Raw genomic sequence first — 144,179 nt, 5'->3', positions numbered from 1 at the left:
TTGTGGAAAGGCACCGATGCGGAGAAATCTGACCCATTGGTGGCATCCATTTTTGCCCGCAATGATTGTGAACCATATCAGGGAATGTAAAATATGTACAGAATACAATATCTGGGCTACAGTGAAGCCACACGAGGGAAAATTTCCTTTGCCAAAAATGCCAGGTCAAGAAATCATAATTGATTACACTGACATATTGGAAAGGGTAAATGGTTATAGGTACCTCTTGGTCACCGTGGATGCATACACGGCTGGCCAGAAGCAGTACCTGCTAAAAAGGAAGATGCCAAAACGGTAATCAAATTCCTAATCAACCAATACATACCAATGCATGGGTTTCCAAAAAGAATCAGGTCAGATAATGGCACACATTTTAAGAACAAAGACCTGCAGGCAGTAGAAGCGGCCCTAGGACTGAAACGTGCGTTTGGAACAGGGTATCACCCCCAATCACAGGGAAAGGTGGAGAGAATGAATCAGTCCATTAAAGGAAAAATAGGAAAAGTGTGTGCTCAAACAAAAATGAGTTGGGTGGATGCCCTACCCCTAGCTCTAATGTCAGTTAGGAGCTCAGTAAACTCCATCACAGGTTTCACTCCATATGAGTTGACAACAGGGCAGCAGTTCCCGGGACCGGGAGCTGGAATCCCAACCACGGAAAAGGAAAGAGATCCGCTGAAGTACAAACCTTACTATGACCAACTAACAGCTTTGGTGTCAGCTTTCTCAAAACAGGTTGCAGCAGGAGAGGGGAACCTAGAGGGACAGACACCGCCCACCACGGACTGGATTCTGCTGAAGGTGATCAAGAGGAAGTGGTCGGAGCCAAGGTGGACAGCGCCCTACAAGGTGGTTGAGAGGACATCACACGCGGTCCGACTAAAGGGCAAAGGAGACAGCTGGTACCACTGGAGCCAGTGTGCAGCAGCGGATTCACCCGCTTGGACACGGGAACAGATAAGAAACACCACAGTTGACTCTGAATAAGTGTAAAGACACGAGCCACTATCTGTGGCGACAGTTATTATAGCTATCACTTTTGGATAAGATTTATAGTAACCGGCTTTGCATATACTCAGGCAAGCCACAATATACTCAAGATTGGAATGAAGAATTTTGTCAGGTGCGGAAAGAATGTTCTGATGTTACTATAGAAGGTCAAAAGCTCTCCCAGAAAAGGTTTTTCTAGGACACAAGGAACTGATAACCAGAACACAAGAAGGTTTTGCTTGCTAAGAATTTTTGATATATGTTGATTAAGATGTTTGAGGGAATGAGAAAACCCCACCAAGCCAAATGGTGGTGGTTGGGAGTGTGCGGGATCATTTCTATAGTAATAGTTACTCCAATATTGATGTGGGAATCAGCCATCAGAGACAGACACACAGATCAAAACCAACACCACAACAGAACAAAGAGGGAAGGCCAGGGCCAACCAGATTAATGCATTAAAACATATGAAGGTATAGACGTAGACTACACTTTGGGAACGAAGTGACATTTCAATTTGATTTATGCCATGTTATTAATTGTGGGAAACGCCAGGAAATGTGGAGAAGATATGATTTATACCTGTGCAGAAGTCCAGAAACTCACTCCAGTTGTCTAAGGCAGGGGGATCCGCCTAGGAACTCCGGCATGGGCAGTTTGTGTGCCGGATGGGAACTGATTTGGCAGTATATACGGGTCCATGGACCCCTATCAAAACCGCGGTCAAAAATCCAGATACAGTTAATAAGATTAGTTTCATACGCGGCCAACTATGACATAAGTCGGGTTGGGTTAATCCCCTGTTGATGACAATACACGACCTGTGGGATGATCCATTTATGACAGGCCAGAAAAAGGCATTCTATGTGGTTGTGGGAGCATATCAAAAAGGCATGGACACCATGGGTCTCGTTAAGGTGAATTTGTTAACACCTCCGTCCTCAAAGAAAACAGACGCCACGATTAGTGCATTCGAAACTAAACCTAGACAGAGCAAGGACGTAATCACCATAGATTACAATAAACTAACGAAAGGTGATATTGTCAAATTGGCTACTGGATATGGGGACAAAAACCTGTGGTTAGATTGGATGGCAGCTACTGCTGCCTCCATGAACATGAGCAATTGTATTGCATGTTCTTCAGCCAGGCCAACTCTTTTCACCGCCCCAGCACCTCTGTTTCCCGATATAGATCCTATAGGATTTCATTGCATGATGGCCCTAACTATGCAAGCCAACCCCCCTAACTGTACTACTCTCAGCTCTATTTTTCCACCCGTTAAAAACTCCACGGTGCCGCCGACGTTCACCCCGAGAGCTAATAACTATACGTGTTTTTCTAGGAGCTCCAGCTCCGGTATGAAGATGGGACACATGCCTGACGGCTGGTGCAAATACACACTTGATGTCAACAGTTAGTCAACCCCTAGCTCTATGGTGTGGGGAAGGGCTGACCTGTTTTGGTATTGTGGGGACAGGACTCTACATATCAGCCTGCCAGCACACTGGTCTGGAACGTGTGCAATGGTCAGGTTGGTTCTACCCCTGTTTTTGCTAGGGCCACGCCAACAGACAAATTTCACATATACCTGCCACAGGAGAGACACATTTGAGGTTGGCTATGGTTCTCCCACATACATAGATGCTATAGGCGTTCCCAGGGGAGTTCCAGATGAGTATAAGTTGGTAAATCAAGTGGCAGCAGGATTTGAGAACATCCCAATCATTAGTGCGCTACTTCCAGTCACTCCCAATAAGAATGTGGATAGAATTAATTATATCCATTATAACGTCCTGAGGCTCGCCAATAAAACTAGGGATGCTGTAGCAGGCTTATCTGAACAATTAGCTGCCACCTCGTTGATGACAGTTCAAAACAGAATGGCCCTCGACATGTTATTAGCTGAAAAAGGGGGTGTTTGCTCTATGTTTGACGATCAATGCTGCACGTTCATCCCCAACAACACTGCTCCAGACGGCTCGGTAACTAGAGCCCTAAAAGGACTTAGGACCCTGTCGGAGGAGATGCATGACCACTCAGGTATAAACGACCCACTGGGAGGAATTTTTGAACAGTGGTTTGGGAAGTGGAAAGGTGTGATAGTGTCTGTGTTTCTGTCCCTGGTAAGCATGATGACTGCACTTGTGTTGTGTGGATGCTGTTGTATCCCCTGTATCAGATCTCTGTTTGAAAGGTTGATCGTCACTGCCATCGAAAAGAAGAGTCCCCCATCGACCTATCAGATGGCTGAAGTCGAGACGGAGACGGTGGCTCTGATGGAGGACGGAGGGTGTGAAGAACCGGGCAGTGACACAGAGGCTGAATGTGATGTTTGAATCCGATTGGTTGGTTGGTCTCATTTACATGAGACCAAAAGGGGGACTTGTAGATAAATGTAATGGTGTGATGTTTAATAATGATGATTACAACGTATTAATTGGAATAAGGGATATAAGGATATATTAATCATTGGGAAATCATATGCATAAGGAACAAGGCTTGTTACAAGGACATAAGGGGCTATAGTGGCAGTGGAAAAGTACTGAGTATGTTAGCAGACAGAGGAATGCAGAGTAAATTATAGGAAGAGAAGTGGGGGGCAATAAAAGGATAAGATGTCCCAAGAAGGAGAGTGTGTCTATATCCATAGAAGGTAAATGAGTGAGGGTCGCTGACCTTGGATAAGGTTAGCGGCTCTGAATAGGAAAGGGAACAATAAGGATGTTGTGGCCAAGGGGGAGTAGAGACGAGATGTGCTGTGATCTGTGGTTTCAGAAATAGGAACAGGATTTTACGACGGCAGCTGCAACAAGGAGGTCACAGCAGATGGAGAAGAAGATTACCTGGAGTCCGGATATCAGTGAGGTGGAAATGGAGTCAGATGAACGGACCAATCAGAAAGAAGACCACACATCCATGTTCAGATGAACGGACCAATCAGAAAGAAGACCACACATCCATATTCAGTCAACACTTTGTATAGTATAAAGACTGGGTCAGGTAAAGGAGAGAGAGTCAGAGTTCGTGAACTGACACAATCTGTTGTTTGTCAGGGATAGGAAGCTCTAGACCCAGAGCTCTGTATGCTTTATCCATTTACTGCTAAATAAAACGGATGGTTTTGAGACCGAACATCTTCTCCTATTGCTTTATCAACAAACACGCAGGACTACGCTCTCACATAGATGAAGATGAGTTGGTAGAGTGAGCTGCAGTCCAACAATATAAATCAGAAAAATATCTGCATTAGACATTTAACCAGAATAAGCAGAATGTCTTTACAGCATCTTAAAACAGCAGTAGAAAAGGAATATCTTTACAGTAGCTTTAAACTGACTTCAAAACATACTTTGAATCATCACCTTGAACGGACTTAGAAATTACCTATTGCACCTTTAAAATAAATAGCTTAATATGTGTGCATTGTTCCAATACTAGATACTATTGTTATGTATTTAACCCTGAGAACAGTTAAATCTCAATTAAACTTAAACACGAATAAAAGTACTTTTGCATTCACACATTCAACTGATCTATTTGGTAAACTGCAACACTTTAGCATTACTATTGAAAACCACATCATGTAGAATGAATGCAGAGCAAACATGCTTTGTCATGAGATGCTTCCTCACTAAATGGCGACCATTAAGTTTCTACTGCGCTGCTGCCTATGTAACGCAGCGAGCTAGCATGCTACAGCTAGCATGCTAGAGCAGAGCAACATCTCCAGATTAGCCAGACTACGTTCAGATGCTGAAGTGACTGCAGACACGGATATTTTACTCCCTGCGTGTTCCTTATAGCACAGGAAACATAAACCCACCGTGGAACATATCACAACTATCGTTCCTTCCTGTAAGGGGGGATAGAAAGAAACAACACACGGACACGATGCTGCTGCAGCCAAATCCGATGTTGTACTGGCCGACCGACAACAGATCAGCAGATTACAGGCCGACGACCAAACCTGGCGAAATAAGGAAATGCTGCAAAACGTAACCTCCAGTGTACCTTCCCAAAACATCATGGGATGTTAATTAGAACTAGACACTGCATTTCAAACACAGCAACTTCATAACCATTACACTGGCATCACGGAGGGAGAGTCAGGGTACCCAGGCACACAGCACCACTACTTTCAGCAACATTGTTATTCATGTCGGCACCAATAATGCTAGGATGAAGCAATCAGAGATCACAAAAGCCAGCCCAGTCAGAATGCCTGAGTTTGCCAGAAAGATGTGTCGGCATCGATTAATTGTCTCTGGTCCCTTACCTGCAAGGGGTGATGATGAGATGTACAGTAGGCTCACCTCAATGAACCGCTGGCTGGCTCGTTACTGTAATGAGCAGGGATTCGGCTTCGTTGATAACTGCCCTTCCTTCTGGAGCCGCCCTTACCTGCTGAAAGCGGACGGCATTCACCCTACTGGGGACGGCACCGCTCTTTTGTCTAGCAGTATACGTAGATAGCTGTTTACGTTTAGTTTGACACTAGGGACTTATCATTCAGCAGGTTGCAGGTGATTAGAGAGCCTGCTGGGTTTAAATCTAGTGCGGATGTGGAGTCAAGTAGTTTAATTAATGTTAGTCAGGGAATTTCTCACAGTGTAGATTATCAGCCTGATAGCTTGGTCTATAACATTGAGACTATCTCCCTACCCTGCTGTATTGCTCCCAAGCTCTCTTCTCCTAACTGTGTGAATCACAACAATCTAGTAATTATTCCTACCACTGGTAGTGGTGAGATGTGCGACAAAGTACCTAATAATCTACAAAACCAAACAGCTAATGTTATCAAGAATGTGACCACATATCGTCCAAAGCGTTGGTGGCCAAAACTCTCAACAAGGTGTCTAATTCCAATTAATCTTTCCCCTATTGGCAGCTTTAAAGCTCTGCCTACTACTGATCACTTCCACAAGATGCTTAAATGTGGTTTGATAAATATCAGATCACTGTCTACCAAAACCTTACTAATAAATGATCTGATTCTTGAACATAGTTTTGATATGATTGGGTTATGTGAAACATGGCTGAAACCAAATGTTTTCCTTCCTTTAAATGAAGCTTCCCCACCTGACTATACTTATGCCCATGTAGCTCAGGCAAATAAACAAGGTGGGGGTTTTACTAGCTCAGGCAGACAATCCAACAGAGAATACCACAGCAACAGAGACTAACTCTTCGTGGTAGCCAAGCTAACCATGGCAATGGCCTTTCTGATGGAAAGTACCGAGCTACTCGGAGTGATAGTTTCGGATAAAATTAACGGATGGCTCTTTCTGTATGTTTCGGTTGAGGTAGGGTTTAAGTTAGGGTAAAGGTTTTACCTGCTCACTGTTACCGGGTTTGTTTTGTTTTGAGGGACGATTCTACCGTGGAGCTGCTCCATCATCACTCTTCCTGGATGCCATCATCTTGTCGGACACTGCTGCTCAGCGACCTTTTTTAATCCCAGGAGGTGGTAGGAACAAGTAAAGGACACCAAATAGAGCAGGGGTCTCAAACTCAACTTACCTGGGGGCCGCTGGAAGTAGAGTTTGGGTGAGGCTGGGCCGCAAGTATTCCAAAAAAAAGTACAACCGATCCAATGTTCTCAATCTTTTTTTCTTTTCTTTTTTAATATATACAGGTGATCAAAATAAGACAGGTAACAGTACAAGTGCAGGAACAAAAACGAACAGCGTGAGACAAAAAGGGGACACCAGGTTCTGTTATGACAAGATGGAATACTAATAAGCTAATAAGCTAAAAAAACAAAACAAAACAGCTCCATTTGAAGCACAGGAGGGGCATCTTGCACATCAAAGGAGAAGGGGTCAGCAAAAATTTGAAAAGTGGCTCTGTGTGTCTTGAACTCTGCAAACCTGTGATCAAATTGCTCCTGTAGCTTCACAATGGCATCAGCATACTTCTCATCACTGAATGGTGTGCCTGCATCCATGAGTGCCTTGCATGCTGGGAAATGGCAGAGGCTTGTCTGAGAGAGCTGGGCTTTCCATAACACGAATCTTGTGGAGAATGATCTCACGTTGTCATAGGCAGCACTGACAAGCTGCCCCTGGTTTTGTAATTTCTTGTTCAGTACATTCAGCTCATGTGTGATGTCAACAAGGAAAGCTAAGTCCATGAGCCATTTGGGATCACTTAGCACAGGAACAGCCATCCCAGCGTTCTCCATGAAGGCTTTCACTTCTGCTCTCAACTCAAAAAACCTCTTCAAGACGTTTCCCCTGCTGAGCCAACGTACCTCAGTGAAGTAGAGCACATCCTCATATGCTGACTCTATTTCCTCCAAAAAGGCGCGGAACTCCCCGTGCTTTAAACCCCTGGATCTGATATGGTTGATGCATTTCACAACGACAGACATCACATTGTCAAACGTCAGGCATTTGCTGCAAAGGGCCTGCTGATGGATAATGCAGTGCAGAGCAATGGCCTCCTCCACACCCTCCTCTTCCAGTTTTTTTTTTTGAACAAGTGCCACCACTCCATTTCTCCTCCCTGTCATTGATGGCGCTCCGTCGGTTGTTATTCCAGCAAACCTCTTCCATGGCAAACCCGCATCCACAATGGCATCACACAGCTGGCGGAATATCTCCCGAGAGGTGGTCTGGCCATGCATTGGAATCACTGTGAGCAACTCCTCCATCACTTCAAAACTGTCGTCAACACCACGGACATAGATTGCGAGCTGCACAGTGTCAATGATGTCTGTGCCCTCATCAAGAGCGACTGAGTATGCACAGAAACGTTTGGCTTTCTCACGCAGTTGATCATATATGTTACCTGACAGGTGAGAAATGCGCTCTGCCACTGTGTTGGCTGAAAGGCCGATGTTGCTAAACTGACCCTTCTTTTCCGGGCAGACTATACTTGCAGCCTGTAGCATGCACTTGTTAACAAACTCCCCTTCTTTGATTGGCTTTCCCGACTTAGCAGCAATCATCTCACTCACCACGTGGCTAGCTAGCTTCGACTGCTGCTGCTGCATCATGATCTTTGCTAGCTTTCTTGAAGAAATCTTGTCGCTTCAGTAAACATGTATTAAGATTGGCGACCCGTTTCTCTCTCTCGTCTCCCTGGTATTTTGTATACTCATCATCATCATCATCATCATCATCAGCATGTCTAGTCGAGTAATGGCGTCTGATGTTGTATTCCTTGTGCCCCGTCACTTTCTCGGTGTATATAAGACACGTCGGGCTGCTGCCTCTGTGCTCAACAAAAAAACATGCCGTCTCCCACTTTTCCTGAAATTGTCTGTGCTCGTCACCGACTTTTCTCTCCCGGCAGGTTTTGAGAAAGACATAACTGGGGCTGGCTGACAGGATATATTTTCCTTCCACTTGGTGGCGCTCCGGAATCAAGTTTCAGCCAAGTTTCAACCGTCGCCGCTAATTCGCGCTGCCCATTATGGTGCGTTCAAGTTGTGCTCGGAAGTCGGACTTTCTGAGCTCCGAGTTGGACGTTTCAACCGGAAGTCTGAAATCCGAGTCGTTCCAATTCACAACTTCCAACGTAACGGGAACGCACCATGACTTGACAACCAACGCGACACCGGAAGCTGTCATGAGCCTGCGCTACGGCAGCTCATAAGGGACAAATAAAAGCCCAGGGCAAGCGCGGGCCGCACTAACGCTGAACTTTGACGTCAAGTAGGGGGCCACAAAATAACGTCCCGCGCGCCGCGAGTTTGAGACCCATGAAATAGAGGCTGATTACTTTATTTGGTACTTTTTTCCCCCGAGTACTCAGATTATGGTTTTTTTGTTCTTTGGCCCAAGACAAACATTGTTAAAGGAATTGCCGTTGTGTTTCCATGTTTTGCTGTTGTCTGTTACCTTCGTCAATACATTTCCCTTCTTCTTCTTGATAAGTCAGTCGTCACGTGTGTGTTTGTGTGGATTGGAAGTCTTCTTTCTCCCGTTGTGGATTCTGCTTCTACCAAGCTCCTTACCAGTCTGAGGGAAAACTGAATCTTGAATCCGAGTGAACCTGTAACCACATTTCCTGTACGATCTTGGGTCTAAGATACTCGATGAACCCAGATTTAGACACCAGATACCAAACTCAGGGTCACCAGCAAAGATAGCCCACCCCACCGGTAGGGGTAGGGTTACACAAATCCGTTTGTTGAGCCTTTGTTTGGTCATACACAAAACCATGCTTATTGACCACATATAAAATACTTGAGCATGCAGGAAAAGCGTCTAATCAATACTCGCCAGACGTTCGCTAGCGAGCGCACCACGTATGTGTGAAGTAATACTTGGGGTAGTATTGGTCGAGGATCAATGACCAGTGTACTATATACATACATGGCGTTATATCACTACAATATGGACTCCACTAGCCTTGCACTTTCCTGACTGTTCCAGCTCCTTCGTTGATTAACAGTGCGTATTGTACCATTCCTCACTGCGCTGAATGCTCTTATTTTCTTCTTCCTTTTCATTCTTTAGCCGTATTCTTTCCCTTTTTTAATTTTACTGGTGTTATCGTTGTTATCAGTGTTGTGGAGTTGTGCTGAATGCATGCAAATGCGAACAGCTCCTGTTGTGGGAAGGTAATTCGGAAAAAAATCACTCAAAGAATTAAAAAAACATATTTATTTCTCTCCTCATAGCCCAATACATTTGTCAAGGAAAACTGTGTTACAATAAACGTACTTATTTTTTCTTGCCTGTCATTTTCAAAAAATAAACACTCAAACACTCAGTGCAATAAAAGACCAGGACCGGTTCTCCACTTGTACATCCTCCTCTCCCACAGTGCAAACATAAATATTCACAAAATACAAGATACCACATCGTTCAGCCGAGTCAATGTCTGCCCTCTGTAGGCAGGCACAAGTCATAACTAGACAGCCATGACAGAATGCTCCCGTGTACAATATGTCCTACGGTGGACATGGTACAGAAGCTGTTTTCTGTTATGAGACTGAACTCCGTTGTTTCAAAGCCTCGTTGGGGAGGTAGGGGACTATCAAGCTATTCAGTCAAAGCGTCCTTGTGGCACCTAAGTCAAATGTTCTTATGGGTTAGGGTTAGTATGCAGTTGTGTATTTGATGGGGCTAATTTTAGTTGATTTCTTCAATAGTCAAGCATAATTGATTTTTAACGTGATGTATACGTGTCACAACTTCTTTGTAAATATGGTACATTTTACCATGATTGCAGAATGGCTTTGTAACAACGAATTGTTTACTGGGACAGCACGGCTCAGGAGGTAGAGTGGGTTGTCTAGTAATCAGAAGGTTGCAGGTTCGATCCCCAGCTCCTCCAGACAGCGTGTCGAAGTGTCCTTGAGCAAGACACGGAACCCCTAACTGCTCCTGATGAGCAGGTTGGCGCCTTGCGTGGCAGCCTCTGTCATCAGTGTGTGAATGTTAGACATACATTGTAAAAGTAAAGCACTTTGAGTGGTCGGTAGACTAGAAAAATGATATATAAATGCAGTCCGTTTACCTTTTTATATTCCTTCAATTATTTAATCTCTACTAATGCAATGAGAATGTGAGAATGTGTGATTAAAAAAAACTCTAAATTCATTCTCACAACTAAATAATCTAGAATTCAACAGTGTAGCCCAGTTTTGTGTTAAAACTGTTGTTCAACAGATTGACAAAGTTCTATATCACTTGGTCAAGCCAAGTCAAATCATGTCATTTTTATTTGTATAGCCCAATATCACAAATTACAGCTTTGCTTCAGAGGATTCTGCCACACCAAACTCTGAATGTCGTTTGAATAAAATCTGCTTCTTTACTTATAAATGTCATTTCTGTATATATTCCTTTGCACATATTTGAAAATTTCACTAAGCATCTCTCTCAATCTCTCTATGATATCTCAGTTTTCATAGTTTTTCATGTAGAGCTAGTCTTCCCAGTATCTCTGAAATGCTGGTGTAGGTCCCAGAAAATTTAGAGCAAACGAATCAGCTCTGAACAAAAGCCTTACTGATTGGTGTTAGGTTTATAACTGTGGATCAGGACAGGATGAATCACTCTAGAATGTACCTTTATGACTCTGATCATTTTGTCTTCACATTTGTCCTCCATATTATTTGTCACTGAAAACTTTGATGTCATATATTGGAGTGAATACAAACAGAAGATGCAGACATGTTTGTAGTTTAGACAGGGACCTAAATATTTATGATTTTCGCATAAACTGGAACTTTCATTATCAGCATGTGTTGCTCTCGTGTTAGGGTTAAAGTATACTAAGCTTCTGTAACTTTGGTCCAATGGACAAAGCTATCTTTGTTGTCTCACAAAGAACCAAACGCAACCATTAAACGCACTAAAATACATTTCCTCTGGAACATCTCTTCCTAATCCTAACACCATGCAGTGAAATACACTTATAGTCACAATGTGTGAAAGTTTAAATGAAAGGAGAAATGGGGAAATGCAGTACTACATGGTTTATTAACTGACTGGAAGAGAGTTGGAGTTGGCTCTTGCAAGCCCTGTTGGGCCCTGGCTTATTTTACAATTGTTCTTGGTAGGTCCCCATCAGCCTGCTTGTGTTGTAAACTTTTGTAGGCTAGTCCTAGTCTTAGCTTTTAAGACGTTCCTGTTGTTTTGGCAGTTGTATCCAGGGTACTAATGGTTGATGGAAACTGTGTTTTCTTAAGCAGACAGCAGTATGTCCCTATCACTTTGTGCCTGATCAGCTTGAAGAGGTCAATTGGAGTTGAATTCTACATCTCAGCCTTGTATGACTACATGACTGATTGTATAGTAGCTGACCAATCACAAGTCATCTGAGCTCAAATAACACTGCCAACAATTTGAAGTGATCTTCATCCCAAAAACAATCCTTATTTTCATCTCACCTCATCTTATCTCATCATCAGCCACTTCTCCAGGGTCAGGCCGCGGTGGCAGCAAGCTAAGTAAGGCACTCCAGGTATCCCTCTCCCCAGCAATGCCCTCCAGCTCCTCCTGGGGGATCCCAAGACATTCCCAGGCCAGATTGGACATATAGTTCCTCCAGCGAGTTCTGGGTCTATCCCAGGGCCTCCTCCCAGTTGGATGTGCCTATAAAACCTCCAAAGGAAGGTGCCCAGGGGGCATCCTAATCAGATGCCTGAACCACCTCAGCCGGCTCCTTTCAACATGATGAGCAGTGGGTCTACTCCGAGCTCCCTCTGGATTTCCGAGCTCCTCACCCTATCTCTAAGGCTGAGCCCATACACCCTACGGAGGAAACTCATTTCAGCTGCTTGTATCTGCGATCTCACCCTTTTGGTCACTACCCAAAGCTCATGACCATAGGTGAGGGTTGGAACGAAGATTGACTGGTAAATTGAGAGCTTTGCCTTCTGTCTCAGCTCCCTCATCACCACAACAATCCAGTACAACATCCACATTACTGCTGATGCTGCACCAATCCACCTGTCAATCTCCTGCTCCATCCTACCCTCACTCGTGAACAAGACCCCGAGATACTTGAACTCCTTCACTTGAGGCAATAACTCATCCCCAACCCAGAGGGAGCAATCCACCATCTTCAGGTAGAGAACCATGGCCTCAGACTTGGAGATGCTGACTCTCATCCCGGCCATTTCACACTCAGCTGCAAACCGCCCCAGTGAGCGCTGGAGGTCACGTTCTGATGAAGGCAACAAAACCACATCATCTACGAAGAGCAGAGATGCAATTTTGAGGTTCCCAAAATGGACACACTCCTCATATTGGCTGCGCCTTGAGATCCTGTCCATGAATATCACAAACAGAATCAGAGACAAGGGACAACCATGGCGGAGTCCAACACCCACTGAAAACGTGTTCGACTTTGTGCCGAGAATGTGGACACATCTCTCACTTTGGTTATACAAGGACCGGATGGCTTGTAGCAACTGCCCCGGTACCCCATACTCCTGCAGTATCCCCCACAGAATGTCCCGGGGTACATGGTCGTAAGCCTTCTCCAAGTCCACAAAACACTTGTAGACTGGCTGGTCAAACTCCCATGCCTCCCTCAGCACTTCCGCAAGGGTAGAGTTGGTCCGTTGTTCCACGGCCAGGACGGAATTCACATTGTTCCTCCTGGATCCGAGGTTTGACAATCGGTCAGAGCCTCCTTTCCAGAACCCTAGAGTAGACTTTCCCAGGGAGGCTGAGCAACGGGATGCCCCGATAATTGGAGCACACCCTCCGGTCACCTTTTTTAAATATGGCAACCACCACCCTAGTCTGCCACTCCACAGGTACTGTCCTCGACCTCCACGCGACACTGAAGAGACGTGTCAGCCAAGACAGCCCGGCAATGTCCAGAGCCTTCAGCATCTCAGGGCGGATCTCATCCACACCCGGCAGCTTGCCACCAATGAGCTTCTTAACTAGCTCAGAGACCTCTGCCAGGGATATGCGTGGTGTTTCCTCCGAGTCTTCAGACTGTACCTCCTCCACCGAGGACGTGTTACCCGGGTTCAGTCCTTATATCTAATTATGTCAGCAAGATTATTAATAATGCATGGTTAATGTTCATGCATTATATAAAGATTTGATCGAAAGCCATGTAGCATGTTTCAGGCTGACTTGCATTTAATCAGAGACTTGGTCAACAGTCACAGTATCCCAGTTATTTAGCTATACCAGAGATTGCTTCAGGTTGGATAAAAAACACACTGTCTGCTGCTTTCATTATGACTTCATGCTATATCCAAGTCAGGCATACTTCTCATTAAAAATGCTAACAAATCAAAATTGCTTTTATTAAGTAAAATAGAAATATTTCCCCACCCTGTATATTATTCGTCCACTGCTCTGACTCTAAGCTTCATTTTATTTGCCTACTGCCTTATCATAATCACCTGGCCCTACCCAGTACAATTTGCTTGGCAGTGTTTCCCAAGTATTAAGAATGAAATTTGCTAATTTTGATAAAATAAATTAGTTCATATCATTCTGAAGGACATTGATGTGAAAAGTATGTGTACAAATTAAGAATTGGTGTAAACACTTAGCAAAAAAAAAAAGAAAAATATGTATATATGTAAAGGTATGACGTTTAGCAGAATGTGCTTGCACAGAACAATTACAAGAAGTGTTGCTTGGCAAGCCAGCCACATCTCAATGACAAAAGATGTCAGTGGAAACCCCAAGATGACATTTAGGTGTTTAAATTCAATTACAAAAAACCCTCATCATTCCATTCTCAATCTGGGTTGTTCATTCCATTCTCGGGTTCTGCATTCTCTGCACAAAAGTGAGTGTCTTTATCCTTGAAGTCTGGAAATAAAAAAATCAAGTCTTGTTGCAAGGAATAGCAACCAAACCTATCCTTAAGGTACTGAGCAATAGCAGACAACGAGAATTGTGCTATTACGTTTACTTTAAATCACAATTTGAAAAAGTGGCATCAGTCCTGGAAATGTAAAATGATCTGAGCAAACCACTGTAGGTAGGTAAAATTGTGAGTGTAAGGAAAAATGAAAAAATCCACGCCTTGACATGGCCAGCAAAGTCTTGCTCGACCTTGCTGTAGCAAGCTTCTGCTGATGGGCTTTTAAAGGGAACAAAAATATCCCAGCAATATTTAAAGGGAGGGCAACGTGTATCTTGGGTTTCATTTCGGATCTCAAGGCCTCATGGGTTCCTGGTCATCATTATCCCAGTTGTAAGCTGGCTTGAGCCAAATGGAGAATCCCAGTGTCTCGATATTTGTATCCAACACACTGAATTCTGCTGTGAAAGAAAATGGTGTCTCTCAGAAACTGTTCCTATTGTATTGTGAGATGTAAAACAAATGTATGAAAAGATTAAGGGTGAGTAGCCAAGTCCCCCTCTCCTCCCCCCAAGCTAAAGCAACTCTTTAGACATGGTGGCCACTTATGCAGCCTTCTGCTGCATTCACACGTTGACTGTAAAGTGATGGTGTACAGAAAGATGTTGCTATGGTGAGTTGGTGATTGGTCAATGCTGAAGAACATTTCATAATGTACAAACAAAAAAGGGAAAGCTCTGTTTCTTAAACAACGTAATTTCCCCCCTGTGAGTTTAATAAATAGGGTTAGATTATTTATAAACTATCAGTTCTTCTTAATGTAATATCATTAATATAAAAACAAATCCCTCGCCTGTAATGATAACCTGAATATTTTATATAAAGAGCTGCGTGCAGTTGTACCAAAAGCACAGGTGGCTCTGTATGGATTTTTATGACATAAAAAAACAAACAAAAACAAATCCAGTTTCTGCAACTGACAGAGCATCACAGCAGAAGTTGAGAAAATTGATTTTTTTGACAAGAAGTTCTGCTGGGAGCTGTAGTGTTTGATAATCAGCGCTGGTGAAGGCAGAGCTTTCCATCAGTATTTCACTGAAAGTTATTGGACGTCGGGTTTTCTGCCTTCTGTCTGCATGTAAACGCAGCACTACTGATGAACTTCACATGATGGAGCTAGAGATATCTATATAGGTGTGTAAATGGTATATAAATATGGTATATAAATATAAATAAAATATGTTTTATTTGCAGGATGGAGTGGGTGGAGAAGACTGTCAGGAGTGATTCGTGACAGAAGGGTACCAACAAGAGTTAAAGGGAAGTTTACAAGATGGTTGTGAGACCAGCTATGTTATATGGTTTGGAGACAGTGGCACTGACGAAAAGACAGGAGGCGGAGCTGGAGGTGGCAAAGATGAAGATGATAAGACTTTCATTGGGAGTGATGAAGAAGGACAGGATTAGGAGCGATTATATTAGAGGGACCGCTCAGGTTGGACGGTTTGGAGACAAAGCAAGAGAGACAAGATTGAGATGGCTTGGACATGTGTGGAGGAGAGATGCTGGGTATGTTGGGAGAAGGATGCTGAATATGGAGCTGCCAGGGAAGAAGAGAAGAGGAAGGCCAAAGAGGAGGTTTATGGATGTGGTGAGGGAAGACATGCAGGTGGCTGGTGTGACAGAGGAAGATGCAGAAGACAGGAAGAGATGGAAACGGAACGGAACAAAACGCTGTGGCGCCCCCAAACGGGAGCAGCCGACAGTAGTAGTAGTAGTAGTAGAGATAGATATAGATATAAATATAAATAAAAATGGTAAATAGGTATGTATATAGGTATGTTAAGAGGAGCTTGTAGGCTGCTGTCTGATAATAGGTTTAAATGTGATATTTGGGCCTTAAAAGTTTTCCTTCTGTCTACCTTAACATTGTCCTTGACTCCAAACACAGCAACACGTGGCTGCGCTGCATGGGACACCTTCAGAGCAACACGTGGCTGCACTGCATTGGACACCCTCAGAGCAACACGTGGCTGTGCTGCATGGGACACCTTCAGAGCAACACGTGGCTGTGCTGCATGGGACACTCTGAGCAACACGTGGCTGTGCTGCATGGGACACCCTCAGAGCAACACGTGGCTGTGCTGCATGGGACACTCTGAGCAACACGTGGCTGCGCTGCATGGGACACTCTGAGCAACACGTGGCTGTGCTGCATGGGACACTCTGAGCAACACGTGGCTGCTCTGCATTGGACACCCTCAGAGCAACACGTGGCTGTGCTGCATGGGACACCCTCAGAGCAACACGTGGCTGTGCTGCATGGGACACTCTGAGCAACACGTGGCTGCGCTGCATGGGACACCCTCAGAGCAACACGTGGCTGTGCTGCATGGGACACCCTCAGAGCAACACGTGGCTGTGCTGCATGGGACACTCTGAGCAACACGTGGCTGCTCTGCATTGGACACCCTCAGAGCAACACGTGGCTGTGCTGCATGGGACACTCTGAGCAACACGTGGCTGCGCTGCATGGGACACCCTCATGGCAACACGTGGCTGTGCTGCATGGGACACTCTGAGCAACACGTGGCTGCGCTGCATGGGACACCCTCAGAGCAACACGTGGCTGTGCTGCATGGGACACTCTGAGCAACACGTGGCTGCGCTGCATGGGACACCCTCATGGCAACACGTGGCTGCGCTGCATGGGACACCCTCAGAGCAACACTTGGCTGCTCTGCATGGGACACCTTCAGAGCAACACGTGGCTGTGTTGCATGGGACACCCTCATGGCAACACGTGGCTGTGCTGCATGGGACACCCTCATAGCAACACGTGGCTGCGCTGCATGGGACACCCTCAGAGCAACAGCGCGCATGGAGCTGCTTTAACACCTTTTTTATTTAGTGGGAGCAGTTTTTTTTTCTCTAACAACTGCATTGATTTTTTTTCTGGGTTTTTTCTGTTTCCCAGTGCTGCACTGGCCCAGTCTCAGACAATACATTTATGAACAACATTTGCACTTCCCAAAATATATTGATTGCCAATGTATCAGTAAAGGAGGCTGTAATTAAGAAGAAATACAGAGACTTTTAATCCCAGTTTACTCTCAGCACAATTAAGTTAAACAACCAGCCCCCCAGCTCTGCACCCTGACCTTAACCACACCAAAGCCATACTTAAACTTAACTATTTCTAGCCAAGTAACTAAACACCAGTGTTGATCAAGCAACTTCCACACTGCAGCTTGCCAAGCTATGAGCTACTCATGATTTCAAACCGCTAAGATTCCACAAAGCTACCGTTCTGATGAAAGTAGCAAGCTACACAGCAAGCTGCAAAGAAAAGCTGTGTAACTACCTTGAAACTACTTCACCAAATCATATCAGGAACCCAAACTGCTACGCGGCATTATCTCCTGTACTTACTTAATAGCACAAGATGGAAGAAGTGGTTTTTACATGGTTTCCTGCAAAAACCACTGTTAATAACCAGCTTAATCTATCCACCAGGCCTACCTCCACTCTTTCGCCCACTTCCCTTTCTGACTGCTTACTAGAGTCTGGGTGTCATCCTGGACAACACATTATCTTTTGAAGCTCACATCAACAATGTTACTCGGTCTGCGTACTTTCACCTATGCAATATTAATCGTCTTCACCCGTCACTTACACCTAAAAGCACCGCCATACTCACTCACACCCTGGTTACATCCCGTATTGACTACTGTAATTCTGTCCTCTATGGTCTTCCTCTCAAGTGTCTTCATAAGCTTCAATTGGTCCAGAATTCAGCTGCCCATATCATTACCAGAACTCCTTCCATAGATCATATCACTCATGTTCTTCAGCAACTCCACTGTCTTCCTGTTAAATATCGTATTGACTTCAAGATCCTGCTCCTCACCTTTAAGGCCCTTACTAACCCAGCTCCTTCATATCTTTCTGAACTCCTTCATAGCCACACACCCTCCCGCACTCTCAGATCCCTTTCTGCTCTCCAACTCACTACACCATCAGCCTGCTTGACTACCATGGGGACTAGAGCCTTCAGTCATTCTGCCCTCCACCTTGACTACCATGGGGACTAGAGCCTTCAGTCATTCTGCCCTCCACCTTGACTACCATGCGGACTGGGGCCTTCAGTCATTCTGCTCCCACCTTGACTACCATGGGGTCTAGGGCCTTCAGTCATTCTGCCCTCCACCTTGACTACCATGGGGACTAGCACATTCAGTCATTCTGCCCCCCACTTTGACTACTATGGGGTCGAGGGCCTTCAGTCATTCTGCCCCCCACCTTGACTACCATGGGGTCTAGGGCCTTCAGTCATTCTGCCCCCCACCTTGACTACCATGGGGACTAGCGCCTTCAGTCATTCTGCCCCCCACCTTGACTACCATGGAGACTAGTGCCTTCAGTCATTCTGCCCTCCACCTTGACTACCATGGGGTCTAGAGCCTTCAGTCATTCTGCCCTCCGAGCTTGACTACCATGGGGTCCAGGGCCTTCAGTCATTCTGCCCCCCACCTCGACTACCATGGGGACTTGGGCCTTCAGTCATTCTGCCCCCCACCTTGACTACCATGGGGTCTAGGGCCTTCAGTCATTCTGCCCCCCACCTTGACTACCATGGGGACTAGCGCCTTCAGTCATTCTGCCCCCCACCTTGACTACCATGGAGACTAGTGCCTTCAGTCATTCTGCCCTCCACCTTGACTACCATGGGGTCTAGAGCCTTCACTCAGTCTGCCCTCCACCTTGACTACCATGGGGTCTAGGGCCTTCAGTCATTCTGCCCCCCACCTTGACTACCATGGGGACTAACGCCTTCAGTCATTCTGCCCTCCGAGCTTGACTACCATGGGGTCCAGGGCCTTCAGTCATTCTGCCCCCCACCTCGACTACCATGGGGACTTGGGCCTTCAGTCATTCTGCCCCCCACTTTGACTACCATGGGGTCTAGGGCCTTCAGTCATTCTGCCCCCACCTTGACTACCATGGGGTCTAGAGCCTTCAGTCATTCTGCCCTCCACCTTGACTACCATGGGGTCTAGGGCCTTCAGTCATTCTGCCCCCCACCTTGACTACCATGGGGTCTAGAGCCTTCAGTCATTCTGCCCTCCACCTTGACTACCATGGGGTCTAGGGCCTTCAGTCCTTCTGCCCCCCACCTTGACTACCATGGGGTCTAGAGCCTTCAGTCATTCTGCCCTCCACCTTGACTACCATGGGGTCTAGGGCCTTCAGTCATTCAGCCCCCCACCTTGACTACCATGGGGTCTAGGGCCTTCAGTCATTCAGCCCCCCACCTTGACTACCATGGGGACTAGCGCCTTCAGTCATTCTGCCCCCCACCTTTACTACCATGGAGACTAGCGCCTTCAGTCATTCTGCCCTCCACCTTGACTACCATGGGGTCTAGAGCCTTCAGTCATTCTGCCCCCCACCTTGACTACCATGGGGACTAGCGCCTTCAGTCATTCTGCCCTCCACCTTGACTACCATGGGGTCTAGGGCCTTCAGTCATTCTGCTCCCACCTTGACTACCATGGGGTCTAGGGCCTTCAGTCATTCTGCCCCCCACCTTGACTACCATGGGGTCTAGCGCCTTCAGTCATTCTGCCCCCCACCTTGACTACCATGGGGTCCAGGGCCTTCAGTCATTCTGCCCTCCACCTTGACTACCATGGGGTCTAGGGCCTTCAGTCATTCTGCCCCCCACCTTGACTACCATGGGGTCTAGAGCCTTCAGTCATTCTGCCCTCCACCTTGACTACCATGGGGTCTAGGGCCTTCAGTCCTTCTGCCCCCCACCTTGACTACCATGGGGTCTAGGGCCTTCAGTCATTCTGCCCCCCACCTTGACTACCATGGGGTCTAGAGCCTTCAGTCATTCTGCCCCCCCCACCCCTACCTATGGAACGCTCCCCCACAAGACGTTCACAACACTGACTCTCGTTCAACCTTCACATCCCATCTCAAAATGCACATTTTCAAACTGGCATATTCAGTCTGATCCACACTTCATTGAGTTTTGTGCAGATGATGATTTTATATTTATCTGCTGTGTTAACGTTTTATCATCTACCCTGCTTTGTTTTGATGTGATGCTGTATGATACAGTGCTGCTGGTTTTTTACTGTGTTCTATAAGGTGTCCTTGGGTGCTCTGAAAGGCGTGAGTAACATTGTGTTCATGTAGTCATACTCAGTCTTTATGCCATTGATTTTCTCTATCTACAATATGTTTGTTTAAATGCACCCTCCTCTAACCAACTGCAGCTTGGCCCCTCCCCCTACCCTGCAATTACACACTGCACATAGAACGTAGACAACCGGTATAAATAAAGATGTTACTGTCGTAACCATGTAGGCAGGTGATGATGCACTGACACCACCCAAGCTTGTTCTGCCATTTAACAACTTTGAGCTACACATATATATATATATATATACATACATATATATGTGTGTGTGTTGATCAGGAAGCGGTATTATCAGGCCTGTCCCCAGGACACCATATGACATCATATGACATCACACTATATACCTTACACAAGTTTGGCAATCAAAATATTTCGGACATGCAAATGAGCTCTACATGAACATGTTGTGTGAGAGACTGTGTTGTGTGTTTGTGTGTGAGAGAGAGAGAGACTGGGATGTGTGTGTGTGTGAGAGAGAGAGAGACTGGGATGTGTGTGTGAGAGAGACTGGGTTGTGTGAGAGAGAGAGAGACTGGGATGTGTGTGTGTGTGAGAGAGAGAGAGACTGGGTTGTGTGTGTGAGAGAGACTGGGTTGTGTGAGAGAGAGAGACTGGGTTGTGTGTGTGAGAGAGAGAGAGACTGGGATGTGTGTGTGAGAGAGACTGGGTTGTGTGAGAGAGAGAGAGACTGGGATGTGTGTGTGTGTGAGAGAGAGAGAGACTGGGTTGTGTGTGTGAGAGAGACTGGGTTGTGTGAGAGAGAGAGACTGGGTTGTGTGAGAGAGACTGGGTTGTGTGTGTGAGAGAGACTGGGTTGTGTGTGTGAGAGAGACTGGGTCGTGTGTGTGAGAGAGACTGGGTCGTGTGAGAGAGACTGGGTTGTGTGTGTGAGAGAGACTGGGTTGTGTGAGAGAGACTGGGTTGTGTGAGAGAGACTGGGTTGTGTGTGTGTGAGAGACTGGGTTGTGTGAGAGAGACTGGGTTGTGTGTGAGAGAGACTGGGTTGTGTGTGTGAGAGAGACTGGGTTGTGTGTGTGAGAGAGACTGGGTTGTGTGTGTGAGAGAGACTGGGTTGTGTGTGTGAGAGAGACTGGGTTGTGTGTGTGAGAGAGACTGGGTTGTGTTTGTGAGAGAGACTGGGTTGTGTGTGTGAGGGAGACTGGGTTGTGTGTGTGAGAGAGACTGGGTTGTGTGAGAGAGACTGGGTTGTGTGTGAGAGAGACTGGGTTGTGTGTGAGAGAGACTGGGTTGTGTGAGAGAGACTGGGTCGTGTGTGTGAGAGAGACTGGGTCGTGTGTGTGAGAGAGACTGGGTCGTGTGTGTGAGAGAGACTGGGTTGTGTGTTTGAGAGACTGGGTTGTGTGTGTGAGAGAGACTGGGTTGTGTGTGTGAGAGACTGGGTTGTGTGTGTGAGAGAGACTGGGTCGTGTGTGTGAGAGAGACTGGGTTGTGTGTGAGAGAGACTGGGTTGTGTGTGAGAGAGACTGGGTCGTGTGTGTGTGTGAGAGACTGGGTTGTGTGTGTGAGAGAGACTGGGTTGTGTGTGTGAGAGAGAGACTGGGTTGTGTGTGTGAGAGAGAGACTGGGTCGTGTGTGTGAGAGAGAGACTGGGTCGTGTGTGTGAGAGAGAGACTGGGTCGTGTGAGAGAGAGACTGGGTTGTGTGAGAGAGAGAGACTGGGTTGTGTGAGAGAGAGAGACTGGGTTGTGTGAGAGAGAGAGACTGGGTTGTGTGAGAGAGAGAGACTGGGTCGTGTGTGTGAGAGACTGGGTCGTGTGAGAGAGAGACTGGGTCGTTTGTGTGAGAGACTGGGTTGTGTGTGTGAGAGACTGGGTCGTGTGTGTGAGAGACTGGGTCGTGTGTGTGAGAGAGACTGGGTTGTGTGTGTGAGAGACTGGGTCGTGTGTGTGAGAGAGACTGGGTTGTGTGTGTGAGAGACTGGGTCGTGTGTGTGAGAGAGACTGGGTTGTGTGTGTGAGAGAGACTGGGTTGTGTGTGAGAGAGACTGGGTTGTGTGTGTGAGAGACTGGGTTGTGTGTGAGAGAGACTGGGTTGTGTGTGTGAGAGAGACTGGGCTGTGTGTGTGAGAGAGACTGGGTTGTGTGTGTGAGAGACTGGGTCGTGTGTGAGAGAGACTGGGTTGTGTGTGTGAGAGAGACTGGGTTGTGTGTGAGAGAGACTGGGTTGTGTGTGTGAGAGAGACTGGGTTGTGTGTGTGAGAGAGACTGGGTTGTGTGTGAGAGAGACTGGGTCGTGTGTGTGAGAGACTGGGTCGTGTGTGAGAGAGACTGGGTCGTGTGTGAGAGAGACTGGGTTGTGTGTGAGAGAGACTGGGTTGTGTGTGAGAGAGACTGGGTTGTGTGTGAGAGAGACTGGGTCGTGTGTGTGAGAGACTGGGTCGTGTGTGTGAGAGACTGGGTTGTGTGTGAGAGACTGGGTTGTGTGTGAGAGACTGGGTTGTGTGTGAGAGACTGGGTTGTGTGAGAGAGACTGGGTTGTGTGTGAGAGACTGGATCGTGTGTGAGAGAGAGACTGGATCGTGTGTGAGAGAGAGACTGGGTCGTGTGTGTGAGAGAGACTGGGTCGTGTGTGTGAGAGAGACTGGGTCGTGTGTGTGAGAGAGACTGGGTTGTGTGTTTGAGAGACTGGGTTGTGTGTGTGAGAGAGAGACTGGGTCGTGTGTGTGAGAGAGACTGGGTTGTGTGTGTGAGAGAGACTGGGTTGTGTGTTTGAGAGACTGGGTTGTGTGTGTGAGAGAGAGACTGGGTCGTGTGTGAGAGAGACTGGGTTGTGTGTTTGAGAGACTGGGTTGTGTGTGTGTGAGAGAGACTGGGTTGTGTGTGAGAGAGATTGGGTCGTGTGTGTGAGAGACTGGGTTGTGTGTGTGTGAGAGAGACTGGGTTGTGTGTGAGAGAGATTGGGTCGTGTGTGTGAGAGACTGGGTTGTGTGTGTGAGAGAGACTGGGTCGTGTGTGAGAGAGACTGGGTTGTGTGAGAGAGAGACTGGGTTGTGTGTGAGAGAGAGACTGGGTCGTGTGTGTGAGAGACTGGGTTGTGTGTGAGTGAGAGAGACTGGGTTGTGTGTGAGTGAGAGAGACTGGGTCGTGTGTGAGAGAGATTGGGTCGTGTGTGTGAGAGACTGGGTTGTGTGTGAGTGAGAGAGACTGGGTCGTGTGTGAGAGAGACTGGGTTGTGTGAGAGAGAGACTGGGTTGTGTGTGAGAGAGAGAGAGACTGGGTTGTGTGTGAGAGAGAGAGACTGGGTTGTGTGTGAGAGAGATTGGGTTGTGTGTGAGTGAGAGAGAGACTGGGTCGTGTGTGTGAGAGACTGGGTTGTGTGTGAGTGAGAGAGACTGGGTCGTGTGTGAGAGAGACTGGGTTGTGTGAGAGAGAGACTGGGTTGTGTGTGTGAGAGAGACTGGATCGTGTGTGAGAGAGAGACTGGGTCGTGTGTGAGAGAGACTGGGTTGTGTGAGAGAGAGACTGGGTTGTGTGTGTGAGAGAGAGAGACTGGGTTGTGTGTGAGAGAGAGAGAGACTGGGTCGTGTGTGTGAGAGACTGGGTTGTGTGTGAGTGAGAGAGAGACTGGGTTGTGTGAGAGAGAGACTGGGTTGTGTGAGAGAGAGAGACTGGGTCGTGTGTGTGAGAGACTGGGTTGTGTGAGAGAGAGACTGGGTTGTGTGTGTGAGAGACTGGGTTGTGTGTGAGTGAGAGAGAGACTGGGTTGTGTGAGAGAGAGACTGGGTCGTGTGAGTGAGAGAGACTGGGTCGTGTGTGTGAGAGACTGGGTTGTGTGAGAGAGAGACTGGGTTGTGTGTGAGTGAGAGAGACTGGGTTGTGTGAGAGAGAGACTGGGTCGTGTGTGAGAGAGACTGGGTTGTGTGAGAGAGAGAGACTGGGTCGTGTGAGAGAGAGACTGGGTCGTGTGTGTGAGAGACTGGGTCGTGTGTGAGAGAGACTGGGTTGTGTGTGTGAGAGAGACTGGGTTGTGTGTGAGAGAGAGACTGGGTCGTGTGTGTGAGAGACTGGGTTGTGTGTGAGTGAGAGAGACTGGGTCGTGTGTGTGAGAGACTGGGTTGTGTGAGAGAGAGACTGGGTTGTGTGTGTGAGAGAGACTGGGTCGTGTGTGTGAGAGACTGGGTTGTGTGAGAGAGAGACTGGGTTGTGTGTGTGAGAGAGAGACTGGGTCGTGTGTGTGAGAGAGACTGGGTCGTGTGTGTGAGAGAGAGACTGGGTTGTGTGTGTGTGAGAGAGACTGGGTTGTGTGTGTGAGAGAGAGACTGGGTTGTGTGTGTGTGAGAGAGACTGGGTCGTGTGTGTGAGAGAGAGACTGGGTCGTGTGTGAGTGAGAGAGAGACTGGGTTGTGTGTGCGAGAGAGAGACTGGGTCGTGTGTGTGAGAGAGAGACTGGGTCGTGTGTGTGAGAGAGAGACTGGGTCGTGTGTGTGAGAGAGAGACTGGGTCGTGTGTGTGAGAGAGAGACTGGGTCGTGTGTGAGAGAGAGACTGGGTCGTGTGTGTGAGAGAGAGACTGGGTCGTGTGTGTGAGAGAGAGACTGGGTCGTGTGTGTGAGAGAGAGACTGGGTCGTGTGTGAGAGAGACTGGGTTGTGTGTGTGAGAGAGAGACTGGGTCGTGTGTGTGAGAGAGAGACTGGGTCGTGTGTGTGAGAGAGAGACTGGGTTGTTTGTGTGAGAGAGAGACTGGGTTGTTTGTGTGAGAGAGACTGGGTTGTGCGAGAGAGAGACTGGGTTGTTTGTGTGAGAGAGAGACTGGGTTGTTTGTGTGAGAGAGACTGGGTTGTGCGAGAGAGAGACTGGGTTGTGTTAAGTTTCTAGGGCTGGTGTGGCAGCCAGACGAACATGGCAGACAGTCTATGTAAATATGTCAATGGTGCCGTTTCATCACAGTAAACACGTGTGTGTGTGTGTGTGTGTGTGTGTGTGTGTGTGTGTGTGTGTGTGATATGCTTGCTAGTATATAAAACGTGTGTGTGCGTTACGCAGTAGCTCAGCAAACTCTCCTACATACACACACACACATGATGTGTAGCAACAACAACAGCACAGACAGTAAGGAAGCAGTGTCCCGGTTCTGCTCCGCTGGTGCAGCAGCACGGTAGAACAGTCCAGCTCCACCAGCACCACCAGCTCCACCAGCACCACATCGCTCATCTCTCACTTAGAAAATACAAAGTAGAAACACAATAGAAACATCTGATCTGCTACAACACTATGGCCACGCCCCTTCATGTGACTGCATGTGAGCCGAACTGGCACCATAGCTACTCTGTGTGTGTGTGTGTGTGTGTGTGTGTGTGTGTGTGTGTGTGTGTGTGTGTGTGTGTGTGTGTGTGTGTGTGTGTGTGTGTGTGTCATATAGCTGTGTCCCAGAAGACAGCAGTAGTATGGGCAGAGTAGGGTGGAGGCTGCTTCTTCCTCCAGCTTGGTAGGATGGGCATGCTGTCCTGCTTACACAGGTTCTTCTGGTTCTTCTCCGGCTGATGCCGAGACTTGATCTCCCGACACAACACCCTCTTCTTCTCTATCATCTCCATCATGGTGGCATCTCCACATGCCCATGTGACCTGTGAGGGGACCACAGTTCAACTTAAGAATCTATCTATCTATCTATCTATCTATCTATCTATCTATCTATCTATCTAACTATGAAACACAGTGAGCATGGAAGTCATGTATCAGTAATTAGTCATTTACAGAGGTGAGGATTAGCAGTAGGATTAGTAGCAGGATTAGCAGCAGGGATAGCAGTAGAACAGAGGCGAGGGTTAGCAGCAGGGAGAGCAGTAGGATTAGCAGTAGGATTAGCAGCAGGAATAGCAGTAGACAGAGGTGAGGGTTAGTAGCAGAACAGAGGTGAGGATTACCAGTAGGATTAGCAGCAGGGATAGCAGTAGGATTAGCAGTAGGATTAGCGGCAGGGATAGCAGTAGAACAGAGATGAGGATTAGTAGTAGCGTTAGCAGTAGAATTAGCAATTAGATAAACAGTAGAATTAGCAGGAAGAAGAGAAGTAGAACAGAGGCGAGGATCAGCAGTAAGATTAGCAGTAGAATAAGTAGTAGGATTAGTAGTAGGAATAGCAGTAGAACAGAGGTGAGGATTAACACTAGGATAAACAGTAGGATTAGCAGCAGGAATAGCAGTAGAACAGAGGTGAGGCTAGCAGTAGAACAGAGGTGAGGATTAGTAGTAGGGTTAGCAGTAGGATTAGCAATTAGATAAACAGTAGAATTAGCAGGAGGAAGAGAAGTAGAACAGAGGCGAGGATAGCAGTAGAACAGAGGTGAGGATTAGTAGTAGGGTTAGCAGTAGGATTAGCAATTAGATAAACAGTAGTATTAGCAGGAGGAAGAGAAGTAGAACAGAGGCGAGGATAGCAGTAAAACAGAGGTGAGGATCAGCAGTAAGATTAGCAGTAGAATTAGTAGTAGGATTAGTAGTATGATTAGCAGTAGTACAGAGGTGAGGATTAGTAGTAGGGTTAGCAGTAGGATAAACAGTAGGATTAGCAGCAGGAATAGCAGTGGAACAGAGGGGAGGATAGCAGTAGAACAGAGGTGAGGATTAGTAGTAGGGTTAGCAGTAGGATTAGCAATTAGATAAACAGTAGAATTAGCAGGAGGAAGAGAAGTAGAACAGAGGCGAGGATAGCAGTAAAACAGAGGTGAGGATCAGCAGTAAGATTAGCAGTAGAATTAGTAGTAGGATTAGCAGTAGAACAGAGGTGAGGATTAGCAGTAGGGTTAGCAGCAGGATTAGCAGTAGAACAGAAGCGAGGATCAGCAGTAAGATTAGCAGTAGAATTAGTAGTAGGATTAGCAGTAGAACAAAGGTGAGGATTAGCAGTAGGGTTAGCAGTAGTATTAGCAGTAGGATAAACAGTAGGATTAGCAGCAGGAATAGCAGTAGAACAGAGGGGAGGATCAGCAATAAAATTATCAGTAGAATTAGTAGCAGGATTAGCAGTAGAACAGAGGTGAGGATTAGCAGTAGGGTTAGCAATTAGATAAACAGTAGGATTAGCAGGAGGAAGAGAAGTAGAACAGAGGCGAGGATAGCAGTAGAACAGAGGGGAGGATCAGCAGTAAGATTAGCAGTAGAATTAGTAGTAGGATTAGCAGTAGAACAGAGGTGATGGTTAGCAGTAGGGTTAGCAGCAGGATTAGCAATAGAACAGAGGCGAGGATCAGCAGTAAGATTAGCAGTAGAATTAGTAGTAGGATTAGCAGTAGAGCAGAGGTGAGGATTAGCAGTAGGGTTAGCAGTAGTATTAGCAGTAGATAAACAGTAGGATTAGCAGCAGGAATAGCAGTAGAACAGAGGGGAGGATCAGCAGTAAGATTAGCAGTAGAATTAGTAGTAGGATTAGCAGTAGAACAGAGGTGAGGATTAGCAGTAGGGTTAGCAGCAGGATTAGCAGTAGAACAGAGGTGAGGATTAGCAGTAGGGTTAGCAGTAGTATTAGCAGTAGGATAAACAGTAGGATTAGCAGCAGGAATAGCAGTAGAACAGAAGCGAAGATCAGCAGTAAGATTAGTAGTAGAATTAGAAGTAGGATTAGCAGTAGAACAGAGGTGAGGATCAGCAGTAAGATTAGCAGTAGAATTAGTAGTAGGATTAGCAGTAGAACAGAGGTGAGGATTAGCAGTATGGTTAGCAGCAGGATTAGCAGTAGAACAGAAGCGAGGATCAGCAGTAAGATTAGCAGTAGAATTAGTAGTAGGATTAGCAGTAGAACAGAGGTGAGGATTAGCAGTAGGGTTAGCAGTAGTATTAGCAGTAGATAAACAGTAGGATTAGCAGCAGGAATAGCAGTAGAACAGAGGGGAGGATCAGCAGTAAGATTAGCAGTAGAATTAGTAGTAGGATTAGCAGTAGAACAGAGGTGAGGATTAGCAGTAGGGTTAGCAGCAGGATTAGCAGTAGAACAGAGGGGAGGATCAGCAGTGAGATTAGCAGTAGAATTAGTAGCAGGATTAGCAGTAGAACAGAGGTGAGGATTAGCAGTAGGGTTAGCAGCAGGATTAGCAGTAGAACAGAGGCAAGGATCAGCAGTAAGATTAGCAGTAGAATTAGTAGTAGGATTAGCAGTAGAACAGAGGTGAGGATTAGCAGTAGGGTTAGCAGTAGTATTAGCAGTAGGATAAACAGTAGGATTAGCAGCAGGAATAGCAGTAGAACAGAAGCGAAGATCAGCAGTAAGATTAGTAGTAGAATTAGAAGTAGGATTAGCAGTAGAACAGAGGTGAGGATCAGCAGTAAGATTAGCAGTAGAATTAGTAGTAGGATTAGCAGTAGAACAGAGGTGAGGATTAGCAGTATGGTTAGCAGCAGGATTAGCAGTAGAACAGAAGCGAGGATCAGCAGTAAGATTAGCAGTAGAATTAGTAGTAGGATTAGCAGTAGAACAGAGGTGAGGATTAGCAGTAGGGTTAGCAGTAGTATTAGCAGTAGATAAACAGTAGGATTAGCAGCAGGAATAGCAGTAGAACAGAGGGGAGGATCAGCAGTAAGATTAGCAGTAGAATTAGTAGTAGGATTAGCAGTAGAACAGAGGTGAGGATTAGCAGTAGGGTTAGCAGCAGGATTAGCAGTAGAACAGAGGGGAGGATCAGCAGTGAGATTAGCAGTAGAATTAGTAGCAGGATTAGCAGTAGAACAGAGGTGAGGATTAGCAGTAGGGTTAGCAGCAGGATTAGCAGTAGAAGAGAGGCGAGGATCAGCAGTAAGATTAGCAGTAGAATTAGTAGCAGGATTAGCAGTAGAACAGAGGTGAGGATTAGCAGTAGTATTAGCAGTAGGATTAGCAATTAGATAAACAGTAGGATTAGCAGGAGGAAGAGAAGTAGAACAGAGACGAGGATAGCAGTAGAACAGAGGAGGATCAGCAGTAAGATTAGCAGTGGAATTAGTAGTAGGATTAGCAGTAGAACAGAGGTGAGGATTAGCAGAAGGGTTAGCAGCAGGGTTAGCAGTAGGATAAACAGTAGGATTAGCAGCAGGAATAGCAGTAGAACAGAGATGAGGATTAGCAGTAGGATTAGCAGAGAACAGTCTCATTCAGTGTTTTTTTCAAGGGTACTTTGGCAGCACAGATACAGTTAAAATATGGTCTAGATCTGGGGTGGCTAACCATGTGCCATGGAGAGCCACGTGTGCAGGTTTTCATTCCAGCCGGACTCCACACCAGGTGATTTCACCGATTAGCAACGCTTCAACCAAAGAGGAAGTACATGTCAGTGAAATTAGCTGGTGTGGAGTCGGGTTGGAATGAAAACCTGCATACACATGGCTCTCCATGGCACATGGTGAGCCACCGCTGGTCTAGATGAATGATTTATAACATATACATTGCATATATAACCATTCTTCTCAATATTATTTAAACAATATAACCTTTATATCACGTAGATGACAGTAATAAAAACAAAAGTCAGAGCAAAAAAATAATTCTGTTAACATGTTTTTGGCAGCATTAGACATACTGGAAAATACATAACAAGGATGCAAAGACCAGGACATGATGACAAGGACATGAGGACAAGTACAACAGACAGACAAAACATCTGCTGTCTTATGGTACATCCGGGCTTCTGTTTACTAAACCTAGGAACAATTTCATGATTGTTGAATGGCTATGGTTAACACCTCTGACATAACACATATATATGTATACACATACACACATATCATACATATATATTATACATATACATATATGTATATCGGTGAGTGTTTCTTTTAACAAAGTTTTATATATATACACACACACACACACACGCACACACACACACACACACACATATATATATCATCCAGTGAGTCAAGTAACTTCTTTATGAGACAGTACAAGTCTATTTCATGCCATAAGCAATATTCAGCATATATGTATATACACACACACACACATCACACACACATACACACACACACACACACATATATATATATATATATATATGTGTATCATCCAGTGAGTCAAGTAACTTCTTTATGAGACAGTACAAGTCTATTTCATGCCATAAGCAATCTTCAGCATATATGTATATACACACACACACACACACACACACACACACACACACACCACACACATACTGCCGCCCAATGACTGCTGGGCTAGGCTCCAGCATCCCCCCTGACAGCAGGATAATCAGTTTGGATAATGAATGGATTTTTTTTCTCTCCCGGAAACCGTCAATGGTGTTGATAAAAGTGCTCACGAAATAAGGAGCGGAATATCCATATAGATGTTGGGGGAAAAAAGTTTACTACATAGCAGTACAGGCTTGTTTTGTGTGTTGCAAACTCATCAGCTGCTAATGTGATTCAACAAGGAAACACAGAGTTTACATTGCCCCGTGTCACGCCCCTAATTTCAGTGGACAGCAACCAACGAGAGGAGAAAACATTTGAACTATTACAACCAATGGGGTAGGTAGTTACGATGTACAGCAACCAATTCGGGGCAGAAAACATTACAGCTAATGGGGTAAGGGATTGGGGCTTGTTTTGAAAAAGCATTTAAAGGGCCAGGGCACTGTTGAAATAGCCTACATTTAAAATATAACAAGGTAACGTCAAATGGGGTAATTTATGTGTATCATATAGTGGAGTGGTGTTGGGGCACAGTTACAACATGTAATAAATGTCACATGTGTATCATCTAATGGGGAGGGGGGGATAATAAGCCATTTAACTTATAGTTACAAAGGAGTTTTTTTGCCCCGGTGTCTACAGCTGGTGGCCAATCCAGTTCTACTATTCAAGGTGGACATATCAGGTCTGCAAATAATAAAATAATTTTCTGCCAAACACAGGTTACATTACAGGTAACAATGTAACCTGTAAGTCTGCTGGCTAGGAACTACGCCTCCTGTATCTTCCCAGCTCTATCTTCCTCTCAGCTCTCCTCTCCTAGTAGATGCTTTAAACGTTCTTAAAAAGACAGAGAAATCAGAATAATATAATATTACAGTCCTTCTGACACTAAATTTCCCACCTGCTGGGTGTAGGTGTGTACAGCAATGAAACACCAAAAAATTCACCTTGACTTAAATGAGTATTGGCTTCAGTGTAGATACCTATGCATACATTTTAACTTGTAGCATGTGCATAGATTGGATTTAGTCTACTTTCTTATTTCTCAAATGTGGCACAACACGTCTCTGTTGAATAGGTTGTGTCACTAGGGTTAAGATTTATTATTAACCAAGGGATTTAGAGGCAAACTTCTGCAAGCATGTCTCTGAGTCAGTTAAATTTTTCTGTGACGCCAACCAAAATGAAGATACTTCTGCATCCCTATTATGGGAAACCCTCGAGGCTTTTTTGAGAGGCAAGATTATTTCATATACAGGTCACGCTAGTAAACTCAATAGAGCACATCAGCAGGAACTAGAAACATTAATTCATGCATTCGTTCTTTCATTCATTCATCATCAGCCACTTCTCCGGGGTCAGGTCGTGGTGGCAGCAAGCTAAGTAGGGCACTCCAGACGTCCCTCTCCCCAGCAACACCCTCCAGCTCCTCCTGGGGGATCCCAAGGCGTTCCCAGGCTAGATAAGACATGTAGTCCCTCCAGTGAGTTCTGGGTCTACCCTGGGGTCTCCTCCCAGTTGGCCGTGCCCGGTAAACCTCCAAAGGAAGGAACTAGAAACATCCATTGCAAATGTCATCAATTTGCTCTCAATTAATCAATCACCTGATTTATGCAAAGACAGGATGACACTTAAAACTGAGCTCGATCTTCTGCTGATGGGGGAGGCCAAGCGACTCCTCCTCCACTTGCAGGGGTCCATGTACGAACATGGAGACATAGCGGGCCATCTCTGGGCCCATCAATTAAAAGCTAGGGTGGCTGCAAGTCAAATCACTCAGATATGGGATGAGACAAGCTCCACTGTATCTGACCTGAGTGTGATAAACAAAATTTTTCAAACCTTTTATTCCCGGTTATACACCTCAGAATCCCCATTCGATGATGCCCAGCTTGCATCATGCTTGGAGAAGCTAATCTTTCCCAAGATCTCGACTAGCAACCAGCAGATGCTTGATGCCCCATTAAAACTTAGCTAGATAAAAGAAGCAATACAATCTTTGCAAAGTGATAAATCCTCGGGACCTGATGGATTCCTGGTTGAATTCTATAAGACGTTTTCAGACCAACTAGCCCCATTGCTATTAATAATGTTAAGTGAGTCACACCGTCTGGGATCCCTACCACTCATTCTCACATAGGCCTCAATTTCTCTGATTTTTAAGAAAGGCAAGTACCTGTTGCGTTGTGCTTCGATTTGTCCGATCTTGCTCCTACCGGTAGATGTCGAGATACTCGTAAAGATTTTCACTTGGTGACTGGAATCAGTAATGTCTTCAATCATATTGGAGGACCAGACCAGTTTTATAAAAGGGAGGCACTCCTTTACAAATTTTGAAAGCTTCTTGGCATCAGTCATACTTCACCACCTTCTGCTGAACCAGAGTTGGTTGTGTCCCTTGACGCTGAGAAGGCTTTCGACAGGGTAGAGTGGGCTTATGTATTTTCTTCCCTATGGCAGTTCGGTTTTGGCACTGGCCTCATCGCTTGGATTGACCTACTATATTCATCTCCTCACACAGCAGTATGCATGAATACTCAACGGTCCGAATTTTTTCCCCTCTCCCGTGGGATATGTCAAGGGTGACCACTCTCCCCGTTATTGTTTGCTGTCGCTATCGAACCAATATCGATCGCTATGAAGGTGGAGAAAGGACTCAAGGGGATTCGGAGGTGGGGCATTGAGCATAGGGTTTCACCATATGCCGACGATCTCCTTTTGTATGTGAGTGATCTCTTAGTCAGTATTCCTCATATTATTTCAATTTTGAAAATTTTTGGTGTGATTTCAGGATACAAATTAAATATCCACAAATGTGAGTGCTTTCCTGTCAACCAATTGGCTACAGAGATATCATTATCATCTATAACCTACAGGCTGTCTAATGCAGGATTTAAAGATCTAGGTACTCAAACCAAACGATCCATTCGCACACTACGGGAGAGAAACTTGACTACCCTCACGACCACAGTCAAGGCCGACTTACAGAGGTGGAGTCACTTACCACTCTCCCTGGTGGGAAAAGTAAAGACAGTAATGGACATATCACCTAGATATCTATACATGTTCCAGTGTCTACCTATCTTCTTTCCCGGATCGTTTTTTACCACCATTGACAGTATAATTTATTGATTCATCTTGGCTGGTAAACATCCAAGAGTTGGTAGAACATTACTGCAGAGGAACAGGTCCCTGGGCGGACTTGGATTGCCCAGCATCAAAGGCTACTATTGGGCTGCTAATGCCCACAATATCATGGTCTGGTTCACCTCACCTCAAAGCAGCTTGTGTAAGATTGAGGCAAAGTCAAGCTCCTCCTCTTCACTCCAAGTTCTTGCACATAGCGCCATACCCCTTTTCCCCACTCGCAATTCACCTCTAACCCCACTGTAATAGGCACCTTGAAGATATGGGCACAGGTCAGGCGCCATTTTGTTTGGTCTTCCCTCGCCCAAGCAACTCCGGTATGTAACAATCACTTGTTATGCCAGCTAAGATGGACCCTCGGTATTCCTTGCTAGAATGTAAAGGTCTCTGCCGCCTGGGAGATTTTTTTATGTATAGATGGTCTATTTGCCAGTTTCGATCAACTGCATGCAGCCTTTAACTTAGATCATTCTGATTTCTTCAGATACCTTCAGCTTCAAAATTTAGGTAAAACTCACCCCCCCTTCCCTCAAATTCCCCCCTCAAAGTGGCATAGACTTATTACTCAAGGTGGGAAATTTATCCAAGGGCCATGTCTTCTATTTCTACAACCTTTTATTCCCAGAGGGTGAGTCAGTCATTAATAAACTCAGTTTGTTGGGAAAAAGAACTGCCGACCACTTTTTCAGATGCTTTCTGGAAAAAGGCTCTGGAAGCTGTCAACTCCTCCACTAGTTGTGCTAGGCTCAGTCTCATACAGTTCAAAGTAGTTCATAGACGTCATTATAGCAAGGCTATAATGAAGCAAAGCGGATGAACACCGTGAAAGATAATTCCTAGCCCCTTGTGATATGTTCTGATCATGTCCCAAACTAACTGGCTCTGGTATTCATTTTTTATCATGATTTCAGAAATTTTGAAATTGAAAATCTGTCCGTCCCCTCACATAGCAATCTTTGGTAGCCCCCCAAATGAAATCACTACAACAGCTATCCAATTTAATGTCACTGCCTTTGTATCTTTAATCGCTCGTTGAAAACTCCTCATCCTTTGAAAATCCTCTCAGCCACCCTCTATTAAAGCGTGGCTACGGGACATTTTGTTTCGAATTAAACTGGAAAAAACAAAGTTTACACTGGGGGACTCCTCTGATAGGTTTTATTCTCACTGGAAGCCATAGATCGAATATGTTGATTGCCTCCCTCCTGGCGAGGTGGCGCCATAGAAATCGGACTTGGGCTGGCCTGGGGTGAACAAATACCTTGCGGCTTGCCCACCACATACACAGCCAGCAGTTACCCAACATCATAAAGCCCAAAAAGACAATTAAAATGGCTAAGATGCTAGTACAGTAGTTATTCTTTTATTTACTTACTTGCTTCTTTATCTTATTTATTTTATAGTTTTATTTATTTAAATTTAAAAAAAAAACTTTATTTCTTTATTTCTTTATTTTTGCTTCTTTTGTTTCCTTCTTCGTGTTTATATTTAACCTACTGTAATGTGGTTTAATTCTGTTCTGAGAAGGGGCCTGTGGGACGGGGTATGAGTAGATAGAGGGGAGCAGGATATGGGTAAATGGGATTTGGGAATGTTAAAATCTTAAAAAATATCATAGTCATTCAACTGTCACTGTTCAGTTCGATTTGTTTTCCTTGAAAAAATAATAACAAAAAAAGATGTATTATTAAATAGGCAATCTGCACTTAAACCATGATGTTTAATCAAGTTCTATTAATGGGGGGTGAGTGTAAAGGGAAAATCACTTAATATTATGCTTTATCATTTTGTTTTCTTTGTGAAGTCACACATTTGTACCACGTTGTCACATTTCAAGCTACTGTTTCTGATTGTAGCTGAAGAGGTACTAACTTTATGCATGCTCAGTAATTCAGGTAAGAGAATAAAGAAAGGTGAATCAGTTCATCTGGGCACAGCCTTTATTGACAGATATGTTTCATCATCATAAACTGACTGCAGGTATCCTCACCCTTATAAACAATAGAGTGGTATAACGACCCAAACCAACGATCAGTTTCATATGCAAATTGGTTTGGGTCATTATGCCACTGTATTGTTTATAAGGGTGGGGACACCTGCAGTCAGTTCAGGCCAAAGAGGTCACTTAGATGAGGATGAAACATATCTGTCAATTAACGTTGTGTCCAGAGGAACTGATCCAACCTTCTGTGATTTTCTTACTTGGATTACTGAGCATGCATCAAGACATTTCTATGTAGTTGTTCCATTAGTGAATGACTGGTGATGCCTCTGGTTCTTCACAAAGACTTAGGAGGTCCTTTGTTACAGTTGCAGTCAAATTCTTTCATGAACATTGGCAGTGGTCTCCAGTAAAGGTATATCAAACTTCTCTGGATTGTAACTGTACTTTGTATTTTTCATTGCTGTTTATATATGCATCGGTTAGATGAGGTGCCTGTTCTTGCTTATAATCATGTCTATTCCATGATTGCTTTTTCCTATGTGTTGTTTTTTACTGGGCAGCACGGTGGTGCAGTGGTTAGCACAGTTGCCTCACAACAAGAAGGTCCTGGGTTCGAGCCCCGGGGTAGTCCAACCTTGGGGGTCGTCCCGGGTCATCCTCTGTTTGGAGTTTGCATGTTCTCTCCATGTCTGCGTGGGTTTCCTCCGGGGGCTCTGGTTTCCTCCCACAGTCCAAAGACATGTAAGTCAGGTGAATCGGCTGTACTAAACTGTTCCTAGGTATGTGTGTGTGTGTGGTGGGGGGGGGGGGCCTGTGATGGCCTGGCGGCCTGTCCAGGGTGTCTCCCTGCCTGCGGCTTAACGACTGCTGCGATAGGCTCCAGCATCCCCACGACCTTGAGAGCAGGATAAACAGTTAAGGTAATGGATGGATGGACGTTTTTTACTATGTGATGAAAAATGAATTACCCATTTGGTGTCTAGTTGTTTATCTATCTAGTTATTCCACTATGATATATTAAGAAAGGACATGAAGCAGTCTCAACATTACCATTAGTCTGTGATTGAATACCTTTATTATCTTTCCATGTACACATGTTCATATACAAACTCATAGCGGGAGCTTAAAAAGAAGCAGGTTTCCAATAAGTGCAGTTGTGGTTTCACACAGAGGCTGAGGAACATCTTCAGTCATGTAGGTCCAAGAAGGGTGTGGGTTCATTCACACAGAGGCTGAGGAACATCTTCAGTCATGTAGGTCCAAGAAGGGTATGGGTTCATTCAACACAACTGTAAAGGGATGTGGCCTCAAACAGCACGTCTTCGACAGCAGAGTCCGCAGTAAGGGTTAAATTAATGAATACGTGAGCAGGGTTAGGTTAGTGGGTTATGGTTTCACTTGCCAGTGTAGTTAAGCAGAAGAGTTTAACACATCTGACTTCAGCAGGAGAACCTCTTTCAGGTAGGTTCAGTGATGTTGAGTCAGGATTCTTCTCAGGGAGGTTGATGTTGGGTTGAGTCGGGATTCTGCTCAGGGAGGGTTATGTTAGTTTGAGTCAGGTTTCTGCTCATGGAGGTTGATGTTGGGTTGAATCAGGATGATGCTCACGGAGGTTGATGTTGGGTTGAGTCAGGATGATGCTCAGCGAGGTTTATGTTAGGTTGAGTCAGGATGATGCTCAGGGAGGTTGATGTTGGGTTGAGTCAGGATGATGCTCACGGAGGTTGATATTAGGTTGAGTCAGGATGATGGTCAGGGAGGTTGATATTAGGTTGAGTCAGGATGATGCTCAGAGAGGTTGATGTTGGGTTTGGCAGCAGAGCTGTATCAATTAATTAATCAATTAAGTTATGAAGCATGCATGGAGAGTTACTGGGCATGGGGGATTTTAGGGACAGGCTTGATTTGGGTTGGGGATAGTAAAAACAGCTATGTCTGTGGAAATATAAACGATACATGGAATGCTCTATATCATTATAAAAGATTCTTTGGGTTAATGGGGTTTTAAAAAGAATCAATAAATTTAAATATGACAGAGTAATTAAATGTGGTGTTAATGTGAATTTAAATGGTGAATGAGTGTTATATATATATATATATAGTATATATATAAAATCATGAGTCAATTAAATTCTTTATGAGACAGTACAAGCCTGTTTCATGCCATAAGCGATCATCAGCTGTCAGTAAAGCTACTCGGGAAAGAACATACCATGTACTGCCTCATCACGCACAGCTGATGATTGCTTATGGCATGAAACAGGCTTGTACTGTCTCATAAAGAATTTACTTGACTCACTGGATTATTTTGCTCATTTGTTGATATCCAGGATATATCTAACACAGACATATCTAACACAGGATGTATATATATATATATATATATATATATATATATATATATATATATATATATATATATATATATCTCCTGTGTTAGATATGTATTTTACTTATTATATATATATATACCAGTCACAAGTTAACACACATCCACTCATAGTCGGGGTTTTCTTTATTTTTACTACATTTCAGTGAAGAACTAAATGAAACAACATCCGCTAGTCAGGTGTGCCCAGTCCGTGACTGGTTGTATTTATAGCATTCGTGTTAGAAAGTAAAGGTTTAAATTCACACGAGACTGAAGTACCAGACGGGTGTTAGTAAGCATTCAGTTCAGTGTTAAACAGACACATCTACACATCATACAGGCTCACTGTAGTCCAGGCTGTACACAAGACACTGCTACATACTTCATATGTCTTCTGCTCTGCAGGCTGCTGTCCCTCTTCTACACCTAACTTCTACTGCAACTTCTACTGCAACTTCTACTATATTGTGTTGAGAGGATACAAGACCATATAAGTCAGCCAGCAGAAAAGCACCGGTTGCTTAAAAAGCCCTGGAGTGGGACTCTGGAGACTCTGGCTATGTGGTCATTGGGCTTTGGTTTGAGATATGGACATGAATATCACAGCACAATGAAAAGCGAGCTGGACGGGAAAAGGGACTGGTTTAAGTGTGGACACACATGCGCTGCTCATGGATCATGCTGACAAGTGTCTGACTGATGGACCACAAAGATCAAACTCATTAAAACACTCATATAGCAAACTAGACAAGTGGAAACATCCCGGACACATGGACAGATATGTAGAAACACAGAGAGGTGGACACAGAAGTGACTGAGTGTTCCACACACCACCTCTCTCTCTCTGGCTACTGCAGCCAGTCTGTGTTGGCGGGAAATACCTGGCTGAGGGCGAGATGGGGGTTGGGGGACTGGTGCTGGGGTGTCCCCCCAGGGGAAGGCACTCCTGATGTGGAGGCTGATCGTCCCAGTTTACACATGGCCTTGGACTCTACAGACATAAAGTTCACAGTCATCAGTGAGCCACAGAAGTCCAACATTTTGAAATCAGCGTCCAAAACGAACTCATGCAATCAGACCTCCTCCCCCTCCTCCCAGCAGCATGGTGGGACTGACAGAGGACCTGCCCATCCTGCAGGGGCTGGGGCCTGAGGCGCTGGCGGAGGCGGGGCTTGATCGTCCATCCCTCTCTTGGCTTCCGCTGGCCCCACCTGTCTCTCTCTCCCACTCTCTCTCCTTGCTGTCACATCTGTGGAGTGACCTGGTGTCACCTGCAGAGAGAGAGAGAGAGAGAGAGAGAGAGAGAGAGAGAGAGAGAGAGAGAGAGAGAGAGAGAGAGAGAGAGAGAGAGAGAGAGAGAGAGAGAGAGAGAGAAGAGGAAGAACAGGAAACAAGTGATATGAAAACACACGACGTGAGAATGGTCTTAAAGGCCGCCATTTTGTATTTTAACTAGTAAGTATTGTATCTACAGCAGAAAATGTGAAACCTTTCAGGGCCTACAATAAGCAGAAGAGCTTTTAGAGAAACGACACCTATCTAAGAAAGATGAAAAGAAACTACACCCATCTAAGAAAGTTGGAAGGAAAATACTATTCAGTTTCTTTTTTAACACTTTTAAAGTTTGAGATGTCAAAGAATGACACTATACAATCTTATAAAACAGATTAAGAAGCTGTTCGGACTTGTGAAATAAATAAGCCATTGGGATCAAATGAACTGTGATGGTGAACCGGAGGTCCTGAAGCAGTGAAGAACTCGCTAGAGATTTGGTGGCACCCACCAAGTGCAGAACCCCACAAATAACCAACTACCCACAGATCCATCCATCCATTATCCACACCGCTTATCCTGCTCTCAGGGCTGTGGGATGCTGGAGCCTATCCCAGCAGTCACTGGGCAGCAGGTGGGGACACACACTGGACAGGCCGCCAGGCCATCACACACATACATTCACACCTAGGGAGAATTCCGTACGGCTGATTCACCTGACCTACTTGTCTTTGGTTCACCTGACCTGCATGTCTTTGGTTCACCTGACCTACATGTCCTTGATTCACCTGACCTACATGTCTTTGATTCACCTGACCTACATGTCCTTGATTCACCTGACCTACATGTCTTTGGTTCACCTGACCTACATGTCTTTGATTCACCTGACCTACATGTCTTTGGTTCACCTGACCTACATGTCCTTGATTCACCTGACCTACATGTCCTTGATTCACCTGACCTACATGTCCTTGATTCACCTGACCTACATGTCCTTGATTCACCTGGCCTACATGCCTTTGATTCACCTGACCTACAACTCTTTGGTTCACCTGACCTACATGTCCTTGATTCACCTGGCCTACATGTCTTTGATTCACCTGACCTACAAGTCTTTGGTTCACCTGACCTACATGTCCTTGATTCACCTGGCCTACATGTCTTTGATTCACCTGACCTACATGTCTTTGGTTCACCTGACCTACATGTCCTTGATTCACCTGACCTACATGTCTTTGGACTGTGGGAGGAAGCCGGAGCACCCGGAGGAAACCCACACAGGCATGGGGAGAACACGCAAACACCATACCGAGGACGACCCCCAAGGCTAGACTACCCCGGGGCTCGAACCCAGGAACTTCTTGCTGTGAGGCGACCGCGCTAACCACTGTGCCACCGTGCTGCCTATCCACAAATCAGTATTTGAAAACGTGGTTTGTTAACTGATATTCAAATAAATATGAAACCATTCAAGCACATTTTAAAAGCAGAAGCTAACACACCAGAGGACGACTTCTTACATACACATCCTGACGTTCACCTGTAAGACAGCCTGGTGTCTGCAGTCAGTATTTGCATATTGATGAATACCGCTGCTGCAGGGCTGTGTCGTAACGCTGCTACTGCAGGGCTGTATCATATTGATGAACAACGCTGCTGCAGGGTTGTATCACAGCTGTTGCTCGTGTCAATATTGCCGACTGTTGGAATAAGGCCTTACATGAACTCATTAGTAAACACAACACAAACAGGCACACTTCTAGATAAGACTGCCACGTTTCTGAACTTAGAACAGATGTGATCATCAGGCCCAGAACAGATGTGTCCTTAGTCCAGCTCATGAACTTTGTTGTGTCTTCCCTTCTTGGTCAACCTGTCCCATCCATAAATCCTCAAACTGACCCCCCAAAAACCTTAAGAAAATAGTGAACTGAAATTATTTCCAGTGCAGCAGTGGTATGGTGTAATTACACAGTATTTCCATGTGGCTTGTTGTAGGGTCCAAGTGTAGCGCCTCTCTAGCGGGTTTGGCTATAGTGAGAGGTGGCTATCCTGTGTTCTTTAAAACCGCTAATCAAATAAGTGGGGTTTCACTAATAAACATATCAGTGTTTAACTTGTGTGTGTGTAATCACTACTTAGTAGGCTATATGCAATACTCTTTTTCTTAATTAACTTAAAATATCAAAAGTAATCATTCAACACCACTGTGTTATAAGAAGTTTAAAATATTTACTTAGAAAATATTGTTCAGTATGTAAATGTGTTATGGCTCGCCCACCCCGCGCCGTGGCCCGCCCACCCCGCGCCCGCAGCCAATCGGCTCGTCAGGGCCGGGCTTAGTCATCAGGGCTGGGCTTAAGTTTGGTGGCTTCCCACGTGCCCGTTGTCAGTTCGTGTTGTAACCTCCCTGCAGTAGCGGCCACTCTCCTCTCACGGTCCTTTTCTCTCCGAACTCATCCCAGCCCTTGGTTCATGTTTTTCCCTTGCAAGGTTTCCCCGTGGAAGTATCCTGCCGTGTTCCCGTTTGGATTACCCGCGAGCCTTTTTCCCCTTGGGCTTTCCGTTTTTTCCTTGTCGCTCATTGCCTTCCTTGTTTGACTATTTGTACGCGTGAGGAATAAAGTACGCCAGTTTGCGGCTAACCCCATCTCTGTCTGGTGTTGTGCGCTTGGGGTCTTCCACAAACCCTAACAGTACGAACTGACCATGACGACCCCAGCCGACACAGAGAGCGTACCGGCCAGCCCGCTTCGACCGGCTCTCATCGAACAGATCCAACTGACTAACTCCCTCACCCAGCTGCTAGAGGCGGCCTCCGCCGCGGTGAGAGATCTTCAGACTCGGGTCCCACCCCTCCAGGCCTGTGTGGGTAACCTAACGAGCCAGCAGGCGGCGTTGGCGAGCCAACAAGCAGAGATCCTGTGGCAGTTGCAAACCATCACGGCGGCTCTCACCATCCAGCCGCCGGGCCAGCCTGCCCCTGGAGTCGTGGGTAACCCGCTGAGCGAGCCCTGCGTGGATCCCCGTCCATTCCCCAGTCGTCCAGCACTCCTAACAGGACCCCTACTCCTGTTCGCCCCACTTTCCCTGTGGCCGTTTCTCCCCCCGTGCCCCACACCACGAAGGGGGAGGAACCTATGCAGCTGGGGTGCACGCGCCTTAGTCCGGCCGAATGGGAGGCCCGGTTCAAGGCGAGTCAATGCCTCTACTGTGGCCAGAAGGGACATCTGATCAGCGGCTGCCCCGCTCGGCCAAAAGACTACAGGCTCACTGGGGCCCCGGAGATCCTAGTGAGCCGCCTTTCCTGTTCCCGCCGTCCTGCCCCACAGAACCATCTAGTTAGCGTTACCCTGGCCTGGGCTGACCAGCGGCTCATGGTGGGTGCACTCCTCGACTCGGGGGCTGATGAGTGTTTCCTGGACTCTGAGTTTGCTGCCCAGGCTAACATCCCGCTAGAGACGCTGGAGAAGCCCATGGAGGCCTTCGCGCTGGACGAGCGCTGCCTGGCCAGCGTCACCCAGCGCACCCACCCTGTCTCTCTCACCATAGCAGGTAACCATGTGGAGAGACTTCGGTTCTACATCATCCAGTCCCCGTTAGTCCCTGTGATCCTAGGGCGCCCCTGGTTCGTGCAGCATGAGCCACACATCGCCTGGGCCTCCGGTACCATCATGGAGTGGAGCTCCTCCTGTCATGCCCAATGTCTCCAGGCTGCTCCCGCCCCATCCCCCCGACGTGCCCCTAGTACCCCGCCTCCCGACCTCTCCTCTGTTCCCCCTGAGTACCATGAGTTAGGTGAGGTTTTCAGCAAGACCCGGGCCCAATCTCTTCCTCCTCATCGGCCTTATGACTGTGCTATCGACCTCCACTCTGGGGCACCCCTCCCCAGCAGTCGTTTGTATAGTCTGACCATCCCCGAGAAAGCTGCGATGGACGAGTACATCTCCGAGTCCTTGGCAGCGGGGCTCATTCGGCCCTCGTCCTTCCAGGTGGCAGCTGGATTCTTTTTCGTGAAGAAGAAGGACAGGGGCCTCCGACCCTGCATTGACTATCGCCAACTCAATGAGATAACTGTCAAGAACAAGTACCCCCTTCCTCTCATGAGTTCCACCCTTGAGCCCGTCACCCAGGCTACAGTCTTCACTAAGCTGGACCTCCGGTGTGCCTATCATCTGGTCCGGATCCAGAAGGGGGACGAGTGGAAGACAGCCTTTAAGACGCCCTGGGGTCATTATGAGTACCTGGTCATGCCGTTCGGCCTCACCAACGCCCCGGAGGTATTCCAGGCTCTCACGAAGGACATTCTCGACGAGTTTGTGGTGGTGTACCTCGATGACATCCTCATCTTCTCCAGGACCCTCGAGGAAAATGTCCAGCATGTCCGCCGGGTACTCGAACGTCTCCTCCGGAACTGGCTCTTCGTCAAGGCAGAGAAGTGCCGGTTCCATTCCCCTTCCGTTGACTACCTGGGCTTCGTCGTTGAGAGGGGACAGACCAGGGCCGACCCCCGCAAGATCCAGGCTGTGGTGGACTGGCCCGATCCCACATCACGGAAGGAATTACATCCATGCAAAAGCACTAGCGACTAAGTCAGCAGCTAACTTCGGTCTTCTTGTGCTGAGTAGTTCACTCAAAACGGACAGAAATATCACCATTAAAGTTTAGTATAAGAGTCCTGGTTGAACACTTTCACTAAAAATGGTGTACGCCTTAACAGAACATTTCGCATTTTTCTTTTCAGCAGACCAAACGCTTCTTCCGTCTTACTCCTTCATCGCTCTCTCTCAACTCCCTCCCTCGCCCTAACTAACTTCACAAAACATTTGTGTACCTCTTTCTTCCTCTTCTTACAGGCATTTTTAAAGCATTTTCACATGTATTATTACACAAAAAATATTTAACGTTTTTAGATGCTGTATTCAGTAAAACATGAACATTACCCAATATGCATTTCTCTCATTGAGCAAAATCCTAACTTCCTTGTTGGTCAATGAATCTTAACAATTTAACCGTAAATTCTATTTATTAAACTATGAAACTATTTGTTCAAAATGATATCTTATAATAATGAATACATTTCAACAGGGTTACACAAGTTATTACAGAAACAGAGGAGGCACACACACACACACACACACACACACACACACACACACACACATACACACACACATACACGCACTTGCTTGCTGGTAGTCCATCGAGTCCGATGGCGACGTCCCTCCTTGTTAACGGTGTGGTTTTGCATGTGAAGTGTGAGTTAGTGGGGACAGGCATGGTCGCGTGTCTCCTCAGTCTTTTCTGTTGTGTTTTCACATTCCTCTCCATGTCCAGCTGTTCTACACCTCTGTGGCAGATCTTCCGCCAGTTGGAATGGTTGATGGCGGCTTGCTCCAGTCTGAAGGAGTCGATACAACACCTTTCCAGTGACATTTTTAGCCGGTCTTTGTATCACTTCTTCTGACCACGTGTGGAGCAGTGGTCCAGATGAAGCTGTCCATACAGTTCTGTATGGACAGCTTCATCTGGACTGCCGCTAGAGTCTCTGCTGTGCAGAGACTCTACTTCCTGAGGATCCTCAGGAAGAACCACCTTACCACCTCACTGCTTGTGTCCTTCAGCCACTGCTCCATAGAGAGCATACAGACCTACTGCATCTGTCTGGTTTGCCAGCTGCACAGTAGCAGAGATGAAATCGCTCCAGAGGGTCATCACCACCGCCCAGAAGATTATCGGATGCCCACTCCCCTCCCTGTAAGACCTATACAATTCCTGCTGCCTCAAAAAACCCCATGGCATCCTCAAGGACCCATCCCACACAGGACACCATCTGTTTGAACTGCTGCCCTCGGGCAGATGTTACAGGACAATAAGAGCTCGGGCAAACAGACTAAAGAACAGTTTCTATCCCCGAGTCATAATCACGCTAAATGCTGCTAAGTCTTGACTCGTGACTTTTTGTGCAATATCAAGTTCAAGTTCAAATACTTTATTTGTCACATGCACAGAAATACAAAGTAAAACATGCAGTGAAATGAAGAGGGGTACTCTGGCTTTCATTATGTGAAAAGACATAGACCTAGATATTGTAACGTGCATGGATAAGAAGACACGCTGGCCGGTCTGACCCTTTAGTCGAGCGGTTAGCGATGCCTCCTGCGGTGCGGGCGATACGGGTTCGCTTCCCGGCCGCGGCAGTTCCTGTGGTTGCGTTGTCCCCCGAATTCGCTACAATACTATTCGCTCACCGGCCTCGCAGTGGAAACGCTGCCCCCTGTCGGCAGCGTAAACAGAAGAGGGGGAACGTGGCGGGCTACATGCTAAGCTAAGTAGCGCTCCCTTCAAAGTGTCCCTCCCCAGCATCTTCATGGCTAATGTCCGGTCGTTAGCTAACAAAATGGAGGAGATAAGACTCAGGTTGTCCTCTCAGAAAAGGCTGCAGAACTGCTGCCTGCTGATGTTTACGGAGACTTGGCCCAACAGCAACATGGCGACTCGGCAGTCGAGCTAGCGGGCCGCACAGCCTTCCGTGCCGACAGGACAGCGGACTCCGGCAAGACCCGCGGAGGAGGTTTGAATATTTATGTCAGTAACTCTTGGTGCAACATTATAAAGACCATTGAAAGGCATTGCTCTACTGATCTGGAGCTCCTTATGATTCAGAGCAGGCCTTTTTACCTGCCCAGGGAGCTAATGGCCATTACCATCGCCGCTGTATACATCCCCCCCACATGCTAATGCTAAGATAGCACTGAAGCAGCTACAATGTGCCATCAGCAGACAACAGACCCAACACCCGGAAAATGCCTTTATCATAGGGGGTGACTTTAATCAGGCTAACCTCAGGGCTGTATTGCCCAAATTCCATCAGCATGTCTCCTGCCCCACTAGGGGACAAAACACCCTGGACCATCTCTACACAGACATCAAGGCCTCATACAAAGCTACTCCCTGCCCTCACCTGGGCATTCTGACCACCTCTGCCTGTTCCCGGTCCCAGCCTACAAACCCCCAATAAAATGGGTCAAGCCAGCAGTAAAGGCAATCACTGTCTGGCCAGAAGGAGTAGTCTCTGAACTCCAGGACTGTTTTGAAAACCCAGACTGGAGTATTTTTGCACATTCAGCTACCCAGGGCTCCAATATAGACATTAATGAACAGACATCTGCCATACTAGCCTACATTAACTTTTGCACTGAGAGTCACAATAAAAAAATCAATCTGGGCCTTCCCAAACCAGAAACCCTGGGTGACCAGTGAGGTCCAGCAGCTGCTGAAAGTCCGGGCTGCGGCGTTCAAGTCAGGTAACTGCGAGGCCTACAGCGCAGCCAGATCCAACCTCAAAAAGGGCATCAGAACAGCCAAACACATATATATTCCCTATGAATAGAGGACCACTTTCACAATAACTCCGATCCCCGGCGAATACGGCAAGGCATTCAGTCTATCACAGACTACAAAAGCTCCAATAGCGGTCCCGCTGTCCATGATGCCTCCCTGCCAGACAAGCTAAATCATTTCTATGCCCGCTTCGACAAGAACAATACTGACCCAGTCACAAAAATCTCCAGCCACCCAGAAAACCAGGTGCTCACTCTATCAATCGCAGAGGTCAGAGAATCACTGCGCAGAGTGAACACACGGAAGGCTGCCGGACAGGACGGCATACCGGGTTGGGTCCTCCGAGAATTTGCCGACCAGCTGGCTGAGGTCTTCACACCTGTATTTAACCTCTCACTGTCCCAAACCATAGTCCGGGCATGCTTTAAGACCACCTCTATCATTCCTGTCTCCAAGAAACCAACATCCACATGTCTGAATGACTACCGACCCATAGCACTCACCCCCATTGCCATGAAGTGCTTTGAAAGACTGGTTCTGGCTCACATCAGAAACATTATCCCCCCCACATTCGACCCACATCAGTTCGCCTACCGTCCCAAAAGGTCTACTGAGGATGCCATTGCCACTGCCCTGCACGTTGCTCTGACCCACCTTGAACTTAACACATACATCCGGATACTGTTTATAGATTACAGCTCTGCCTTCAACACTATCATCCCCGCCAAACTAACCACCAAACTCCTCTCCCTTGGCCTCAACCCCTCTCTCTGTATCTGGATCCTGGACTTCCTGACCAACAGACCTCAGTCTGTTAGGTTAGGTGACCACACCTCCTCCACCCTGACCCTCAGCACAGGTGCCCCTCAAGGCTGTGTTCTGAGCCCCCTCTTTTTCCTCCCTCTTTACCCACGACTGCCTGCCAACTCACCCTTCAAATGTTATAGTTAAGTTTGCAGATGACACCACAGTCATTGGCCGTATCACCAACAATGACGAGATGGCCTACAGACGAGATTGAGCACCTCACATCATGGTGTACTACCAACAATCTTGTCCTTAATGTGCAGAAGACAAAGGAGCTGATTGTGGACTTCAGGAGGTCTAGAAGCTGCAGCCACTCCCCCATACACATCAATGGGCTGGAAGTGGAGCGTGTTTCCAGCTTCAAATTCCTTGGAGTCCACATCAGCGAGGAATTTTTGTGGACATTAAACACCCAGGCCCTTGTGAAAAAGGCCCAACAACGCCTGCATTTCCTGAGGAGGCTGAGGAGCGCCCGTCTACCCCCCAAAATTATCACCATCTTCTAACACTGCACCATAGAGAGCATCCTGACCATCTGCATCTCAGTGTGGTATGGCAACTGCACCTCAGTAGACCAGAAAGCTCTGCAGCGGGTCATCAAGGCGGCCCAGCATATCACCGGTACCCAGCTCCCAGCTCTTTTTTTTAACTTATTTTTAGCTTTTGGTCTTCATGTGTGTATATCTTTATATTGTGTTTGCTGTGTTTGTCTGTGTCTGTCTTGCACTGTTTGGTGAAGCCACAGCCCTCATTTCATTTTTAACATGTGCCTGCACATTGTTTTTAATGACAATAAATTGAATTGAATTGAATGTTAGCTTTGAGAATGTTGATGGGGAAGTACAGAGAAGGCCAGAAGGTGTTACATTGTGTCTTTGCAGATTTAAAGAAAGCATACGACAGGGTGCCGAGAGGGGAGGTACGGTATTATATTAGGAAGTTGGGAGTTGCATTGCAGAGAAATTTGTAGGAATGGTGCAGGATATGTATGAGGGCAGTGTTGTGACAATGGTGAGGTGTGCAGTTGGAATGACAGATGGATCAACATGGAGGTGGGATTACATCAAGGATCGCTCTGAGCCCTTTCTTGTTTGCAATGGTGATGGACAGGTTGACGGACGAGATCAGGCAGGAGTCTCTGTGGACTATGATAATTGAGGATGACATTGTGATCTGTAGCGAGAATAGGGTGCATGTTGAGGAGAGCCTGGAGAGGTGGAGGTATGCACTGGAGAGAAGAGGAATGAAAGTCGGTAGGAACAAGATGGAATATTGATTTGTGAATGAGAGGGGGGACAGTGGAATGGTCAGTATGCAAGGAGTAGAGGTGATGAAGGCATTTGAGTTTAAATACTTGGGGTCATCTGTCCAAAGTAACAGGGAGTGCAGTAGAAAAGGTGAAGAAGAGAGTGCAGGCAGGGTGGAGTGGGTGGAGAAGAGTGTCAGGAGTGATTTGCGACAGAAGGGTACCAGCAAGAGTTAAAGGGAAGGTTTACAAGATGGTTGTGAGACCAGCTATGTTATATGGTTTGGAGACAGTGGCACTGATGAAAAGACAGGAGGTGGAGCTGGAGGTGGCAGAGTTGAAGATGCTAAGATTTTCACTGGGAGTGAGGAAGAACATGATTAGGGATGAGTATATTAGAGGGACAGCTCAGGTTGGACGGTTTGGAGACAAAGCAAGAGAGGCAAGACTGAGATGGTTTGGACATGTGTGGAGGAGAGATGCTGGGTATATTGGGAGAAGGATCCTGAGTATGGAGCTGCCAGGGAAGAGGAGAAGAAGAAGGCCAGAGACGATGTTTATGTATGTGGTGAGGGAAGACATGCAAGTGGCTGGGCTGGCAAAGGAAGATGCAGAGGACAGGAAAAGATGGAAACTGATGATCTGCTGGGGCGACCCCTAACGGGAGCAGCCAAAAGTAATAGTAGTAGAAGAGTTTCTCTTAGCGTGGGTTTTGACACTTTCTTTGTCAGCAGCCAGTTATAACACATATTGAGTCACTGTATTTTTTTCCCCTCATAGAAAACTTACAGGTAGCAAAAGAAAATAGCAGGTCCTCTTTTCTAAGAGGAAGGTGTAGCACCACTGTCATTTTGCAATTTGCTTTTGAAGTAGCAGTGCGCCTGGCCACTGCGCAAATATCCCCATGGTTTTATATAATCAGAGACAAGTTTTACAGAGCAGATTGAGACTAATAAGGAAGTGACCCAGTTGTTTGTTCATAAAATCCCAGGCCCTATTGTTTTTCTTTCCCTTCCTGCATCTGAGGACTCAGACATATAATTGGACCTCCAAGCATTCGCGTGGAAAGGGGGGGCTGCAGCTCCCCCTAGTGGTGAGTGCCCCCCCAGTAGTAGCAGGTGGATATGTAACATCTTAGACCCAACAGTATGCCTAACTTTTCCTCACGCACAAATGCAAAAAACATTAAAACATACTGTGGCAGGATGAGGAAAAACACAGGAGACGAAGGCGAGCTTGAACTTTATTCCTCAGCTCCAAAACCAAAACTCAAACAGGACCAACCTTGCACCAGAGAGCCCGGGAACATAAACCACGCCCCCAGCTCACAGCCCTGCTGGGTGAGAGGCATAGCCCTAGTGTCCGCTACACAGCCTCCCCCCGAACACCCAGAAGGGACTCCTGGAAATAAAATCAGTGTCTCACTGGAGGCTTAAGCAGCCTGCCATAACGGCTGTGCCATCCCTCAGCTGAAACAGTAGGTGAAACACAGTCCAATGCCGGCTGAGAAGCAGAACGCTGAACCCGTGAAGACACTGCCGGGGTCCTGGAAGGAGGACGACCCCGACGGGAAACCTGGGCCGGAAACACAACTTCGCCTGCCACCCTGTGCGCCGGTTTAAGCCTATCAAGCGTGACACGCTTCCTACGCCCACCCATATCCAGCACAAAACCCTTAGGACCCGTCTCAAGAACCCGAAATGGGCCATCGTATGGGGGTTGGAGGGGCGAGTGGTGAGCATCATGCCGTACAAAAACAAAACGAGCCGACATGAGCTCCATAGGCACGAACGACCGCGGAAAACAGTGGTGAACGGGGCCTGGAACCCGAGTGCTGTCGGACAAAAAAAGGATAAACGGCCGGACGGGGTCGAGGAACGGAACTCCCAGGCAAACATTCCCCAGGGACGCGGAGCGGCTGACCGAGCACCAGCTCAGCGGGCGAAGCGTCGAGGTCCTCCTTAGGAGCCGAACGCAACCCGAGCATAACCCAAGGTAAACGATCCACCCAGTTACCATCCGAGAGCGCAGCGCTGCCTTGAGCGACCGGTGAAAACGTTCACACAAGCCGTTAGCCTGAGGGTGGTACGCGGTAGTGCGGTGTACTTGCACACCCAAGGATCACGCAAGTGCCGACCAGAGCTCTGACACGAACTGGGGGCCCCTGTCTGAGGTGATATCTGACGGAGCGCCAAAACAGGCGACCCAGGAGGAAAGAAATGCGCGTGCAACGTCCGAGGATGTTGTGGAGGACAGAGGGACAGCCTCTGGCCACCTGGTGGTACGATCTAGCATTGTGAGCAGGTGCGTAAAACCCTGTGAAGAAGGTAGAGGGCCCACCAGGTCCACATGCACGTAGTCGAAACGTCTGGCCGGGATCGGAAACGGTTCGAGGGGCGACTTAGTGTGCTGGTGGACCTTAGAGCGCTGGCACGACACACATGCAGCCGCCCACCCCTTGACTTCCTTGCGGAGGCCAGGCCAGACGAACTTGGAACCGACCAACTTCACCGACGCCTGAACTCCAGGGTGCGAGAGGGAGTGAATCGAATCGAAAACTCGACGGCGCCAGGCCACTGGACCACCGGGGTGGGCACGGCCGGTGGAGACATCGCAGAGGAGGGCAGGACCGCCTTCCTGCATCACAGCATCCTCTAGCTTGAGACCGGTACACGTTGACCTAAGGACAAGGACATCCAGGTCGCTGGGCTGGTCGGCAGCCATAGCGGAGAAATCCACACCGACGTGCACGGGACACACAAGCACACGCGACAGACAATCAGCAACAGGGTTGGACTTCCTGGCCACATGCTGAATGTCCGTTGTGACATCAGAGATGGCCACCAGGTGGTGTTGCTGACGAGCAGCCACGGCTCAGTCACCTTGGACATGGCGAAAGTCAGCGGTTTATGATCCACATAAGCCGTGAAGGAGCGACCCTCCAGCAGGAAGCGGAAATGACGGGTTGCAAGGTGCAGTGCCAGCAACTCCCGGTCAAAAACGCTGTACTTGCGCTCGCTATCTCGCAGTTTGCGGCTAAAAAATGTGAGTGGCTGCCACGCATTCGCCACACGCTGTTCAGCCACAGCCCCCACGGCTATGTCAGACGCGTCGGTTGTTAAATCAAATCAAATCAAATCACTTTTATTTGTATAGCCTAATATCAAAAATTACAAATTCGCCTCAGTGGGCTTAACAGCAACACAACATCCTGTCCTTAGACCCTCTCATTGGATAAGAAACAACTCCCTAAAAAACCCCTTTAACAGGGAGAAAAAATAGGAAGAAACCTCAGGGAGAGCAACAAAGGAGGGATCTCTCTCCCAAGACGGACAGCGTGCAATGGATGTTGTGTTCACGCAATTTACATAACACAACATTGAAAGAGGATAACAGAATTATAATGGACATACAATTTATGGAGAACATGATGCACAGGATGCCAAGCAGTGTCCACATGCCAATGGAGCAGTCCAGGACCCAAGCCACGCGACCAGCATCATTATGTAATAAAAGAAAAACTTATGTGAGGAGTGGAAGGGCAGGCAGCATCCAAATGGCGACCACCATCACCAAGGAGACCTGGGAGGAGAACCGACTGCACATGCATGCAAGAGAGACTGACATGACACCATTCAAACACAGAAAAAGAGAAAGGAGAAGACATCAGTCAGAGAGAGAGAAAAGACATGTTAGAGAAGAGTCATAATCTATACTCGATAATCTCGTCGGCAGAACAGTGGTTGGTAAATTCATTGAGACAGAAAACCAACCCGCCATCCAGTCCAGGTTGTGAAGCACTCAACTTAAAGGCAACTAATTGTAAGCTAAGGCAAAAAGATGAGTTTTAAGTGTGGATTTAAAGGACTCAACAGACTGATTGTCTGATGGCAGCAGGCAGGTTATTCCACAACAATGGAGCCCGACAGGAAAAGGCCCTGCTGCCACCAGCTGACTTCTTTTTAACTTTGGGTACACACAGGAGCCCTGTATTTTGTGAACGAAGTGTTCGAGGTGGCATGTAAGGTTTAAGGAGATCAGACAGGTAGGATGGGGCAAGCCCATTTAGGATTTTATAAGTCAGCAGAAGCACCTTGTATTCTGATCTAACATGGATAGGAAGCCAATGAAGGGAGGCAAGAATTGGTGTAATATGGTCAAATTTCCTAGATTTAGTTAGGATTCTAGCAGCAGCATTCTGAACCATCTGAAGACTTTTAGTACTAGAATGTGGCAGACCTGAGAACAGAACATTACAGTGATCAAGTCTGGATGAAACAAATGCATGTATTAGAATCTCTGCGTCAGCCATGGAGAGAAAAGACCGAATTTTAGCTATGTTACGTAAGTGAAAAAAGGCAGTCTTGGTGATTTCTTTAATGTGCTTATCAAAGGAAAGGCTGGGATCAAACGTAACACCAAGATTTTTGGCTGCCACACTTTGTGAAACCACAGAGTTGTCGATTTTTATCGTTACTTGATCAAATTGGTGTCTGTGTCTAGCAGGGCCAATGACCAGCATCTTGGTTAAAACTATGGACGCCGTAGGTGTGGGATGGGCGAGGAGGGCAGCGTTAGCTAGGGCGCACTTAGCTCCATCAAAGGCCTGGACCCGTTCGGGAGTCCAGTCGACAGGGTCGTTAGCCTTCTCAAGCCGCAGGGCTTCGTAAAGTGGCTGAAGGAGGTGGGCAGCGCGAGGGAGGAAACGGATATAGAAATTCACCATTCCCAAGAATTCCTGCAATGCCTTAACAGAGACTGGGCGGGGAAATTCCGCCACCGCTTGCACCTTAGAAGGCAACGGGACCGCGCCTTGCGGCGAAATGCGGTGACCCAAGAAGTCAATCACCGGCAGTCCAAACTGACACTTGGCCGGGTTGACTATCAGGCCGTGTTCGTCCAGACGACGGAAAACCTGTTTCAGGTGCGCCAGGTGCTCTTCAGCTGACGGACTGGCCACTAATATGTCGTCGAGATAAACGAACACGAAAGCAAGGTCACGCAACACCGAGTCCATCAGCCGCTGAAAGGTTTGCGCTGCCCCCTTCAAGCCAAATGGCATGCGCATGAACTCAAAAAGCCCAAACGGGGTGATCACTGCGGTCTTGGGCACGTCCTCTGCGCGCAAGGGAACCTGATGATAGCCGCGCACCAGGTCCACCTTCGAGAAGATAGTGGTACCTGCCAGGCGTATGGAAAAGTCCTGTATGTGTGGGACGGGATAGCGGTCATTGGCGGGGACGTTGTTCAGGCGGCGAAAGTCCCCGCAAGGCCGCCACGACCCATCCGCCTTGAGCACCATGTGACGCGGCGAGGCCCACGGGCTGTTGGAACGCCTCACTATACCCAGACGCTCCATGATGGCGAACTCCTCCTTAGCTGGAGCCCATTTTATCGCGTCAAGGCGCCGCGCGCGCGCCAAAACTGGCGGTCCCAGAGTGGGAATGAAAAGTTGTACCCCGTGTTTAGTAACCGCGGTGGAAAAGGCAGGCGTAGTCACCGATGGAGAATCCGCCAGCAAACGCTGAAAAACATCCCCTGATGCTAAAAAGTTAGCGTGTGTTAACGGCCCGGCTCCCCCTGTCTCGCACGGAACAGTGGCGAAAGACACAGCATCAATTAAACGGCGGTTTGCAACATCAACCAGCAGACCATTAGCACACACAACATCCGCGCCGATAATAGGAACAGTAATGGCGGCCACTACAAAGTCCCGCTCAAAATGGCGCCCGTGGAAGCAAACAGTCACCAACCTTGACCGCTGACCGCTCGACTAAAGGGTCCAACCCGTTAATCCCGTTAATCAACCCGTTAATCAAGGACCAACGTGTCTACTTATCCATGCACGTTACAATATATTAGCATTTAAAATGAGTTTTAGATAAACTGCAAAAAAAAGTTCCAAGATCTACTAAAATGAGCATGAGCGGTCCAAATGACCGCTCGTAATTTGCGCGTGATCGTGCGTGTCATGTCAATATTTATGACGTTTTTTTCTTCTGATTTTTCCCTTTTTCTCCCAATTTAGTGGCCAATCGCTCCCTATTCTAGTTCAAACACCCCCCCCCCCCCTCGTACTGTACGCGTTCGGCAAATGCACCTCTCCGGCCGGCAGTCTCCAAGGAGACGCCTCGCCACTTCCGCGACAAGGCGACTCCAGGCTCCGCCCCCTCCCGAGGACAGCGCCGCCAGTTAGTGCTGCTTCATCGAGTCCGGCCGTAGTAGGATCTGACGAGACCGAGGCGATGACGTGTTTTTCATCGCATTATTTCAAGTCATGTCAATTTTATAGCCCAGAATCACACATTTCAAATTTGTGTAAAGCCTACAATTTCCTTCACCAACTTCATTGCTCTGTCCTAGAAAAAACAAAACCAACAAAAAAACAAACAAAAAACTAGCGTTGTCCAGCGCAGAGAAACAGCCTACACTTGATGTGTGATGCTGTCCAACACGTGTCTGGTTACTGACGCACCGTGACTGCCACCGAGGCGCCGCAGTATTGACAGGCGTTGGACAGCGGCCATTTTAAATAGTTTGAAAAACAGCATTAAAAGTTGTTAAATTTTAATGTTGGTGTCATTTAGTTTCATAACAGACACACTAACATACGTAATGCATTAATATCTCAACTGGGCATTCATCTTGACACAATAGAGAGTTTAAAAACCCCGGCGGTCAAAATGACCGCCCACGGTCGTTCTAGTAGTTTTTAAGTTCCGGTCGTTGTTTGGGACCGTTTCAATGTTTACTTTCAGTTCTTTATGACACGTCCGTTTTATAGGCCTTGTTATGTTTGTTAGAATTAGCAATATGTGGTCTCTGTTTTGTTTTTCAGGTAATATTTTCACTTTTTCTATTTTGCTATTCCAGTTCCACCATGGCTCTCCGAAGTTTAAACTGTTTAAAAATAGTATTATAGTCGTTAAAAGGTCAATGTTGGTGTCAGTCGTTTCAGAACAGACATACTAACATATGCAATGCATTAATATCTCAACTGGGTATTCATCTTGACACAATAGAGAGTTTAAAAACCGGCGGTAATTTGGACCGCCGATGGTCGTTTTAGGTAGGAGGGAAATCCCGGTCGTTCTAGTTGTTAGATTTAAAATTGTGTTTTAATGTCATGGTGTTCATGTTGTGGTTATTCTTGTGTTGTTGTTCTTGGGGTTCGACTCAGCCCGAGTAGGAGACCGTTTACTGACTGTCTGACTGTCAGTCCGTGACTGGGACTGATGGCGCCACTTGCGACATAGAGGGACTCGTTACGCTGTTGTCAGTTCTGGTCCGTTCTGGCCGGTGTGAATAAAAGAGCACGAGAGTTGTGATAAAGAGAACTCTGCCTCTCGACTCATTCTTCCATGCTGGCTGCCACAATACTTTTTTGTTTTAGTTGGCAACCCCTATGTGTAACACCTCCCCGCGTGCCTGCCTCCAAGCGCCCGCAAGGCTGAAATCCAGTGCTATCAGACCTGCGACATTCAGTGGGACGAATTGCAAGAGTATTTGTTCAAGTGCGGGGTCATCAGCAGCCCTACACTAATGTTTATCCCCAGCAGAGTGTTTGGACTAGTTACAGTAGATCTCAAAGACAAGTCGCAGAATCCATTGAATTACAAATACAGCTTCCACACGTTCCAAATTTAGTCTCCGTTTTCATGATAAGCAGCCCTTACCAGAACACAGTTAGTCGTGACGCAACACAGTTTTCTTATTATGTATTAACGCTTGCCAACAAAATCCTCAGCGACCAGTGCAATGAAGCAAAGTGAACTTTACTGATTTCTTGAAAACCTGTGGAAGGTAACGCAGGCACTACTTAAATCACCTGGCCTCTTCTTTTGTGTTAATATGTGTGCATACTTTCTCATACAAATTGTATATCCAGACTATACATTCCAGCCATGATTTACAAAGAGCTTCACATACAGATGTTCTCAAATTGGTTGGTACCCTTACAGCTCATGAAATAATGCTTTGTCCCTCCTGAAAAGTGGTGCAATTAAAAGTTATGTTGGCATGTACACTTGGAAGCCTTTGGTATGTCACAGAATAAAGCAAAGACATTGTGTTAAGAAATGAATTATTGCTTTTTCTACAAAGATATTCTAATATGGCGTGGATGCATTTGTTATTAATAAATGATTGAATTATCATGATATTTCAAACTAATTAGTTGCTCTAATTAGTATCACACGTTTCCAATCCTGTAATCAGACATTCAGCCTATTCAAATTGTGAAAAGCCAGACTGGAATTTGCTAAAATGCATACTGGCAAGCCACAATACTTCTGGGAGAACGTTCTTCAGACAGATGAGTTAAAATGGAGGTTTTTGGCAAGTCCTGTCAGCTCCATGTGCAGGTTTCAAAGAACAGAGCAGGAGACCTACAGTGAAACATGCAGCAGGCTCACTTATGTTCTGGAGCTGCGTTGCTACACCTGGCACGGACTGCCTTGAATTTTTGCAGGGCACAATGAAATATCAAGACTGTTAAGGCATTCTGGAGTGAAACATACCGCCCAGTGTCAGAAAGCTCTGTCTCAGTCGCAGGTCATGGGTCCTCCAGCAGGATAATGACCGAAAACACAGCTAAACACACCCATGAATGGATAAGAACACAACACTATCGGACTATTCTGAAGTGTCCTTCTACGAGCCCTGATCTGAAGCCTATCAAACATCTACGGAAACAGCTGGAACTTGCATTCTGGAAAAAGCACCCATCAAACTTGAGACAGCTGGAGCAGTTTGCTCATGAGGAGTGGGCCAAAATACCTGTCAACAGGTGCGGGAGTCTGATTGAGAGCTACAGAAAATGTTTGATTGCAGTGATTGCCTCTAAAGATTATGCAAGAAAATATTAAGTTAAGGGGCCCATCATTTTTATCCATGCAAATTTAATTTATTATTTACAATATTATGTTGAATGAAAAAAAAATCTAAAGCAAAGTCAGATTTCTATAAAATATGGAAGAAACAATGGTAGATGCCAATTATTTGTGTCAGGTTGAAATTATTTCAAGGAAAATTGTACATTAATTTTTCAGAGAGAGGCACTAACAAAATTGAGCACGTCTGGATATATGGCTATGTAAAAAAGTAGCAAACACTCATAACTGCAAAACCATGTGCATGACACAGTCGACTATCATGAAAGGGATGATCCAATACTGTTTAGACACCATATTTGTTGGCAGCTGCCTACCTAACATTAACATGTGACCACACCCATCTCATTGCCTAAAGTCAGTCCAGAGATAGCCCCCTGAAATGGACTGGCATGCTCTAGCTTCCTGGTTTAACAAAAGACTCCAAATGGGCACGACTCAAGCAAGCTGTCACTCAAATGCAGAGCAGGTCAGGGATCACTTTGGAGATATTAACGTGAATGAGAGTAGTAGCCAGCAAAGTTGCTCAAAAACATTCTAGCTTATATTTAGCTAAGTCAGTCTTCTAAAGCAATGTTGCCTGTCAGCTGAATAATAGTCCAATTGCCGTCAATACATTGCTAACAGGGAATTTCATGACTTTGGGTTGCTTATGTGGGAAAATGTAATTGCTAACATGAGGCTAACAAAAATAGCAGTAGCCTAGCTAACAACATTTTCTTACTAGTCTCCTCCCAGTCTCACAGGTCTGTTTCTCTTGCACAAGTCAAATTTGGGGAGCAGAAAAAAATGTCTGAGTAATGGGTTATCCCGTACTCACCCTCTAAATCCCTGCCTCTCTTCCCTCCTGATCCTTTCTTCAGCATTTGTCTTCCTGAAGTCAACAGGGTGTTCAGCTCCTCCAGAGGACTTGTCGGTGTCCGTGACCTGGTTGAGACATTTTGCATGGAGCCGTGGGCAGAAGAAGAGTTACTGAGCCTAGGGCCCCCATCCTGGGCCCTCTGGGAGGAGGAGGATGAAGAGGAAGAGGAAGAGCGGGGCATGCTTCCTCCTGCTATCAGAGCATCATAAGGAGGGGGCCTTTTTAGACTGAGAGGAGTAAGACAGCGCCCCATGCTTACAGGGGAAGGGCATGCTGATTGGCTACGTGGGTAACCATGGCCACCATGGGATGAGCTAGAAGACTTGTAGAAGTTGGAGGGGAGTGGTGGAGCAGAGGAGCGGCCTGAGGATGTGATGGTGTGAGTAGAGGGGAGATCTCGTTCTCTCTCTCGCTCTCTGTCCTTATTTTTCTCCTTGTGGTGATGGGCGGAGCTTTGTTGAGTATCTGTGGGTATGGGCTCAGACTTGCTGTAGCCAACATTTTCCAACATGGGCAGTCGTGTAACATCTAGAGGTGTCAGAGGTGACTCATCAGAGTTAGGGGAGCACTGGGCAGGGGCTGGTGGAAAGACTAGCAGTGGGGGTCGATGGGTGAGGAGGTTGGGAAAGGGAGGGGGAATATCACACAGAGATCCACGTGGAGTGGATGATCGGCTCGATTCAGAGTCCAAGAACAGTGTTTGACTGCAGTTTTCCCATTTGGAGTCTTGCAGAAAGTCGTCCAACATAGGGTATTTCATTTCCTCATAAACTGACTCACTTTGGTCATTTTCATGGGTTTCTTGTCCTTTCAGGCCTCGAAGGATGTTTCCTACCATTTCAATGTAAACAGGCTCATCATCATCTGTGTCTCTGGATGCAGGACTCTGGCTTTGGGATGAAGATTTGTCCCTTCGCAAGGAAGACTTCTTATTTCCATGATTATGGATGTATGACTCATCAAAGGAGGTGCTGAGCTGAGTGTTGGGGTTTCTTTTTGGTTTGGGAGGTGGCATCCTCTTATATTCCTCGCTGCAAGGGCGACACTTACCTACAGATGCACAGAAATGTGGAGATATTACAACCTATGAACAAACAATAATCAAGTATTTCTCCGTGACAGGAACTAATGATAGACTGAAATAGGAATGATATTGTTAAGACCAAACCCCCTATAACCATAACCCTTGCATTGACCCATGGGACATTGAAAAGTACACATAAAATATATTGATGCTGCTCAATAATCCAGGTAAGAAAATCACAGAAGGTTGAATCAGTTCATCTGGACACAATGTTTATTGACAGATACGTTTCACCATAATCTAAGTAATCGCTTCAGTCTCACCTGACTGCAGGTGTCCTCACCCTTATAAACAATACAGTGTCCTCACCCTTATAAACAATACAGTGTCCTCACCTGACTGCAGGTGTCCCCACCCTTATAAACAATACAGTGTCCTCACCTGACTGCAGGTGCCCCACCCTTATAAACAATACAGTGGCATAACGACCCAAACCAACGACCAGTTTCATATTCAAATATGGGCGCATGACCATTAACTAGAGTTACAATGGCCACGTGTACTATTCACAGAGGATTTGGGAATGTTTGCAATCACAGCACTGTAAGATGGTGACAGATGTACTCTAATCCCCCCCACCCCCCATTGGTTCAGGGATGGTCGTTCCCTTAACATAGATGGCCTCTTTGACTCCCTGTTCAAAGCAGCATTCCTCCCTATCAAGGATGTGCACATCCACACCCCTGAAAGAGAGGCCACTGCCCTGTAGATGGTGTAGACTGTGTAGATGGTGTAGACTGTGGAGTCCTGGTCTGACGTATTGGCTCTCCTGTGTTGTGTCATCCTCTTGGCCAGTGTCTGTTTAGTTTCCCTGATGTACAAGTCACGGCAATCCTCCTGGCACTTAACAGCTACACTATATTGCTCTCTTTGTGCCAGGGAACCGAATCCTTGGGGTGGACCAACTTCTGGTGCAGAGTGTTTTGGGGTTTGAAAGCAACTGAGACGCGGTGTTTGGAAAATATGTGTCTCAGCTTTTCCACCACTCTCGCCACATACAGAATCACCACTGGTTTACACTTAGACAGCTGTTGGTTTTGGCGTCTTCCTGGCTTTGACAGATGCCCGGTTAAGATAGCCACACTTGTGGTTATGTCGCTGTATTGTTTATACGGGTGGAGATACCTGCAGTCAGGTGAGACTGAAGAGGTCACTTAGATGATGATGAAACATATCTCCCAGTAAATTTTGTGTGCAAATGAACCGATTCAACCTTCTATGATACAGAAAATATTTGTCCTTTTCTTTTGTCTTCAGACCTTTGAAAAGCATTGCCTTAACCATGCAGCTAGCTGGTTTGATATTTGCCTTAACTTTGCGGCGGGATGGTTTGATATTTGCCTTAATCTTGCGGCGGGGTGGTTTGATATTTGCCTTAATCTTGCGGCGGGGTGGTTTGATATTTGACTTAACCTTGCGGCCCGGTGGTTTGATATTTGCCTTAACCTTGCGACGGGATGGTTTGATATTTGCCTTAACCTTGCGGCCCGGTGGTTTGATATTTGCCTTAACCTTGCGACGGGATGGTTTGATATTTGCCTTAACCTTGCGGCCCGGTGGTTTGATATTTGCCTTAACCTTGTGACGGGATGGTTTGATATTTGCCTTAACCTTGCGGCCCGGTGGTTTGATATTTGCCTTAACCTTGCGGCGGGATGGTTTGATATTTGCCTTAACCTTGCTGCCTGGTGGTTTGATATTTGCCTTAACCTTGCGGCCTGGAGGTTTGATATTTGCCTTAACCTTGCGGCCCGGTGATTTGATATTTGCCTTAACCTTGCGACTGGATGGTTTGATATTTGCCTTAACCTTGCGGCCCGGTGATTTGATATTTGCCTTAACCTTGCGACTGGATGGTTTGATATTTGCCTTAACCTTGCGGCCTGGTGGTTTGACATTTGACTTAACCTTGCGGCCCGGTGGTTTGATATTTGCCTTAACCTTGCGACGGGATGGTTTGATATTTGCCTTAACCTTGCGGCCCGGTGGTTTGATATTTGCCTTAACCTTGCGACGGGATGGTTTGATATTTGCCTTAACCTTGCGGCCTGGTGGTTTGATATTTGCCTTAACCTTGCGACGGGATGGTTTTATATTTGCTTTAACCTTGCGGCCCGGTGGTTTGATATTTGCCTTAACCTTGCAGCGGGATGGTTTGATATTTGCCTTAACCTTACGGCGGGATGGTTTGATATTTGCCTTAACCTTACGGCGGGATGGTTTGATATTTGCCTTAACCTTATGGCGGGATGGTTTGATATTTGCCTTAACCTTGCGGCGGGATGGTTTGATATTTGCCTTAACCTTGCAGCGGGATGGTTTGATATTTGCCTTAACCTTGCGGCGGGATGGTTTGATATTTGTCTTAACCTTACGGCGGGATGGTTTGATATTTGCCTTAACCTTACGGCGGGATGGTTTGATATTTGCCTTAACCTTACGGCGGGATGGTTTATATTTGCCTTAACCTTACGGCGGGATGGTTTATATTTGCCTTAACCTTGCGGCGGGATGGTTTGATATTTGCCTTAACCTTGCGGCGGGATGGTTTGATATTTGCCTTAACCTTGCGGCGGGATGGTTTGATATTTGCCTTAACCTTGCGGCCTGGTGGTTTGATATTTGCCTTAACCTGTCAAGTATCGGGAAAGAACCCAAAAGCAGACAGGACAACCAGGTAAGGGAAGAATCCAGTTTTTTGAAAGTTTGAAAGTTTTTCTCTCACTTTGACAATGTATTCCAAACATAATGCGCTCGCTGACCATCTTTTCCTCGTTTGCAGGAGCACAGTCCTTTACAAGTAGCTTTAACTCCGTTACAAATTGGTCCAGTGTCTCGCTAGTCCCTTGCGCTTTTTCGTGGAACTTGTATAGCGAATATTGTATTTTTCTTCGGCATGACGTATATTTTGAAATGATCATTGTAACTTTTTAATACCTTTGCCTCTACCGAGGTGAGTCCATGTGTTGAATATGGCTCTCTTTTTCTCTACAATCCACAGGAGCAGGTAACTGCATTGCTCATCTTCCCCTTTGCTTTTCAGTGGGCTCCATGTGTTGCCTGAACGTTTTCCATTCTCTGGAGAAGTTCGGGAATCCCAGCGGCAAGGCCACAAAAGCCACATCCATCTGTCCTCTGTTCTGACACCACGTCTTGTTTACACACTCGTGTAAAATAATAACAAAAGCAGGACTGACTGAGATACACTGATGCAACTTTATTAACCTCATGCAACGCAACTCCGAGCAAGGACCTCTGGACGCTACTATTATACACAGGCAATAGGTGTCCATACAGATGCCTGATGCAAATACCAGTCGTTAATTCAATAGAATTCAGTATATCATCTTATACGAATATTACAGATTCAACGCATCTGTAACAGACTCATTTATACCGTCGTAATATGTGGTATTATAATTACACAACATATATGTGCAGTTACTAAGCTGTTGTTAACCTGACATGCTATGCCTCCAAGGTCAATATGCGGAAGGTTTGTTCAATTCCTATTCCCCCACCGTCACTTCCGTGGGCCCCCTCAATAAACTATGCCTCCCGCCTCCATCTCGCGCCTTTGTATTGCAAGTGACACTGTTTTTCTGCAAGTTACTTGCTAGTTTAAATGTACCGTGTAGCATGCTAACATATTCCCCTGGGGGCTGAAGAGTACATGTCGCTACTGACCGGAGGGCTGTGGTTCTTTTTTTAACTGTCAGCTATGTTTTGTATATTTTATGTGTTGACTGCAACATTATCGGCCTACTGACCGGAGGGTTGTGGTTCTTTTTTTAACTTAGTCAGAATAAACGGAGATTGCCTCCAAAGATATCCTGGTCTGGGCCAATTCATCAACCACAACGCACGCGAAACGCCACCGGTTACGCTCGGTGCCGTCCGACCCGTTGCATCGACGATCTGCGCTCGTCTGGTCCCCGGAATATGGCTGCTGACGCCCGGTTACGCTCTCCTGCCTTCCCGCTCTACGTCTCGGTGAAGGGCGCCCCTTTGTGGGTGGTCTTGAAAAAGATAAACTTTCTCAAATATTCAGTCCTGCCGTGTTTCTGAGGTACTGCTAATTAGTCTGAGGAGCCGCTATCACACATTGAGACTGTAATATCTATTATATAATTTTAGGGGTTTTTAGGTTCCTTTTTTATACTCGGCCGTGTGATGCTCATATTGTTGAACTGCACATTGCTGTTTATAGTGTGTCTTGAGTTTAAAGTGTTTTTTTTCTCTCCTGATTCTGCCAATACTGCTGCTAGTTTGTAATGTCAGAAGATACTTTTGAGGTTCGTAATATGACTGGTCACGGGCATGTCGTCACTCTTGGAGTGGGGAGGGTAGGCCAACAGATTGCTCATAGACGTAGGGTTGTGTCCCCCAGTGGTCCCAACTATACAGTCCACCAGTCTGTTGTTGACCCACCGTTAGCCCCACTGTTAGTTCCACACCAATTACCCAATTAGAACCTAAGCCCACACAAGTCATCTCTGTTGAAGCTTTTGGGGACTTGATTACAGAGTTGGCTAGACAGATTGGAGAAAACATCTCTGCCAGCCTCAGCACTATGCACCAGCCTAGTACTGTCCGGCCTCAGTCTCCTATGAGTCAGTCATCCAGTCACACTGATTTGTCACAGTTGAAGGTCGTTGTGCTGTCTGACACCAAAGCTCTGCCTTACTTCAGGGGTGACCATGCCGATACGTTCTCTGTTCACGAAAGGGAGGTCATGATGAAATTTTAACTGGATAGGGTTAAATGGGACACGCATGCTGAAAAGTTTGACCTGATAATGTTGAGACAAACAGGCAAAGCTAGGGATGTGGTGTAGGTGTTGCTCCGCAGCCGCCCTGGGCTGCATGCAACTGAACTACCCACAGCTTTATTTGACGTACTGAAAGGTCACTTTAGTGAGATACCATACTCAAACTTGCCCATGAAATATTTATATAGTACCACTCCTCGATCAATATTGCTGATGAGTATCTCCGGAGGCGAGGTAGGTCTGTGGAGGACCCCCGTGCTAAAGTGGTCATGACGTTCATTCATCACTGTCCCGCACCCAGTCTCGCCATGTCATTTTAACTGAAGGCACTTGAGCAGTGGACCACAGCTGAGCTTCAGCAGCGTCTGGATAGTCACATGAGAAACGTGAAGAAGACAGCAGCCCAATCCCGACACACAGTGGGTTTGTCAGCTTACAGTCAGACCCCTGTGACTGATTCTTTTCACCTTTACGATCCTGGCATGTCTCAAGCTGCCTCGGTGGCATATCAGCAACAGCCCTCACCTACCTCTCTGCCTGCCTCTGCCCTGGCTTGCAGTCAGCCTCAGTCAGACAACATGATGGTTAGCCCACGCAGCCCTGCCTCCTTGTCCATACTTGCCGCTGCGGTCTCTGATTCAACTCCAGCTACTGAGCCTGGTGTTCAACAGGTCGTAGCTATGTTTGACAAGGTTCTGTCCCCGTGCAACGTCTCCCTTGAAACCAGTCAAAGGCCAGGCAGCCATCACCCAGTCAACCATCAGCCGTCAGGCTGGCTGGTCCCATAACCAGCAGGGTCCGGAGCCCTTAACATGCAGAGTTTGTGGTTCCAGGGACCACTCAACCCATGCACTCAACCCACGCACTGTAGACTTTAGAGATTGTTCCTCAACTGATTTCGTCCCAGTCATGACTGTTTTGGGGTTTGAAAGCAACTGAGATGCAATGTTTTGAATCATATTTTCAAAACATCGCATCTCAGTTGCTTTCAAATCCCAAAACATGCTGTGCCAGAAGTTGGCCCACCCCATGGATCGGGTCCCCTGGCACAAACACAGCAGTATAGTGTACGCTGTTAAGTGCTAGGCGGATTGCAGTGACTTGTACATTGGGGAAACCAAACAGACGCTGGCCAAAAGAATGGCACAACACAGGAGAGCTAACACGTCAGGCCAGGACTCCACAGCCTACACCCAACTAAAGGCCAGAGGCCACTCTTTCAGGTATGATGATGATGTGCACATCCTTGATAGGGAGGAATGATGGTTTGAATGGTGAGTCAAAGAGGCCATCTATGTTAAGATCGAATGACCATCCCTGAACCGGGGGGGGGGGGGGCGCCAAGAGTACATTTTTTGCCATCTTACAATGCTGTGATTGCAACTATTCTCCAACCCTCTGTGAACAGTGCACATGATCAATGGTCACACCCATATAGTTGCATATGAAACTGGTCGTTGGTTTCGGTCGTTAGGCACTGTATTGTACTATACTGTGTATAAGGGGTGGGGATATCTGCAGTCAGTTTAGACTGAAGATGTCACTTAGTTGAGTGATGAAACTTATCTGTCAATAAACAATGTATCCAGATGAACTGATTCAACGTTTTTTGATTACAATGGGTGTGTTCCCCATTACATTTAAGCAAGCTCGGGCCACCCCGCTGCTCAAAAAAACTACTCAACTCGGCCAAGGTTGAAAACTACAGATCGGTCTCACTCCTACCCTTTTTATCAAAAAAATACTTGAGCACACAATCTTTAACCAAATCTCTGAATTCCTTTCTGAGAACAGATCCGAATCAGTCTGGCTTTAAGTGGGGTCACTCTACCAAGACTGCACTCCTGTTGGTAATAGACTCACTACATTTGGCTAGAGCTGCTGGTCAGTCCTCAGCTTTATTGCTGCTAGATCTGTCAGCTGCCTTTGACATGGTTAACCACCAAATGCTCCTCTCCACAATCACTGAGCTTGGTATCTCAGGATCTGCCCTCCACTGGTTTGTGTCCTACCTCTCAGGGAGTTCTTTTACAGCAGCTTGGAGGGGCCAAGTGTCCAAACTGCACGGCTTATCCACAGGGGTGCATCAAGGGTCAATGCTCAGTCCCCTTCACTTCTCAATATACACCACCTCACACGGTGCAATCATTCGCTCCCATGGTTTCCTCATACCATTGCTATGCTGCCGATACCCAGCTCTTCCTATCATTCCCGCCAGATGACCTCACAGTCTCGGCACGGATATCATCATGCCTTGTTGATATCGCTGCATGGATGAAATAAGACCACCTTCAGCTTAACCTATCCAAGACTGAGCTCCTTGTCATCACAGCCAGTCCATCCTTACAACAACAGATCAATATCCAGCTCAGATCAACCCAACTCATGCCCACAAAGTCTGCCCAAAACCTGGGTGCTATGATTGATAACCAACTAACCTTTAAGGTTCACGTGGCCTTGATTGCTTGGTCGTACCGATTTGCCCTGTACAACATCAGGAAAATTAGACCCTACCTGTCTGAGCATGCAGCACAACTCCTGGTACAGGCTCTTGTAATATCACGAATTGACTACTGCAATTCCTTACTAGCAGGTCTCCCTGCATGCACTTTCAAACCTCTGGAAATGATCCAGAACATGGTGGCGCATCTGGTCTTCAACCAATCCAAAACAGCACATGTCACTACGTTGTCCATATCCTTCCACTGGCTCCCAGTTGCTGCCCACATCAAATTCAAAACCTTGATGCTCACTTACAAATAAGCAACTAAAACGGCTCCCGCCTTCCTGAACTCCCTCATTCAGGTCTACACTCAGTCCCACTCACTACGCTCTGCCAATGAAAGGCACCTGGCACTTCTGCCACAACAGGGCCCTAAATCACTAACCAGACTCTTTCTCTTCTGTAGTTCCCCGGTGGTGGAATGAGTTACCACACTCCATTCAATCCACTGAGTCCCTCTCCAGCTTTAAGAAGTTAAAGACCCAGGTCATTCACGAACACCTCCACACCTGAGGGTATTAAAAAAAAAAAAAAAAACAAACTTCGCTTCTATGGACCCTATGCATTGCCTTTGTACACTGCCTGTTGACACATATGTCCTATCAGACTTGAACCTCTGTTTTTTGCCACTTAATTGCATTGTCGCCTCCTGACTAGATCCTTTCTTGTTTTGTATTAACTCTCAGATGTACGTCGCTTTGGATGAAAGCATCTGCTAAATGAAATTGTAACATTGTAAGGGTGTTACTATTGCAGTAAGTGGACTCTCGAAGTGAGTGAACCCAAAAGTATCAACAAGCACCAGAAAGGCTTTACTTAGAGGATCAGCAGCCTTATTCAGATGGATACTGAAATCACCAAGAATTAAAATACCATCAGAGTGAGTACAAGGCCTGAGACAAATTCTCCAAAATCTTCAAGAAATAATGAGCAACAGTCAGGAGACCGACAGAGTATCTCAATTTGGACTGAGCCGAGTCTATTCATGGCTGAGTGAGATGTACCAAAAACAAGAGACTCAAAAGACTGGAATTTAGACTCAAGTCTAGAAGTCAGATTGAAAATAGATTTATAAATCAAGGCAACACCCCCACCTTGTTTATTTGCGCGAACTACCTGGACATACGTATAGTCAGGTGGGGAAGCGTCGTTTAAGGGAAGGAAAAGATTTGGTTTCATCCATGTTTCACATAACCAGTGGTGGCTGGTGTTAAAAACTTTTTTTGGGGGGGGCGGGGGGGTGCAATTTATCTTGGCACAGCATACCTGACAGCTGCTTTAATGTCCACAAAGTCACGGAGTTATTAAGAAGGACCGTGCAGCCTATAGATTTTATGAGGGTTCGTAAACAACTGAAGTATGCTAGCCACAGAGTCTCAGTGTTACTTGCTATGTGTTTTTCTGGACTGTTAATGGATGACATCCTACCTGACTCTATGTTGTCTGAGTTGCTAGTGCCAGTAATCAAAGACAAAACCGGTAAAATATCCAGCATAGAAAATTATAGGCCAATTAAGCTGGCTAGCATACTGTAACGTGCATGGATAAGTAGACACGTTGGCCGCTGGCTGAAGGGTCTGACCCTTTATTTGAGCGGTTAGCGATGTCTCCTGCGGTGCAGGCGATACGGGTTTGCGTCCCGGCTGCGGCAGTTCCTGTGGTTGCCCCCCTAATTCGCTATATTGGTGTCAGAAGTGGGATGGGGAGACCGTAAGGCCATCGGAAGCATATGCATCCAGAGGCGTGAAGAAGCTGATATGCTTCTGATATGCACCTTGTCGGACCCCAAGATGGAACACTGTCGCCTGATCTCTTCAATGTGTATATGGATGATCTTTCCAAAAAGTTAAAAGACTGTAAAACTGGCTGTATGGTGGGGGATAGTCTTGTGATGTACGCTGATGACTTAGTCATACTGTCTCCGTATAGTGCTGGCCTACAGCAACTGCTCACTCTGCTCAAGTTATGGTGTGCAGCATGACGTGCTAAAACCAAGGAGTACCAGAAGCAAAATTTTCCTTCATTCTTCTTGGTAGACCAAGCACCAAATGAAGTGAACAAAATGAGATAACTGGGTCATATCATCAGGAATGATCTATGTGATGACGATGATGTGCAGCACCAGTGTTGCAAACTGTACGCACAAGCCAATATGCTGGCACTCAAATATCACATGTGTACAGATGAGGTTAAAACTGCTCTTTTTAGAGCCTACTGTGCGCCGCTCTATACTGCCCACTTGTGGTGCAGTTATAGCAAAGCAACAATGAAAAAGCTGCAGGTAGCATATAATGATACATTTAGAATCTTGCTCAAGCTTCCAGGATGGACAAGTGCAAGTCATGTGTTTGTGACGAGTAATGTTCCTACTATTCATGCTGTGTTGAGGAATTTTATGTACAAATTTATGGGTCGATGAATTGATTTTAAGACTGTTATGATAATGCTGTTAACTGAGCCTACACAAAGTGACACAAGGTACTCCTCTTGTTTCTGGAAAAACTGGAACAAATGTCTGTATAGCTTTTCATGGTGGACTTGTGAACTGCTGTTTTTAGTTGTATTTTTGTGTTGTTGTCCTGTGTTGTATTTCTTTGTTGATGTTTTAAATATGGACCTACCTTTGCGTCTGAATAAAGTAAGATTTGATTGATTGATTGTAGACGGTGGATGATTGACAGCGGAGATGAGGCGTGGTGGTGGGTGTGAACATGATTGACAGCCGCGATAATTGTCCAATCACATTAGATCAAAAAACATGAAAACAATACCAATTCTCTACCAATAAAAGTGGGAGTGTCTGGGGCGCACAGAACTGCGCCCCATGGAAAATCTGAAGAAACCAATCAGACAGCAGCCTCAGGTCACCTGCTCGCCACAAGTTTGAGGGCTTACATAAGGTATAATTTGGCCGGCGCCCCCCCATGGGTAGCGGAATGTGCAAAAATACTCCAGTCTGTGTTTTCAAAACAGTCCTGGAGTTCAGAGACTGCTCCTTCTGGCCAGACAGTGGTTGTCTTTACTGCTGGCTTGACCCGTTTTATTGGGGGTTTGTAGGCTGGGACCAGGAACAAGCAGAGGTGGTCAGAATGCCCCAGGTGGGGACAGGGAGTAGCTTTGTATGAGTCCTTGATGTTTGTATAGAGATGGTCCAGGGTGTTTTGTCCCCTAGTGGGGCAGGAGACATGCTGATGGAATTTGGGCAGTACAGCCCTGAGGTTAGCCTGATTAAAGTCAGCACCTATGATAAAGGCATTGTCCGGGTGTTGGGTCTGTTGTCTGCTGATGGCACATTGTAGCTGCTTAAGTGCTACCTTAGCATTAGCATGTGGGGGGGATGTATACAGCGGCGATGGTAATGGCCGTTAGCTCCCTGGGCAGGTAAAAAGGCCTGCACTGAATCATAAGGAGCTCCAGATCAGCAGAGCAATGCCTTTCAATGATCTTTATATTGTTGCACCAAGACTTACTGACATAAATACTCAAACCTCCTCCGCGGGTCTTGCCGGAGTCCGCTGTCCTGTCAGCACGAAAGGCTGTGCGGCCCGCTAGCTCGACTGCCGAGTCGCCATGTTGCTGTTGAGCCAAGTCTCCGTAAACATCAGCAGACAGCAGTTCTGCAGCCTTTTCTGAGAGGACAGCCTGAGTCTCATCTCCTCCATTTTGTTAGCTAACCACCGGTCATTAGCCATGAAGATGCTGGGGAGGGAAACTTTGAAGGGAGCGCTACATAGCTTAGCATGTAGCCCGCCACGTTCCGCCCTCTTCTGTTTACGCTGCCGACAGGGGGCAGCGTTTCCACTGCGAGGCCGGTGAGCGGATCATATGGATGGGGAGTTGTCCGTGATGGTGGAGGAAGTGAGTAATCCGTTCTGAGGTTTACAGTTCCTGACGGCTGTAGAAGAGCTCAGGACCTACACTTGTAAGTAAACTTAAAACTAACGTATAAATAACAAAGAAAACACGACACTGAACAGGGAGCCGCAGTAGCCGCTGCGTCCAGCGCGCCGCCATCTTGTTATAAAGTCGAACTTATGGGGTATTGTGTGTAGATTGATGAGGAAAAAAAAAGGAATTTAATCCATTTTTGGAATAAGCCTGTAACATAACAAAATGTGGGGAAAGTGAAGGGGTGTGAATACTTTCCGGATGCACTGTATATGCTAACCTACATGGCCAATAAAAATGATTCTGATTTGATATGTATGAGGGCAGTGTGACAGTGGTGAGGTATGAGGTAGAAAGGACGGATGGGTTCAAGGTGGAGATGGGATTACATCAACGCTCGGCTCTGAGCCCTTTCTTGTTTGCAATGGTGATGGACAGGTTGGCGGACAAGATCAGGCAGGAGTCTCTATGGACTCTGGTGTTCGCGGATGACATTGTGATCTGTAGTGAGAGTAGGGTGCAGGTTGAGGAGAGCCTGGAGAGGTGGAGGTATGCACTGGAGAGAAGAGCATTGAAAGTCAGTAGGAGCAAGACGGAATACCTATACATGAACAAGAGGGTGGACATCGGAAAGGTGAAGATGTAAGGAGTAGAGGTGGTGAGGGTGAATTAGTTTAAATACATGGGGTCAACTGCTCAAAGTAATGGGGAGTGTGGAAGAGAGTTAAGAAAGAGGCAGGCAGGGTGGAATGGATGGAGAGGAGAGTCAGGAGTGATTTATCCCAAAATGTATTTCTGATTTTTCCCTTTTTTCTCCCAATTTAGCGGCCAATCAATCCCTATTTTAGTTCAAACACCCACCCTCGTACGGCATGCGTTCGCCAACTGCATCTCTCCGTCCGGCAGTCTCGAAGGAGACGCTTCGCCACTTTCATGACAAGGCGACTCCAGGCCGAACCACTGCTTTTTCCGACACACACAGAGACGCATTCACGTGACGAACACAAGCCGACTCCGCCCCCCTCCCGAAGACAGCGTTGCCAATTATTGCTGCTTCATCGAGTCCGGCCACAGTCGGATCTGACGAGACCGAGGCGCGAACCCCGGTCCCCAGTGGGCAACTGCATCGACACAAAGCCGATGCTTAGACCGCTACACCACCGCGGACCCAGTCAGGAGTGATTTAGGACAGAAGGGTACCAGCAAGAGTTAAAGGGAAGGTTTGAAAGACGGTAGTGAGACCAGCTAAGTTGTATGGTTTGGAAATGGTGGCACTGATGAAAAGACAGGAGGCGGATCTTTCTCCGCCAGCTCAGGAAGTTCAACCTGCCACAGGAACTGCTGATTCTGTTCTACATTGCAATAATCCAGTCTCCTCTCTGCACATCCATCACTGTCTGGTTTGGATCAGCCACCAAACAGGACAAGGACAGACTACAATGGACAGGTAAGTGAAGAGAAAATCATTGGTGCCAACCTGCGCTCCTTTTGGGACTTATACATCTACAGAGTCAAGAAATGGGTAGGTCACATCACTGCAGACCCATCACACCCTGGTCACAACATGTTCCAACTTTTGCCGTCTGGTAGTTGCCATAGAGCACTGTGCACCGGAACAACCGGATATAAAAACACATTTTTTCCCCCGCGGGCTCATTCACATGAATGATTAACATTCAAATATATCCAACTATTTTGTATATACTGTACTGTACATGTTGTATATACTGTACTGTACACTGCACGTATACTGGTACACTCCGTCATGTCCATATACCTCAGGCATGTATGTAAGTAACCTGCAAACATTTACGTATTTCAGCATCTCTGATATATTATCTGCATCATTGCACTTTATGGCCTCTTATTTCACCTGTATATGTTGTGGTTCAACCCCCTGCTCGGCCCTCTGGCTCCACCGTGAAGTCACGAAGCACATCTCCATCTGTCTCTGGAAGTAGCTCTGAAACACCAGGCACGTCTGCGCGCGCTCTTAGAGCGTGGCATAGACACAATCTACAACAACGCACCTGTCTACAATCAACAACCACGACACCTGCGAGTGATCAGCTCATCGCCAATCTACAAGACCCCAGCCAACCGAGTGTGTCGTCACCAGAAGGTGCCTAAGCGACAGTCAGTCGGTAACGTTGTCTAGCCTACCTAGTTCACTCGTGCCTTCTAGTCTAATTGTCAACCCAAGTTTTCGTGTTTCCTGCTGCCCTGTTTTAATCCTGTTTTCCCTGTCTCTTCAAGAACCCCTCGAGCTCTGCCTTCTCCCACGGACCCTCACCTCTCAACTGGAACTCAGGCTTTTGGTTTTGGACCTTTACAGGACTCACGCCTCTCTTGGATCATGGACACTTTTGCCTGCACATACATTTCATACATTGGACACGCTATTTACATACCACACCACACGTAGAGTTAATACTTACACATAGCCTAGACACACGACCGCTGGTCGACACATAGTTTAGACACACATCCCACAAACAAGACGAACAACGCACCGTACACAATACACTTTATTCTTGCGTTTTTCTTTGTTTAATGCTGTTAATAAAGCCGCCCTCCCGGCGGCTAAAGATTCCGCTGCCTCTGAACTGCCTCTTTTGGTTCCGCTCCGGCCGCTGCCATAACAGTATAAATCAATCCTTGGGTACATATCTGAAGATTGTTGCGTTATTGTGTATTTATTGTATGTTAAGTACAATGTTACAGTGCTACAATTTCATGCAGCAGACGATTTTATCCAAAGCGACATACATCCGAGAGTTAATACAACACAACCAAAGATCTGGTTATGGGACAACAATTCAAGTAAGAGCCAAAAAACTAAGTTCAAGTCCAGTAGGACATACGTGTCAACAGGCAGTGCACAAAGGCAATGCATAGGGTACATAGAAGCAATGTTTTGTGTGTGTATTTTTATGAATACCATCAGGTGTGGGAGGTGTCTGCGAAAGAGCTGGGTCTTTAGCTTCTTCTTAAAGATGGCGAGGGACGGGGGGCGCTGGTGAGCAGTAACATGTGAGGACGTCTTTAGATTGAGCTCCTGATCAGGGCGAACTTTTCATTAATATTTTAACTTTTCAGATCAAAAACAGATAAATTAGGTTTAACACACACGATACTTTACCGCTAGCACACCGGACTCACAACCCTGTACTTGCATATCGATCATCTAGAAGACGCGATGGGCAAAAACAAATCCAGCAGTGACCAGGCCGCTAAAGCCTCGGGCTCTGTGAAAGCCCCGGACGAGGAGTCTGCAGACCTATCTGGGGTGATGGCTGCCATCGCGAGCAGTGAGAGCAAGATCTTGGCACGGATCGATTCATTCACAGAGGATCTGAATGCAAAAATAGACGCTATAAAGGCCGGCATGGCGAAACAAGAGACCCGTCTGAAAGACGTGGAGGACGGCCTGAACACATACTCAGACAAGACCACGAAAATGGAGGAGGACATCGGCCAGCTAAAATCTGAAGTCGCTATGCTACGCCAGAAGGTAGACGGTCTGGAGGGGCGACAACGCCGGTGTAATGCAGGTATTGTCGGGATAAAGGAGGGATTGGAGACCAGCGGAGGAGGCCAGCAGCCTACCGTTACCATCGCTACACTACTGCAGGAGTTACTGGGCCTCAGCTTCACCCCGACCCTAGACTGGGCTCACCGCGGCCTGCGGCACTCCACCAACAAAGGAGAACCCCCCAGGATCATCGTGGTGGAGTTTCACTATTTCTCAGAGAGGGAGGAGGTTTTCCGCAAAGCTGCCCGTTCAGCTCCGTTGAGCCTGCACGGCAAGAGAGGGAGCATCTTCCCGGATTACACCGCGGCAGTGGCGAAGAAGAGAGCGGCCTTCTCCGAAGCTAAACGGCTCCTCCGGAGCTGCCAGGGCGTCAAGTTCGGGATCCAGTTCCCGGCGGTGCTTCGTATCACTTCATCGTCCGGGCAAGAAAAGCGGTTCGAAGACCCATCTAAGGTGATGGGTTATATCAGGGAGAATCTAAAGCCTCAGGACAATGTACAGTAAGATGTTGATAAACTCCAATATATTTGTGGATTTGTTGGGAATCACCTTCGTGTTCCTCGTCCCCGGGTCCGTTGATGTGAAGAAAACAGCCACCACGTTTTAGGGGATTAAAATGATTTTATTGAGTACAGATCTGGAGACACACTGCCAATCTGTCGTGTGTGTCTGACTTTCTTTGTGTGTGAGCTTCTTTATATGCTAAACCTCCCTTGTTCATTCATCACACATGACCTTGATTTTCCTGTCCACTATGTTTGGTCAATGCTCCCTTTCATGGTTGAGCTTTAGCGATCTCTAGGGAATTAGTAGATCAGCCTGGGTCCTCAAGGCTCTGTTTTTGTTTGGTAGCTAGTAGGCAGGGACTTTTTCTTTTCTTTTCTCTTTTCGTTTTTAGAAAAAATGTTTGACACTCAGAATACAGGTTATCTTCGTTTTTTGAGCTGGAATATAAAGGGAATTCACAATCCAGTAAAGCGTAGTAGGGTTTTTGTACATTTAAAATCTTTGAGAGCTGATGTCATGTTCTTACAGGAAACCCACCTTCGGTCAAGTGAAGACACAAAACTAAAAAAAAAAGCTTGGATAGGACAAATTTTCTGTTCCAGGAATGAGAACAGAACGCGGGGCACGGCCATCTTGATCAGGAAGGGTATCCCATTCGTTCCACTACTGACTATTTCTGACCCCAGGGGAAGGTATGTGATAGTGACGGGTAACCTGTATGGTACACTTGTGGCACTGGCAAATGTATATGGACCAAACTGGGATGACCCACTTTTTTTCTCTAGTTTCATAGCAGCCCTCCCAGACTTAAATAATTACCGATTAATATTGGGGGGAGATTTTAATTGTGTATTACATCCATATTTGGACAGATCAAACCCAAGACCTAATAGTAAAGTTTCGAAGGCAGGTGCTGTTATCCATTCATTTATGGAATCCTACTCTCTTTTTGATCCCTGGAGAAGAAACAACCCAACTACTAAACAATACCCCTCCCCCCCCCCCCCCCCAAGTGCTCCATTCTTACTCAAGGATTGATTTTTTTCTCCTGGATAGTAGGGTCCTTCCTATGGTTAGGGGGAGCCAATATAATAGTATTGTTATTTCGGATCATAGTCCTGCACATCTAGATATAGGTTTCATAGACTGCCCTAAACCCCAACGCACCTGGCGATTTGATCCTCTATTGCTGTCCAGGGACTCCTTTAAAAATGTTCTCTCCCAGCAGATAGATATCTTTATGGAATTCAACCATACTCCGGATATGCCACTAACTATTGTTTGGGAGGCTCTCAAAGCCTACCTTAGAGGCCAAATAATCTCATACACAGCACATGAGAGAAAGAAACATAAACAACGTCTAACAGAACTGTCCCATAGTATAGCGGAAGTGGACCGTTCATATGCCGATTCCCCAACACCTGAACTTTATAAGAAAAAATTATTATTAAAAACAGAATTCGACAATCTCTCCATTAAACAAACAGAACAATTATTCTTTAAATCAAAACAGACATTTTATGAGCATGGAGAGAAAGCTGGAAAACTATTAGCCCACCAGGTTAGACAGCCCATAGCCGCTAACACTATTTCTGAAATTTGTACAGCAGCTGGGGTAAAGACTGCCGACCCTGACACCATCAATAACCAGTTTAAACAATTTTATATTACCCTTTATAGTTCAAAACCGCCCAGCGACTTGTTGCATATTTCAACTTTTTTAGACGGTCTGACCACACCAAAGATTGCGCTTGAAGACAGAGCACAGATAGACAGAGAGATATCAACAGAGGAAGTGATACAAGCAATTAAATCCATGCAGAGCAACAAAGCACCAGGTCCGGATGGTTTCACAATTGAAATGTATAAAGAATTTGCTACCAAGTTGGCACCAGTACTTAACCTGATGTATCAGGAAATTTTTAACCAACAGACATTGCCCCAAACTATGATGCAGGCAATCATATCAGTGTTACTTAAAAAAGAAAAAGATCCCCTAATGTGTGGCTCCTACCGTCCTGTAAGCTTGTTGAATTGCGACTACAAAATCCTTACAAAAATCTTGGCCACCCGTATTGAAACTGTTGTCCCAACGGTTGTTAACCCTGATCAAACTGGTTTTATACCAGGCAGGCAGTCATTCTATACCATGCGCCGCCTATTTAATGTACTGTACACACCACATTCCGTAGAACAGACAGAAGTAGTGATTTCTTTAGATGCTGAAAAGGCATTTGACCGCATCAAATGGCAATATCTATTTGCTGTTCTAGAAAGGTTTGGCTTTGGTTTCGCATTCCTAGCATGGGTAAAAATATTGTATTGCTCACCGACAGCCGCAGTGCGGACGAATAATATTATTTCTGATTATTTTTCACTCCATAGGGGCTGCAGACAGGGCTGCAGCCTCTCTCCTTACTTGTTGGATTTGGCAATTGAGCCACTCGCTATAGCTCTTAGGGCAGAGGATGGCATTAAAGGTATCTCACGAGGTGGTAAATTGCATAAGGTATCACTTTATGCATATGACCTGTTGTTATATATATATCCAACCCAATAGAATCTATACCAAGACTATTACTTACCCTGGATAACTTTCGTCGCCTGTCAGGTTATAAGATAAACTATTCAAAGAGCTTGCTTTTTCCGATTAACCACACTGATAGAGACTACTCTAGCTTTCCATTCAAACTTGAACATAATGTATTTGTCACCCATACAATGGGGAGGTTATATAACCATAACTTTAAAACACTAATAGAACGAACAAAACAAGATTTTAAAAAGTGGTCAACGCTACCAATTTCATTAGCGGGCCGCATTAATATAGTTAAATGACAGTCTTACCCAGATTTCTCTGTCTTTTTCAAATGATTCCCATATTCATACCTAAGACAACTTTTCAACAATTAGATAGATTAATTTCATCATTCATCTGGAACAATTCAAAGCCCAGGATGAAGAAAATATACTTGAGGTCCCAAAGGAGACAGGGGGATTAGGTTTGCCTAACTTTGTTACTACTGGGCTGTGAACATTGTAAAACTTTTACATTGGGCATTTACATATGAGAATCAACAGGGTACAGATTGGGTTCACATGGAACTCTTATCCAATCCTTTACCGATATTCACCTCTCCACTACCACATAATCATAACATACAAATAACAAACCCAGTGGTTAAAGCTTCACTTAGGATATGGCTCCAGTTTAGGAGGCACTTTGGATTAAAGCATGCTAGCAGTCTTTTTCCAGTAGCAAATAATCAATTCTTCTTGCCATCTGTGTTAGATAACACATTTCAACTTTGGCATAGAAATGGACTGGTGTTCTTCTGTGATCTATTTAAAGATGGAACATTCGCCTCATTTGAAACACTTACCAAAGACCATAACATACCCAGATCCCATTTTTTAGATACCTTCAAATCCGTAGTTTTGCCAAGAAAGTGTTTCCCTCATTTCCGTATCTGCCAACCAGGAGCCAATTAGATGTTATTCTAGAGAAGGATCCCTTTGGGAAAAAACGGGTCTCTATAATTTACACACTGATACAGGGATTGAAACAGATATCCTTGGACAAAACAAAAACTGCATGGGAGAGAGATTTGGGTGTAGAGCTTTCTGAAGAGGCATGGCGGGACAGCTTAACTCGTATTCATACGTCTTCATTGTGTATACGACATGGGTTAATTCAGTTTAAGGTGCTTCACCGTCTTCACTACCCGGGGGGACAAGCTTACCAGAATCTTTCCCACCACAGACCCTAGCTGTCCGAGGTGCAGTCATAGTCCAGCCTCGGTGTGACACATGTTCTGGGCATGCCCCTCCCTCAACAGTAATTGGGGATAGATATTTAATGTATTCTCACATATCTGTAAACAGACCATAAACCCCGATTTTCACACAGCCGTCTTTGGCATACCACCCCCTAACTGCAAGGTCACAACTTTGCAGGCAAATGCTCTAGCATTTGCCTCACTACTAGCACGCAGACTTATCCTATTTAACTGGAAGTCAAATAAAGCGCCATCATTTTTTGCAGTGGTTGAGGGAGGTGCTGTCCTTTCTACCTTTAGAAAAGCTCCGATATAAAATATGTAAAACCCGCAAAAACTTTACTTTGACCTGGAGTCCTTTCATAGACTTTATTGAAGGGTTTCCCTTTTATTGAATGTACTTTTTATTTACCTGGTTGTAACGAAAATACTTATAGATATATGTGTACAACTTTATATTGTCTTCAAAAATATGGTTATTATGTAGAATTGGAATAAGAAATCCCTGCGTAGTCCTTATTTTTTTAGCCTTGGGGGGGAGGGGGGATTCCTGCACGTTTATTTTTGTTGTTGTTGTTGTTGTTGTTCGTGTGCTTTGTATATCTGTTCCAAAAAAACTTGGAAATTGGAAAATAAAGTTTATAAAAAAAATTTAAAAAAAAGATGGCGAGGGACTCAGCGGACCGAGTGGAGTTTGGTGACTCGTTCCACCACCAGGGAACTACAGAAGAGAAGAGTCTAGCTAGTGAGTACACTGAGTGAGCTATGAAACCAGAGTCAAATTCCATGTAGTGCTAACATACATGGCCAATAAATCTGATTCTGATTCTATAGGTTTAGCCTAGATTTACTTGAAATCCGTTTAAAATATGACTAATCCCTGGAATATAATCACTAGCTGCTGGCCCATCACCTCTCTGGGTGGTTTCATGCTTGTTTACATTTGGAAGCTTGTGCCTCTAATGCCTGCTTCCTTTTATCTTGTATTATTTCAGCCCTTCTATTTTTGGACATTGTCCATGGCTTTTGTTGGCCATATCACTGCTGAACGCTATGCTGGATTAGTCTAGATTGTTAGCACGTCTTAACTTGGTTGTGATCGGCTAGTGAACCTAGTCCCGGAACTTACGAGACTGCGAATGACAAGCACACAGGACCTGTCGTGGATTCTTTGACGGTCCACCGGCCCACCTATGCGGCGGCCCAGCGGGATTTGTGCCGGTATGCCCGATGACCAGTACACCAGTGTGTGATGGTTTACGGTACACATCAACTTTCAAATGCTCCTCAGCACCAATAGAGATTTCAGTTTATGAAGGCTAACCTGTCATTGTTCACGTCCTCCCTGAGGAACTTGATGTAGTTGTCCACCAAGTTGATGTGGTCAGTGAAATGTGGTATGTCCTGTGATTTAATTTGAACCCAGGTGTCGTCCACATACCTAAAGCAATGGCTATATGGTGTCCCAAGATAGGACATCGACCCTCTTTTCTACTTTCTCTATATACAGGTTGGCAACTATAGGTGAAACTGGGAAACCCATAGCACAGCTATGTTTCTGCTAATAGTACTTCCTCATGTAAGTGAAGTACATAGACTGAAGACACAGCTTCAGGAACAGACACAGTTGGTCGGGGTTAAGGGTTGTGCAATTGCCAAGAGTCGGGTCATCTTGTAATTTCATACGGACTACCTTCACCGCTTCAGTAACAGGAACGCATGTGAAGAGGGACGTATCATAAGAGATCGTCGTTTCATCCTTCTCCATGATGACGTCCCTCATCTTGTCCACAAAATCCATAATGTTCTGGATTTGGTGTTCAGTAGCGCCTACCAACGGGTAAAGGATACATGCCAGAAAGTTAGAGATGCTATAAGTCTCTGAGTTAATCATACAAACAATAGTCTGTGATAACACATTCTGTTCATGTGTCTTCAGTAAACCATACATACAGATGAGGTGTAGCTATCCCTGGGTGTAAGCTATGATACAAAACTCGGTCAATAGCTTTGTCCAGTTCTAACAGCTTGAGGTAATCAACACCTTTCACTTGTAATCACTACCTGGATTTTGTTTCAGGGTACGTCATAAGTACTTATGGCACTAGCTAACATCGTAACTCTCATGATAGTCTATCTGGTTTAATAAAACAGTTCACCTATCTTTGTCTGCCAGAAGGATGATGATGATGATGTCATGACAGAGTGGTTGGGGCAGCGCCCATGAGCTATTTTTAGCCCTTTTCGAGCGGAAGTGGAAGCTTCGCAGCCAACGGAAGTCAGACATCAGATGCACAAGACTACATTAGAAGTAAGCAGTTTGTTGTAATTTTCTTCGTTTTTTGCGTAATTTAATATTATCAGATATACGGCAGCATATACGTGAGTTGGTGTTGTAAACACAGCGGACACTGCCCCGCATGTTGCTGAGGCACACCGAAACTTTTGTCCGAAGTTGCTCTATTATCGGGTCCATGATGTGGATGGATTTCTGAATCCGTGACTGTTAGCATGTCCACGAGCAGGGCTTGCCTTGGCATGACAGCAAAATTTAGCCCCTTTGCAAGGACGTCTTTGTCTGTCTGGGTGGATTGTCTGTTGGTCAGATTCATCGCCCAATTGTTCACATCCCCTGCCGGTCTGGCATCGTCTCTGCCTGCCATCGAGGGAACAGTTTAATGCCTGCCGATGACTCCGGTGTGTAGGACGTAGTTTGAATGTATTTTGCTTCCTGAATTTTGACTTTCCGTGCTGTGCTAGACGAGCCTTCTCTGTGACCTCAATCACCAGTGGGAATGTCGTCTCATCTAGACGCGATGTTAGTCTCTGTCCAATCAGCCCCTCTTTGGCTTTCAAGACGTTGAAATTTGCTTGTCTCACCCTTTCATTCAACATATGATTCTATACCTGCTGGAGGATCTTGCTAGCTTGGTGGTTCTTGGAACAAGATTTCATTTGCAGGCTCCTTGGTGTAATCCCACTCTTTCTTCACTTGAGGTCAAGTAGTTTTTGTAGTCCACCATCTTATGCACCACTTGCGCTTACTCATGTATAAGTTTAAGGCAATTCTCACCAAAACTGTTTATAAGGTTGGGGATCCTTGCAGTCAGCTGAGAACTGACCAATTCACTTAGAATCAGAATCATGTTTATTGGCCATGTAGGTTTGCACAAACATGGAATTTGACTCCCGTTTCATGGCTCTCTTAGTGTACTTAAAATAGAATAGCAACACTACAACACATCAATCTTCAGATATACACAAGGATTGACTCTACACAGGCAAAATAAGAAGTGTTAAGGTGCAATGGTGCAGAGAATATATCAAAGGTGCCGAAAGAGATGTTTGCATGTTATTTACATATACATACCTGAGGTAGCTGGACAGGACAGAGCGTACCGGTGTATGTACAGTGTATAGTACAGCATATACAAAATGGTTGGATTTATTGAAAGTTTTAAGTGTTCATTTGAATCACAGCTCACAGAAAGAAACTGTATAGCTGGTTGTTTTGGGTTACAGTGCTCTTTAGCGCCTACCAGAGGGGAGGAGTTGGAACAGGTTGTGACCAGTGTGTGATGGGTCTGCAGTGATGTTGCCTGCCCGTTTCCTGAGTCTGGAGGTGTATAAGTCCTGAATGGAGGGCAGGTTGGCACCATTGATTTTATCTGCAGACTTAACTGTCCATTGTACTCTGTCCACATCCTGTGTGGTGGCCAAACCAAACCAGACAGTAATGGATGTGCAGACGACAGACTCGATTATTGCGGTGTAGAACTGAATCAACAGTTCCTGAGGCAAGTTGAATTTCTTGAGCTGGCAGAGAAGGTACATCCTCTGCTGGGCCTTTTTGAGGACTATGTCTATGCTGAATGCCCATCTTAGGTTCTGGGAGATTTTGGAACCTAGAAATATGTAGGTTTTCACACTGTGTTGTTGAGTATAGTTGGGGGGGGGGCAGTATGTAGACTCGTCACAATCCCGGATAAGATCAATGATGGTTGTGTCGTCCAAAAACTTCAGGAGTTTAACAGACGGGTCACCTGAGGTGCAGTCATTTCTGTAGAGGAAGACAAGTAGAGGGGAGAGCACACACCCCTGGGGGGCGCCAGTGCTGATTGTCCAGGTGCTGGATATGATTTTCCCCACTCTCACCAGCTGCCTCCTGTCTGTCAGGAGGTTTTTACTCCACTGGCAGATGGGGGCTGGTTCAGTGAGCTGGGTGAGTTTGGAGTGAAGGATATCTGTGATGATGGTGTTGAACGCTGAGCTGAAGTCCACAAATAGGAACCTTGCGTATGTCCCTGGGGAGTCGAGGTGTTGGAAGATGTACCGCAATCCCATGTTGACTGCATTGTCCACTGACCCGTTTGCTCAGTAGGCAAACTGCAGGGGGCCTGTGATTTCCTTCAGGTGGGCCAACACCACTCTCTTGAAGGATTTCATGACCACAGACATTAGGGCAATGGGCCAATAGTCATTTAATCCTGTGATACGGGGTTTCTTGACAACTGGAATGATAGTAGAGCTCTTGAAGCAGGAGGGGACTTCCCACAGCCCCATTTATCTATTGAAGATCAGTGTGAAAATGGGGGCCAGCTGGAAAGCACAAACTCTAAGACAGGAGGGTGACATGCCATTTGGGTCTGATGGCTTCCTGGCCTTCTGTCTCTGGAAGAGCTGGTACATGTCCTCAACACAAATCCTGAGTGTGGTTGGGGGTTTGGTGGGGAGAGGGGCTGGCAGGGAGGACATTTGGTTGTGCATTGTGGCTTGAGAGGGTGAGAGGTGTGAAAGTTTGCTTTTCAAACCTGCAGTAAAATCCATTTAGGTCATCAGCCAGTTGATGGTTCCCTGCAGTGTGTGGGGATGGTCTCCTGTAGTTCGTAATGTCTTTCAAACCACTCCAGACTGATGATGGGTCATTGGCAGAAAACCTGTTCTTCAACTTTGTGCCACTCTGATCTCCTTTGTGAGTGTATTTCTGGCTTAGTTGTACCTGATCCTATCTCCACTCATGTAGGCTTCTTCTTTGGCCTGGCAAAAGTGCCTGAGTTTATCTGTGAACCAGGGCTTATTGTTGTTAAAGGTAGAGAAGGTTTTGGTGGGCACACACGTCCTCACAAAAGCTGATGTAAGATGTCACAGTGTCAGTAAGTTCATCCAGGTCTGTAGATGCAGCCTCAAAAACGCTCCAGTCAGTGCAATCAAGGCAGACGTGGAGCACTCATTTGTCCATTTCCTCCCAGTTTTAACCACAGGCTTTGCAGATTTTAGTTTCTGCCTGTAGGTTGGGATGAGATGAATCAGACAGTGATCAGAGAGTCCCAGGGCTGCACAGGGGACAGAGCGATAGACGTCCTTTAATATTGTGTAGCAATGATCCAGAATGTTTTTGTCTCTGGTGGGACATTTAACATGCTGTCTGTATTTTGGCAGCTTGTGGCTGAGGTTTGCTCTGTTAAAATCCCCAAGGATAATGAGTAGGGAGTCTGGATATTTGTGCTCCATGTTTGTAATTTGATCAGCAGGTGTTTTAACGCCTCTTTAACACAGACCTGTGGTGGATATAGACACCGACCACAATAAATGATGAAAATTCCCGTGGTGAATAGAATGGTTTACAGTCGATGAAAAAGGTCTCTAAGTGAGGGCTGCATGATTTCTTCAACACTGTGACATCCGTACACCAACCTTCGTTTATGTAGAAGCATATGCTGCCACCCCGCTTTTTTCCAGATAGCGCCATATCGCGGCCCGCCCGGAGGAGTTGGAACTGCGGCAGATGAAGTGTACTGTCCGTGATATGCTCACTATGCCAGGTTTCAGTGAGACACAGGACGGCAGATCTGGAAAAGTCCGAGTTTTTTTTTCTGCTTAGGAGTAGCAGTTCGTCCATCTTGGTGGCCAGAGAGCGGACATTGGTCAGGTGGACTGACGGGAGCGTGGTTCTAAATCCCTGCTGTCGCCATTTCACGAGCGCTCCGCTGTCTTCTTCCGCCGGTGTCTTCATTGTGGTCCACACAGTGCTGCAGCAAAAGAAGACCTCGGCAAGACGTCCGTGAAAATGTTCAATTAAAGTCGGTAGAAAAGTCTGTTGGGTTTGTCCAGCGGACAGGAGGAGACTGAAAAGTTCTCCCCTGCTGCATGTGATCAGTGAGGGGCGCTAGAAACTAAGCAAATAAACCAAAATAGGAAAAGTGCAAGAGAGCGCAGAACCGAGGCTACTGTCTTCGGAGCCTTCTTGATGACAAAGAGAATGATGAAACTTTTTCCCACCAAACTTTGTTTCCAGATGAATTGATCAAACGTTTCTGGGATTTCTACACTTGGATTATTTATTTTTTTTTTAAGATTTGTTTTGTTTGGTGTTTTGCCTTTATTAGACAGTGCAATGAAAAGGTAGATGGTATTTTTTCTTTCCCCCCCTCCCCCCTTTTCCTCCCCAATTGTACTTGGCCAATTACCCCACTCTTCCGAGCCATCCCGGTCGCCGCTCCACCCCCTCTGCTGATCTGGGGAGGACTGCAGACTACCACATGACTCCTCCCATACATGTGGAGTCACCAGCCGCTTCTTTTCACCTGACAGTGAGGAGTTTCACCAGGGGGACGTAGCGCGTGGGAGGATCACACTATTCCCCCAAGTTCCCCCTCCCCCCTGAACAGACGCCCCGACCGACCAGAGGAGGCGCTGGTGCAGTGAGCAGGACACATACCCACATCCGGCTTCCCACCCGAGGACACGGCCGATTGTGTCTGTAGGGACACCTGACCAAATCGCAGGTAACACGGAGATTCGAACCGGCGATCCCTGTGTTGGTAGGCAACAGAATAGACCGCTACGCTACATGGGCGCCTCAAAAGGTAGATAGGATATGAGGGCGAGAGAGAGGGTATGACGTGCAACAAAGGTCGTCGGCTGGATTAGAACTGGTGACGTTGTGACCACGTGGTATGTGCTCTAACAGCTCAGCTATGTGGACGCTCAGTACCTGGATATTTGAGCATGCATCGAGACGTTTTTCTGAAGTGGTAAGAAAACCAATTTCTCAGACATTTTACTTTTCTGAACAAGTGCTTTCCCAGAGACTTGGTGTACAGTGACAGGGTGCCTTACAGAAGGACCTCTCACCGCAAGCCCTGTCTCCTGCTGCACACTGGTTAGGGTTGTTTTACCTGACACATTTCTCAAAACGTGTCCTGTTCTCCAATGACTGCCTCAGACCTCATTTTATGTCAAAGTATTGCCTATTGTAAATGCCAAATCATCATAACCTCGTTTCAGTATGTTATATCATACTTTTTAGTCAGCAGAAAAGTGGATGAATGAATCTAAAGATAAAAGTATGGGCACCAAGGTATAGGGGACATCAGGCCACATGGGGAGTGTGATGATTATTGGTTGTGGCTTCATGATTTGAAATGTTAGCTGAGGAATTTAATGGATGTGGGTACTTACCTAGTTAGGTGCATTAACTGAGTGGACTGACTCACCCTCAGCCTGGTTCTCTAGCTCTCTGGGAGACTTGGTGGTCCCCAAACCTCCATCGACTGCCTCAGAGCTGCTGCTGAGTTTGGTGTTGGGGTCTCTCTTGGGTTTAGGAGGGGGCTGTTTTCGAGAGTTTAGGTTGGTGTCCTCATCTCCGCCTCCCACTGAGTGGAGTGACTGGGAGCGCACAGTGAACCCCTGGGCACAGGTGGGAGGAAGTCGATCCTGGGGGGCCGGCATTGTCATAAAACCCATCCTGAAATGTTTCCCAGAGTAGGAACCCTCCGCTGTCCTGGCAATGTTATCACCAATTCTGCTACAAAACACAGATAAACAGAGCATCACACTAACAGCTTTTAACAATATTACAAACACAGATGAACTACTGACCCTAGCACAGTCTACCCACGGAGCTGCATGAAGAATAGAGCCTGATGGCTAGGGTTGGGCATTGAGAACCGGTTCCCAAATCCGATTCCAAAGGAATCATTAAGAAATTCTAATGTGGATTCTGCCGGCATGCAGCTTCCGTAGTTCTCGCCTCCGCAGGTTAAATGTGCGCCATCATGGACCAGAGCAAGCGGCGGTGGAAAGTGTGGCTCCATTTTGCCTTGAAAAGGGAAGTCGTGGCACAGTGCAACACCTGTGGCAACATTACGTTATGCAAGGGAGGACGCACAACAAATATGGCGAAACACGTTCGCCTGCACGGTGTCCAGATTAACCAGTGTACCGTGTCTGACACGTTGCGCCGGTCTGCATGTCCTGCCTTGGAGTCGTCAGCAAGCAATGTATACCTATATACTGTATGCGAACACTGAAATGTGTTTCTTCTGCGCTGGGCGCCGGCGTGTGTATGCAGCCCGAGAAGGCAGATATGCTCACGTTTGTAAACCATAACCGTTTCTAACTGAAGCAGTCGAGCACCTGGTAGTCCGGACCAGAGTGGGCCTGTGTCTTTACGTCTTCATCTTCATGTTGTTGCAAATGTAAATATAAGAATGAGACAGTCACATGAATGATCCGTTCTTAAATCAGAATGGTTTGTATAAAGTGTTTTTTTAAATACATTTTTCTTTTGTGAAAGCAGCATGTGACCAGTTTTGACCCCGCCTCTCAAAGAACCGGAATTGAGAATCGTTAATGACCGGAATCGAAAAGCAGAATCGGAATCAGAATCAGAATCGTTAAAAAATCCAAACAATGCCCAACCCTATTGATGGCCCAGTGGTTAGCATTGTGCCTCACAGTTATAAGGTCCTGGGTTCGAACCCCAGGCTGTCTCGGGTCCTTTCTGTGTGGAGTTCGCATGTTCTCTCGGTGTCTGCGTGGCTTTCCTCCAGGCGCTCCGGTTTCCTCCCACAATCAAAGACGTGTGTTAGGCTTCATACTCCTCCTACCTCTGTCCCTGACCCAAGCATGGCCAGGAGAACTCGAGATGCTGCACAGCGGCTGCCCACTGCTCCTAGCTACACAGCTGGATGACCAAGCATGGCCAGAAGAACTCGAGATGCTGCACAGCGGCTGCCCACTGCTCCTAGCTACACAGCTGGATGACCAAGCATGGCCAGAAGAACTCGAGATGATGAACAGCGGCTGCTCACTGCTCCGAGCTACACAGCTGGATGACCAAGCATGGCCAGAAGAACTCGAGATGCTGCACAGCGGCTGCCCACTGCTCCTAGCTACACAGCTGGATGACCAAGCATGGCCAGGAGAACTCGAGATGCATCACAGCGGCTGCCCACTGCTCCTAGCTACACAGCTGGATGACCAAGCATGGCCAGAAGAACTCGAGATGCTGCACAGCGGCTGCCCACTGCTCCTAGCTACACAGCTGGATGACCAAGCATGGCCAGGAGAACTCGAGACGTTGCACAGCGGCTGCCCACTGCTCCTAGCTACACAGCTGGATGACCAAGCATGGCCAGAAGAACTCGAGATGCTGCACAGCGGCTGCCCACTGCTCCTAGCTACACAGCTGGATGACCAAGCATGGCCAGAAGAACTCGAGATGCTGCACAGCGGCTGCCCACTGCTCCTAGCTACACAGCTGGATGACCAAGCATGGCCAGAAGAACTCGAGATGCTGCACAGCGGCTGCCCACTGCTCCTAGCTACACAGCTGGATGACCAAGCATGGCCAGAAGAACTCGAGATGCTGCACAGCGGCTGCCCACTGCTCCTAGCTACACAGCTGGATGACCAAGCATGGCCAGAAGAACTCGAGATGCTGCACAGCGGCTGCCCACTGCTCCTAGCTACACAGCTGGATGACCAAGCATGGCCAGGAGAACTCGAGATGCTGCACAGCGGCTGCCCACTGCTCCTAGCTACACAGCTGGATGACCAAGCATGGCCAGGAGAACTCGAGATGCTGCACAGCGGCTGCCTACTGCTCCTAGCTACACAGCTGGATGACCAAGCATGGCCAGGAGAACTCGAGATGCTGCACAGCGGCTGCCCACTGCTCCGAGCTACACAGCTGGATGACCAAGCATGGCCAGGAGAACTCGAGATGCTGCACAGCGGCTGCCCACTGCTCCGAGCTACACAGCTGGATGGGTTAAATGTAGAGGACTACGTTCCCCATGGGGATTAATGAAATAAATCTTAGAAATCCCATTCCAGGTAGAAATACAACAGCTGTTGTGCCATTGTTAACACACACACACACACGTTTGTTGTCAGCAGACGAAAATGTATTTTACTCTCAAAATATCATTTCCCTGACCTCAAAGCTCACAGCTAACCCAAACCCTAATTTCAGACCCTAATTCAAATGCCTAACAATAATACCAAACACAACCCAAACCGAAAACGTAACCCCTGGCCCAGAACATCGTTTTACCACGGGGTACCAGGAAAATGTCCCCAAATAGGTGGTTCAGAATTTGTCTATCCTTATGCAGACAGCTGGTCATTATGAGAGTAGAAAAACATAAAACAAATCTTGTGATATTGTCAATGTTATGCTCGCGCACCAGAACCCGACCCGTGTGGTGAAACCCAAGGCAGACAGACACAGGACGACGGTTCAAAACCCAAAGGCGGTTCTATTGGGGGAGGGGAATAACAACAAGGAGGGGAGATAACAAATACTGCCACTAAATGATAGCTGCAATAGAGTGGGGGGGGGGTGTATGTTGCAATAAACGCTCTGTCAGTGGGATGGGGGAATAAACTGTGTGTGGCGTCCAGCGGTTTGTGTGTGTATAACTACCATGTGTGAGTGTTCTTAGCCTATGTGTGGTGCGGTATGTAAATGACCAGGAGGTGTTGAATAATGTGCGTGCACCTGGCTAGCAAGTTCAGTCCGTGATCCAAAAGGGTGAGTCAGGGTCAGATCCGGGTCCAGAGCAGGTCTTAAGGAAATCCGAGGAGAGGGTCGTGGAAGGGTAAGGTGGAGTCCGGTGAAGACGAGGCTGAGGCTTGGAATTCACTGGGAGTCGCGGAGGAGGGTCGCAGGGTTCAGTACGTCGAAGCACGGAGAGGCGTTCTGGAAGGCTTCTTATGGGGAGCGAGGAGTGGCCGGATTGCTGCTGGCGTGCTTGATTGCTATTGGAGACACCTGGCGCTGGATTGTGACGATGAACACCTGATGCGGTGCAGCGCTCGTCTCGAGCGCTCGGATGTCTCCGGCATGTCAGAGCGCGCCGGGGAGGCGCTCCGAGACGGAGAGGGTGAGATCTCAGAGCGCGCCGGGGAGGCGCTCCGAGACGGAGAGGGTGAGACCTCAGAGCGCGCCGGGGAGGCGCTCCGAGACGGAGAGGGTGAGACCACAACAGTCCACAGCTAATCCTGACATGCATTGTTTCTCAGATGAGAACGAAAGGGAGAGGCAAAGTTTGACAGATACTGAGAGAGAGACAGAGAGAGAGAGAGAGAGAGAGAGAGAGAGAGAGAGAGAGAGAGAGAGAGAGAGAGAGAGAGAGAGAGAGAGAGAGAGAGAGAGAGAAAGACAGAGAGAGAGAGAGAGAGAGAGAGAGAGAGAGAGAGAGAGAGAGAGAGAGAGAGAGAGAGAGAGAGAGAGAGAGACAGAGAGAGAGAGACAGAGAGAGAGAGAGACAGAGAGAGACAGAGAGAGAGACAGAGAGAGACAAAGAGAGAGACAGAGAGAGAGACAGACAGAGAGAGAGACAGAGAGAGACAGACAGAGAGAGACAGAGAGAGACAGAGAGAGAGACAAAGAGAGAGACAGAGAGAGAGACAGAGAGAGAGAGAGACAGAGAGACAGAGAGAGAGACAAAGAGAGAGAGAGACAGAGAGAGAGAGACACAGAGAGACACAGAGAGAGATTTAAAAATGAGAAAAATTAATACAACGCAACCTTGCAAGTCAGACTTCATGATTTATATATATACATATACATACATACACACATATATGTGTGTGTGTGCGTGCGTGTGTGTGTGGATATATATATATCATAATACTTAGTTAATCTGTTCAGATCATTATTCATCTTTATATTTGCATTTTTGATCTTGACCTCATGTAGTAGCCCTGTACTGTTGGCTAACGTTAGCTGTTCTAACTAGCTTAGCTAGCTAGCCTGTCCTGTCTTATGCAATTTTTGTGAAGAAGAATTGTGACAGATGCAAACATTGTGGAGCGGATCCTGCAGGAATCTTTTCACCCTTTGTCCTATGAGGAAAAACTGGGAGTGAAGGCACAGGAGAGACCAAAGCCCCCACCCAGCTGGTGCAGAGAGTGGGCTCAGTAAGTTGGAGTGTTAAGTGTTCTAGGCATGACAAGGTGGAGGGGTAACGGGCAGTGTGCTAGCAAAGCGCGTGTGTTGCTGGCCTTGCGTGATGTGTAAGTGTGCTGCTGCAGCAGATGGGTGCTCTTCCAAGTCCTCAAGACGTGGATCTGAGGATCTCCGACATGTTGACAGATCTGTGAAGCTTCAGGAAGACTCAGAGCAGCATGCCAGTGCAGCCGTGCAGTCAAGTCTGTTAGGAAATGTGAGGCTTGATCAGGTGCGGATTTATGACAGCTTGATTACGACAACATGATTTATTTTGACAGCTGGCCCATCCATTCACAGATTCATAAAAAAAATCTTTATAATGCAATTTTTAAAGTTTAATTTTGATTAATAGCCTTGAATGTTACTTATTTTGTGTTTAACATTACTAGAGCCACACAATTAATAATATTAATTAGTGAAATATTCAAAACTTCCTAGTGTTTGTTAAGGTAATATTAGCGTTCTGAATTCTGACGCCAGTGTTGCTTAGGGCCTGCGCTGTGTGCTGCTATAGCAATGGCTAAGCAGATTTCACTAACCCGGTTTAAAAAAAAATACTCATTTGGAGGATGAATAGAGAGAGCAGCACCAGGGACAAGGACAATCACAGGATTGTCATGAGACGGTTGTTGACCCTGAGGATGGAGGCGAAATGATCACTGCCTTAACAACATCCAGTGAGTGTAATGCTAGCGTGCAGACACCACTTCTGAGGGGACCACTGCTAATGGTTTCTGAAGCACCTACCGCACCTTCAGATCTGTCAACATGGAGGAACCAGCCACTCAACCAAAGCTGGTGACATTCCCGACAACCATATAAGATGGAAAAAATGCGCTCCTTCAACGCCCACTGGTATGACAAGTTCAAGTGGATTGGATATAATCAAACAAGAGACTCAATTTGTTGTAAAGCATGTAGACATTTTCCTGAGCTGCACACCAGTGAGCTTTTGTCAGAGATGGCTACAAAAATTGGAAACGTATCAGGCAGGCCTACGACAAACACCAGTCTAGCAAGCTGCATGCTTCTACTACTACTACCACTTTCGGCTGCTCCCGTTAGGGGGCGCCACAGCGGATCATCCTTTTCCATTTCTTCCTGTCTTCTGCGTCTTCCTCTGTCACACCAGCCACCTGCATGTCCTCCCTCACCACATCCATAAACCTCTTCTTTGGCCTTCCTCTTCTCCTCTTTCCTAGCAGCTCCATATTTAGCATCCTTCTCCCAATATACCCAGCATCTCTCCTCCACACATGTCCAAGCCATCTCAATCTTGTCTCTCTTGCTTTGTCTCCAGACCATCCAACTTGAGCTGTCCCTCTAATATAATCATTCCTAATCCTGTCCTTCTTCGTCACTCCCAGTGAAAATCTTAGCATCTTCATCTCTGCCACCTCCAGCTCCACCTCCTGTCTTTTCGTCAGTGCCACTGTCTCCAAACCATATAACATAGCTGGTCTCACAACCATCTTGTAAGCCTTCCCTTTAACTCTTGCTGGTACCCTTCTGTCACACATCACTCCTGACACTCGTCTCCACCCACTTCACCCTGCCTGCCCTCTCTTCTCCACCTCTCTTTCACACTCCCCGTTACTTTGGACAGTTGACCCCAAGTATTTAAACTCATATGCCTTCATCACCTCCACTCCTTGCATCCTGTCCATCCCACTGTCCTCCCTCTCATTCACGCATAGGTATTCCGTCTCGCTCCTACTGACTTTCATTCCTCTTCTCTCCAGTGCATACCTCCACCTCTCCAGGCTCTCCTCCACCTGCACCCTACTCTTGCTACAGATCACAATGTCATCCATGAACATCATCATCCATGGAGACTCCTGCCTGATCTCGTCCGTCAACCTGTCCATCACCATTGCAAACAAGAAAGGGCTCAGAGCCGATCCTTGATGTAATCCCACCTCCACCTTGAACCCATCTGTCATTCCAACCACACACCTCACCATTGTCACACTTCCCTCATACATATCCTGCACCACTCCTACATACTTCTCTGCAACTCCAGACTTCCTCATACAATACCACACCTCCTCTCTCGGCACCCTGTCGTATGCTTTCTCTAAATCTACAAAGACACAATGCAACTCTTTCTGGCCTTCTCTATACTTCTCAATCAACATTCTCAAAGCAAACATCACATCTGTGGTGCTCTTTCGTGGCATGAAATCATACTGCGGCTTGCTGATCGTCACCTCTCCTCCTCTTAACCTAGCTTCTATTACTCTTTCCCAAATCTTCATGCTGTGGCTGATCAACTTTATACCTCTGTAGTTGGTACAGTTCTGCACATCGCCCTTGTTCTTGAAATTCGGTACCAGTGTGCTTCTTCTCCACTCCTCAGGCATCCTCTCACTTTCCAAGATTGTGTTAAACAATCTAATTAAAAACCCCACTGCCATCTCTCCTAAACATCTCCATGCCTCCACAGGTATGTCATCTGGACCAACTGCCTTTCCACTCTTCATCCTCTTCATAGCTGCCCTCACTTCCGCCTTGTTAATCCGCTGAACTTCCTGATTCACTATCCCTACATCATCCAACCTTCTCTCTCTCATTTTCTTCATTCATCAGCCCCTCAGAGTACTCGTTCCACCTTCTCAGCACACTCTCCTCGCTTGTCAGCACATTTCAATTTCTATCCTTGATCACCCTAACCTGCTGCACATCCTTTGCAGCTCGGTCCCTCTGTCTAGCCAATCGGTACAAGTCCTTTTCTCCTTCCTTAGTGTCTAACCAGTCATACAACTCACCATATGCCTTTTCCTTTGCCTTTGCCACCTCTCTCTTCGCTTTATGATGCAGCTCCTTGTACTTCTGTCTACTTTATTCATCTTTCTGACTATCCCACTTCTTCTTTGCCAACCCCTTCCTCTGTATACTTTGCTCTACTTCCTCATTCCACCACCAAGTCTCCTTGTCTTCCTTCCTCTGTCCTGATGACACACCAAGTACCTTCCTAGCTGTCTCCCTCACTATTTCTGCAGTGCTTGCCCAGCCATCTGGCAACTCTTCACTACCACCCAGTGCCTGTGTTAAGTCCTCCCTGAACGCCACACAACAGTCTTCCTTCTTCACCTTCCACCATTTGATCTTCGGCTGTGTCTTCACTCGCTTCCTCTTCTTGGTCTCCAAAGTCATCCTACAGACCACCATCCGATGCTGCCTAACTATGTTCTCCCCTGTCACCACCTTGCAGTCTCCAGTCCCTTTTAGATCATGCCTTCTGCATGCTTCTGCACTCACAAAATTGTTGGCGTACAGGCAAAGTCGCATGCAAGGTCGGACAGTTTTAAATCAGCTGCACGGTGATTCCATTTCATTCATAGAGTCCAATTGGCAACACGTTAAGGTTGTATTAGACATCGCTATTCTGTGTGCCAAGATGGAAAGTGCTCTTAGAGGGCACCGGGAAACAGAGGAAGCACTCAATAAAGGGAATTTTTTGGAGCTATTCTAGTTCATGTCAAAGTATGATCCAGAAATGAAAACTAGATTGACGGAACTGCCACGAAATGTCACTCTCATGAGCCACCACATTCAGGACGAACTGCTTGAGGCTGCCGCTTCACTGCTATTTCGAAAGATAAAAACTGAACTGCACGAACAGCCAACATATCTTACCATACGTGCTGACGAGTTTAAAGATCTATCGAAACGCGATCTAGTTGCTGTATGTATCTGATTCATTCATAGGGGGGTAATCAAAGAACGAGCGGTAGGCTTTGTTGAAACTGCAGAGTTGTCTGCTCAAGGAATATCACAGATGATCCTTGAAGTCCTTGAACCACTCGGACTGGACCCTTCTCTCTGCGTCGGACTCTGTTTCAATGGTGCATCGATAATGTCTGGGCTCAGGGGAGGGGTGCAGGCTCTCCTGAAAGAGATGTTCCCGAGAGCCGTCTATGTACACTGCAATTCTCACCGGCTTAATTTAGTGCTTTGTACTGCAGCACAAGTGTCTGGGCACGTTAGCACTTTTTTTGACGTTGTTAATCATATACACAACTTCTTCACTGGGGCCCAGAGGCACGCTCGGTTCCTGGAGCTACAAAGGAGATGCATCCAAACCGCGAGTGTATGGAGCTGGAGCGATCGTATGAGAGTAGATGGAGCTCTAAATCAGGGCCAGTGCATACATTTTTAGAGTTGCTGGATGTGTTACTGGAGGCGCTAGCTGAATACGCCGAATCAAGTGGACAGACTAAACTAGATGCTGAGCAGCTATTACAACAGATGCAAACCAAAAAAGTTCCTTTCATGCTTGTTGCATTTTACAAGCTGTTTCAGAGCAGCGATTTTGCCACAACGGGGTTGTAGAGTTCAACACTGTGTGTAACAGACAACATCTCCTTAATTGAAACATTAAAAGCTATTTATGCCACTCTCCGGGATGATTCGGATCGAGACTTTGATAAAGTGCTCAGATTGATGGAGAAGTTAATGGAGAAGCATGAGACAGCATGCTGGGACGTCACTAGTTCTCATGAGCGAAAGCTACCTGCTAAGTTCCATCAGTCTGTCGTCACCACAACGCTGGGAAAAATGTCTACCATCAAGAAGGTGCCACCGAAACCACAGCTCTCCTGCTGGTTAGCCATGCCTTCTGCCATTGGGGCTTACTCTTTCCAATTGACTCTGACAACCACTTCACAGCCTGTGTAATGAGAATGTTGTGGGAGATTTTTGGGGTTGTTGTGAAGTTCCACACCATGTACCACCCTCAGTCCTCTGGTTAAGCAAGCTTACAATGGTCAAGCAGACCATTGTAAGCATTGTACACATACTGATCAGACCTTAAGAACGGATCAGTATGTGTACTGATCCATTGCACAATGTCTGTCTTGGGAGAGAGATCCTCCTCTGTTGCACTCCCTGAGGTTTCTTTCTATTTTTCTCTCTTTTAAAGGGATTTTTTTTAAGGAGTTGATCCTTATCCAATGTGAGGGTCTAAGGACAGGATGCTGTGTTGCTGTAAAGCCCGTTGAGGCAAATTCGGAATTTGTGATATTGGGCTATACAAATAAAATTGTAATAAAATAAATAGAATAGTATATGTAATAAAATAAATAAAATGTAATAAAACACATTTAAAAAATGAATATACTGGCGGCCTGTACAGGGTGTCTCCCAGCCTGCTGCCCAGTGACTGCTGGGAGAGGCTCCAGCATCCCCGTGACCCTGAGAGGAAGATAAGTGGTTTGTATAATGGATGGATGGATGGATGGATAAATAAAATAAAATAAAATTAAACAAAATTAAATTAAATTAAATTGACTTGACTTGATTAGACTCTCCACCTGTATCTTCTATGCAGGCCAGAAGATGTGAGCGTAGCCACAGCCTACACAGCACACCAATATGTGACAGACGTATGACACCATCTCCAGTCCACTTTCGCCTGGGCCCAGAGGATTCTGGAAGCCAGTGTCAAAGGACAGAAGGCGTACGACAAGAAAACGTCTGATTATGACAAACAAACACCGTGGCAATCTCGAAAAAGTTTCTGCCAACTTGGTCCAGCCCAGTGAAATTCTGGGTAAACTCTAGCCGGTCGCATACTGCATCAGAGTGCCAAAGCCAAACAAGACACCAGCATACAAGTGGGTCCAAACGAATCAAATTAAACCCTTTGAGCAGGCTCCACTCCAAAGGGGAGTAGATAAACATTAGCAATCTTATTCCACCCACTAACCTGGCACGCATCACTAACACCATAGGCGTGCACTAGTATTTAAACACTCACTCTATACCACCATACCATATATGCAAGGTAAAAAAAAATTCCCTTTTCCAACAGTAACAACTGCAGGGCAGAGGCAAAACCCTGCAGGGCACCATCCTCAACATCAACATGCATTCTTCACTCATAAATAACACCTTGCATATCTTAGACAATTTGTTAGGAATTGCGCAGTCAGATATTACCCATGTACATGTAGTGAGAGATCTGATGCCAGATCTGCTGAGTAAGATTTGTAGCTCAGCTGACAGCTCGAGTGGTGGGAAAATCCCACAGTGACTAGTCCCTCTTAGCATGGTGAGAGTATATTGAAATCTACTCCACTGCTGAGGTATATGTCTCACGAGTACATCTGGCATATTGTCTTAGCAGTGCTATTGCCACATTCATAAATCCGCAAAACCTGTAAATGGGCTTCATACTGAATGCATTTATCCTTCAGAGACAGAACACCTACAGACTGAAATCTAGACATGAGCTTTACTAAAAGACGGCCAAGGTTTCCAGAGGGAGTTCCAGAGCGAGTAAGGAGGAGGCTACGTGACTTCCTCCTGTTTGTTACTGTGATCTTGGGCAAAATGTAGATTCGACTGGGGGACAGTATTGAGGTTGTGATTCCGTGACTTGGGGGACGTTGAGTAGCGCAGAGAGAACCCTCCTGCATTTTAGACAGCACTTTCTGGGACGCCTGCCCTTTTATTTGCATACATGCATGTAACCCGGCTGAGAAAGGGGTTGGTTTAATAAAGAGTTATTATTTCGCTATAGTTATACTAGATAGCAATACTGTTGAAATATGTTTGAAATATAAATAAGATATTATAAAAGGTTTATTTTGGTTACCTGTTGTAATGCATGGCCAATCCGCAGTCAGGGTGAAGGGTCAGGGTAAAAAATCAGGAAGTGAAGGGAAAGAGAAAGACGACATGTGATGGGGAGAGAAGAAGTGAGACGGTTAGTTCGTAGCTTGTGACATAAGAAAGGTTTAAAAACGTAACACTCTTGTTTTATTGAAACAGTCTTGTAGTTTATCAGTTTAATGTGTAAGCCATAAGTGCACGCTATTATCCAGCTTCACTGTGACTGTGCTGAGGTTCTCGTTAGCAAGCGAGTTAGCTGAGCTAGCTGAGTAGTGTATCATCGTACAGGGAAATAGCCTGTTAGCTCGATCAGCAAACATATGCAGCTAAGCCCTGATAAAGAAGATCTCACACGGAGCACAGTCACACCAGGTAGCGGTTTGAGCTGTGGCAACACACAGACTCCCTCTAGCGGTTTGAGCTGCGGCAACACTCAGACTCCCTCTAGCGGTTTGAGCTGAGGCAACACTCAGACTCCCTCTAGCGGTTTGAGCTGCGGCAACACTCAGACTCCCTCTAGCGGTTTGAGCTGCGGCAACACTCAGACTCCCTCTAGCGGTTTGAGCTGCGGCAACACTCAGACTCCCTCTAGCGGTTTGAGCTGCGGCAACACTCAGACTCCCTCTAGCGGTTTGAGCTGCGGCAACACTCAGACTCCCTCTAGCGGTTTGAGCTGCGGCAACACTCAGACTCCCTCTAGCGGTTTGAGCTGAGGCAACACTCAGACTCCCTCTAGCGGTTTGAGCTGCGGCAACACTCAGACTCCCTCTAGCGGTTTGAGCTGCGGCAACACTCAGACTCCCTCTAGCGGTTTGAGCTGCGGCAACACTCAGACTCCCTCTAGCGGTTTGAGCTGCGGCAACACTCAGACTCCCTCTAGCGGTTTGAGCTGCGGCAACACTCAGACTCCCTCTAGCGGTTTGAGCTGCGGCAACACTCAGACTCCCTCTAGCGGTTTGAGCTGCGGCAACACTCAGACTCCCTCTAGCGGTTTGAGCTGCGGCAACACTCAGACTCCCTCTAGCGGTTTGAGCTGCAGCAACACTCAGACTCCCTCTAGCGGTTTGAGCTGTGGCAACACTCAGACTCCCTCTGGCAACGCTAGGTTCTCGCGCTGGACAAGCTTTAATGAACAGGCCCTTTCGTCTCGTCTCCACCCGCGCACGGAACTTTCACGCACACCGTCATTCTCCCGAATAGTGTGAGTGAACACCGCACGTGCTGTCATTCTGCCGAATGCTGGGTGGAACATCGAGGCGCGCTGCCTTCTGCTGAAGCGCGTGAGTAATGGGGTTTCCCTCCGGCTCGCAGGAGTGGAGCGGACATTTTTTGGACGTTTGATTCTCAGGCCTGCAGCGGGGGTTTTGAGTACTCATCTATTTTGTTTTACACATGCCGGCTTCAGCCAGTACTCTTTAGTCGTGTTTGAGCTTTTATACATGTGAATAGACACAAATGTACTGCAGCTGGAAAACCGAGTAAAAGTGTATGGAATATTGAAAAGGGCATTTTCCCTGAATTGGAATTGAGATTGTGCTGAGCTACAACATACTTTTCAGTGCACTATTTATCAATAAGTGTTTGTGGTAAATAAGACATTTTATTTTATTTCAACAATAAGTAGATATTTCTAATAATTATCTAATTGTTTCATCTAATTACTTATAATGTTTTAATAAGGTAAATGCTTAACAAGGTTAAAGGTTGCTCAGTTGATGGGAATACGCCTATTTAGGAAAGTCAAGCTAATATAAAAGTAAGGTTAATTAGGTAAAAGAACCCAGGGCCCTGCCCTCGACATTAATGGGGTAAATGGCTACATGCACTTTACTGTACTTTGGTTTACAGTGTAATAATAATAATAATAATAATAATAATAATTACATTTATGTAGCGCTTTTCTAGACACCCAAAGCATAATTGTAAAGCAGCCTGGCGTCTCCAGGTTCTGGGTTTACGGTTCTTTCAGTCTGTCTGTAGTTGCTGCTCATTTCTCGGACAGCCTGCTCACTAAAGGAACGTTCATAAATACGTCTTCATGCTGCCCAATAAGCACGTCAGGAAACCACGGGAAGTGGCATCAGTTCATGTGGACACAATGTGTCTGGAGAGAAAAGTGTGTGTGCTTAAACTGACTGGGCGCCTGTCAGAGCGAGAACGAAAGACCCCACACAGCGCTCGAGTCCCGCCGCTCGGAGAGAGGACAAGCACAACAGCTGCCCGAGGGTCACAGCCTTCACTGCTTTCATTTGCCACGCGCATGTCTCAATGGCTCATGCATACGAGTCACGTCACGTCACGTCACGTCAAGTCGTCAAGTCAAGTCACGTCAAGTCAAGTCAAGTCACGTCACGTCACGTCACGTCAAGTCACGCTAAGCCAAGTCCATTGTATTTGCATAGCCCAGTATCACAAGTTCCACATGTGCCTCAGGGGCTTTACAGCAACACAGCATCCTGTCCTTACAGCCTCACGTCGGATAAGGAACACCTCCCTAAAAAAAGAAAAACTGTAACAGGGGGAGATAGGGAGGAAGCTGAGGGAGAGCACCGGAGGAGGGAGGGTCTCTCTCCCAAGACGCACACCGTGACACGATGTTGTGTTTACACAAGTTACACAATACAGCACTGAAAGAGGATAACACAATCATAACGGCCTTATAAAATGTATGGTGAGTATGATGCGCGGGGTGCCAAGCAGTGCCCAGACACCACCCCAACAGCCCGGGACCCGGGACACAACAACCCGGGACCCGGGACCCAAGACCTGGGACCCAACAGCCCGGGACCCGAGCCACGCCACCAGCATCACCATGGCAACAAACGATATGGATTTCTGAAAAGAGAACGTGATGAGGGGAATGGCAGCCAGCCAGCCAGCGTCCAAGGGGCGGCCAGCATCACCACGGAGGCGAAAAGGGGACGAAAGGGAGCGAACTTGCGCTTCCCAAGGACCTCGGCGCCACAAACAACAAACAACACGCAACAGAGGTGAAAAACAGAGCGCGCATTAACAACGGAAATGGCTTGACAGACCTCAACATCGCAAGCACACCTGACACGGCCAGTTCCGTTCCCAGTGCGGCGTTATGACCAGGCGACCGCCTTCCTTAGCGGACGCTTATGCTTTGGCGCCATCTGTTGGCGAACAGTAATTCACAGCGACACGTTTTTTGTTTTTGTTTTTGTTTTTTAATTACTATTATTGACACGAATACAAACGATACAGGGACATTGTACATATATATCATCAGACCAATCAACTATAAACAACCTGACACCTTCACATGCGATGGCCATAAGAAAAGTAAGGAAAGGAAATGAATGGACTGTAGCATTAACAATAATAACGATGATAATAATGTCGAAAAAAACCCCACTTTTGCCAGGGGGTAAATGTACAGTGTACATTAAGTGGAAATTTTACAATGGACGCAAACATTATATGTTTTGACTGCTTTTCTGTTTGCGCTTCTGGAAATGGTAGAGATATATTTCTCAATTTCTATAATTAAAGCAGGAAATAATGGTTTATTATTTTAAAATGTACTTTTATGGATGTGGCATTTTGCAAAAAAAAAAAATTTATTAAGCAAAACTTATTGTTTCTTTCACAAATTGTGTCATGGAAACCAAACAATACATACTCCCATTTAAGGGAAAATTATTAGACTTTAGACATAATAAAAGTATTTAGTTCTTTCCAAAGTTCTCTGGAAAAGCTGCAGTCCAAAATAAATGTATGATTGTCTCAATTTGAGTTTTGCATAAAGAACAACAGGGGGTCATTGTTTTTACGCATCTTCTCGGGCACTGACTCGCTGGGTAAAACCTGTGTATTAATTTAGAGGAAACCTCTTTTATTTTGTTATTTATCAAAAATGTATGTGGTAGCATCCAAAACTTTTTCCAACAGATATACATTTAATCCAGTGAAAAATAACTTGTGGTACAGAGACTATATCTTGTTGGAACAAAGCACGAATAGCTCGGTTTTTATTTTTATGAGATACAGCAAAACAGACTTTGCCAACTGGAGTGTGAGCAGCGTTCAACAATGGAGAGTCATCTAAATGCACAGAGGAAGAGTTTTAAAGAGCATCTAAATCCACAGAGGAAGAGTTTTTAAAGAATATCTAAATCCACAAAGGAAGAGTTTTAAAGAGCATCTAAACCCACAGAGGAAGAGTTTTTAAAGAGCACCTGAATCCACAGAGGAAGAATTTTTAAAGAGCATCTAAACCCACAGAGGAAGAGTTTTTAAAGAGCACCTGAATCCACAGAGGAAGAGTTTTTAAAGAGCATCTAAACCCACAGAGGAAGAGTTTTTAAAGAGCATCTAAACCCACAGAGGAAGAATTTTTAAAGAGCATCTAAACCCACAGAGGAAGAGTTTTTAAAGAGCATCTAAACCCACAGAGGAATAATTTTTAAAGAGCATCTAAACCCACAGAGGAAGAGTTTTTAAAGAACATCTAAACCCACAGAGGAAGAGTTTTTAAAGAGCATCTAAATCCACAAAGGAAGAGTTTTTAAAGAGCATCTAAACCTACAGAGGAAGAGTTTTTAAAGAGCATCTAAACCCACAGAGGAAGAGTTTTTAAAGAGTATCTAAACCCACAGAGGAAGAGTTTTTAAAGAGCATCTAAACCCACAGAGGAAGAGTTTTTAAAGAGCATCTAAACCCACAGAGGAAGAGTTTTTAAAGAGCATCTAAACCCACAGAGGAAGAGTTTTTAAAGAGCATCTAAAGCCACAGAGGAAGAGTTTTTAAAGAGCATCTAAACCCACAGAGGAAGAGTTTTTAAAGAGCATCTAAATCCACAGAGGAAGCGTTTTTAAAGAGCATCTAAACCCACAGAGGAAGCGTTTTTAAAGAGCATCTAAACCCACAGGGGAAGATTTTTCAATGAGCATCTAAATCCACGGAGGAAGGGCTTTTAAAAAAGCACACAAACTTCAGCTGAAACAGCATCAAAAACGACAGCGTATTCTTTAGGTGAGACAGCAAGGTTAAACTTAAAGTTGAGCTCTTCATATGTAAGTAAAAGACCCTCCTTATTGAAGAGCTGACTGACTCACCAACATTATGTTGCTGTCATACCAGTTCTGCCAAAACAAAGATTTGTTTTTTATAAAGTATCTATTTTTTGTTCCAAATGAAAACATCGTGGGGTGAAGAATTGTGTTTGTAGATTAATGCCCACGAGAGTAGAATCTGTGTATGGAATGCCGAAGGTTCCACAGGGATGAAATCCCTGTGGAACCTTCGCAGCAACAATCTGTCCTTGTTTAACAGCGTCATCGGTAGGCATCTGCTATTGTTTCTCTTCGGAAAGCAGGCTGCTCTTCGTGTTTTACAAATTATTCAACTTTAAGCTGGTCTTTGAATGCAATGTTGGTATGTAATGTAAACTGCAAAGTTTATTTCGGTTAGCGAAGAGTATTCGGGGTGTTTGTGAAGTCAATGTTAATTTAGTATGAACGTTTTGTAAAGAAAAAGCTGACTGGCATTTTGGCTAACAAGTTATATACGGCCCATATTTTCTTTCTTGCCAGTCAAATCGTTGGTGGCTGTTTATTGTTTCATTGTATATATTGTATATATTTGTCTCTCGGTTTTACCCTACTCCATCTGACTTCAGTAAAGATAGCGATATTGAGCCCTCTTGTCAGCGTGGTCATTTTGGAGAGGAGTTTAATCTGACTGTGGACTCCAGCAAGGTGCTGGAGGTAGAGGACAGTAGGCCGGGAGCCAGGACCAGCCCTCACGATGTTTTCTGCTACTTTTTTCACTATTATTTCTTGTTAGCCTATACCTTGGGCCATCACAGGTTGATAACGAGCACCCCCAACCCGGCCCCGTTTGGCCTCAGGGGGCCAATTTTTGGGACATTTTCCTGGCGAAATTATGTAAATGCAAATATTAAGGTACTACAACGGCATAAATAGTCATACAAGTATGAAATTTGGCAGAGAGTATCCTGACACACAGGAGGAAGCAGAAAAATAAGATTCTGGGGCTTGCTGCAACTCTATTTTAAGATATCACCCACACTATCCCCAAAAAGACAAAAAAAAGTACTCTCCGCCTGACAAATTCTCATCAGAATGATCATTCTTCAGCACTTTATTGTGAATATCTATGCCTCACTTGTGTATAGAAAACTTTCCTAGTTCATAAGCTTCAATTTGAGCCCAAGATGACCTTTCTATCTCAAAAAGTACACTTGCTGTGGCTGAAAGTCTTCACCACAGGCCTACAGTACCTCAAATCTGAAAAATCAAATATGTATCATTTTCACTGCCATGGAAACTGTGGGCTGTATCAGAAGAAGCCTAAATACCACAAGGCCACCACAGATGATTCATTAATCAGCGACTCGGATGTTATCAAGAGACAACCTGATAGAGCAGTCTTCCATAGTGACTGGGACAATTTTGATCAGCTAGTGTCAGATGTATATGGGGCAGGGTCCATTCATACCGCTGTAGGGATCTACCTGCAAGATCAAGGGTCCTGTGCAGATACAGCAGCCCTTACCACAACACAAGAGTCTAATCCGAACACTCAACCTCCAAAAAAACAATGATCATTTAACTTGGGAGTCATCCAATTCAAATAACTCACCCACATACCACTCAAAATCATTCAATTCAATTCAATTTTATTGTCATTAAAAACAATGTGCAGGCACATGTTAGAAATTAAATGAGCGCTGTGGCTTCACCAAACAGCGCAAGACAGACACAGACAAACACAGCAAACACAATATAAGATATACACACATGAAGACCAAAAGCTAAAAATAAGTTAAAAGAGAGCTGGAGCACAAAATATTTAAAAATATCTACAGCCATTCAGTGGGTGGCCAGGTTCAGGTGGGCAACAGCTTGTGGAAAGAAGCTGTTCTTGAGCCTGGTAGTGCGGGCTCTGATGCTCCTGTAGCGCCTCCCAGAGTGCAGGGGGGAGAACAGTCCATGGTTGGGGTGGGTGGGATCTCTGCTGATGCTCAGACCCCTTCGAAGGCAGCGTTTGTGATAAATGTCTTGTATGGCTGGGAGCTGGGTACCGGTGATATGCTGGGCCGCCTTGACGACCCGCTGCAGAGCTTTCTGGTCTACTGAGGTGCAGTTGCCGTACCACACTGAGATGCAGATGGTCAGGATGCTCTCTATGGTGCAGTGGTAGAAGTTGGTGAGAATTTTGGGGGGTAGACGGGCACTCCTCAGCCTCCTCAGGAAATGCAGGCGTTGTTGGGCCTTTTTCACAAGGGCCTGGGTGTTTAATGTCCACGAAAGGTCCTCACTGATGTGGACTCCAAGGAATTTAAAGCTGGAAACACGCTCCACTTCCACCCTGTTGATGTGTATGGGGGAGTGGCTGCAGCTTCTAGACCTCCTGAAGTCCACAATCAGCTCCTTTGTCTTCTGCACATTAAGGACAAGATTGTTGGTAGTACACCATGATGTGAGGTGCTCAATGTCGTCTCTGTAGGCCATCTCGTAAACATCAGCAGACAGCAGTTCTGCAGCCTTTTCTGAGAGGACAGCCTGAGTCTTATCTCGTCCATTTTTTTAGCTAACGATCACACATTAGCCACGAAGATGTTGGGGAGGGAAACTTTGAAGGGAGCGCTACGTAGCTTAGCATGTAGCCCGCCTCGTTTCCCCCTCTTCTGCTTACGTTGCCGACGGGGGCAGCGTTTCCACTGCGAGGCCGGTGAGCGGATAATATGGTTGAGGAAATTGTCCGTGATGGTGGAGGGAAGTGAGTAATCCGTTCTGAGGTTTAAAAGTTCCTGACGGTTGTAGAAGAGCGCATGACCTACACTTGTAAGTAAACTTAAAACTAACGTGTGAATAACAAAGAAAACATAGCACTGAACAGGGAACCGCAGTAGCCGCTGCGTCCAGCGCGCCGCCATCTTGGATCATCAGATACTGATCTAATTTGGGTCATTGCTTGTAAAATCAATTCTGGTGATCAGCACACCGCTGGTCTGTCAGGCTGGGTGTCTGTTACTGGCCGTTTTCCAAAATGTCTCACCACAATTTGATCCCATGATCAATGCTCCCATAAACGACTTGACAACCATTCAAGAACGCCTTAGATGCAGCCAAGCTGCATCTTCTGAAGCTGGACAAGAGTAGACCATCAGTACATTTGACCTAGCGGTTTGCATGAAAACCTACCCTCTAATATGGAATGAACCTAAAAATGCAAAAAGCACATCATCATCACTGGTACATTCCATTGCTGTGGAGCTTAGTTGAAAGGCATAGGTCGAAGATACTGTCAAGGGAGTGGATGGGTCGAAGTGGCTTTTGAAGCAAAACTGATCACCATAGGCTCTGTGGCTGGGGTCACTGATGGAAAGAACTGGGACAGAGCTAGGAACACACACAAGTCGATGCTAGAAGGTCTTGAGAGACTCCTCTATGACAAGTATCTGGAAACTCATGAAGCACTCTCTACTGAAGGTACCTTTTTTTCTGGATAAACATACCCTGAATGAATTTACTCTCACTGAAGTTCTATCATCAGCTGATATATGTCACCACATAGCATAATATAATCCATTCAGAGAAAGAGTGAGAAAGGGGGAGCTGGGAGAAACTGGCCGGTTTTGGATGGAATACATGGACAGCATCTGGCTCGTCCTGTCAATGAATAGTGCAATCAAAATTATTGACTATGATGGGTACAAAGCTGCCATAAACATCATGCCAGACCTCTTTTTCTGCTCAGATCAGCAGAATTATGCCAAATTCCTCACATACTTTGGATGCTTTCTTGAACACATTGAGGAAACATCCTGTTTCAGAGAAACTTTTGTGCACTGGAGCAATCAGTGTAGCCAAATCACATCCTAGGCAACCGCTGCCACATCGACAAAACAATAGAGGAGAAAGCTATGAGATAGCTTAAGTCAAATTCGGGTTCTGGAACATACTCAGCTGGAATCTGTGGAATCACCAGCAATTATGAAGCCAGCCAACATTATATTCTGACTGCCCATGCTAGAGGAGAGTTTGTACAGGCCGTGTGGAATATGATTAGCAGCCAAGGTGAGCACTCGGAGAAGCAGCAAAGAGATCTAAGACCACGTAAAATCAATCGGTCCGAGGAGCAAGTGCAGCAAACAATAGAAGCATTTCAGAGTATCATCAACCCATTTCAGCTTGAGACTTCTCAACCCTTGACAAGTTTGACTTCAGGCACTGCTATGCCAGAAGAGGTGCGCTCTGATGTGCTGAATGCTCTGAAAAATGGCCAAACTCAAAAAGAGGGGTTCATCTGTGATTGTCCTCTTACAAAGAAAGTCCTTTTTTTAAATCCTATGAAGAGAAACAAATTCAAGACAATGTATTCCACAACAACTAAAAGGAAGCTTATGGCATCAAACCAGAAAGTGATACAGTATAAGGCCACAAGTGGGTTTATCTTTTAGATCTTCATGAAATTACTAAGGTCACAAATCAGCATCTCTGACCTGATGTGCTATCCCCTGACTCTGACGCCATATTCCATCTCAACAATCGGCGGCTTCTTTGCAAAAACCAACAAGGCACAAGGGATGAACTACATGATCAAAGATGCTGAGACTGCACAGCTCCCCTCTCCTATCAATGTGCTCTCATTCAAGATGGGAACTCATCATTCTACATGAACGATGTGCCATGGACAATGAAGATTGTATCAGAGTGCACCGTCAAATGTCTACCTGCTGCAGCTGAAAAGTATTCAGCACAGACACTTATGCAGACCATCATCATTCACCAAAATCAACTGAGAGGGATCATAGAAGTTGTGGAGAAAAAGTTCATAGTTAGTGGTCTGAATGTTCATCATCCTGCAGATTGGGAAGCTTCTCACAAATTATGAAAACAAGAAATAATTCATTTGTTTACTTCTCGAGCACTGGAGCTCTGCATATATGATGGAAGAGATCCTCAGAAGGCCTGTCATCTTCATAGAGGCTGGTCAAGCTTTCAAAATAGACTGGCATGCTGGAGTGATATCAAAAGCACTTCTACCTGAGATATGTTGAAAACATGAGGAAACTGATGTGAGGGTGATCATCTACATTAAGTATTTCCAAACCAAAATGCCTCAAAACAAAACAGTCTGAATCAGAGCAAAAGACTCTGACATTTTCTTCATTCTCCTCTACTACGCCAAATCATTCACAGTTGACATCATCTTTGACATGGGAAATGAGCAGCTGACAATTATTCACAAGAACATGTTTCAGCTCTGCTGGCCTTGCATGCCTTCACCGGTGCCGACTGCACTTCAACATTCAAAGGCAAAGGACAGGTGAGACCAATCAAGATTCTGAATCAGAATTCACAGACCATTCAGATCTTTGCTGCAGGGGGAAACTCTTGGGAGCTTGATGAGCTTGTCCTCAGTGGTGCCAAAGAGTTCACCTGTTGCTTCTATGGCTTTGGTCCTCGAGTAAAGCAGGTTGATGAGGCAAGAGAGGTCAAGGTCAAGAAAATATGTGGCTCAAGCCTCGAGCTACGACAAGGTCTCTCTATTGACATTTTGACCTTTCCACCATGCAAGAGGGTCCTTTTGCAGCACATAAAGAGAGTGAACTACCAAGTAGGAATCTGGAAAAGGGCTCATGAACCCACCCAGAAGTCCCATCCCCTTTGGACCATGGGTTTCATGTAAATGATGATGGCAAGCTAGAACCTCTGTGGTTTAAGGATGACGTCATCCCCCAGGCCCTCATTGATGTCTTGGAAGAGGGGACAAACAAGGATGACCTTGAAGAAATACACACTAACATGGATGATGATGAAGAAGAGGAGGAATATGGGGATGATTAAGATGTCAAATCCGATTTTGATTTGATTTGATTTTTTAAGATTTTTTTTCCGGATTTTCAGCTTTATTAGATAGTACAGTTGAAAGAGACATGAGTGGGGAAAGAGAGAAGGGAGGACATGCAGCATATGGACGTGGGCCGGTTTTGAATCCATGCCGATGCATTAGGGACTAATGATGTGGTACGCACATTATCACAGTGAACCACCAATTATGATTTATTTTATATCGTTTTTATTTTTAAGGTAATTTTTGGCTTCTTCTGTTGTTGTTTCTCCCTTTGGCTATATTTTGATTAGTTTTTTAGGGGTCTGTGGGATGGGATGGGATGGGATGAGGTAAGAGGGTTGGGATTAATGTTTCATTGTTGTTAATAAAGTGAAAACCATCTGTTTTCTAAAAAACAATAATGATAATAAGAAAAAGTTTACTATATTGGTGGTTGGCTTCTACTTGAGATCATTGCTTTGGACAAGCTATAGGCCTATAAGACACCATTTAAAAACATTTGTTTTCCTACAGGTACTTTAGTATTCACTTTTCATGTTCACTTCAGATAGCAGTAGTAAGCAGTACATATGAACATACTGTTAAATGCAATAAATTGCACTTATCCGCGTTTGGAAGGCTAGTGACTAAACATTTATTTTTCTCTGATTTGAGGTATAGAGATGATTTTCGGCCACAGCAAGTATAATCTTTAAGATAGAAAGGTCATCTTGGGCTCAAATTGAAGCTTATGAACTAGGGAAGTTTTCTATATACAAGTGAGGCATAGATATTCACCATAAAGTGCTGAAAAACAATAATTTTGATGAGAATTTGTCAGGCGGACAGTACTTTTTTTTGTCTTTGGGGATAGTGTGGGTGATATCTTAAAATAAAGTTGCAGCAAGCCCCAGAATCTTATTTTTCTGCTTCCTCCTGTGTGTCACGATACTCTCTGCCCAATTTCATACTTATATGACTATTTATGACATTGTAATACCTTAATATTTGCATTCACATAATTTCGCCAGGAACATGTCCCAAAAATTGGCCCCCTGAGGCCAAACGGGGCCGAGTTGGGGGTGCTCGTTATCAACCTGTGATGGCCCAAGGTATATGCTAACAAGAAATAATAGTGAAAAAAAGTGGCAGAAAACATCATGAGGGCTGGTCCTGGCTCCCGGCCTACAGGACAGTAAAACAACATCCTCTGGCGGGCCAGCCTTCATGTCTGAAGAACTGAACAGCATGGCGGGAGCCAACCATTCTGCAGAAGCAAGCTCAACTGGAATTATTTCTACAAGTAAGCACACAGTCCGCTCATCACCACGATGTCAAAGAAAAACGCTGCCTTAGGATCAGTGAGAACCAGATCGAACATATCTCGTTCATCTAGACAGTCTATAAATTCATCAGGCAGTAAAGCAACTGCCGTTCAGGTACGAGCAACAGCCAAGGCAGCTGAGGCTGAAGCAGCATTTGCTAAGAATGAGAACGAGCTGAAGTTACAGCAAGCAGAACTAGAGGCTTCGACACAGTTACAAAGAACACGTCTGGAAGTATCACTGGATAGGTTACATATTGAGAAAATTGCTGCAGCTGTGGAAACTAGAGCAGCGGTCTCAGAGGCAGCGGTCTCAGAGGCAGCGGTCTCAGAGGCAGCAGTGAGCCAAGAGTATGATGAGATTCTTGGCAAAATAGATGTCCCAGCAGACGACCCAGCAACAAGCACAAGGGAATACATAGAAGGGGTCACTCAGTGCACAAAAGCTCCAACCAATCTCATTGACGCCCCCACTGGCAACTCAGAAATACAAACCCCTCAATACACTTGCCTCTTACCACCAAATCTATACACCAGAACTCAAATTTCCTTTTCAGAAGAACTTTGGGCCACCTGGTGTACCATACACTCAAACAGAAAACCCAACCTGTGCAAATGGTCCATGCTCCGGGAGATTATGATCTAGATAGGGAGTCTAGGTAGTCACGTACCTGCACTGGGGTGATGAACCTCTTCTTCGAGCCTCCATGGGACACCTGTAGAATAGCTGGTAAGAGCATAGCATACGGTATCCCACACTCCCATAGCCACTGATTCACCACACCATAAGCCTTGCATTTCTTCATCACTGTCAGGAAGAAGTCGCTGTAGAATAAAAGCTTGGATCTGTTGGACTTTAAGGCAACCTCTTGACTGGCAAGACGTGCCACTTCCATAACCCTCTGCTCATCTCTGAATGTGTGAAATTGCAGCAGCAGCGACCTGGGGGTTTTATTCGGGTCCGGTTTCGGTGCTAGCGAGAAGTGCGGTCTTTTCAGTTTTATGCACCCGGCTTTGGTAGTTATATTGAGGGAGCGGGCAGCAATGATTTAAAGAAATCCACCGGCTGCCCCGTATCTGTGCCTTCTGCTAAAACAACGACCCGAATATTCAGACGCCTGCTGTAGTTCTCTGCCATATCCAAACTCTCCGTTAGAGCACTGACCTGTTTTTCCAGTTCCAGTTCGATAATCCTTGGTTCTTGTGCTGTGGCGGAGTTTTCAACCGCTAATGTCCTCTGCTTCATCTAGCCTGTTGTCATCAGTCCGGAGCTCTGCAGAATGCGTATGAGTCGTCTCACCCAGGGGACGGAGTTTTTCATCAATTACTTTTATAATTTTAGCAGTCATCAACTTAAAGGCTTTGATGAGGGCTGGGTTGAGTTCATCAGCGATCTCAGATTTGGTCTGGTTGACATCTTGTGTACACTCACCGGCAACAGACGCGGTGTCCTTTTCGTCTCTATTCTTTTCATTTCTTCCCATTTAGTCAAAAACTGTAGCCAAAAGTTTTCTAAGGACATAGCACGAAATGCTCATACCCAAAAGTGGCATTCAACACACGATTGTTGTCAGGATAAACAGGTAATTAGAGCCGAGTGGCACGGAGCTCTAGCCAAAACGTAGTGCTCACTTCGCCGCGTTCACGTGACCACCATGATGCTTCAAATTTGGTGAGAAAATGAACTAACAGCAGATCAGAAACAACTATCTCTTTTAGATAAAGCAAAAGCAAGGGTGTTAGTGGACTCTTGAACGAACTGACCGAACCCAAAAGTATCAACTAGTGCCAGAAAGGCTTTACTTAGAGGATCAGCAGCCTTATTCAGATGAATGTTGAAATCACCTAGAATTAGAATCTCATCAGAGAGAGTAACAAGGCCTTAGAGAAACTCTCCAAATTCTTCAAAAAATAATGAGTAACAGCCAGGAGGCCGATAGAGTATCACAATCTGGACTGAGCCGAGTCTATTCATGGCTGAGGGGGATGACCCAGAACAAGAGCCTCAGAAGACGGGAATTTTGATTCAAGTCTAGAGGTCAGATTGAAAATAGATTTATATATTAAGGCAACACCCCTACCTTGTTTATTTGCCCGAGCTACATGGGCATAAGTATAGTCGGGTGGGGAAGCTTCATTTAAGTGAAGGAAAACATTTAGTTTCAGCCATGTTTCACATAACCCAGTCATATCGAAACTATGTTGAAGAATCAGATAATTTATTAGTAAGGCTTTGGTAGACAGTGATCTGATATTTATGAAACCAAGTTTAAGCATCTTGTGGAAGTGACCAGTAGTAGGCAGAACTGTAGCACAACCAAAAGGTGAAATATTAATTGGAATTAGACGCTTTTATTATTGGACAAGTCAAATAATACTGAGCCCTTCTGAGCCCTTTCATGTTTGCAGTGGTGATGGACAGGTTGACAGACAATGTGAGGCAGGAGTCTCCATGGACTATGATGTTCGTGGATGACTTTGTGATCTGTAGGGAGCAGGTTGAGGAGAGCCTGGAGAGGTGGCGGTATGCACTGGAGAGAAGATGAATGAATGTCCGTAGTAGCAAAACAGAATACATATGCATGAATGAGAGGCAGGGCAGTGGAATGGTGAGGATGCAAGTAGTAGAGGTGACGAGGGTGGATGAGTTTAAATACTTGGGGTCAACTGTCCAAAGTAACGGTGTAGCTGCCCTCGATATTTTTAATAAAGACGAAACGTGGAGAGTCTCAACGGGTGCATTTATTGCTTCAAACACCACACAGGTACATTCTTGTCGAGCAACGTGAAAACTATAAAGAATAGAATGACAGTCACAACACAATTAGGTCAACTACTTCATAGCTTCACAAAATAATATACATTTAGAGGAAAGTATGATAAAAGAAAACACATGAGCAATAGTAGGCTATACTTAACGTAATACATGACGTACCTCGCTCCGCTTATCAAGGGGCTAGGAAAATCTTAGAATGTCATGTTGAGACACATCTTGAAACAGCTAGCAACTTACCAGAAACTCTGCAACTTGCTCTTCATCTCTAACAGTCTTCTGGTCTCAAACGTTTCAAACTGCTTATCAATGTTTCAAATCAATTGTTGTTCAGTAAGCATAAGCATGTAGGCTAATTCTCGAGTTATGCAGTGAACACTACGATCCTTTTCATATTGTGATTTCACACGCATATGCCTTCGCCTGCTTTATCAGTGAGCCAACGTGAAATTCCGCTAGTCGGACGGCAAGGAAAACATTCTTCAAAATAAAAATCCCAATACATAGGTATAGATATTTCAAATTAAAAGTAGGTAAAAAACGATATTAGGGTTGCGGTCACCTACACTCCCACCAATCATGCTATGATGAATGAAAGTACAGATGAACCATATTAAACGAAACATACATGATTCCATATAGGCTAACTATTTTAAGTTTCACAGCTATAGTATACTAGATTGCTAAAGAATAAGCATGTCTGACTGATTGTGGTGTCACTCCGCTTATCACTCACTCTGTAGGAGAAGAACCAATTTCTGAATGGGCCTTTCTATGATTGAAGGTTTAGATGGATGATCTTGTTTTCCTAGTGGATGATCTTGTTTTCCTACTAACACCTTTACACGGCGTACTAAACCATCACTCTCTTCCGTGGTTTCAACCGTCCTAGATGCCACTGGTTTCTAGGAAGGGTGTCTTCCTTAATGACTTCCGGGTAAAAATTACCTGAATGGCTTCCCCCTTGTATGAATCCTTGTGTCTTTCTTTAGGGAGAATGATAGGGTGTTTAAATTCAAGACTGAGAGATGACTGCTTCAGTCTTCCACCGACATGAAGAATACCTCTGTCCAAAATAGGATCGAGGTGAAATAAAGGACTTGAGCTTGGAAGACTGTCTCCTCTTTGAAGAGTCTTCATCTCTTGAGAGAAGGCTTCTTTTTGCATAAGCTTTATTACCACATCAGCAGCTCTCTCACGTCCATCAACAGTCACAAGTTCACTACGATGTTCTTGCTCAGACTTCAGCCTCTTGATCCTCGCAACCACCTTAACGAGTCTTGTCCAGGAAGAAAACCGACTCAGACGGCTGAGGATGTTTGGCAGGGAAGGTTCATGTGTGGTTGCAAACACCTGCATAGCCTTTACTTCAGGATCGCCAACAGGTAGCTCATTTGAGAGGTGAGACTTAGGAGAATATTTCTTGCTCCCACAGGAACTTAGGTCCTGATAGCCAGTTTGTTGCAGAGATGTCTGATGCAGGGAGACCTCTGGAGGCGTGGTCGGCTGGGTTTTCTGCTGTGTCGATGTGGTACCACTGGTTGGGATCCGTATTTGCTCTTATCAGTTGCACACGATTTGCAAGAAAGACATCTTTGTGCTTCATTGTTAATATACGCCAGCACAACCCGAGAGTCTGTCCAGAAGAACTCTTCATCAATCTGCATTTCAAGTTCATTTTTCAGCATGACACTTAATCTTGCGGAGACCACGGCTGCTGAAAGTTCCAGTCTTGGAATGCTTGTGAGCTTTGTCGGTGCAACTCTTGCTTTGGCCATCACAAGACAGCAGTGGACTTGACCCCTTTCATTTTTGAATCTGAGATAGGAATATGTCCCATATACCACATTACTAGCATCCTAGAAGTGGTGCCGTTCTGTATTGACAGTTTTGCTGAAGTCTTGTGGGCGGTAGCATCTCGGTATTGAGACTTCCTTCAGCTTCTGAAGACCATTCTTCCATTCCTCCCACCGTGGGTTTAAGTCCCCAGGAAGTGGATTATCCCATCCGATACCTCTACGGCACAGCTCCTGAAGGATGCACTTTCCACTTAGGGTGAATGGAGCGATAAACCTCAGTGGATCGTGCAAGGAAGCGATGACTGACAAGATGCCACGGCGTGTTGAGGGCCTATCCAGTAAGTCGACATTGAAGCTGAAGGTGTCATGTTCTAGTGACCACTGGATACCGAGTGCACGTTCTGCTGGTGTAGCATTCAGAACAAGATTGAGTGGTTTGGTTGTTATTGCTCTTTCTGATGGGTCCATGGTATTCAGGACTTCTCTTTCATTTGAGCTGAATTTGTGAAGGCATAGACCTCCTCTTTTGCACAACTGTTGTGCCTCAATGATCAGGTTCTTGGCCCCTTCTATTGAGGGGACGCTGGTTAGACCAAAGGAGTTGAATCAAGTGCGACTGGACTTGGTATATATCCGTGAAGACGCTTCGCCTCTCATCCAAGAGGCTTCCTCAGTTCGTGCCTTTCTGACTAGACCAGACTAGCTTGGTCTAGTCTAGTCGACGAGAGGCCAGTAGGCACGCTCTCAGGCGGATGTACATATGTAGAAACTGAAGTCAGCTAGGACACGCATGCACGAGTGGCGTTCTTTGTTCCTGAATAAAGTTCTGTGACAAATTTGTCAATGTGCATTGGTTCTTGGATTGCATGCGTCCAAAACTGGTGCCTTTCAAATACCACGTTTTTCTTTGGCGTACAGTAATCTCTGAAAGCCTGCAATATGTGGTCCACCTGCTCGTCTTCAGGATCGGTCCTGGCTATTGACTAATCCGCCGACCAATTTGTGTGTCCCGCCATCTAGCGATGTCGCCATTACTGTGGTGGCAAGTAGCAGTGTTTGCTACTGCCTGCTAAGTGACAGCAGCATGGGTAGTTGGATTGACGACGTTAGACAGTGGCCCCCAGTTACTGATGAAGGTACCTTATGGATGGCGATCTTAACATTATTCAAATTGTACATATTAGTTAGATATCAGTTATGTCAATAGCCAGATAGAGAGGAAAAAAATACCACTTAATCATCCGCCGAATTTCAAGTGATGAAGTAACTAACGTTTGTGTAACTAGCTAATATGCCTACATGACTGTACTAGATAGCTAGCAAACATTCAAGGGTTGCATTTAATCACAGACCACTTATATTAGTAAAACGTTTTGAAAATACGAATGTATCTTTTGTAGGTATTCAAGAGTATTTAATTAATTCCACACATCTTGAGAGTGGTAGGAATAATGAGGCTGTGTAACAAATACCACAATAACTCAACAATACCACCCAAAATATTGTCCATTACATTACACTGCGTTTCATGTCATAGAAATGGCTTTGCACCAATCAAAATCAATTTAAAACTCATCCTTGAATATGCCACCCAAATCTTCTCGATATCACACAGCAATATGAGATGGAAAAACAACCCTTTGAGTGAAGAAATTTACACTTTTGCAAAGACTGTCGATTTTCTAAATCGATTCAGCTAACGTTAATTGATGACAAACTTTGACATAAAATGTAGCTAGTGTAACCCAGGTCAAGATAACCCAGGTTAACATAACCTACATATAATTACAGTTGAATCATGATAGACAAATAAATAAATAATTATTATTATTCATTTTGCAAATAAATAGTAAACAGTAGATACGCAATTCATGGTACCAATAAATTCATATTCATATTGTTGGTTCAGATTGCTATTTCTTAAAACGCAGCGCGTGCAGTGCTGATTAGCCAATCAGCTGCCTTGCTCGAGAGGGAGAAAGTTCCAGAACTAGCTAGGTTTCAGAACGCCAGGCAAACGGTTGAGAGAAGCCACCAGAACGAGAGATAAAAGATTCTACTTTGAAATAGCAGTGAGCTACAATTGTTTCTTTCGTTATCCAAGTTGAGTATTTTGTTGGTCTGGACGTTCTCCGGGCCCTGGGTTTTGTATTGTGTCCAAGTATCATCCAGGACTTGGTGAGTCAATTGCTAACTAGCCAAACTTTTCCGTTTTCAATGTCTGTGTGCACAGGCTAGTTAAAGCTCTAAGTAGCTCAGTTATGTTGTAGATTATATTTTGTGTAAAGATTATTGAGGAGCTACGTTTTTCTTTTGTGCAAACCGAGATGATAAACTAGCTACTTCCAGTTAGGCTGCAGCAGCAGCATGGTGTATTAGCACAGAAATTAAACTGCGTCACATTTTAGCGGTTGGTCGATTGACTTTGTCAATCGGTACTTCTGTTGTTTTCTTTTGATTATTTTATTGAGAGATATGTAAACTAATGTCTTTGCATGTGTGCTGTGCCTGTTATAATGCAGGCCAGGTTTTTTTGGATTGGGAAGGTCGCGCTTGGTGTTTCATACCCCAAGCTGGAAACAAGATGGCGAGCCACCCATAGGAGCCCTGCTGGATCCACGTGGCCTGTCTGCGGCTGCAGACAGCTCATTCTCAGGACAGTAGCCAACAGATTCGAGTACCTGGATTGTGGTAGGACTGACATTTCCAGTTTGTTACTGCAAAACGCAGTTGAACTCCGTGGACCAACAACGTACTTTCAAAAAAAGACTGATTATAGCCTACATTGATTATTGATTTTGATTGTTGATCTGATATTGTATTGTTAATTGCTGTATCGACTGAGTTTATTACTCATTCATACTGCTCATGGGGTAATGCAATTGTGTGTTACTTTTGGCATTCTGATTCACTGGTTAAGTAACTTAGGTTAATGGAAATTAGAACTGAAACTTAAAGGCCTAATAGAACAAAATAGAACATAAAACAAATTAACATAATTTGTCAACTCAAACAAGAGATAACTTCAAGTTAGAATTAAAATGATCCTAAATTAGAACTAAAATATCTACCTAAAATATCTGAAACTCAAAATAGTGGTTTAATAAGGGTTAAATCATAAAATAAGCGGTTTCAAGGAATTTATCCATTCTCACTGTGTTATTGTGTAATTGTTTACGTTTCTCTGTCTATGTTTACAATTCTTTATATAAAAACAAGTATGGCCTTTATAAGGTGGTAGTACCACAAGAAGAGTTATTCTCCCTTACTAACACTTAATGAATATGCTCTGTTCTTACATAACAAAACTAAAAGTATTAATAGTGTTAAATTACTATAAATTAAGTTTTTGTTACTTAGAATATGTTCCCCATACTAAAGTGACATCTTGATCATTACTAATTCACTAGTAATTAAGTTTTTTTATGTTCCCCATACTAAAGTGTTACCGAAAGCTCTTAGTTTTGATAAACAAATGAGCTCAGTCGTCAAAACAAGTTTGTTTTTTGTTTTTTTTTAATTACGACTTCTGGGGAAAGTAAAGGCCTATCTCCTCCAAATGATCTTGAAAGGGTAATTAATGCATTTATTACTTCTCATTTGGATTATTGTAACTCATTGTATGTTGGTGTAGCTTGGTCATTGCTTCGTCGCCTGCAGCTTGTACAAAATGCAGCGGCTCGCCTGCTGACAGGAAAGAAACCACACGATCACATAACGCCTGTACTAGCCTCCCTTCATTGGCTTCCTGTCTGTTTCAGGATCCAGTTTAAGATTTTATTACTTGTTTTTAAGTCTTTAAATGGGCTGGCACCATCTTATTTATCTGAGCTAATACATCATCATACACCAGTCAGAGCCCTCACGTTGACAAACCAGATGCTCCTACATGTTCCCAGATCCAGCCTTCAGAACAGAGGCCACAGAGCCTCTGCAGTGGCTACCACTTTACATAAGATCTGCTTTAACAAAGATTTTAACGTCTCTCCTAGAGACTTGTACATCTGTGTTAAAGACCTACCTCTTCTTGCTGGCATTCAATTCAAGTTGAGCTTGACACCATGCTTTTATTGTGCAAATATACTTTTATTCTTGTGTTTTATTGTTATATTTTATATTCTTTATTTTATTATGTTTTCTTTACATATGTTTTATGTTCATGTGTGTCACTTATTTTATATTGTATTTTAAGCTTGTGCAGCACTTTGGTTCAACTGTGGTTGTGTTAAAAGTGCTATATAAATAAACTTGATGTGACGACATTATGCAGCTGTATTGTTTATAAGGGTGGGACCCCTGCAGTCAGTTGAGACTGAAGAGGTCACCTAGATGACGGATGAAACGTTTCTCCTACTAAACTTTGTATCCAGTTGAACTGATTCAACTTGCTGAGATTTCTTCACCTGGATTATTGAGCATGGGATTATATCTAGGTAGTCATATAGTTAGTCAGTTGGGCCAAATATTTAACTTTAGGCACTATATTTTCATGTACACCAATATTGTGAAATTATTCCAATTTGGAAAATATTCGAAATAAGATAGGACCATGTAGACAGTATTATTATATCCACTCCATCCATTATCCAAACCGCTTATCCTGCTCTCAGGGTCGCGGGGATGCTGGAGCTTATCCCAGCAGTCATTGGGCAGTAGGCGGGCAGACACCCTGGAAAGGCTGCCAGTCCATCACAAAAAATACAGTACCATTAATGTGACTTATACACCAAAGTGAATTGTATTTTTCATCACATCACATTTTTTTTGCTGAGTGCGACTTATACTCTGATGCAACTTGCAGTTCAGGAGAAATGGTAGATTGTAGAAATGGTATCCATAGGCTCAATGCAACACTTGTTCACCAGAGAAAGAAAACTTGAGCTCTCAGTTGTAGGCACTTGTATGCTTTTGGTTTTTCTAGGTATAGTGTGAATGAAAGCGAGTGATACAATTTAAAAGTCTTGTCATCTTTTCAATTAAGGAAATTAAAATATTTTTAACTAGTGTTGCTTTTAACACGGTACAGTGCAAAATGATTGAAATACGATCCATTGGTAAAAATGTAAGTAACAAAGTAATTGTGCAGTCTTTCAAAGTCAAAGATAGTTGACTCTCCTAAAACGCAACAAAACAGAAATCTAGAGGGATGGCAAAAAAACAACAACAATGAATTATGATAGTCATGTCGAAACAAGGCTTATGTCAGAGTAAGCACATTTCAAATTAAACATGTAGAGCATAGACTTCCTTTGTTTCACTCATGGTGTTATGTGAATGACAATTTCACCACAAACTGATAAGTGTAAACTATGGAAGACTGACACCAATGAAAACACACGATATCTGAATCAAAACCACAGCCTGAGACCCCCTCCCCTTCTCCAGACAACATCGCACATGGCTCTTGGGAAGTGAGTGGACAGCATTACTGAGTAAAAATAGTGATGGAAAACATCATGTACATGGAGAGAAATAAAGACATCCTTCTGCCTAAACTGGATGTATTTTGGACTGTGGAAGAGGAAGGTCTTGCTTATATTGATTATTTTGGCTTGCAACCAACAATACAATCCCACATCTGCCGCCCAACGCACCTAGCTCTGGAGGCATCTACAGATGCTCAGGAGCTCATCATCTCATGGTGTGCCGGTAGTGGAAAGTGGACACAGCAGTTCGAACACTTCTTCGAAACAGTTGATCAGTGCCCTCCCTTGTGCTGTCATAGTCTAGGTTTTGTTGCAGCTCTTGCTTTGTCTGAAGCTATTCAGGAGGCACACCAGGCTTTATCAGTCCCACAGTGGGCTTCTCTTCAGCCTTTCTTGCAACTCCCTCTTCCCCTCATTCGAAATGGGTGAACTTGAGCACTTATAAAGGCGTAGGTCTTCTGGGGAGAAGCTAACTTACAGTCCAATATTGCAAAACAGCTGAATACAGGCTACAGTAATAAACCACAAACACATCACTATATCCAGATGGTCAAACATAGGCTAGATTGAGGTGAACATCTAACATGGTATGCTTTTGAATAACCATTATCAGGATATTGTTGTGTATGTAAATGCAGTCAATGTCAGCACTATCAAGGCTCCAGACAGAAGGTTGCTGTATTGGAATTCAGCCATAGAAGCCAGAGATCAGGGTTGATAAGGGTGCTTACCTCTTGATAGCCTCTTCTTGGCATTTCTTTTTTGTGTGTTTTTCTTGCAGGTATGCCCAGTTGGTCTCGTTGCGAACACGGTCGCTCTCCCTGGCAATGTCTGAGGCATTCTGAATAACCAAGCCATCATACGTTCGAAGCCCACTGTCCTCCACATACTGAAAAAAAGTCTCCAAGGACTCCTCTTCTGAAGTCATGACTCCTCAAAAAACTGCAGTGAGGACAGGAGAGAAGAAAGGGAAAAGAGAGAATTTTGATTATTTTTAATGTCTTTTAAATATGATATATAACCTCTGGTAGAGGACCTGAGCTTGAAGAAGACACACTACCCGAAAAAGGGTGAGAGGAATATATATATATATATATATATATATATATATACACAAATAACTTTGTCAAGTAACAGCTGATGATTGCTTATGGCATGAAAGAGGCTCGTACTGTCTCATAAAGAATTTACTTGAATCACCAGATTTTATATATATATATATATATATATATATATATATATATATATACACACACACACACACACACACACACACACACACACACTATGTACAAATGTATTGGGACACCTGGCCATTACACCTACAGGAGCTTTTATGACATCTCATTCCAAATCCATAGGCATTAATATGGAGTTGCCCCCCCCCCCTTTGCAGCTATAACAGCTTCCACTCTTCTGGGAAGGCTTTCCACAAGATTTTGGAGTGTGTCTGTGGGAACTTTTGCCCATTCATCCAGAACAGCAATTGTGAGGTCAGGCACTGATGTTGGACAAGAAGACCTGGCTCGCAATCTCCATTCTAGTTCATCCCAAAGGTGTTCGATGGGGTTGAGGTCAGGGCTCTGTGCGGGCCAGTCAAGTTCTTCCACACCAAACTCACCCAACCATGTTTTAATGACCTTGCTTTGTGCACTGGGTCATGATCATGCTGGAACAGAAAAGGCAAACTGTTCCCACAAAGTAAGAAGCATAGAATTTTCCAAAATGTCTTGGTATGCTGAAGCATTAAGATTCCCTTCACTTCGGTCTAAGCATCGGCTTTGTGTTGATGTAGTTGCCCACTGGGGACCAGGGTTCACGCCTCAGTCTCGCCAGATCCGACTGTGGCCAGAGTCAATGAAGCAGCAACATTAGCAAATGCTGCTTCAGGAGGAGCGAGGAGTCGGCTTGTGTTCGTCACATGATATACATCTGTGTGTGTGCCGGGAAAGCAGGCGTTGGCTTGGTTCACCTTGTCACAGAGGTGGTGAGGCAATTGCTTCGAGATGCCGAGATGCAGATGGCGAATGCATACAGTACGAGGGTGGGTGTTTGATCTAGAATAGGGATCAATCGGCCACTAAATTGGGATAAAAAAGGGAAAAAAATCAGAAATAAATTTAGAAAAAGGTTTTCCCTTCACTGGAACTAAGGGGCCTAGCCCAACCCCTGAAAAACAACCCCATACCATCATCCCTCCTCCACCAAACTTTACAGTTGGCACAGAGCAGTCAGGCAGGTAACGTACTCCTGGCATCCGCCAAACCCCAACTCGTCCATCAGACGGCCAGACAGAGAAATGTGATCCGTCACTCCACAGAACATGTTTCCACTGCTCCAGAGTCCAGCGGCAGAATGCTTTACACCACTCCATCTGACACTTGGCATTGTGCTTGGTGATGTAAGGCTTGCATGCAGCTGCTCGGCCATGGAAACCCATTCCATGAAGCTCCTGGTGCACAGTTTTTGTGCTGATGTTAATGCCAGAGGAAGTTTGGAGCTCTGCAGTTACTGAGTCAACAAAGCGTTGGTGACTTTTACGCACTATGCGCTCCAGCACTTGTTGACCCCGCTGTGTGACTTTACGTGGTCTGCCGCTTCGTGACTGAGTTGCTGTGGTTCCTAAATGCTTCCACTTTTCAATAATACCACTTACAGTTGACCATGGAATATCCAGCAGGGAAGAAATTTCACGAACTGACTTATTGCAAAGGTGGCATCCTATGACAGTACCATGCTTGAATTCACTGAGCTCTTCAGAACAACCCATTCTTTCACACATGTGTGTAAATGCAGACTGCATGGCTAGCTGCTTGATTTTATACACCTGTGGCAATGGGTCTGAATGAAACACCTGAATTCAACGATTAAGAGGTGTGTCCCAATACTTTTGTACATATAGCGTGTGTGTGTGTGTGTGTGTGTGTGTGTGTATGCATATTCATCCATCCATCCCTTCATCCAGAAATATGGATTGTTAAGTATAAACACTGAAGTATATAAACAATTCACCAAAAATATATACATGTTGACATATGATGTTATTATATAGTAAAGTTTTAGTAGTATTTCAACAAACACTAATGTCATTCAATATAACATAATATGAAAAGATCAGGTAAAAAAAACTGGGTTAAAATGGGAACATAAGATGTAATGAGAAGAGTTGCTGTAAACAGGTGAACATCAGCCTGCTGTGTGGCTCTGTGTGTCTTCATGCTACTGGCCACAGGTGGAGATGGATGTCTTCACGCTACTGGCCATTGGCAGAGACAGATGTCTTCATGCTACTGGCCACAGGCGGAGATGGATGTCTTCACGCTACTGGCCATTGGCAGAGACAGATGTCTTCATGCTACTGGCCACTGGCAGACTGGCAGAGACGGATGTCTTCATGCTGTTGGCCACTGGCAGACTGGCAGAGGCGGATGTCTTCACGCTACTGGCCACAGGTGGAGACAGATGTTTTCATGCTACTGGCCACTGGCAGACTGGCAGAGGCGGATGTCTTCACGCTACTGGCCACAGGTGGAGACGGATGTTTTCATGCTACTGGCCACTGGCAGACTGGCAGAGACGGATGTCTTCATGCTATTGGCCACTGGCAGACTGGCAGAGGCGGATGTCTTCACACTATTGGCCACAGGTGGAGACGGATGTTTTCACACTACTGGCCACTAGCAGAGACAGATGTCTTCACACTACTGGCCACTGGCAGAGACAGATGTCTTCATGCTACTGGCCACTGGCAGAGACGGATGTCTTCACGCTACTTGCCACTGGCAGACTGGCAGAGACAGATGTCTTCATGCTACTGGCCACTGGAAGAGACAGATGTTTTCATGCTACTGGCCACTGGCAGACTGGCAGAGATGGATGTCTTCACGCTACTGGCCACGGGCAGAGACGGATGTCTTCACACTACTGGCCACTGGCGGACTGGCAGAGACAGATGTCTTCATGCTACTGGCCACTGGCAGAGATGGATGTCTTCACGCTACTTGCCACTGGCAGACTGGCAGACACAAATTTCTTCATGCTACTGGCCACTGCCAGAGACAGATGTTTTCACACTACTGGCCACTGGCAGAGACGGATGTCTTCATGCTACTGGCCACTGGCAGAAACAGATGTCTTCATGCTACTGGCCACTGGCAGACTGGCAGAGGTGGATGTCCTCATGCTACTGGCCACTGGCAGAGACATATGTTTTCATGCTACTGGCCACTGGCAGACTGGCAGAGACAGATGTCTTCATGCTACTGGCCACTGGCAGAGATGGATGTCTTCATGCTACTGGCCACTGGCAGACTGGCAGAGATGGATGACTTCATGCTACTGGCCACTGGTAGACTGGCAGAGACGGACGTCTTCATGCTACTGGCCACTGGCAGACTGGCAGAGACAGGCAGTTCTAATAAGTGAGTCAACTAGGTGGATTTATTGAAGGGGGGGAGTCTAAGAAGGGCCCCAGATTTAATTAAATATTGCAGGTTTTCTCTTCTCTGGAGTGCATCCATCTATCCATCCATCCATCCATCCATCCATTACCTGAACCGCTTATCCTGTGGTTAGGGTTGCAGGATGCTGGAGCCTATCCCAGCAGTCATTGGGCGGCAGGCGGTGAGACACCCTGGACAGGCTGCCAAGCTATCACAGGGCTGACACACACACACACACACACACACACACACACACACACACACACACACACACACACACACACTGTTACTGTTAGCATGTCAACATACCCAATAACCAAATCCTGGGCTCATATGGTATTTCCTACGCTATGATATCTGACACAGTGGTTATAATGAACTTCCAGAATTCTTCCAGGTAAGGGCGACTCCAGAGCATATGAAGCAGCTTGCCTTCAGTTATCTTACATCTCTGGCACATGGCAGATATATTCCCATCAATCCTGTGTAGCCTGTGTGGGATGAGATATGTTCTGTGAAAAATATTAAATTGCATTTGGCAATTGTTTTGTGGAAGCATGAACTGTCTGAGATCTTTCCAAAATATTTTGCCAGTTTGAGTCACCATAGTTGCATTCTAGTCTGTCTCCATTTTGCATTTAATAGACAACCTATCATAGATTGATAGATTTATATTTAGAATGTTGTATAGGGAGGATATCAGCCCCCTAGTGGAGGAAACTGGTATGTTACGCAAATGATCCTCTAGGGGTGTTTCATTTGGAATAAATGGGAAATCTATAGAATTAGCTTTGACCCAGTGTCTGATTTGAGGGTATTTAAAGAGATTGTGTCTTGGCAAAATAAATTTAGAAGATAATTGTTGAAATGTAGACCGTATATTGCCAATATATAAGTCTCCAACAGTTTTGATCCCATTATGGGACCATTTCTTGTTTCATCAGCTTTAAGATTTTGAATGTTGGGGTTATCCCATAAAGCGGTCTTTCTTAGTAATGAGATATCTATTCCCAAAATTGTGTGGGACTCCTGCCATGCCCCAAAGGTATTCAAAATTATGGGGCTCTTTGTGATTGACAAAAGGTTTTTCTTTGTGCCCAAGAAAGGAATTATTTTCAAAGGAGTAGTATTCAGCTCATGTTGTTCTATAAATAGCCATCTAACCTCATTAGAATCAGCATGCAACCAAATCCATATCGGCCATAACTGAGATGCCAGATAGTAGCATCTGCAATTTGGAATGTTTAAACTACCTTTAGCATAAGGGGCCTGGAGAGTCGAGTTTTACTCTAGGGATTTTATTTTGCCATAAAAATGAGGTGACAGCTTTGTTAAATTCATTGAAAAAGCTCCAGGGGGTACTCAGAGGGATACAAATAAAAAGGTAGGTAAGCTTTGGTAATACATAAATGTCAATTATTTTCACTCTACCAGTTAGGGACAGTGGCAAGTTGGTCCATCTCTGAGTGTCTGTCTTAATTTTCTCAGAGATTCAAATAGTTGTCTTTGGTGTTTTCTGATGTTTCTGCCCAGGTATTTAAAACCATAAGGACATACCTTCAGTGGTTCAGTGAGTGTTCTAATGTTCAAGTCCTGGGTGTTTAAAGGCAGAAGCTCACTCTTAGATACATGTATTTTGTATCCTGAGGCTGCACTATGTTATTGTAAACAATGAAAAACTGGAGGGACCGAATAAGCTGGGTCAGTTAGGTATGTTAAAACATCGTCTGCATAGAGAGATGTTTTGTGCTCAGAAGTACGACGAGAGGTTTTTCTTTGTGCGTTTGATACCAGAGATGTCTGTATTGGCTCAAATGGCAATAGCGAGCGGTTCGATGGCAATCGAAAATAACAATGGCGAGATACAACAGCCCTATCGGACCCCTCTAGAGAGCGAGAAATAGAGTAGTGTGGCGGACACTAGGGGCTATGCCTCTCACCCAGCAGGACTGTGAGCTGGGGGCGTGGTTTACGTTCCCGGGCTCGCCGGGGCAGGGTTGTTCCAGCTGCAGTTGGTTTTTGGAGTTGAGGAATAAACATCAAACTCGCCTTGGTCTCATGTGTTTTTCCTCATTCCTGCCACATTGGTGACCCCGAATTGAACATTTTTGGAGCAGAAGATGTGTGTGAATCCACTTCGGCCACGCCGCCTCGACTCTCACAGCCGGCCGTTCTCGCCGCGGCTGTGAAGCTCCCAGAGTTCTGGCAGAGCGACCCGGCCTCGTGGTTCCAGCATGTCGAGGCGCTGTTCCACCTGCGTGGAATCTCCGCGGACGACTCCAGATACTATCTGGTCGTCGCTGCGCTGGATCAGCAGTCCACACGCCGGGCCATGCAGCTGTTGCGCGCCCCTCCGCAACACGATAAATACGTCGCCCTCAAACATCCTCTGCTCCGGAGGTACAGCCTATCTACCGCAGAGAGGGCAGATAGAATCCTTTCCCTATCCGGTCTGGGCGACGGGACGGCTGTGGATCTCATGGACAATATGCTGTCGCTGCTAGGCTCAGACGAAGGTGGGTTCCTTTTCCCGCACGTTTTCCTGCGCCAGCTCCCGTCTCCTGTGCGCGCGGCTTTGGCTAACTCCCCGTGTCTGGCCGCTGGTGACTGCCGAGGTTTGGCTGAGGAGGCCGATCGGGTCCTGCTGGCTACCAGACGGTTCTCTGTGCAGAGTGTGGCATCGGAGCCTCTGCAGCCGACGTCGGAGGACGCGGACCCGGCAGTGGTGGCTGGAGTGACTGCCCGGAGACGGCGCGGGAGAGGCCTCTGTTTCTTCCACCAGCGGTTCGGCGGCAAGGCGAGGCGCTGCGTCCCTCCGTGCACGTTTGAGACGGCGGGAAACTCCAGGGCAGCGCTCAGTAGCAGCTGTGGGCGCTGGCGGACGTAGTGAGCTGCTCTTCATTAAGGACACGATGTCAGGAAGACGGTTTCTGGTGGACTCAGGCTCGCAAAAGAGCCTACTCCCTCCTGCTAAGATAGACAGGTCGGCCGAAGGCGGCGGCCAACAGTTAAGTGCAGCTAACGGTTCGTCCATTGCGATGTTTGGCACAAGGTTGGTGACTGTTTGCTTCCACGGGCGCCATTTTGAGTGGGACTTTGTAGTGGCCGCCATTACGGTTCCTATTATCGGCGCGGATGTTCTGTGTGCTAATGGTCTGCTGGTTGATGTTTTAAACCGCCGTTTAATTGATGCTGTGTCTTTCGCCACTGTTCCGTGCGAGACAAGGGGAGCCGGGCCGTTAACACACGCTAACTTTTTAGCATTAGGGGATGTTTTTCAGCGTTTGCTGGCGGATTCTCCATCGGTGACTCCACCTGCCTTTTCCACCGCGGTTACTAAACACGGGGTACAACATTTCATTCCCACTCTGGGGACGCCAGTTTTTGCGCGCGCGCGGCGCCTCGATGCGGTAAAATTGGCTGTAACTAAGGAGGAGTTCGCCATCATGGAGCGTCTGGGTATAGTGAGGCGTTCAAACAGCCCATGGGCCTCGCCGCTTCACATGGTGACCAAGGCGGATGGGTCGTGGCAGCCTTGCGGCGATTTTCGCCGCCTGAACAACGTCACCGCCAATGACCACTATCCCATCCCACACATACAGTACTTTTCCATACGCCTGGCAGGTACCACTATTTTCTCTAACGTGGACCTGGTGCGCGGCTATCATCAGGTTCCCGTGCGCGCAGAGGACGTGCCCAAGACCGCAGTGATCACCCCGTTTGGGCTTTTTGAGTTCATGCGCATGCGCCTTTTGGCTTGAAGGGGGCAGCGCAAACCTTTCAGAGGCTGATGGACTCGGTGTTGCGTGACCTTGCTTTCGTGTTCGTTTATCTCGACGACATATTAGTGGCCAGTCCGTCAGCTGACGAGCACCTGGCGCACCTGAAACAGGTTTTCCGTCGTCTGGACGAACATGGCCTGATAGTCAACCCGGCCAAGTGTCAGTTTGGACTGCCGGTGATTGACTTCTTGGGTCACCGCATTTCGCCGCAAGGCGCGGTCCCGTTGCCTTCTAAGGTGCAAGCGGTGGCGGAATTTCCCCGCCCGGTCTCTGTTAAGGCATTGCAGGAATTCTTGGGAATGGTGAATTTCTATAACCGTTTCCTCCCTCGCGCTGCCCACCTCCTTCAGCCACTTTACGAAGCCCTGCGGCTTAAGAAGGCTAACGACCCTGTCGACTGGACTCCCGAACAAGTCCAGGCCTTTGACGGAGCTAAGTGCGCCCTGGCTAACGCTGCCCTCCTCGCCCATCCCACACCCACGGCGTCCATAGCTTTAACAACCGATGCGTCTGACATAGCCGTGGGGGCTGTGGTTGAACAGCGTGTGGCGAATGCGTGGCAGCCACTCGCATTTTTTAGCCGCAAACTGCGAGATAGCGAGTGCAAGTACAGCGTTTTTGACCGGGAGTTGCTGGCGCTGCGCCTTGCAACCCGGCATTTCCGCTTCCTGCTGGAGGGTCGCCCATTCCGCTGACTTTTGCCATGTCCAAGGTGACTGAGCCGTGGTCTGCTCGTCAACAGCGCCACCTAGCGGCGATCTCCGAGTTCACAACGGACATTCAGCATGTGGCCGGGAAGTCCAACCCTGTTGCTGATTGTCTGTCGCGTGTGCTTGTGTGTCCTGTGCACCTCGGTGTGGATTTCTCCGCTATGGCTGCCGACCAGCCTAGTCACCCGGACGTCCTTGCCCTTAGGTCAACGCGTACCGGTCTCAAGCTAGAGGACGCTGTGATGCAGGAAGGCAGTCCTGCCCTCCTCTGCGATGTCTCCACCGGCCGTCCCCGCCCCGTTGTTCCAGTGGCCTGGCGCCGTCGAGTTTTCAATTCGATTCACTCCCTCTCGCACCCTGGAGTTCGGGCATCGGTGAAGTTGGTCGGTTCCAAGTTCGTCTGGCCTGGCCTCCGCAAGGACGTCAAGGGGTGGGCAGCTGCATGTGTAGCGTGCCAGCGCGCTAAGGTCCACCAGCACACTAAATCGCCCCTCGAGCCGTTTCCGATCCCGGCCAGACGTTTCGACCACGTGCATGTGGACCTGGTGGGCCCTCTACCTTCTTCACAGGGTTTTACGCACCTGCTCACAATGGTAGATCGGACCACCAGGTGGCCAGAGGCTGTCCCTCTATCCTCCACAACATCCTCGGATGTTGCACGCGCTTTTCTTTCCTCCTGGGTCGCCCGTTTCGGCACTCCGTCAGATATCACCTCAGACAGGGGCCCCCAGTTCGTGTCAGAGCTCTGGTCAGCACTTGCGCGATCCTTGGGTGTGCAGGTACACCGCACTACCGCGTATCACCCTCAGGCTAACGGGTTGTGTGAACGTTTTCACCGGTCGCTCAAGGCAGCGCTGCGCGCTGCGCTCTCGGATGGTAACTGGGTGGATCGTTTACCTTGGGTTATGCTCGGGTTGCGTTCGGCTCCTAAGGAGGACCTCGACGCGTCACCCGCTGAGCTGGTGCTCGGTCAGCCACTCCGCGTCCCTGGGGAATTTTTGCCTGGGAGTTCCGCTCCTCGACCCCGTCCGGCCATTTATCCTTTTTTGTCCGACAGCACTCGGGTTCCAGGCCCCGTTCACCACTGTTTTCCGCGGTCGTTCGTGCCTGCGGAGCTCATGTCGGCTCGTTTTGTTTTTGTACGGCATGATGCTCACCGCTCACCCCTCCAACCCCCATACGATGGCCCATTTCGGGTTCTTGAGACTGGTCCTAAGGGTTTTGTGCTAGATATGGGTGGGCGTAGGGAGCGTGTCACGCTTGATAGGCTTAAACCGGCGCACAGGGTGGCAGGCGAAGTTGTGTTTCCGGCCCAGGTTCCCCGTCGGGGTCGTCCTCCTTCCAGGACCCCGGCAGTGTCTTCACGGGTTCAGCGTTCTGCTTCTCAGCCGGCATTGGACTGTGTTTCACCTACTGTTTCGGCTGAGGGACGGCGCAGCCGTTATGGCAGGCTGCTTAAGCCTCCAGTGAGACACTAAGTTTCTTTCCAGGAGTCCCTTCTGGGTGTTCGGGGGGGGGGGGCTGTGTGGCGGACACTAGGGGCTATGTCTCTCACCCAGCAGGACTGTGAGCTGGGGGCGTGGTTTACGTTCCCGGGCTCGCCGGGGCAGGGGTGTTCCTGCTGCAGTTGGTTTTTGGAGTTGAGGAATAAACATCAAACTCGCCTTGGTCTCATGTGTTTTTCCTCCTTCCTGCCACAGTAGAGTAGAGATAGAATAGAGCATTCAACTGGCCACAAATTAAACCAGACGATGCTAAGGCTCTCCATAGTTATTCCTTGTTTCTCACTGGTTGAAATAATGCAATGCAAGATATTAACCAGCTTCAGGAAATGGAGCATCCCACTAATCTCAGGGTAATTGTCTCCAAGTTACCATATAAGATTAGAGAAAAGTGGAGAGCATCTGCTTTTGACATTCAAGAAATGAGGGGAAGTAGAGCTAGATTTTCAGATCTAGTCAGATTCATAAACAGACAAGCTAAAATGACTGCAGATCCTGTGTTCGGCGAGATAAAGGATGCTGAAGATAGAGGAAAACCTCAGGCAAATGCGAAAATGATCAGAGCATCTAGGCCAAAGGAGAGTACATTTGCCACAAGTGCAGCACCCACTGCAAATGAAGCCACACCTGAAAAAGGTAAAAACTATCAGAACACAATCAAAGCTCACCAGAAGCCATGTGCATATTGTGAAAAACAGCATACATTGGCAGAATGTCACAAAATCAGGAACCAGCCTTATAAGGAAAGGCTAGAGTTTCTCAAAGGAAAAGGTCTGTGTTTTTCATGCTTGACACCAGGACATTTGAGTAAGGATTGTAAGAAGAGAGCCTCATGTGAATACTGCTCAAAGAAACACCCAAGCCTGCTTCATTTTGCAAAAGAAGAAGAGAATGTTACAGTTGAGAACAGTCAGACAAACGTCACTGAAAGCAGTACATCCAATGAGTCAACACACGTTTCAGGTGGAACTTGTGGAACAACCGGGGCTGGAAAAGACAATCATGTTTTGTCTATTGTGCCTGTGTGTGTCAAAATAAAGAAAAGCAACAAGATAATAGAGACGTATGCGTTCATGAGTAATGGAAGCCAATCTACTTTCTGCTCCGAGAAGCTAATGAGACAGCTAAACATTGAAGGCAAGAAAACTCAAAACAAATATATTCCAGAGTTGAATGAAAATATTCCAATCCAGGAGGACTTGGAAAACTGGCCACACCTTCAACGGATAGAGCTGCCACACATAGATGCAGACATCGGACTTTTAAAAGGATATGACGTTCACAAGGCTATGGAGCTGTGGGAGGTTATCCACAGTGAGGATGATGGTCCATATGCAGTTCGAAAAGTTCTAGGGTGGGTCATCAATGGGCCTCTTAGGAGAGACTTTTGCATTACTCTGCCTGAAAGTGGGTTAGTGTTTCTGTGAAAAGTATTTCCATTGCCAGTGTGGAAAGTCTGTTGGTGCAACAGTTCAACCACGACTTTCCAGAGAAAGCTAGTGACGAAAAAACAGGAACTGTCGAGAGAAGACATTCAATTCATGGACTATGTCAATGAAAGAGTAAAAAAAGTTGATGGACACTATACGATAGGTCTTCCCTTGAAAAATAAAGCTGTTGAAATGCCTAACAACTACAGTGTAGCTGTGCAGAGAGCAGAAAACCTGAAAAAGAGACTTGTCAAAAACAAAGAGTTCACAAAGTGTCAAAACTGGATTAGTGGACCAGAGTTTCTGACAAAGGACAAAAAATACTGGCCAGCCTCACTTGACATGAAGGGCATACTAACGGATGATGTTGAAGTCAAAGCCACAGTGAGTGTGAATGCTGCAAATGTGCAAGAGAATCCACTTAACAAGCTCATTTGTCATTATTCAGAGTGGTTTTGTCTGAAAAAAGCAGTATCCTGGATGATGAAGCTCAAAGAACTGCTTCAAACACTGAGCTCACATCGGAAGTTTCTGATGTCACAAGCAAATGCAGATTGGAGTCATGGAAAGAAAACTGAGATGGTTACAAAACAAATGCAGAGGTTTAAGTCAACCATAAAGGGGACTTTGCTCACTGCTGAAGATGTTTGAAGATTCTAGCAATGATGGATAACAGCTTTACTTACAGATATTGCCACTCAAAGGGGTAGAAACTAGGTGATGGCTAATGATGGAGCATGAATATTGCTGTGTTGGTTGTCACAGGAAAAGGAAGTAGCTGAAACTGCGGTACTTATCTATGCCACTAGAAGGCAAAAGACTCAAGATAATGGAACTATGCCCCTAGTGGCAGGGAAGCTCTAAAAATAAAGGAAACCGTTTCATTACACTGATGTTGAAGATTTGCGTATTATTTCTCCTGCTCCTATCCTCGAGATCGACCAGTTTGTCTTTGGTGTAGCATAACTCCTTCTCCGTCTCGTCCAGGCCTTTGAGTGCGTCATGCACGCGTCCTTCCATTGCCTCGACTTGGTCGGGTAAAGTTGAGAGCGAGGTTTCAATTTTTGTGTGAGTGGTCTGGATACTGGCTGTCTTAGCGTCTCTCTGCTTGGGCAAGTCGTCTTTGCTTTCACGTTTTGCTGACAAAACAGCTTCGAGTGAAAGAGGTCCTTTCTTGTCGGTCGCCATTTTCGACGTATCTTGCGGTTCTGTTGTGTTAATATTTTTCGACAAAGTAGTCGTTTTCCTTCTGAGATTGTACCGTGGCATGAAACAGCCAGGAGAGTTAGTTGGTTTCTAGCTTGGGTTCAGCGTTTGATATAGATACTTGGAGTATAAAAGCAACTGTGAGGCTAACCCAGCGGAGCTCGCCTTTGCATGATCTACTTCGGTGCGTGCTAAACCGGAACTCTGATGAGCTCATGTTCTGATTGGTTGTGTTAACCTGTATAAAAACTGTGTACTCTGTGGTGCGAATTTCTCTTACGGGTGTTTTGTATATTGTACTGTTTGTACCTTATGAGCCACCGTAGGTTCAGCAGTGACGTAATCACGCAGTCTGGCGTGTGCACGTGTACAGTGTGTGCATGAGACCGAAAAAAATCTAATCTAATGTGAACTCTGTATAAAAGTGAATGCAAATGCATTGTGAAGAAAGAATATAAATTCACCGTCGTTGTTGAAAACAAGTCTGTTTATTTATAAGTACGCAAAGTGTAATCCGCTGAAGAAAAATGTAATGTCCGTAGACGCCTTGTCTTACTGACATAAGAATAATTCAAGAACGAGCCGACTTCGTAGGTTCTTAACTGTGTAGCTTTTACTAGCGTTCATCCGAGTTACAACCTTCATAACATGCGCTTCTAACTTCCTGTATACGTCACGCGCACTGCACGTACACCCGTGAGTAGGTCAAGTTAAACACGTGACCTTTCATTCATTACATCTCCCCCTCTAAGATGATTTTCTAACCTGTATATCACCCCCCTTTTCACAAAAAAAATAAAAAATCCCCCACAGTACACAAGTCCATACGCCACACAAATCCAGCCGGATTGCTGGCTTGCTCACCCTGCCAGAGCGAGTAACATATGGTGTGGAAGTTGGCATTTCTGCTGCTCGGGACTCATCCATGTTTCCACTCTCCCCTGGAGTGACATGGTCAGGATCCCTGCTGACAAAGGTGAGTGTTTTAGGTGTGGCCAACAGGTGGCGCCTGTTCCTTCTGTAATGTTCACCTTGAGCTGTCTCCACTATGTAGGATCTGGGAGTGGAGCTCTGACTGTGAACAACTGCTGGCATTGTCCATGTTTTCTGTCCATCAGGTTTGGTGAGTACTGCGTCACCCGAGTTCAGTGGGCGCAGTGTCCGCACGCCGTTCCTGCGGTTGTAGTAGAAAGCCTGCCTCGATTTGGCTGCGGCGTCAGCGGTTTTGATCAGTTCCTCTTTGGGCCAGGCCGGTTTCAGGTTATGCTGCAATGTGGGTAAGGTGGTTCTGAGTCTCCTACCCATGAGCAATTCCGCTGGACTGGCTCCAGTGGAAGAAGAGGGTGTAGCTCTGTATGTCAACAGGGCGAGGAGAGGGTCTTCCTGCCTTAATATGCTTTTGGCTATCTGAACAGCCCTCTCTGCCTGTCCATTACTCTGGGGGTAGTGTGGGCTTGAAGTCACATGGATGAAATCATAATCCTCACTGAACCTCCTCATCTCTTCTGAAACTAGCTGTGGCCCATTATCACTAACTACAATTTCAGAGATACCAAAACGTGCAAATGTAGCCTTCAGCCTAGCTACAACCTGACTGCTAGTAGTTGTTGGTAGATTTAGGATCTCCAAAAACCTGGAATAATAGTCAGACACTATCAAGTAGTTTTGCTTTTTGTACTCACACAGGTCTATGCCAACTTTCTGCCATGGTCTGGATGGGAGCTCACTTGACATTAAAGGCTCTTTTCTCTGTGTGTTCTTGTGTTCTCTGCAGAATTGACATTGCTGTATCTTTGTTGTAATGTGCTCTGTCATTTTGGGCCACCACACTGACTGGCTAGCTCTCTCTCTGCACTTAGCTATCCCCTGGTGCCCGTCGTGTATTCTGTCTAAGATCACCTCCCTCATCTCTGTGGGAATGACGATACGACTGCCTCTGATGACTAAACCATCTACCTCAGATAACTCCCCTCTCACCTGATAAAAGTCTCTGACTGTCTCCGGCACTTTATCGACATACTCAGGCCAGCCGTGTCTAATGAAGCCCAACACTGTCTGGAGCTGCAGATCCCCATCCGTGCTCTGTTTTATCTCCTGCATCCTTTGAGGTGTGGCAGGCACCTGGCACACGATGGCATCAATGTGCGCTGCAACATCATCATGAGAAGCACCATCTCCGTAGCGCTGCTCTGGGCCTCTGGAGAGTGCATCAGCCACAGCTAAAGTTTTGCCTGGTGCGTATTCAGCCACTGCATTGAAACGCATCAGCCTCATTAACAGTCTCTGGCACCTAATGGGCACATTATCCAAGTCTTTGCTGTTCATGAGAGGCACTAGTGGTTTATGATCGGTGACAAGTCTGAAATTGTCAAGCCCAAACAAGTACTTCTCGAACCTTTCACATGCCCAGACGCTGGCTAAGCACTCTTTCTCGATCTGTGCGTACCTTGTCTCTGCGTCACTCAGCCGTCGGGAGCAGTAGGCCACGGGCTTCCAGTGTTCCCCGTGCTGCTGGAGCAGAACGCCTCCCCGCCCGTAGCTGCTGGCATCTGCTGACACCACCGTAGCCTTAGTGACGTCATAAAAGGTGAGTACCGGGGCGGTGGCGAGTGCTGCTTTAAGGTCTTGGAATGCTGTGTTCTGTGCAGGTCCCCACAGCCACTCTGTCGTTGCTTTAAGCAGTCCATAAAGCGGCTGACCTACAGTGGACAGCTCTGGGACGTATTTTGCCAAATAGTTCACCATCCCGAGGAACCTCTTGAGTTCCGTCACGTTCTGGGGCTGAGGAAAGTTCTCTATTCCGGCCACTTTGTCCGGGTCAGGTCTGATGCCTGCCTCGTTGATGATATGACCAAGGAAGCGGACTTGTTTCTGTTTGAACTTGCATTTCGCTTGGTTCAGTTTGAGACCTGCTGTTTCAATGACCCCCAGCGCCTCTGCTAGGCGCCGGTCATGGATTTCCTCAGTCTCTCCATGTATAAGGATGTCATCCATGTACACCTCTGTGCCCTCTAGCCTGGTCAGAGTTTCCGCCATCTTTCTCTGGAAAATCTCTGGAGCACTCGTTATACCAAATGGAAGGCGGCAGAAAGCATACCTCCCAAATGGGGTGATGAAAGTGGTGAGCCCCCTGCTGTCTTCATGCAAGGGGATCTGGTAAAACCCACTTGCTGCATCCAACGTTGTGAAGAACTTTGACCCTGCGAGTCTTGGCATTATTTCCTCCATAGTGGGCAGCACGTATTTCTCACGTTTCACCGCTCGATTCAGCCTCCTGAGGTCAGCACAGCAGCGAACCTCTTTCTTGTTCGGTTTCAGCACCGGCACCATAGCGGCGCACCATTCTGTGGGCTGAGTCACTTTTTCAATAATGCCCTCATTTTCCATGCGCTGCAGTTCTTTCTTAACCAGTGGTACAAGTGGCAGCGGTATCCGTCTGGCTGTATGCACCGCGTATGGCTGGGCACCCTCCACCAGAGCTATTTTCACTGAGTCTGTTTTCAGCAGTCCACTTGAACCGAAAACTCCACTGACCTCATTCATCCGCTTCACTAGACCCATCTCCACTGCCTCTGGACGACTCAGCAGACAGCTGCCTCTCCCCTTGATCACATACACTGGAAAGGAGTATTGTTTCTCCTTGTAGTTGGTTGTGGCTTGAAACTGTCCTATGCAGCTGATGTTTCCACCTGGGCTTATGAAGCATGTGTCAGGAGGTCCCAGTTTTATGTTTGGCTTCAGCTTTTTAAATGTCCCTTGGTTGATAACAGTAGCGTCAGCCCCCGTGTCAATTTTAAAGGTTATTGGTACATCACTTATTGTTAAACTAACAGTCCAATCTTCCTGACTGCTCTCTTTGCCAACTTCTCCCAGAAAGTACAGCTGTTTAACCTCTTCAGTGACTTCTCTCACCGCTTTAGAGTGACATACACGCTCCCAATGTCCCTTTTTATGACACTTGTTGCACTTACTGTTCGTTGCAGGACACTTCCGCTCATCGGTGTGCTGCGTCTTGCCGCACCTCCCGCATTCATCTACTTTGTTGGTTGCAGGTCTGCTGCCACCATGACGCTGTCCGCCCTTTTTGTTTTGGCGTCCGTCCCGCCGTCGGACAACATTGACGTTAGCCAGCTGGGCCTCTGGTTGGTTAGCTTGGAGGCTGAGCTGCTTTGTTATTGCCTCCGCCTGGCGCACTTGTTCAATGACTTTCACCAGAGTAAGGTCCGCTGTGAGCTGGAACTGACGGGAGAGCACCTTATCTTTTATGCCCACTACCAGACGATCTCTGATATGTTCATCCCTCTTGTCCCCAAACTCACAGTGTTCAGACAGCTCATACAATGTCCGGATGTACATCTCCGCTGTCTCTCCTGGCTGCTGGCTACGTTGATAGAAGCACGCCCTCTCATGTATGATGTTACGGCGGGGAATAAAGTAGCCGTCGAACTTTTTCAGTACGATATCATAGTCCACTTTATCACCCTCCGCCGCGAAGTCAAACGAGCTGAATATCTTTTCAGCCTCGCTGCCCATTGCATAAATCAGCGAACTCACTTGAATCTCCCCGTCGTCTTTATCCAGCTTTGTCGCGAGCCTGAAGCGCGAAAACCCTTGTTTCCACTCCGGCCATTCAACGGGGCAGTCAAACTTGAATTCACTCGGCGGATTAAACTTCGGCATGACCGCTCGTGTTCCGATACACAGACTATTCTGACACCATGTAATGTCCGTAGACGCCTTGTCTTACTGACAAGAATAATTTAAGAACGAGCCGACTTCGTAGGTTCTTAACTGTGTAGCTTTTACTAGCGTTCATCCGAGTTACAACCTTCATAACATGCGCTTCTAACTTCCTGTATACGTCACGCGCACTGCACGTACACCCGTGAGTAGGTCAAGTTAAACACGTGACCTTTCATTCATTACAAAAAACACCTCAACAGGTTATGGGCCCAGGGATTTCAAGTAAGCAGACACAATTCAGAAGAAGTTTACCGCTTAGCTTGAAGGAATGGACGGTGCTAAAAGGCTAACGTTATTTCCGAAAAAGTAAACGGGTTAGCAAAATAGCACGGTGGCTATATTAGCGGGGAAAGGTTCAGCTAATAGCCATACAGTACGGCACCTAGTTTAGCAGGGAAAGTTCGGCTAATAGCCATACAGTACGGCACCTAGTTTAGCAGGGAAAGTTCGGCTAATAGCCATACAGTACGGCACCTAGTTTAGCAGGGAAAGTTCAGCTAATAGCCATACAGTACGGCACCTAGTTTAGCAGGGAAAGTTCGGCTAATAGCCATACAGTACGGCACCTAGTTTAGCAGGGAAAGTTTAGCTAATAGCCAAACAGTACGGCACCTAGTTTAGCGGGGAAAAGTTCGGCTAATAGCCATACAGTACGGCATCTAGTTTAACGGGTAAAAGTTCAACTAATAGCCATACAGTACGGCACCTAGTTTAGCAGGGAAAGTTCAGCTAATAGCAATACAGTACGGCACCTAGTTTAACGGGGAAAGTTCAGCTAATAGCCATACAGTACGGCACCCAGTTTAGCAGGAAAAGTTCGGCTAATAGCCATACAGTACGGCACCTAGTTTAGCAGGGAAAGTTCGGCTAATAGCCATACAGTACGGCACCTAGTTTAGCAGGGAAAGTTCGGCTAATAGCCATACAGTACGGCACCTAGTTTAGCGGGGGAAAGTTCAGCTAATAGCCATACAGTACGACACCTAGTTTAGCGGGGAAAAGTTCAGCTAATAGCCATACAGTACGGCACCTAGTTTAGCAGGAAAAGTTCGGCTAATAGCCATACAGTACGGCACCTAGTTTAGCAGGGAAAGTTGGGCTAATAGCCATACAGTACTGCACCTAGTTTAACGGGGAATGTTCAGCTAAAAGCCATACAGTACGGCACCTAGTTTAGCAGGGAAAATTCAGCTAATAGCCATACAGTACGGCACCTAGTTTAGCAGGAAAAGTTCGGCTAATAGCCATACAGTACGTCACCTAGTTTAGCAGGGAAAGTTGGGCTAATAGCCATACAGTACGGCACCTAGTTTAACGGGGAATGTTCAGCTAAAAGCCATACAGTACGGCACCTAGTTTAGCAGGGAAAATTCAGCTAATAGCCATACAGTACGGCACCTAATTTAGCAGGGAAAGTTCAGCTAATAGCCATACAGTACGGCACCTAGTTTAGCAGGGAAAGTTCAGCTAATAGCCATACAGTACGGCACCTAGTTTAGCAGAGAAAGTTCAGCTAATAGCCATACAGTACGGCACCTAGTTTAGCAGGGAAAGTTGGGCTAATAGCCATACAGTACGGCACCTAGTTTAACGGGGAAAGTTCAGCTAATAGCCATACAGTACGGCACCTAGTTTAGCAGGAAAAGTTCAGCTAATAGCCATACAGTACGGCACCTAGTTTAACGGGGAAAGTTCAGCTAATAGCCATACAGTACAGCACCTAGTTTAGCGGGGAAAGTTCAGCTAATAAGAGCATGCAGCAATTGGGCTACCGGCGGTGAATAACGGTGGAGACGACACGCTAGCAAGATGGCTAACAGAGCATGTCAAAGCATGTCATCACAACTCATCTTCGATGGAAAGGAAGATAAGTATGACATTTGGGAAATAAGATTCCTTAGTCATTTGCATTTGTTAAAATTGAAAGACACTATCTTGCATGAGCCTGGGCAGAGGGAGACGCAGTTAAGTTAGCTGAAGACTTAAAAAGGAATGAGGACTGCTATGCTGAATTAGTGAGATGCATAGATGATAAAAGCCTTTCCCTGATCCGTCATGACGCGCCAGATGATGGCAGAAAAGCCTTAAAAATATTAAAAGAACATTATTCGGGTAGAAGCAAGCCGCGGATAATTAGCTTGTATGCTACGCTGTCGAGACTCAGCATGGGTGACAACGAAACGGTCACCGATTCCCTTATAAGGGCAGAGGACGCTATTTCCGCTTTAAGGGACGCGGTAGAAGCCATGAGTGAGGGACTGTGCATAGCCATGATCCTAGAAGTGCTCCCTGACTTTCTCAAGCCGCTTGTAGTTCATGTCACGCAGAATGAAGACAGCGTAACCTTCACAGATTTCAAGAGAAGGCTGAGAAACTACGAAGAGGCTGAAAGAAGGAGCGCAGCAGCTGACAGCACGGACAACGTGATGAAGACGGCGACACGACAAGGCCGCGGCCTTCTACCAAAAGTCCAGGGAATAACAGAAGGGAAGAAACAGCGAGCGTCACATGTTACAGGTGCGGAAGAAAAGGACACAAAGCGAAGGGCTGTAAAGCAAAAGTGTGGTGCAATTACTGCCAGAGGGACAACCACGCCGAGTCCATGTGCAGAAGAAAAGCACAAGACGATGCCAGAAAAGTGTTCGACGAGGATGAGGAGGTCGACGACCAGGACCACGTCTTTAAAGCAAAGAGGAGAGAAGCGACATCCCACAACGGAAGCCCCCGAACAAGGTGAAGATGAAAGGCCTCATGGTGGACGGCGGCACAACGTCGCACATTATTAACGACATAAAGAAGTTCATCAGCTTCGGCAGCTCATTCAAGCTGGGCAGCTATTCGGTTGAGTTAGCTGATGGAACAACATGCAGCGGGATGGCCCAACGCAGAGGAACGGCGTTGATCTACCTAGGAGGCAGCGAGGGGAAACAACACAGAGCGCAGCTGCGAGACGACGCTCTGTACATGCCGTCGTACCCCTCTGTACATGCCGTCTTACCCCTCTGTACATGCCGTCTTACCCCTCTGACATCTTTTCTGTCGCCAGGGCGGCAAATGGAGGAGCGACGATCACATTCAGAAAGGGGGACAGCTACATGGTCACCAAAAACGGGAACACTTTCAACATATATGAAAATGGTAACCTGTACTACTTACCTACCTTTGATGAAAATGCAGACCATTGTAAAGCATGTTATGTTGTACAAACATGGCATGAGATATTGGGTCATTGTAATCATGACGATGTGCAAAAATTGCAAAGTGTGGTAAAAGGTATGGAGATAAAGGGTGGTACTGCAGGGTCAAAACAGGTGTGTGAAGTGTGCATAAAAGGAACATTTGTGCAGACAAGAAATCGGGAACCTGACACGAGAGTTAAAAAGCCATTAGAACTGGTTCATACTGACCTAACAGGCCCAATGCAAACACCAAGCATTGAAGGATTTAAATATGCCCAATCTTTTACTGATGATTATTCTGGTACAATGATGGTGTACTTTCTGAAGTCAAAATGTGACACTGTACAAGCTACAGAACGGTTTCTGGCTGATATAGCACCTTACGGTGAAATTAAATGTATTCGGTCAGACAATGGTACTGAATTTACCAGTAAGGAACTCAGAGGGTTAATGACCAAAAATAAGATCAGGCACGAAACATCCGTGCCGTACTCCCCTCACCAGAACGGCACAGCGGAGCGAGGGTGGAGAACCCTAGGTGATATGAGCAGATGCCTACTTATTGAAAGTGGTTTGCCAAATTACTTCTGGAAGTAAGCTATGCAGACGGCAGCATACGTAAGAAACAGGTGTTCCAATAGGAGAACTGAGAAAACGCCATATGACATGTTCACAGGAAAAGAACCAAATGTATCAAAGTTACACAAGTTTGGATCTGTGTGATTTCCATATAAACAGGAAAAGGGAAAATTTGAGTCCCGATGTGAACAGGGAATTTTCATCGGCTACGACAAAAATAGTCCAACCTACCTGGTCTATTACCCTGAAACGGAAAAGGTCCAAAAACACAGACTAGTGAAGTTCTCAAACAGCAGATAGAGAGAAGGGAACTCAGACATCAGAGTCACACACAGGAGTTGACTACAGTGTGCTGGTACCAGTAGGGGTACCAGAGGTTACAACTGGTGACCGCGATGTCAATGATGAAAAGGTTGTAAATGAAAATGTAACTGATATGAATTGTGGTGGTACTGAAGCGTTACCTGGACAGACTGTTGATGAAACTGTTAACAAAAGGTACCCACCTAGAGACATGAGGAAACCTGCTCATTTCCAGGAATTTGAAATGGAGGACTCTAAGGAAAGTTTGAACATTTGCATTGACTCTTGTTACAGAGCGGTATGCCATACCCCTCAGTCCTACCACGATGCCATTGTGTCCACAAAATCCAAATAATGGAAAACAAGGGAGGAAATGAAATCACTTGAGGCAAACGCACAGCCTCACAGCATTGCCCCCAGGTAAAAGTGCAGTGGGGGGAAAATGGGTTTTGGCTTTGAAACGGGACATTGATGGTTCTGAAAAATACAAAGCGAGGTACGTAGCTAAAGGCTACAGTCAAAAACAAGGGAGTGATTATGATGAAACATTCTCACCAACTGCTGATATGTCCAGTGTAAGGGTCATTATGCAGAAGGCTGCACAAGAAAGTTTAATTTTGCACCAAATGGATGTAAAAACAACGTATTTACACGGGCCGGTTGATTGTGAATTGTATATAGAGCAGCCGGAAGGGTTTGTGAAAAAGTCAACCTCAGGTGAAACACTTGTATGCAAACTTAACAAGTCACTTTATGGTCTTAAGCAATCTGGTAGAAACTGGAATGCACTATTACATGCTTGCCTATGTGACAATGGTTTCAAACAAAATCCCGCAGATCACCGTGTGTATTCAAAAGTGAGCCAAAATGAAAAAGTGATCTTACTGATCTGGGTTGATGAGCTCATTATAGCAGCTAGCAATGAGGCCATATTGCAAAATGTAAAGAAAATGCTCACAGACAGGTTTGAAATGAAGGATCTGGGTACATTTTTCAAGATGGCGGCGCGCTGGATGCAGCGGGTACTGCGGCTCCCTGTTCAGTGTTGTGTTTTCTTTGTTATTTATACGTTAGTTTTAAGTTTACTTACAAGTGTAGGTCCTGCGCTCTTCTACAGCCGTCAGGAACTGTAAACCTCAGAACGGATTACTCACTTCCCTCCACCATCACGGACAACTCCCCATCCATATTATCCACTCACCGGCCTCGCAGTGGAAACGCTGCCCCCTGTCGGCAGCGTAAACAGAAGAGGGGGGGACGTGGCGGGCTACATGCTAAGCTACGTAGCGCTCCCTTCAAAGTTTTCCTCCCCGGCATCTTCGTGGCTAATGTCCGGTCGATAGCTAACAAAATGGAGGAGATAAGACTCAGGCTGTCCTCTCAGAAAAGGCTGCAGAACTGCTGTCTGCTGATGTTTACGGAGACTTGGCCCAACAGCAACATGGCGACTCGGCAGTCGAGCTAGCGGGCCGCACAGCCTTCCGTGCCGACAGGACAGCGGACTCCGGCAAGACCCGCGGAGGAGGTTTGAGTATTTATGTCAGTAACTCTTGGTGCAACAATATAAAGATGGTTGAAAGGCATTGCTCTGCTGATCTGGAGCTCCTTATGATTCAGAGCAGGCCTTTTTACCTGCCCAGGGAGCTAACGGCCATTACCATCGCCGCTGTATACATCCCCCCACACGCTAATGCTAAGGTAGCACTTAAGCAGCTACAATGTGCCATCAGCAGACAACAGACCCAACACCCGGACAATGCCTTTATCATAGGTGGTGACTTTAATCAGGCTAACCTCCATCTATACAAACATTAAGGACTCATGCAAAGCTACTCCCTGTCCCCACCTGGGGCATTCTGACCACCTCTGCCTGTTCCTGCTCCCAGCCTTCAAACCCCCAATAAAACGGGTCAAGCCAGCAGTAAAGACAATCACTGTCTGGCCAGAAGGAGCAGTCTCTGAACTCCAGGACTGTTTTGAAAACACAGACTTGAGTATTTTTGCACATTCAGCTACCCATGGCTCCCATACAGACATTAATGAACAGACATCTGCCATACTAGCCTACATTAACTTTTGCACTGAGAGTGTCACAACAAAAAAATCAGTCCTCACCCTTCCAAACCAGAAACCCTGGGTGACCAGTGAGGTCCGGCAGCTGCTGAAAGTCCGGGATGCAGCGTTCAAGTCAGGTAACTGAGGCCTACAGCGCAGCCAGATCCAACCTCAAAAAGGGCATCAGAACAGCCAAACATAAATATTCCCTACGAATAGAGGACCACTTTCACAATAACTCCGATCCTCGGCGAATGTGGCAAGGCATTCAGTCTATCACAGACTACAAAAGCTCTAATAGCGGTCCCGCTGTCCATGATGCCTCCCTGCCAGACAAGCTAAATCATTTCTATGCCCGCTTCGACAAGAACAATACTGACCCAGTCACAAAAATCCCCAGCCACCCAGAAAACCAGGTGCTCACTCTATCAATCGCAGAGGTCAGAGAATCACTGCGCAGAGTGAACACACGGAAGGCTGCCGGACCGGACGGCATACCGGGTTGGGTCTACCGGGAATGTGCCAACCAGCTGGCTGAGGTCTTCACGCCTGTATTTAACCTCTCACTGTCCCAATCTAAAGTCCCGGCATGCTTTAAGACCACCTCTATCATTCCTGTCTCCAAGAAACCAACATTCACATGTCTGAATGACTACCGACCCATAGCACTCACCCCCATTGCCATGAAGTGCTTTGAGAGACTGGTTCT

The 144,179-nt window shown here is 46.1% G+C and overlaps 1 protein-coding gene across 1 annotated transcript; it reads right to left on the bottom strand.

Annotated features, from left to right (window-relative positions):
• Window positions 1–25,823: 25,823 nt before the first annotated feature.
• Window positions 25,824–120,467, bottom strand: nyap2a (neuronal tyrosine-phosphorylated phosphoinositide-3-kinase adaptor 2a). Its single transcript, XM_056282943.1, has 6 exons — window positions 120,271–120,467; window positions 86,042–86,329; window positions 68,203–68,222; window positions 58,417–59,508; window positions 38,918–39,027; window positions 25,824–26,036 (listed from the first exon to the last, which is right to left on the bottom strand). Exons 1-6 carry the CDS (start codon window positions 120,465–120,467, stop codon window positions 25,824–25,826), a joined length of 1,920 nt encoding a protein of 639 aa, XP_056138918.1.
• Window positions 120,468–144,179: the final 23,712 nt, after the last annotated feature.

The sequence above is a fragment of the Lampris incognitus genome, chromosome 7 (assembly GCF_029633865.1).
Source record: "Lampris incognitus isolate fLamInc1 chromosome 7, fLamInc1.hap2, whole genome shotgun sequence".
NCBI classification, from domain to species: domain Eukaryota; kingdom Metazoa; phylum Chordata; class Actinopteri; order Lampriformes; family Lampridae; genus Lampris; species Lampris incognitus.
This window is presented reverse-complemented; position numbering and strand designations above follow the sequence as displayed.

What these genes read in the sequence shown, in the direction of transcription:
- nyap2a (XM_056282943.1), bottom strand. Translation starts at nt 120,467, where the DNA reads ATGACTTCAGAAGAGGAGTCCTTGGAGACTTTTTTTCAGTATGTGGAG. An exon ending in CAAGAAGAGGCTATCAAGAG is followed by an intron (nt 86,330 to 120,270) that starts GTAAGCACCCTT and finishes GTTTTGTAGCAG; the next exon opens with AATTGGTGATAACATTGCCA. An exon ending in GAGAGGCAGGGATTTAGAGG is followed by an intron (nt 39,028 to 58,416) that starts GTGAGTACGGGA and finishes TTATGTCTGTAG; the next exon opens with AGTCCAAGGCCATGTGTAAA.